The 144,179-nt window shown below is 35.3% G+C and overlaps 7 protein-coding genes, 2 long non-coding RNA genes, 1 other non-coding gene and 1 pseudogene across 10 annotated transcripts; 4 read left to right on the forward strand and 7 right to left on the reverse strand.

Annotated features, from left to right (window-relative positions):
* Nucleotides 1–7,514: 7,514 nt before the first annotated feature.
* Nucleotides 7,515–7,621, reverse strand: LOC145633519 (small nucleolar RNA R71). Its single transcript, XR_014112839.1, has one exon. It is a non-coding gene; the product is annotated as a small nucleolar RNA R71 (small nucleolar RNA).
* Nucleotides 7,622–35,029: 27,408 nt separating this feature from the next.
* Nucleotides 35,030–57,747, forward strand: LOC145632987 (NADPH-dependent aldehyde reductase-like protein, chloroplastic pseudogene; annotated as a pseudogene).
* Nucleotides 57,748–63,937: 6,190 nt separating this feature from the next.
* On the forward strand, nucleotides 63,938–73,516 carry LOC145632989 (uncharacterized). The gene is made up of 9 exons (XM_081685304.1): nucleotides 63,938–64,064; nucleotides 64,151–66,768; nucleotides 69,576–69,728; nucleotides 71,808–72,069; nucleotides 72,155–72,254; nucleotides 72,355–72,422; nucleotides 72,557–72,635; nucleotides 73,155–73,272; nucleotides 73,385–73,516. Exons 1-9 carry the CDS (start codon nucleotides 63,938–63,940, stop codon nucleotides 73,514–73,516), a joined length of 3,657 nt encoding a protein of 1,218 aa, XP_081541430.1.
* Nucleotides 73,517–76,734: 3,218 nt separating this feature from the next.
* On the forward strand, nucleotides 76,735–85,654 carry LOC145630834 (PHD finger protein ING2-like). The gene is made up of 7 exons (XM_081682982.1): nucleotides 76,735–76,893; nucleotides 76,991–77,062; nucleotides 77,179–77,372; nucleotides 83,165–83,228; nucleotides 83,649–83,911; nucleotides 84,014–84,052; nucleotides 85,125–85,654. The coding sequence occupies exons 1-7, from the start codon at nucleotides 76,848–76,850 to the stop codon at nucleotides 85,230–85,232; spliced, it is 786 nt and encodes a 261-aa protein (XP_081539108.1). The 5' UTR covers nucleotides 76,735–76,847; the 3' UTR covers nucleotides 85,233–85,654.
* Nucleotides 85,655–89,767: 4,113 nt separating this feature from the next.
* Nucleotides 89,768–90,664, reverse strand: LOC145632990 (uncharacterized). Its single transcript, XM_081685305.1, has one exon. It carries the CDS (start codon nucleotides 90,662–90,664, stop codon nucleotides 89,768–89,770), a length of 897 nt encoding a protein of 298 aa, XP_081541431.1.
* Nucleotides 90,665–103,014: 12,350 nt separating this feature from the next.
* Nucleotides 103,015–106,853, forward strand: LOC145630835 (protein SINE1-like). Its single transcript, XM_081682983.1, has 3 exons — nucleotides 103,015–103,497; nucleotides 104,006–105,608; nucleotides 106,125–106,853. The coding sequence occupies exons 2-3, from the start codon at nucleotides 104,013–104,015 to the stop codon at nucleotides 106,623–106,625; spliced, it is 2,097 nt and encodes a 698-aa protein (XP_081539109.1). The 5' UTR covers nucleotides 103,015–103,497; nucleotides 104,006–104,012; the 3' UTR covers nucleotides 106,626–106,853.
* Nucleotides 106,854–107,242: 389 nt separating this feature from the next.
* Nucleotides 107,243–109,256, reverse strand: LOC145630836 (protein NDH-DEPENDENT CYCLIC ELECTRON FLOW 5-like). Its single transcript, XM_081682984.1, has 3 exons — nucleotides 108,616–109,256; nucleotides 107,732–108,172; nucleotides 107,243–107,621 (listed from the first exon to the last, which is right to left on the reverse strand). Exons 1-3 carry the CDS (start codon nucleotides 109,174–109,176, stop codon nucleotides 107,427–107,429), a joined length of 1,197 nt encoding a protein of 398 aa, XP_081539110.1. The 5' UTR covers nucleotides 109,177–109,256; the 3' UTR covers nucleotides 107,243–107,426.
* A 638-nt stretch (nucleotides 109,257–109,894) lies between these two features.
* Nucleotides 109,895–112,543, reverse strand: LOC145632156 (photosynthetic NDH subunit of subcomplex B 2, chloroplastic-like). Its single transcript, XM_081684456.1, has 3 exons — nucleotides 111,996–112,543; nucleotides 110,311–110,730; nucleotides 109,895–110,195 (listed from the first exon to the last, which is right to left on the reverse strand). Exons 1-3 carry the CDS (start codon nucleotides 112,479–112,481, stop codon nucleotides 109,998–110,000), a joined length of 1,104 nt encoding a protein of 367 aa, XP_081540582.1. The 5' UTR covers nucleotides 112,482–112,543; the 3' UTR covers nucleotides 109,895–109,997.
* A 1,167-nt stretch (nucleotides 112,544–113,710) lies between these two features.
* Nucleotides 113,711–121,196, reverse strand: LOC145632157 (T-complex protein 1 subunit theta-like). Its single transcript, XM_081684457.1, has 13 exons — nucleotides 121,003–121,196; nucleotides 120,142–120,404; nucleotides 119,894–120,040; nucleotides 119,631–119,792; nucleotides 118,351–118,428; nucleotides 117,887–118,020; nucleotides 117,167–117,239; nucleotides 117,005–117,082; nucleotides 116,752–116,874; nucleotides 116,570–116,664; nucleotides 115,253–115,462; nucleotides 114,960–115,017; nucleotides 113,711–114,096 (listed from the first exon to the last, which is right to left on the reverse strand). The coding sequence occupies exons 1-13, from the start codon at nucleotides 121,148–121,150 to the stop codon at nucleotides 114,019–114,021; spliced, it is 1,647 nt and encodes a 548-aa protein (XP_081540583.1). The 5' UTR covers nucleotides 121,151–121,196; the 3' UTR covers nucleotides 113,711–114,018.
* Nucleotides 121,197–124,283: 3,087 nt separating this feature from the next.
* On the reverse strand, nucleotides 124,284–124,741 carry LOC145630837 (uncharacterized). Its single transcript, XR_014112268.1, has 3 exons — nucleotides 124,663–124,741; nucleotides 124,463–124,564; nucleotides 124,284–124,373 (listed from the first exon to the last, which is right to left on the reverse strand). It is a non-coding gene; the product is annotated as an uncharacterized LOC145630837 (long non-coding RNA).
* An 80-nt stretch (nucleotides 124,742–124,821) lies between these two features.
* Nucleotides 124,822–126,670, reverse strand: LOC145630838 (uncharacterized). The gene is made up of 3 exons (XR_014112269.1): nucleotides 126,487–126,670; nucleotides 125,048–125,378; nucleotides 124,822–124,955 (listed from the first exon to the last, which is right to left on the reverse strand). It is a non-coding gene; the product is annotated as an uncharacterized LOC145630838 (long non-coding RNA).
* Nucleotides 126,671–144,179: the final 17,509 nt, after the last annotated feature.

The raw sequence follows: 144,179 nt of genomic DNA on the forward strand, positions 1-144,179 counted from the left end.
ATAAATAAATAAATAAAAATAAAAATCTATAATCCTATGTTATATGAGTTGACACGGATTAAAGGACTTGTCTAAGACTAGCCTGACACGAAAAGATATAGAAAAAAATAAATAAAAGTTGACGCTAAAAAGACACCTAAACTGGACAGGCAGTAGTATATTGGTTATAACTTTTGATCTGTGACTATGATTGGGACGAAACCAATTTCAAATGAAAGATAAAACTCGGGGCTACAGATCCATAGTTGGCACGACACATAACTCTTTCTAGAACTCCAAATATGACCAAAACAAATTTACTCTTGTGCAGTATACGGGAATAAAAATCCGGGTTGACTCAAAAATTAAAAAAAATAAAATCTATGACTTGACTCTAATAATAAAAAAAGGGTTTGATAAGAGAAAAAAAAATTAAAAAAGAGGTCAATAAAAAAAATGCACGTATAAGCATATCGTCACGCATGATGCAATGAAGTTCGCAACCTAAAGTCAAGTTCTATGTTCGACTATGATCAAGCTTAAAAGGGTGTCAAAGAGTACCATGGTTAAGAGTTTGGAAGCGTTAGCAAGGCAGCCTCCCTTGAGGGTGTATGCCAACGGGCGGCTCCGCGAGTTCGTGATGAAATCGAACTCGACTCCATGGTTTGGGTGGATTTAAAAACTCGGATGAACCCTTATTGCCATGAGCGTTTTTGGGTTGATAGAGCTTAAATCCCCCGGGCTAGCCACATACGTAGAACACGTACTATTGTGGCAAAAAAAGGTAACCTAAAAAGCATATGCATATGTGACAATGCCAATTAAATCGCAGGAATACAATTCAAGAATCTTTCAATTCTCATCCACTCATCTTAATTAAATACCGATCATTCAAATCGATAAATAACCAAGAATCCTCCCTAGTGGAGTCGCCAAATTGTAGGCGTCGTTCGAAGTGCGCCTACGTTAAAAAACATGTTGATGAATATGCTTGGCACTCATAGGAAGTGGGAATTGACATATACGATTAGGTACAAATAAAGTAGGGAGCCGCCAACAAGTTTTTAAGGAACTTGTAAACCGTTCACGGATCATAAAAGGCAACCACGATAAGGGACAACGATAGGCAACAACGATTGAGCCGTGAAGGTTACACCCCATTCATAATCCATGAGATTACTAACTCCATATGGTTCGGAACCACGAAAGGAGGATCGGGGATGATGGTACGAAGTGAGTCATGGAGTCACATTCGCCCGTATTGGCCTCTACTCGATTCTTATAGTGAAAAGTGATTCCTACGATCTCAAAGGCATACAAAGATTCAATTTGCTCCAATCTATTATTAAGATAAATTGGTTGAATATTAATGCAACATATAATTCTAAAATATAGTGATCACTTGAATTAAATAACAAGATTAAAAAGGGTCCTAAATCGGTTGTCCAAATTATCTTATTAGGCGTGATTTTCAATTACATATTCCCTTTAAACATGCAATATGGTGATCATAGTAACAATAATAGAATTAACATTAATATTGGAAGCAATTTAACAATAATAGCGTTAGTCAAATCTAATAATAATAATAATAATCATGATACTAGCAATATAAAATAAAGTAAATAATTAAATTAATTAATTACTCACATTACGCGCGTTCCTTTAAATTGCTACATCATGAATAAATTGTTAGTAACTTCAATTAAAATATAAATCAAATGGAAATTAAATTAAATTAAATAAAAATTAGAGTTGATTTAGTCCAAACCCTCAGTTAAGTATAAATTTCACGCCTTGGTTTAAGTATAGAACTTCGAATATTGTATGGACTCCTTGGAGCGCTTAGGGGAAGTATTATGAGAAAATAGAATGGCTAGTGTTTAGGCTAAAGAGGGAGAAGAGAATTATTTTGTGATCAACCTTGTTGATGATTGAAAAAGGGGTGATATGACCTCTATTTATAGAGAAAAAATAGGGGTCGAATCAAGAAAAGATAAGAATTCGAATCAGATAAAACTCTTGCGATAGACAGCAGTTTTTCCGGTTTTTGTTTTTTATCATATCATTTGATCCAGAAATTGGAATAAGATAAATAAGATATCGTTGGAAATATCTTGAAGTCTAATTTCTAACCCAATTGGAATTAGATTAAAATACTTTGTATAACAAAAGATATAGCTGAAATAGTGAGACGGTGTCGGTTTTGGATAGAGTTTGACATTTTATTCATATCTTTTTTGTTATAGCTCGGAATTGATATTATAATATATCATTGGAAAGATAATTTCAATTGCTATCCAAAAATATAAAATTTGGATAAAAACTATGATGCACCAAAATAATATCTTTCTATCTTTGAACGTCTTTCGATTCGGATATAAATAGGATTTTCAAAAAAAGGAGTTTTATTCAATTTCAAACTCTTTAATCTTATCTTTTCAAAAAGGATAATTAAGATCTTTTAGAAACTTATAGAAGCTTCCAATTAATCCTAATTGGTTTAGGATTGGGATTAAATAATTTGGACCCTCCACATGATCATTGGGTCGTAGGTAAGGTGGGCTTAGGTTCGGTTTGGGCTCGGTTTAATATTATGGCCATAACTTATTCGTTAAAACTCGGATTTGGGCTTATAATACATCGTTGGAAAGCTCTTTTCAATCCCCATCTAAATATTCAATCATTGGACCCAGATTATGGACCAAAATAAACTGTATCAAATGTTTTTATAAAAAGGACACGAAATGAATGATTTTAAAGGACACGAAATAAATTATTTTGGGTTTAAAGGCCCGAAAAGAGGAAAATAAGTTATGGTTTGGGGAAATGGGCTAGGAATTGGGTTGGTTTATGAAATGGAAATATGGATTTAAGCACTCCAAAAATTAAATACTCAACCCGACCAATAATGGCGGTGAAAGATTGTTCATCATCGGGTTTGGTTTTGGGGAGACATTTTTAGGTGTCTATAGTGCCTTTAAACCTAAAATAATTCATTTCGTGTCCTTTTTATAAAAACATTTAGTCCAGTTTATTTTGGTCCATAATCTGGGTCCAATGATTGAATAGTTGGATGGGAATTGAAAAGAGTTTTCCAACGATATATTATAAGCCCAAATCCGACGAATAAGTTATGGCCAAAATATTAAACTGAGCCCAAACCGAACCTAAGCCCACCTTACCTACGACCCAATGATCATGTGGAGGGTCCAAATTATTTAATCCCATTCCCAAACCAATTAGGATTAATTGGAAGATTCTATAAGTTTCTAAAATATCTTAATTATTCCTTTTAGTAAAGATAAGATTAAAGAGTTTGAAATTGAATAAAACTTTTCTTTTTGAAAGTCCTAATTCTATTCGAATTGAAAGACGTTCAAAGATAGATAGATATTATTTTCGTGCCTCATAGTTTTTATCCAAATCTTAAATGGTTGGATATCCCTTGAAATTATCTTTCCAATGATATATTATAATATCAATTCCGAGCTATAACGGAAAAGATATGAATGAAATATCAAACCCTATCCAAAACTGACACCGTCTCACTATTTCGGCCATATCTTTTATTCTACAAAATGTTTTAATCTGATTCCAATCATTAACAATATACTAAAAGACACACTAGTAATGACACGTGTCATTTTGTGGTGTGTCCTTAGTATATATATATTTTTTTAAAAAAAAAAATTCAAAAATTGATAAAAAATATACGCAAAATAATTACTTCAAAAATTTAGGAAAAAAATCGTTAATAATATATTTATAAACTTAAAAATCTAACCATATCTTTGTATAAATAAATTCCTATTTTTAATGTATAATGATTATTTATATATAGTTAGAAAAAAAATCATGAATATATATTTTCCAACTTAACATGGTTGGCGAATGAAAAATTATCATATTTGGAAAAAAAAAATGCCATGAAGGTTCAAAATAGAAGAAAGCAATATAATATGTATTCAAGAAATATAAAAAAAATTAATATTTTAAGTAGCTTGATTTGAGATAAAATAAAAAAAAAAATAAATTGATACTCCGTGACAAAGGTTGAAAAACCGTGCATAGCACGGGATCTAACCTAGTTGTAGTAGAAAGTAGACCTCAAGAGCTTTCCAACTATATATTATTTATCTTATTCCAATTTCTGGATAAAAAGATATGATAAAAACAAAAACAGCAAAAACGGTTGTCTATCGCAAGAGTTTTATTTCGATTCGAATTCTTATCTTTTCTTGATTCTTCGACCCTTTTTTTCCTTATAAATAGAGTTCATATCTCCCTTTTTTCAATCATCAACAGGCTTGATCATAAAGTCATTCTCTTCTTCCTCTTTAGCCTAAATACTAGCCACCCTATTATCTCAAAATACTTCTCCTAAGTACTCCAAGGAGACCATACTTGACCCAAGGTTCCATCCTTAAACCAAGGCATGAAAGCTATAACTAATTGAGGGTTTGGACCAAATCAACTCTACTTTTTATTTAATTTAATTTCAGTTTGATTTATATTTTAATTAAAGTTATTAACATTTTATTCATGATGTAGAAATTCAAGGAAACGTGAAAAGTGAGTAATTAATCAGTTAATTACTCTTATTTTTATTCTTGTTGCTGGTATCATGATTAGGTTTATTATATTTGATTTGACTAACAATTTATTGTTAAATTGCTTCCAAAATTAATGTTTATTCTATTATATTTATTGATCACCATATTGCATGTTTAAAGGGAATATGCAATTGAAAATCATGCCTAATAAGATAATTTGGACGACCGGTTTAGGTTAATCTTGTTGTTAATTGAAGTGATCAATAATATTTTAGAATTATATGTTGCATTAATATTCAACCAATTTAGCATAAAATATTTTGGAGCAAATTGAATCTTTGTTTGCATGCCTTTGAGATCGCAGGAATCACTTTTCACAATAAGAATCGAGTAGAGGCCAATACGGGCGAATGTGACTCAATGACTTACTTCGTACCATCATCCCTGATCCTCCTTTAGTGGTTCCGAACCATATGGAGTTAGTAATATCATGGATTATGAATGGGTGTAACCTTCACGGGTTAATCGTTGTTGCTTATCGTTGTCCCTTAATCGTGGTTGACTTTTATGATCCGTGAACGGTTTACAAGTTCCTTAAAAACTTGTTGGCGGCTCCCTAATTTCCTTGTCCCCAATCTTATTATGTCAATTCCCACTTCCTATGAGTGTCAAACATATTCACAACATGCTTTAACGCAGGCGCACTTCGAACGATGCCTACAATATGCTAGTCATAATTGTGGGTTTTTATGCAGCAATTGAAACTTATACAACAACTTGTTTAGTTTCAATGAGAAACGACAACAGAGGATGTGTACTTGTAACGTACTACCTTCGACACATGGTTATTATTTCCATTACACTTAATGAGACCACACGTTGTCATTTGTAACATGAGGTGAATCATGCTCATATTGTTGCTTTGATTCGATTACTTCTCAAATTTCTTCAAGATTTTTGAAATCACTTTTCTTGAACTCTTTCAAGGCTCTCAAGCTGTTCGAGATTCTTATACTTCCACTGCCTTTTGAGGAGGCATATTGATGTGTCCAATTTATGGATTGTTTTACCCCCGTCCCTTGGTCATAATTAGTAGTGTTTTTGGCTCTTTAGAGCCACTTTTATTACTAATTGGTGTTTTCTAGTGTTTTTTTGTAGTTTTCCTTGAGTTTTGTAGGAAATTGCACATTTGGAGCGTTTTCCGGGTTTTTCATAGAGCAACTACGGACATTAGGAGGACACGACCATCTTTGAAGCCCAAGACCGGTTAGAGCTGGTGATTAAGGGCTTGGTGTGTGATACCGGGGCATTTGGACCGAGTATTCAAGACCCGAAGAGGAAATCCGGATTGGGCCGAAGAATCAAGCCCAATCGAAGTCCAAGCCTCGAGGAAGAGACCGGGCCCGATCGAGCAAGCTTGCGCTCGATCGGGCGGGCGCGCAGAAGAAGACATCAGGAAAGGTGCACCCGATCGGGTGAGCGTTAGCTCGATCGGGCCCGGATGCCCAGGAGAAGTTTGAAGAAAAAGGCGGGCCGCCCGATCGGGCGCGTGTTTTGTGAGGCACCTGATTGCCGAAATCTTAGTTTTTAATTAGGATTATTGTTAGAGTTGTTTAAGTACGATTTTAGTACGGAAATTTTGTTTATCTTCTCTTTTAGACTTTCTCTCTCTACTTAGAATATTTTCTCTCTCTAAAATTCTCTTAACTTTGTTCTTAATTCAACTCCTTAATTCAGATCACTTTTGGTAAATTATTTTCCTATTGATTGATTTAATGCTATGCAATACGGTTTGGCCAAATTTAATTTTATGAGTTAAGCAATATTGATTCGAGATTCGAGAGATGAGAATTGATGTTTAGGCTTAGTTTCAATAGGCGGACTAATTTATAAATGGTTAAGTCGAGATTCGGGAGATGAGATTTAATACCGATAAATTAACTCTGTGATTGTAATACGTAGCAAAAGCCCTTTATAATCTGATTAATTGATGCATTGATGATTGATTGTTATGTTTTACCGTGGAATTTTGTTTATTGGTAAACTATGCCCTAGGATTTTCTTTCCTTGATTTACCTCTTATTTTATTTCCTTCATACTCTTACTTTTAGTAGTTTAATTACCCTTTTAATAATAAATTGGTTACTTGATAATTTAGATTGCTTTTAATTAATTAGGAATAAATTGACGCGTTTCCCTGTGGTTCGACCCTTCTTCCCTATCTACATAGTTAGTTGATTTAGGTTTTATTTTTTATTAGGTGAATACGACTTTAGCTTGTCAAATTTTGGCTCCGTTGCCGGGGAAACGGTTTTATTTTTATTTTCTAATTATTTCTTGTAGTCTAGATTATCCCCTCTTGTCTCAAAGAACGTTAGTTCTTTGAGGCAATTCTCATATTTGTCTTTTAGTTCTTTGTTTATGCCCAGGTGTTCCAGATCAGGTTACATTCCATTCGATGCTGAGATCGAGTGCTCGTTTCATAGGAAAAAGAATCTTTATAGACAAATCCTAGTGGGTTCTGAGGAAAATAATAATCGAAGAGGCCCTCCAACTAATTCTAGTGACTCAGAAATTCCTTCAGATTCTGAATCAGAGATGGCGGTACAAAAGAAGCTCAGTGACTACTCGCAAGCAAAGCTCACAGATTTTCCACACCTTACTCCCACTCCGGCCCTTGATGGAGTGCAATTTGAAATCAAGCCCCAATTTATCACCATGATAGAGAGGAAGCAATTTAGTGGAGCTAAGGGTGAAGATCTTAATCTTCACATTGCAGATTTCTGCCAATATTGCAACACCATTAGACAAGCCGGGGTCATGCAGGACCAAATCAGGGAGATTCTTTTTCCCTTTTCATTATGTGGAAAAGGTAAATTATGGTTTAATGGTTTGAATAGAACTGCACTTGGTATTACTGACTGAGAAACTCTTGCCTTGAATTTTTATAATAAATATTACCCGGCAGAGAGAACAGCCGTACTAAGGAGTGCTATCCAGATCTTCACCCAAGAGGCCGATGAAAGTTTACATGAGGCTTGAGAGAGGTTCAAGGATCTACAGAGTGAATGCCCCCACTATAATCTGGCACAATGACAATTGATCCAAGATTTCTACAATGGACTTGGAAATTCATCTAGATTAGTTCTAGATTCTGCAGCTAGTGGGAGATTCATGAATCTAAATGTGGACGATGCAGGACAGGTTATCGAAGATATGACAATACACAATTCCCAATACGGGAATCCGAGAGGGTTTGCAAATAAAGGAAAACATAATGTTGATTCCGTATTCTTTTTGCAAGCTCAGTTAATATCGATTTGTCAGAAACTAGATAATCTTACTGCTACTCCTAACTCTGTAGCTAATGTTTCAGCTGTTGCTAACAATGAAGCTTTTTGTGAAAATTGTGGAATTATAGGGCATTGGGAGCAAGATTGTAGGAATTCCATGGAACAAGTTAATGCCTTCCAAACCTATAGGCAAAATAACCCATACTCCAACTCTTATAATCCTGGTCTCCGGAACCATCCATATCTTTCTTACCGGAGTACCAATGTACAAAACCCTCCACCTCTACAATAACCACAACAGCAACCTCCACCACAGCAGAAATATTACCATCCTAATTCTGGCCAGAAAAACCAAGCACAACCCTCATCATCTTCTGACCCTGCTATGACAGAAATTAGAGCAATGCTTACCAACATGCAAAAGCATATGGAGAGTAGGGATGCGCAAATTGATTCAATTTTAGCTCATAATAAAATCATGGACAATCAAATTGCACAACTTTCATCTACCCTACAAACCCGTTAGTTGGGAGCTCTACCATCACAACCAATCCATCCCACAGATCATGCCAATGCAATCACTCTAAGGAGTGGTTCACATTATGATGGACCTCCTATGCCAAAGGAAGATGGACCAGTTCCTGATCCAGATTCCTCTATACCAAATGCTAATCCTGCTAACCCTGCAGGGCTACAAAAAGATACTAACTCTTATAATGTTTCTTTGCAGGGTAAATCTCATGATAAGGGAGGAGATGTGCATAGCCCAGTTATCAAACTACTGTTCCCTAATAGACAATTGAAGAGTAAGTTTGATAAACAATTCGGTAAGTTATTGGAGGTTGTGAAAAACTTGCAGGTAATAGTTCCTTTCACTGATTTAATCACTCAGGTTCCTGCATATGCTAAATTTATGAAAGACATTCTGACTAGGAAAAGGGCCTTTAATGAGGTAAAAACTGTAGCTTTTACAGAGGAATGTAGTGCCTTATTGCAAAATAAATCCCCTCCTAAATTAAAGGATCTTGGTAGTTTTTCTATCCCTTTTCATATAAAGAATGTTTTTATTGATAAAGCTTTGTGTGATTTGGGTGCCAGTGTCAGTGTCATGCCATCATCTGTTTGTGCTAAACTTAATATGGGTGATTTAAAAGTTACTAATATAACTTTGCAAATGGCAGATCGTTCTGTTAAATACCCTTTAGGTATTTTAGAGGATGTCCCTGTCAGAGTTGGTAAATTTTTTATCCCTGTTGATTTTGTTGTTTTAGACATGGCAGAGGATACACAAATTCCCATTATATTAGGTAGGCCTTTCCTCCATACTGCAGGAGCCATTATTGATGTCAAAAATGGTAAACTAACCCTTTATGTTGGTGATGATAATGTTACTTTTAATTTAGGGAAAGTTTTGAAATGACCTATGCTAGAGGAAAATTGTTGTCTTATTGATGTAATTGATATAATGGATGATATTTGTGATGATAGCTTGCTATAGGTTCTTGCAAGGGATCCCTTGGAGGAAATTATTTGTGGGAATTTATCTGCAGATAATGCAAGCATCTGGGGTAATGAAGTACATGCTATTGAAAAAGCTCTTTCCCTAAAAGAGTTAGACCCCAAGAAGACAATGAAGGTAGTAAATTTAGTTTAGGAATCGAAACCTGCAGAGGTTAAGAAACCTGAACTAAAACCTCTCCCTTCTCATTTAAAATATATTTTTCTTGATGAGCAGGAACTATACTCCGTGATCATTAGTACTGCACTTGATGAACTACAAACTTCCCAACTTCTAGGGGTTCTTCAAACCCATAAGAGAGCAATTGGGTACAGTATTGATGTTCTCAAGGGTATTAGCCCTGACTTTTGTATGCACATGATACATTTAGAGGATAACTATAAGCCCTGCATTCAACTCCAGAGAAGGTTGAATCCTAATATGCAAGAGGTAGTCAAGAAAGAGGTTATGAAATTACTTGATGCAGGTATTATCTACCCTATTTCTGACTCCAAGTAGGTAAGTCCTGTGCAGGTGGTGCCTAAAAAAAGGTGGGATGACTGTGATTACAAATGAGAAAAATGAATTAATCCCCACTAGAACTGTTACAGGGTGGCGTATGTGCGTTGATTATCGTAGATTAAATACCGCCACTAAAAAGGACCACTTCCCCCTTCCCTTTATAGATCAAATGCTTGAGAGGTTAGCTAACCATAAGTTCTTTTGCTATATGGATGGGTATTCGGGATTTTTCCAAATTCTAATTCACCCTGAAGATCAGGAAAAGACTACCTTTACATGCCCTTATGGTACTTTTGCATATCGTAGGATGCCCTTTGGTTTATGTAATACCCCCGCTACCTTTCAATGTTGCATGATGAGCATTTTTTCTGATTTCATAGAGTCTATCATGGAAGTCTTTATGGATGATTTTAGCGTGTATGGTTCTTCATTTGATGCATGTTTAATAAATTTCGCTAAAATTTTAAAACGATGTGAAGAATGCAATTTGGTGCTAAACTGGGAGAAATGTCACTTTATGGTGACAGAGGGAGTAGTTTTAGGTCACATTGTATCTGATAAGGGCATACAAGTAGATAAAGCTAAGATTTCCGTGATTGAGCAATTACCTCCCCCATTTAATTTAAGGGAGTTAGAAGTTTCCTAGGTCATGCGGGGTTCTATCGTCGCTTTATCAAAGATTTTTCTAAAATTGCTAAGCCACTAACTTAGCTTTTACTCAAGGATGCCCCTTTTATTTTTAATGACGAGTGTCTTGAGGCTTTTAACAGGATTAAGCAGGCTTTGATATCGGCACCCATCATATGTGCTCCCGATTGGAATATACCTTTCGAGATTATGTGTGATGCAAGTGACTTTGCACTAGGAGCCGTGCTCGGACAGAGAATGAACAAAGTTTTGCATGCTATTTATTATGCAAATAAAACTTTGGATGAAGCCCAAGTCAACTATGCCACTACGAAGAAGGAGTTTCTTGCTGCGATTTATGCTTTAGAAAAATTTACATCGTATCTTGTTGGTTCTAAAGTCATTGTTTTTACTGACCATGCAGCTCTGAAGTACTTGATAGCCAAGGCAAAATCAAAGCCTAGTCTACTCCGTTGGGTTCTTTTGCTACAAGATTTCAATATTGAGATAAAAGATAAAAAGGGAGCAGAGAACGTAGTGGTAGACCACTTGTCACGTATCACGTATGATGAGGGTAAGGATTCTCTTCCTATAGATGATTCTTTCCCTTATGACAACTTGTATTTGCAGTTGTAGAGCAACACCCTTGGTATGCTGACCTTACTAATTATTTAGTGAATGGTACTCTACCTCTTGACTTGTCCTACCAACAGAAAAAGAAATTCCTTTCAGATGTTAAACATTATTTTTGGGATGATCCTTTTTTGTTTCGTGAGTGTGCAGATGGATTATTTCACAGGTGTGTTCCCGAATGGGAAGTTCACGGTGTTCTTACTAGTTGCCACACCTCACCATATGGAGGACATCATGGCCCCACCAAAAAGGTGGCCAAGATTAATGAGTCAGGTTTCTATTGGCCTACTATGTTTGAGGATGCTAACACTTTTGTGCAGGCTTGTGACTCTTGCCAGAGGACTGGCAACATTTCGCGGCGGCATGAGATGCCTCAAACTGGAATCTTAGAAGTTGAAATTTTTGATGTTTGGGGTGTTGATTACATGGGACTGTTCCCTTCTTCAAACAGGAACCGCTATATACTTGTCGCCGTTGATTATGTATCCAAGTGGTTCGAGGCCATTGCCACTCCTACTAATGATGCCAAGGTGGTCCACAGACTTTTCAAGAAGACTATCTTTCTAAGATTTGGAGTGCCTAGAGCTATAATCAGTGACGGAGGATCTCACTTTCATGAGCGGAAGTTAGACACCCTCCTTAAAAAGTATGGTGTTAACCATAGGACAGGTTTAGCCTACCATCCCCAAACTAGTGGTCAAGTTGAAGTTTCCAACCGTGAGATCAAGGCCATTCTAGAGAAGGTGGTGGAAAAATCAAGGAAAGATTGGAGCGATAAGTTGGATGACACCCTTTGGGCATACAGAACTGCGTTTAAGACCCCAATAGGTACTACTCCATATAGACTCGTGTACGGTAAAGCATGTCATCTTCCAGTGGAATTAGAATACAAGGCATATTAGGCTATTAAGGAGCTCAATTTGGTTACTTCAACTTAACCAACTCGATGAGTTTAGGTTGACGGCCTATAATAGTGCTCGTGTCTACAAGTTGAAGACAAAGAGATGGCACGACAAGATGATCCTTCCGAGAAAGTTCAAAGAAGGTGATAAAGTGTTGTTGTTTAACTCTAGACTTAAAATATTCCCAAGAAATTTGAAGTCAAGGTGGTCGAGTCCTTTTACCGTCAAAAGGGCCAACAAATTTGGTTCTGTGGAGTTATTCAATGAGCATGGTAACGAGTTCAAGGTTGATGGCCAAAGACTCAAGTTATATCATGAGGGGGCTACGATAGGTGCAGTTGAACTACTTCACCTAAGCAGTTCCGGTTCATCTTGAGCTTCAATGTGGTAAGAGGGTCGTGTGGGACCTAGATAAATCAGGGATTCGCGGGAGGCAACCCGTATTTCTTGCTTTCTAGACTAGTTTTTCCTTTATTTTCTTTTATAGAGAGGTGAGGAGAGCGCAATTTTACCTTTCATAAGTGTTTTTGTACAGGTATTTGATCATGAAGTAAAGAGACTTAAAGAGAAAAAGTTAGAAGAAAAAGAGCATTTCGATTTGGGTATGGGCCCAATCGGGCGAAGCTCGCCCGATCGAGTGCGCACTTAAGGGTCAAAATTGAGCAAAATGTGCCCGATCGGGCAAGGAGTCCCGATTGGGCACGCAAATTGAGTTTTATCGGAGCTTTATTTCGCCTAATCGGGAGCGCAAGAAAGGAAGAAAAATCAAGGGAAATTCGCCCGATCGGGCGGATTTTTGGAGAAATCGAGTAAAGTAAAAAGATATATCGGGCGAATCTTGCCCGATCGGGCGAAGCAAAAGGGCGAAATCCTTCGAGTTCGCGCCCGATCGGGCGGAGGTCGCCCGATCGAGCGCGAACTTCACAAATCTGGAAACACATTGTAATACCCTAACTTTTTAGAAAATATTTTGGAAAGTTGTTAAATTATTTAATTTGGAGCCAAAAGGAATTTTAAATTTTGGCGCCAAATATAAGTATTTAATCATTTGAATAATTAATTATTTTTGGATTTCTAAATTAATAATATAGGCTTAATTATCTTTTAAAGGTCGGTTTATATTTTATACTAGCAATTTCAAGAGTTTTTTTTAAAGCTAATATCTAATATGATTTACAACTAACTTAGTTTTAATATTATCTAAAATATTTATATTTTTGTTAATTACTTATTTAAGTATTATTTTCATTTATTTATAAAAAAAAAAAAGAAACGTGAATTGCTGATGGTTTTAAGAATGGATGATTTTATCATTTTAGTTGTTAATAAGTATATTTTAACTTAACTTCTAATCCTCTTCTTCTATCTCATTTTGTTCTTATCTTCCTTCTCCCAACCATACGTATATCCATTTTAACTTTCTTATCTTTTTAACCCAACTGTTAATCTAGACTTAATTTGATTCAAGTACCTTAACAACCCCAAAAACTTATCACATTTTATAGTAATCATATCACACCTTAAGCTCTATCCTTTCTACACCCTCAACACTATAAATAGACCCTTAATTCTTCCCACTTATTCACACCAAAAATCAGAAATTCTCTTCTTTACTCTCTATCTCATCACGCCTTCTTCTTACTCTATCTAGCTTAAATAAACTATGCAACCCATAACCAAGTTGTTGCCACCGAACAACTACCTCTTCCGCCACCAACGACCACCCAACTATACTAATAGCACTATTTTGATAAAGGTTAATATTTAGGTAGTTCATGCACAATAGAATGGTGTTTTTGGTTTTGTGTTATTTTGTTAACCTTATATTAATTAAGGTTATTTTATTTGTGTAGGATGAGTCTCTCGATCGTGGTCAAGTTTAGTAGTCGTACCTTTTTGTTCTCGTGATCAAGGTATGTATAGGTGGCTAGGTCCTTGATACAACTTTTGAATGCGTGTTTTGTATAATGTTTGTTTTAATGATTGTTTGAATAAATGTTGCGTATGAATATTTAAGTTAACAATTTTCATGACAAGTTAAAGTATATAATTTTATGATTTGAAGGTTTGATCTCTAAAAGTGTTGATCGATTTAATAAAAGTTGTTTGATTTATAAATCACTTGATTCAATTAAATGACACCTCATTATGAGCCTGAGTATTTGATATTTTAATTGACCCTCTACCCGGGACTGATTAAGTAAGACCATGAACTTTGTATGATCTGGTCTTTCCTCAAGTATAGTATAACTTGCTTGGGGGGTGTGCACAGTTAGGTGAGGAAAATTGGTTTAGAAATATATCAAAAATTGAGAAGTTTATAAATTGGAAATCTATTGGTTTGGAAAGCTTTTATTGATGGATATTACTACCCTTGGAAGGTTTAATTATTTTTGGAAATTTAAATTTTGGAAAATGACTCGTGAAAGGTTTAAATTTAAATTGTTATTTCGAAAGCATGTTTGCCTAATAAAAGTATTTACATGCCTTGCACTTATACGTACTTAGCGTTTTTGCTAATCTGTTTTCCTTTTTGTTTTGGTTCGCCCTGTTTACCATTTTGGTAAGCAGTCTTGATTTCAGGTATGAAGTTTTTCGTGCGCATACTAGAGTCGGGATTGGGATCACATAGATAGGAATTAGTTTTATTTATTTATGGACAAGTTTTTATTGGTTTATTTTGAAACAGTTATTATGGTTATTCATATTATTAATAAAAGTTAGTTATCTTTCCGCTGCAATTTGAGTAATTAATTAAGCCTTACGTTTTCACGTGGCGGTAATACGCCCAAGTCTATCTCTACGGTATTTCTATACGTAAAAATATAATATTTACGTAGAGGGAGATTTGGGGGTGTTACACACATATCTCGCCAGATCGGTCGAGGCTCGCCCAATCAGGCGCGCCTATTTTTGGTCGGGCCTTTATTTTCTTTTCTCCTCCTTTATTTTCTTTTTCCTTCTTACTTCTTCATCTTCATTCACACTTTCTCTCTCTAAAACCTCCATTTTTAAACCTTCAAACTCACTTTCCTTTCAAGATCTCCTCAAATTCATCCATCAAAACTCCAAAAGTTTTACATATTCTTCATCTTTACACCTTCCTCTACATTCTCCACTAAATGTCTACCACTTTCTCTCAAGAATTCTCAAAACCCTTAGAGAGAGGAAGCTTAAAATCCTACCATTCACACATAAAATGGCTTCAAAAAGATAAAGACAACAAAGGGGTGAAGGTTCAAGGCAACAACAACAACCGATGGTTGACCCGGAGCTTCAAATTCTGGGATGGGATGAAGTTGTCATCACCTCAACCGAACAACGAGCTAGGATGCTTAACGTCATCCAGAGGCAGGTAATTTCTATTCGCTTTGTGCATCATCCTACTTTGTCTAGGTTAGGAATTGATAAACCGGTAAAAAAATTGTTCAAAGGTATAGGAATGAGTGGGTTTTTTTAAATGCATTATGACACCTATGATTATTTGGCTTTAGAATTTGTTTCTAGTTTCAATGTTATTAAAACTAATGCTTTGATCACTCATGTCCAATTCCGATTGCTAAACAATGATGTGCGTTTAACTTTAAATGAATTTGGAAAATTGTTTGAGCTTAAATCGGATAACCTATTGAACCCTCCCAAGACCACATTTCCGTGATTTATAAAACACTCACCGGGGAGGGTTTACTCAACCTCCAACATGCCAAAGGGACGTGGATTCAACATCCCGTCCCAAATTTTTGGCAAAGGTTTGTCGGCCTCACAACCTTTAGGAGGCATGAACCGGCAAACGTTAGGAGGGATGAGCTTGAATTATTGGCTTCCTATATGATCCCCAATGCTGAAAACCTAAACATACCGCATAGGATAGCCCAACATTTCCAAAGGGCGGCCAATGCGGCCGAGGAGGGTAGGTCTAGGGCGCCTATCTATTTCGGGGGGTTGGTTACCCATATAGCGGTAAAACACCTAGGATGGACCCCGACCGGCCATAGGAAAGTGGAGGGTTCTACCCTCATGGACCTAGCCTACTTAGGAGGCCTTAACTCGGTGCAACCTATGGGAGGTGAGACATGGTGGATAGTCCACCGGGAGTCGAGTAGGAAAGATTAAGCTTTTAAGCTACCTAACCCCGCCTTGACCAAATTTGAGAAGGGGAAGCCTTCCTACACCTTTGAGTTAGACGATCAAGGCAAGGTTCAAGAGCCTCACTATTCACCACCACCCCACCTTTCACCCCAATACCAACCACCACCCTAACCCTACACATATTGCATACCCACCTCCTCCGTTGATTCCAACATAGACCCCCATGCCCCATATGACTTCTCGGCTTTTAGGAGCCAACTTGACCGGATTGAGAGAGGGCAAGGGAGAGTGGAGGGTATGGTGAAAAACCTAGACTCTAGGTTAGGCACCCTAGATAGGAGGGTTGGCCATGTAGAGAGGAACCTCGGGAGGGGTTTATACCCTATGTATGACGATTATGCATGCCGAGGAGCTATCCCCCCCCCCCCCGAGGCACTAGTTCCCGATTGGTTCCAATACCCCCAAGGAGGGTATTCGACCCCCAGATCCTATGGTACTTATGTGGACTACTCTTCCGTCCATGGTTATGGGGTTTATGCTCCTTTTGGGGGGATGAGGGGGAATATAGACCCTAACTACTTTGCAGGTGGTTCGGGCTATGGTGGTGCTGGTACGAGCCATTAAGGCGCCGACTCGAGCTATGGAGGAGGCTATCAAAGGATGGATGAGGATGATGATGAGGATGAGGAGTAGCTTCTCCTAGCTACACCCCCAAGTCAATGAGGGCATTGCTTGATTTGGCTTGGGGGGAAGATATCTTGTACATATGGTAACTCTTTCTCTCTTTTCTCTATTTATCGCTTTCTAGTATATATTTTATTGATTTTTAGTGTAGTTTTTATTGCTTTACCATATGAAAAAAATACAAAAAACATTCAAAAATATAAAAATTCAAAATATACGTTCCAATGAATTTTAAATCATGCTTCCTTATGTCCCATACTTGGAAAATATTGTTTTGATTCTTGGTATTTGATAATGAGCTTTGTGAATTTGTTGATCATGATTTGAAGTTTAATTGTTTGGATGCCTAAACATGCGTCAATTTTGCCAACTATTTGTGAATATAGTGCTTGACTAGTTGATTTTGTTAGGAATTGTGTGATAGTTCCTAGTATGTCAAGGAATTTGAGTATTGGTTTGCAACTATTAGTAATGTTTGTATGGCTCAATATTATGCACATTGAGGAGGACGAAGACATTTGTTCTCTTAGGTAGCTTTCAGACGATATTAGATACATTTGTTCCCTTCTTGCTACCCATTTTGTTGCTTGTGCCCTTTTTATTGATTATTTAGCCACATTACAAGACTATATGAGCCCCATTGGTTACTAGTCCCAAGCTTGGCTTGGGGGAGCTATTAGTTGGTGAGGTGAGAGAGTTGTGGTGTGCACTTTATTTGCACAATGTGGGAATAAAAGAAGAGTGATTGTTCTTTTGATATTATGATTGGAAAAATATTGTTGATTTGTGTTTAAAAGTTGAAATTTTCCAATGTGAAATAAAAGAAAAAAAAAAGAGCAAAGAAAAAAATTATTTCAAATGTTCAAATGTTCTATGTGAAGGTTGCTTTAAAAAAAAAAGAAAAAAAATTCAGAAAAAAAAAGTTCAAGTTTGGAAAAAAGAAAGAAAAGAAAAAAAGAATGAGTTCAAAGTTTGTTTTAATTCACTCTGTTTCCTATTATCATACTTTGTGAGTGAATGTGTAAGTGTTGGGATTGTTGTTATGTATGGAATTGCTTGGTGAATTTTTGTGGAGTTAAGTTGTGATTGGAGATGTTTTGGTCATTACTTGCTTTTGACCTTGGATTTTGTTAGGATATGGCTCCCTTAAGCATGGCTTTTCTCTCACATTTTCCTAAATTTATCCTGCCCTTTACCCTAGCCTTACATTACAAGCTTTAAAGACATTCCGACCTTTGTGCATAGAGTTGTATGAATGTGAAAGTGTTATTTATCAATGCAAGTTATGATTTGACATATTTCGAGTCGACTAGTAGGTTGAGTGTACATCTTTTTAAACACACGAGAGTGTGAGTTGGGAGGGCATTGTTCACATTAAAGGGGTTGGTTGGAGAGCGATCGAGCACATCTTTTACTCGCCAAATAAATGAGAGTTGAGTGTGTGAGGACTAGTCTTGAATTCTATATGCTCATGTGGTTTGCTCTACTTGACAATTATTGGGGAGGAAGAATGATTAGATGAATGAGATTGATTAACGTTGAAGCATGTTCATTAGATTTGCCTTGAATTGTTTGTGCTTGATTTTGTTTACTTGGGATGAAGCGTATTTTATATGTTCATTGATGAGCTCTTTGCTTAGGGACAAGCAAAGGTTTGGCTTGGGGGAGTTTGATGTGTCCAATTTATATAGTGTTTTACCCCCGTCCCTTGGTCATAATTAGTAGTGTTTTTGGCTCTTTAAAGCCACTTTTATTACTAATTGGTGTTTTCTAGTGTTTTTTGTAGTTTTGCTTGAGTTTTGTAGGTAATTGCACATTTGGAGCGTTTTCCGGGTTTTTCATGGAGCAACTACGGGCATTAGGAGGACACGACCATCTTTGAAGCCCAAGACCGGTTAGAGCCGGTGATTAAGGGCTCGGTGTGTGATACCGGGGCATTTCGATCGAGTATTCAAGACCCGAAGAGGAAATCCGGATTGGGCCGAAGAATCAAGCCCAATCGAAGTCCAAGCCTCGAGGAAGAGACCGGGCCCGATCGAGCAAGCTTGTGCTCGATCGGGCGGGCGCGCAGAAGAAGACGTCAGGAAAGGCGCGCCCGATCGGGTGAGCGTTAGCTCGATCGGGCCCGGTTGCCTAGGAGAAGTTTGAAGAAAAAGGCGGGGTTCGCCCGATCGGGCGTGTGTTTTTGGAGGCACCTGATTGCCGAAATCTTAGTTTTTAATTAAGATTGTTTTTAGAGTTGTTTAAGTACGATTTTAGTACGAAAATTTTGTTTATCTTCTCTTTTAGACTTTCTCTCTCTACTTAAAATATTTTCTCTCTCTAAAATTCTCTCAACTTTGTTCTTAATTCAACTCCTTAATTCAAATCACTTTTGGTAATGATTTCTTCTCTATTAATTTCAGTTATTTTCCTTAATTCTTTAATCATGTCTTGTTTTATTGCTTTGATTAGTTTAGATTTAATTATGCGTGAGTAATTTTATTTCTAGGGTTTAAGGGGATCCAATAAATAATATGAAGGGGTAATATGTGATTGTTGATTGTCAATGCTTAATTATTTTCCTATTGATTGATTTAATGCTATGCAATAAGGTTTGGCCATATTTAATTTTATGAGTTAAGCAATATTGATTCGAGATTCGAGAGATAAGAATTGATGTTTAGGCTTAGTTTCAATAGGCGGACTAATTTATAAATGGTTAAGTCGAGATTCAAGAGATGAGATTTAATACCGATAAATTAACTCTGTGATTGTAATACGTAGCGAAAGCTCTTTATAATCTGATTAATTGATGCATTGATGATTGATTGTTATGTTTTACCGTGGAATATTGTTTATTGGTAAACTATGCCCTAGGCTTTTCTTTCCTTGATTTACCTCTTATTTTATTTTCTTCCTACTCTTACTTTTAGTAGTTTAATTACCCTTTTAATAATAAATTGGTTACTTGATAATTTAGATTGCTTTTAATTAATTAGGAATAAATTGACGTGTTTCCCTATGGTTCGACCTTTCTTCCCTATCTACATAGTTAGTTGATTTAGGTTTTTTTTTTATTAGGTGAATACGACTTTAGCCTGTCACATATTTAGCATAGGGTGAACCAATCATGGTTTGAACCACGTTTGTTTGTTGCTTTTCTCGAACTCTTTCGAGATTTATACTACTCCCACTTGACCTTTTGGAATAATTTCCATAAGGGCACCTGCTTGAGCAACAAACATTTTGTGCTAAGTATGATTTGTGTAGTAGTACCCCGTGCTCTGTATGGGAATTGATCGTGCATTAAACGATTTAATACAAATTTTATTCCTTGCTTTGTAGAAAGATTTTATAAGAACTCTTCTTATCCATATCATATATGGAGTCTTTGCTACATTTGATTTGACATATATAGTTTGTTTAGTTTTGTAGCTTATCTTAAAAGTATATTTCTTGAACAATGGTTGGAAGATAGGTAATTTTCATCCATTATTAGAATATATCTCATATATATTGATAGCTCCCTTCATAAACACTTCACAAGGTCTTCGTTCGGAGTCTGTCGTAAAACGATTTCAGCACTCTTGGATGTTCATCAAGGTCTTGGCTTACTTCTCATTATTACGATCATATCGCAATATTTTGAATGTGTTGCCAAGTAAATGTCTTGATTCAAACTTTCATCATTACAATCATATTGTAGTGTATTTATTATCTTGTCAAGTTGATTCTGAACTTCACACTGGACGTTTTGAACTTTTCAAAACTTTCACAGTTATGCTTTAACTAAGCACAAGTGATCATATCACAAATGAAGTTTCATTGTTGATAAGTGACTTTTATGTCACTTTTAGGGTGTTTATTGAGTCGTTTTCCGGCTTATTTTCCAATAATTTAACCCTATTTATCCTTTATTTCTATTATTCGCTTATTCTCGCCTTTTATCTTTATTTTGAGTATTTTAGTAGTTTTTATTAGTTTTTAGTTTATCTTTGTAGTTTTAGTTAATAATTTCCTGTTTCTCTCATTTTATTTATTTTCTTTTAGTTTCTAGTTTGTTTTATTTTATTTTATTTTATTTTATTATTTCTTTAGTTTTAGCATTTTATTTTACTTTATTTATCTTGTTTTATTTTACTTTATTTTATTTTAATTTTTGTCCCTATTTCTCTCGGTTTTCTTGGTTTGTGTAGGATTGTGCTCGGAGGTCCAAGGTTCGAGGTTCAATATTTGTGTCTCAAGTTTTGAGTCATAAAGGGAGTCTCGAATTCAATATTAAACACGATTCCCCTGCTCCCATAAACCGCAACCATCACCACCTTCAGCCACCCTTAACAGCAGCCACTACCACCACCACGCAAACCACCAGCCTCCTACAGCAGCCATGTTGCCAGCCGCAACTCATACCATCACCAACCTTCTGCTCCCTCACAACAACACAGCCACACCGCCCTGAACCACCAACAACAACCAACCCTCTGCTCCCTCACAACAACCCAACCAACACCACCAATCCGCCAGCAATTACCACCTTCCACTCACCTTCAATCTACCACCAAAAACCACCCCGCAACAATTCCACTCACCTTCAATCTACCACCATTTCACACCCCCTGTTCCACCGTCACACCACTCACGTGCAAACCACCGCAACCAATTCGCCACCTCACCCTACTCGCACCACCTCCAATCAGCCACGCAAAACCGCAGCAATCTCCACTCACAAAACCACCTGAACCACCAATCACCCCCCCCCGTAACAACCACCAGCCCTTCACCCACATTCGACCACCAAACTCCAACCCAATTACTCACCAATTAAGCCACGCAATTCGCCCAACACCCAAACTCACATAGCATCTACTCGCGGCCGCGCATCCCTGTCAGAAGGCACACACAATTGGAGTCCAAAACAGAATGATACAGTAGCTTTGCGCGACTTGCTGTGCGGGCGCGCAATTGTGGGTCAATCACGAGCTTTACGCATGACTTTTAATGAAAATCAAACGGATGCGATGTGATGATGCTTGATGATGATTTTTGATGAACGGTGATGATTGTTTGCTGTTGATGATGGAGAATGTGAGTAGTCATATTCGAAAGGGAAGGAGTTTGGGGGTCTGATTGTTTTCGTGGGTTTGGGGGGGAATTTAGTGGGTTTTGGGGTTTCTTTTCCCATTTTCGTTTTCTTTTATTTTATTTTATTGTAAGTTTTGTTTTTATTGGTTTTTAGTTTAGTTATTTTATTTGTTTTATTTCTTTTTAGTTTATTTCTTTTATTTTATTTTTTTATTTAACTTATATTATAAATACCCCTTTGGGGTTATTTTCTCTTAACTTTCAATCAACAATTTTATTTTAGATAGTTTTAGATTAGTTTAGCCTAATTTTATTTTCTCTCTCTTAGGGTTAGTTTAGGAGTAGTGTAGAGAGAGAAAGCTTGGATTTCCATGGAGTTTTTGAGAGGTTGAAGAAGCAACTATGTGGAACTTCTTCTCATCTATTCAATGAGCATTTTCTAACTTTCTCTCATCTTTATTTCTTGCTTAATTCTTAGTTTTATGCTTTTTGTTTATTGATTTGAGTAGATTAATTAGTTTATTTGTTTAATCTTGTTTTTATTCTTATTTTACCTTGTTTTCCATGTCTTTTTTCTTTATGTTAGCTTAGATTTTGTTCTAGGGAAAGGTTATGTTAATAAATTGAATGATTGATTGTGATTAGTTTGGAATTGTTTCTTGATTATTGTGTATGGATGATGCTTTTATGGATTAGAATATTTCTAGCTAATTGATTCTATGTTCTCAATTGTGCTTTCAATCAATTGTGCGAGAGTGAGTTGGTTGAGAGCCCTAATTTCTTCCATACCTTTGCTAGGCTAGTTGCACAAGAGTGAATTAGTTTAGTAGGATAATTAACATGCTTAATTGTGCGAGAGTGAGTTAAATGTGTTGATTGTTCCTAATCAAGGTCATTTTCATCTAATTGTATGATGTTATTCATGTAATTGGATTCCACTTTCCCTAGTTTTAGTTATTTGTTCTTAGTTGTGTTTAGTTGAACCTCTCTCTATCTCACAAGCTTTCCTAGTAGTCTAATTAGCACAAATTGATACACTTAGTCCTTTTGGGTTCGACCCTTTACTTGCCACTAACTAGTTTAGTGTAAGTTTAGGAATTATAAATGATTAATTTGGTTAGGGTGGTAGCTTAACGACCTATCTTATCCCGATCAATTGTCCGTCTCAAGCCTTTGAACCTTTGGTTTTCTTACATCGATATGTATTCGACCTCGAGTTTGCATCATCATTTCTCTAAATGGTGACTTTGTCAAAAAGTCAAATTAGAATGATAATTACATATATCAATAGATTCACTATCTAATGATATTGAAAGTCCACCTCTTTGGATCTTCCACATGAAATGTTCATTTTCATTCGAATAAATTAACATATTAGAGACAATTTATATATAGAAATGGTTTAATAATTTCTATCATATAGAACTTTAAACCTATTTAGCAATTCAAAACATACTATGACTTAATGAAGCATAGAATAACATTTAGTCCATGTTTTTGAATCTTCAATGCTTAGTTATTACTAACATTGAATAGGTATGTTGTGATAATGACAAGAATGAATAACATTTATTTATTTCTAGTAAATAACTAGGTAGGTGAAATATAAGTTCTACTTGTAAGTTGCAACTTTTGCTTCCAGACTTGTAGATTCTACTTGTGAAGTAGCAACATTTGCTTGTAAACTTGTAGATTTATTTCTCCCTTAGCCATAACTTCTTTCTTTAGTTCAACCACGCACATTGTTTAATGAGTGAACTAAACAAGACATCGTATGTCCAAGAAGTAGCAATATGCTAAATCAATTTCTATAATATACTTCTTAAAGTGGAACATTTTCATTCTTTTTACCTTCCAACTATATGAGGTAGTTTTTAATCAATTGGAATCGGTCCATTTAATTTGAAACATTTGTTGTTCATAACAACTTTTAGCACGTAAGTAGTTCTAGGTTTGAAAAGTATCAATTTGTTTGCATTTCTTGGCCTATAACTTCTTAATGCAATCCTCATATATTCCTAAACCTTTCCCATTTGAGCCACTTAGAACACTTCTCTTAGGTTCAAAATGATGCTTTGCTTAACTACTTTAAGCACTTTTCATGATTTTGCTAAGTCTTATTCAATCATTATTCATATTAGAGTTTAATCAACCATTTAACTCTATATGAAATGGATGAAGAATAATGTCATTTGATCAACTTTTAATCATAGGGATTTCCAATCACTTTCTTATATTCAATTACATTGAAGATAAGAGATTTTATTGGACTTCTATACTTGTCTTTTAGAGGGTTTGTACCTCCCTTCTCATTATCCCTTGAAACACTTTTCAAAATGAATATGTGTTGGCATTTTACTCAAACATTTTGAATAATACCAACCTTAGACATGTGACATGGGTTTCTAAAACTTGCCTTTTACAATCATCTTAGCAAAATTGGAATATAGGTTTATGGATTATCTTTTAACCTTTTGAGAACGTGTCTCAACTTTATTTTCAATCAAGGAGATATAATAATAAAATTAGAATGACATGTTACTTATAAGTAAACGCAAAATTCAATTATGTTTAAATTAAAGCACCTTAAGCAAATTAAATAGGTAAATTTAAAACATTTTATTCAATATTAATTGATCCCAATTGAATTAAATGATTCCAAGATCCTTTATTTGTGCAATAGTTGACCGGAATGAGGCCCTACCATCAAGCATTACATTTTCAAGTTGAGTAAACTCTTTACTAATTGCAATTCCTGCAACTCTTGGTTGAATAATTAACCATCACATGTTTAATTATTACCCTTAGATTCAAGGTTCTAAACGCTTTAGGTAACCTTGTTGAGTACAACCAATTAAATGTGTAGAACGTGATCTACCCCACAACTAATTATGATAACAAGTTTCACTCTGCGGAGGCCGACCTATCACTCATGATCTAAGGATTGTTGGGTATTCAATTGGAAAAACAACCTCCATATTATTAGGACCTAGATTTATTATGTTGTGATTATTTAGTGAACTCTAGCGCATCATTAATCAACATAAAATAAATCTAATATAAATAATCTACTAATGCATAAATAAAACATGGCATAGTATGACCCCTTAATCCTAAGAAAACTAATAAAGCAGAAAATACTCTCACTTGAATCTTCATGGATATCATCCATCTTATTCCTTTGGGCCTCCACTCCATTAGTTTCTTGGATCAACTGCAACCTGTAATATTATTCTACTCTATCTACTACTTAAATAAAATAAAATAAATTACAAAAATTACTTAATGATACGCAGATCGTATTTAGATTACAAAAATATGAAACGATGCGCAGATCGTATTTAGAATCTATGGGCCATACTAGTCTATATATAGCAATAAATAATATCATATATTATAAAGTGCCAAATAATAAATCACTCATCATGCTTTCCTAAACTACAACGTTAAATGTTCACAATTAAGGAAACATGGCTCCAAAATATCTCATATTTTTAATTTATTACTGCAATTAGATAATATCACATATTATTTCTAACCAACCATAAAATATCATATATTTTATTTTAGGTAAGAGATAGAATCAAATCATATTTTAATTATGGAAGATAAATTATATTTATTTCCCATGATTATCCTAACTAATTTAGGAGATTCTATCCTAATTGCCTAGCCAATCACATAATTTTAAATCAATTATTATCCAAAATTAATTATGGGATAATCTCATTAACTCAATTATTATCCAAATATAATCTTTTGCTCCATAATTATCCAAACTTAACAAAATTAACCACTTTAACTTTGTTAATTATCTTTTCAAAATCAAAACAAATCTCTTTAATTTTAATTTTGAAATCTGATTTTTATTAAAATATAATAATAAAATAATTTTTTTTTTGAAATCTGCGCACCAGCCACCGTGGTGTGGCCAGCCGAAGCCGGCCACGGTGGCCGTACATCGTGAGGTCTACGCCGCTTGCAGCGGTGCACAACAGCAGCAGCAGTGCCGCACAGTTCTTGCACAGTGTTGTTGTTGCTGCCCCTTGGATGACCCAACCTGCTGCCCCACCCCGCCCTCCCTCCGAACCACCTGCAGCAGCAGCCGCCATGGATATGCTACCCAGCCGCGGTTGTCGCTGCTTAAAAAACTTTTTTTTTATTTAAATTTAAATAAATACAAAACAATTTTTGTTAAAATTAAATTAATTTTAATGTGGTTTAAATAATTTCAAAATTAAATCATATTCAATCTTGAAATTTGGATTCTTCATGAAATTAATCCCCAATTTAATTTAACTCTTAAATTAAATAATTTGATCATGAAAATTCATAATTTAACATGAAATCAAACAGATTAAATTCATTAATCACATAACTATCGAATTAAATCAAAACAAAAACACAAATTTCTCAAATTAGGGTTTAGGGTTTTGAAATTTTCGGAATTAGGGTTGGGTGGGTCGAAAATTTCGAGTGATTTAGGGGCAAAATTCAGATCTTTAATGGCTAATTTGGAGCAAATTAAACAACTTTTAATGATTCTATATTGTTAAATCACATTTAAAATAATAATTGACCCATAATTAAATTATTCTTCCTCCTAATTGAATTAAAATTGTGGACTATCAAAGAATTAATATTCAATATATGTACATGCATAGGCTAACTGATACCACTGTAGGAGTTTATAGGTACGTATTGCGGAAACATGAATCACATTCATATAACACCTAATCCCAAGATCATGCATAACACATAAAGAATTAGAATTAATACCTTTGTAGCATGATTCCACGTATGATCGAGCAAGAACAATAAGGAGAATAAGAACCCCACGTGTGATACCTCTACTAAGTCCACGAGCACGGATCAAACCTCCACTAAAGCTAGTTAGTTATGATCGAACACTTCAATCAATCTTTGATGGAGATGTGAGTCACGAGCACACCACAAACCACCCAAACAACCACCACACGCGTCACCCAAGGGGGCTGACCGTACAAACAGGGAGGAGAGAAAGAGGGTTGAGTGGAGAGAGAGAGAATTAGGGTTTTAGGAGTTTGTTGCTTGGTTCACAATTAACTGTTAATTGTTATGTCAAACAACCCTAGGCATGGATTATATTTATAGATCACATCTCTAAATAAATCAATGTCTATCCCAAAATACATCAAGATCTTCTAACTATTCTAGCCCAACAATCAATGTGACATGTCATAAACTCATGAGGCCCAATAATGGGCCTCTAACTTGTTTCACCCAATACTCTTGTGTGTGACCTTATAGGATCCATTATATAAGGCTTTGGACTACTCAACTAGCCCAAAGATCAATTGTCATATCTAGCACCAACCATTAACAACCCTATAACATGAACTAATTATCTCCATAATTGTGATCCTTGATATATCTAGTAATTGCACTTATCGAAGACATAACTCCTTCAGTTATCACAATGTATCACTATTGGTAAAGATGGGCATGGGTTGTGCCGGCACGCGGGTGACACGAGCCTAGCACGGCACGGCAACCCACTTGTGGGACGTGGGCCGTGCCATGAACACAAATGTTGAAAATTGGCACGAAACGGTCGCCAGCACGTTATTTTTATAATATATGCATCAGCACGTTATTTTTATAATATATCTACATGGCGAGCTTCAGGAGACAGTCTATATGCATCAACCCCTTGGGTACCGTGATAAAACTCACCTTGATTATGTGTGTTTATTGCGGGGCTCTTTATATGGTCTTAAGCAGGCACCCCGGGCGTGGTATAAGAGGTTCTATTGGTTTCACTAATAGTAAAAGTGACAATTCCCTTTTTATTTATCGCCAAGGGAAAAATGTGGCTTATTTGCTTTTATATGTTGATGACATTATTCTTACTGCTTCTTCTGATAAACTGCGGCGTTCTATTATGTCCCTTCTTAGCTCGGAATTTGCTATGAAGGACTTGGGTCATCTTAATTATTTTCTTGGCATAGCAGTGACAAGACATAAGGGTGGATTATTTTTGTCACAACGTAAATATGCGGAGGATATTCTATCATGATTTTCTTAGGAAAAACAATTTGATCAGTTGTAAACTTGTAATAAGAGAGATAAATCTTATTTCTGCTACTCATGTCCTTTAGGAAAACATGTACGATTTCCTTTTATGTCTTCTAATACTGTCTCTTTTTCTCCTTTTCACATTATTCATGCGGATTTATGGACATCTCCTATTCGTAGCAAATTAGGTCACAAATATTATTTGGTTTTACTTTATGATTTCTCTCATCATTTGTGGGTGTTTCCTCTAAAATACAAATCCCAAGTTTATGACATTTTCCTCAATTTTCGGACCTTTTTAAAACTCAATTTGAAAAAAATATTAAAACTTTTCAAAATGATAATGGACGTGAGTTTGACAGCTCTCCATTTCGCAAGTTTTGTACGGATAATGGCATGGTCTTTCGTCTTTCTTGTCCCCATGCCTCTTCTCAAAATGGGAAAGCCGAGAGAATTATACGCACCATAAACAATATGTCCGGCACTATTCTCTTTCATGCCTCTCTTCCTCCTTCTTTTTGGGTTTATAGCATACACATGGTAGCCTATGTCCTTAACATCCTACCATCCAAAGCCATACACAACAAAACGCAAACTGAGATACTTTATCGTAGAGTTCCCACATATGATCATCTTCGCGTTTTTGGTTGTCTATGCTATCCCAATCTTAGTGCCACTACTCCTCATAAGCTTGCACCTCGCTCCAAACCTTGTGTTTTTTTGGGTTTTCCAAACAACCATCATGGGTACTTATGTTATGATCTTTACTCTAATAAAATCACTATCTCTAATCTTTTTACTTTTGTTGAAGACATTTTTCCATTCTCCAATCTCCCATAATTCAAACTAGAGGATCAAGATTTTATGGACTATGAATCTTCTAACTCACTTAACCCTCTTCTTGTGCAAGCCCAAGTACCTGCTAGCCCATCACCCTTGGCCATTCCCACAACAAGCCCCAGCCCACAACACTCTCCTTCCAACCCCCCTCTCCACTATCCTTCCCATGCTTCTCCACAACACACACCACGGGCTGGCCGTGGCTCCCAACTTTCTGCCATGGGCCCCCTGCGGCCTCTCCTGCCACCCAGCTCCAGCAGCTCTGTGTCTCCCTTGATCCAATTTGGATCACTTCCCCACCCCACCCCGATTACTCCTCATTCTCGGCCTACTCCACCAACCTCTCATGTCATGACCACTTGTGCAAAAAATGGGATATTTAAATTGAATCCAAAGTTTGATGATTACATTCTCTTAGTTCAATCTATCTCCTCCTTACCTAAAATTCCCAAACTTTCCATGCTTAACCCGAATTGGAATGCCGCCATGAATGAGGAATTTTGGACTCTTACTAAACAACATACTTGGTATCTTGTCCCAAGACCGGATGGTGTGAATATTATCCGTTGTTTGTGGTTATATAAGCACAAATACAGGGATAATGGTGACTTGGAGAGACACAATGCAAGACTTGTTGTGAATGGAAAGTCTCAGCAGGTTGGAGTGGATTGTGATGAAACATTTAGTCCCATGGTTAAACCGGCGACTATTTGTACTGTTTTGAGCATTGCTACGAGGAGAGATTGGCCCATCCATCAGCTTGATGTCAAGAATGCTTTTTTTCATGATGATCTTTAGGAAACCGTGTTTATGCACCAACCCCCGGGTTTTGTAAATCCCTGTGTTCCTTCTTATGTGTGCAAGCTCCGAAAATCTTTGTATGGTCTGAAACAGGCTCCTAGGGCTTAATATCAACGCTTTGCAACTTACCTTCTACAGATTGGTTTTGTGTGCGGTAAAAGTGATAATTCCATGTTCATCTTCCGACATGGTTCGAATGTTGCTTACCTCTTATTATATGTGGATGACATTGTGCTCACTGCCTCATTTGGTAAACTCAAGTATGACATCATTTCTCTTCTTCAGTCCGAATTTTCCATGACAGATTTAGGTCTGTTGAGCTTCTTCTTGGGTATCTCTGTGACACGTATGAGCAACACTATGTTCTTGAGTAAGAGTAAGTATGCTGGGGAAATTATCCGCAAAGCTCAGATGGACAATTGCAAACCCGTTCTCACTCCAGCCGATACCAAGTCTAAACTCAATGCACTTGATGGTCCCCTAGTCAGTGACCCGTCACTTTACAAGAGCCTTGCGGGTGCTTTATAGTACCTCACTTTCACCAGACCTGATATATCATATGTTGTTCAACAAATTTGTTTGTTCATGCATGATTTGCGAGAGCCACATTTCAATGCTCTTAAGCATATCATACGGTATCTGAAAGGCACTCAGGACCTTGGTCTTCACTTGTATTATTCTGCACCCACGCGCCTTCTATCCTACTTCGAAGCCGACTGGGGCGGCTGCCCCGACACTCGGCGATCTACATCCGGATATTGTGTTTATTTGGGTGATAATCTGGTCTCTTGGTCTGCGAAACGTCAAGCTACATTGTCCCATTTCAGTGCCGAGGCAAAATATCGGTGTTGCTAACGTTGTTTCTAAAATATGTTGGCTCCAGAACCTTCTTCTCGAGTTGTATTGCCCTCTCCGGAAGGCATCCTTGGTTTATTGTGATAATGTCTCTGTTGTTTACTTGTCTAGCAATCTAGTGAATCATGCACGTACCAAGCACATAGAGATGGACATTCACTTTGTTCGTGACAAGGTAGCTCTCGGCCATGTTAAAGGGCTTCATGTTCCTTCGTCGTTTAAGTATGCCGACATTTTCATCAAGGGTCTTCCTCGCCAACTATTTATTGATTTCAAAACCAGTCTCAACGACGCCCTCCTCCCGCTTTGACTGTGGGGGTGTGATAGAATATGAAACAATGCCTTTTCATATTTTGTAATTATGTTTGTATAATTATGTAGAGTAACTCTCAAACCTTTAGGATTGTACATTCCTATATATATTCAAATAATGAGAATGACTCCTCTAAGGAGAATTTCACAATCTCACACTATTATTAGGAGGAGGGAGGAAACTAGCTTGTACATATGTGAATGCTCAGGAAAGGGCGAGAGGATGATAAGAACGTTGTCATGGATATATTGTTTGGTGCAAGTGATGTTCATGAAAGTTTTCGTTTCGTGACTATTGTAGGAGGGGGACTGCCTAGTTAATCTTCATGATTGCTATACTATGTCAATCTTTGATGCCATGTCAAAAAATTGAGTAAAAGCAAAGCCAAGTTAGGAGGAGAAATTATTACTGATAAAAATATGAAAAATTATCCTTAATTATTTCTGATTAAAATTGGAAAAATTAGAAATAATAATCCCAACTTTCATTATTCTTAAACTATCAATATCATAATATAGTTCTTGCTAATGGGGTGTTGTGATTATTAATAAACTATCAATATCATAATAATCCCAACTTAATGCCCAATTAATGGAGTGTTTAGTATTACATCTGCTTACCATCATTTAATTAAAGATAATTGCATCTCTTCTTCATTCTATAATTCGTGGAAAAGTGTTTGGAAAATTCAAGCTCCTGCAAAATACAAGATGTTGTTGTGGAATTGTTTACATACTATTCTCCTTGTGGCTCAAAAGATAAGTCTTTTCTAACCCTTGGTTAGCCCGAGTTGTGCTAGGTGCGTTATGTATGAGGAATCCTATATTCATCTTTTTCGTGATTGTTTTTCTTCTCATAATATGTGGAATAACATATTTGATAAAATTAAAATTCCTTGTGGTTTTATTTTATTCATTTCATAAATTTAGATTGGATTGATTGGTTGAATTATAATCTTGGTTTTGATTCTCATTGGAAAATGGTTTTTGTAGTAGCTTTTTGGCATTTATGGAGAAGTAGGAACATCACTACATTTGAAAAAAAGATGTTCCATGCTCATGCCATTTTTGCTAGATTCTATAACGATTATCACTGCACTAACTTGCTTTGTAGGACAAAGGAAAAGGTTTGGCTTCTACTTCGAGCTCTACTATTGTAGCTTCCTCTGCCTATCTGTTTGACGGAAGTTCTAGTTCCTCTCATGCTGCTGCCCCTAGCTCTAATCCTGCATGCTGCAGGAAAGCATGGCTCTTCTGATGATGCCTGCTCTCTGTCCCTGAGAAGCTCTTGCCTTGCTAACCCCTTGCAGCAGCAATGGGCTCCTCTTCCTCCTGGATTCAAGAGAATCCATACTGATTGATCATAGAGGATGATCAGTGTTGCTGCGGGTGGAGGTGTAATTAGGAATGGGATGGTTCCTGGTTCATGGGATTTTCAAGCAAGTACAACGTTGTGACTGCTCTAGTTGCTGAAATGTATGCAATTAGAGATGCTCTTGGTATGGCAGATGCTTTTGAGATGAAGAAGGTTGAGCTTTACACAGATGCCATAAAAGTGATGTTTGACACTTTAGACCCAATCATTCATCATCTTCTTGCGGCTACCATCAATGACATTCCTAATAGTATTCGAAAACTTGAGGAGGTGGTGATTAAGCATGTTCGCAGAGATCTCAATGTCATTGCCCTCAAAGTTGCGGGGGTTGGGAATGATATGGCTATAGGCTATAGGCCATAAGACTTACTACACCGTTCCAGATTGGGTGAAGGACCTTTATGAAAGGGAGATGGGCAATCTTGCTACTGCTATTTGATGTCTTCTACTTCCTTCAGCTTAGATGTTCAATTAGTGCTAATCATGAGTGGCTTAGATATCTATTAATGTATAATTACCCCTTATTTTTATTTTTGAACTGTTGGATTTTTGTTATGGGAAGTGATCATGTGATTACCTTCATCAAATTTTCTTGTAATATTTTCAATGTAAGGATAATCTTTTGATTAATATATCTTCATTCTTTGTTGTGTTAAAAAAAAAGTTTATATTTTTTTTTATATTTACTTATTGACAGGTCAACAATTAATTTAAATATAGTTGACAAACTAGGTTGGAACCCGTGCGATGCACGGTTTATATAAAATCTATTTTTAATTTGTACATTTTTAAAATTAATCACTATTATAAATGAATATAAATAAGAATTATGTATATTTTAAATTTTAAATTTTTTATTTTCATCAAAATTATGATATAATATCGGTTTAACGTTGTCTAATTCATAGTTCAATGTAGGAGGTCATTTATTAGTGTGCTATTTAAAATTGTTTCAATTTTAATTCCTACGATAAATTGTTAGGTTTTAGTTGTAATGTAGAAGCTTCCAATATTATTTAAATTTCAAAAATGTTAAATATGATAGCTCTATAAAACAAAAATGACATCATCATTGCACTTAGGCGGGAAAATGTGTATTGAGAGAGCGACACGTGGGCAATGGTGATGTCAGCATCTTCTGTTTTACTAATAGTTTATAGATATGATAGGGAGTAAAAAAATGACAACTAAAAATTAGAGAAATACGATGTAAATTAGTACTCCCAAAATTTCAAAATACATACTTAAATGGAAAAGGTTAGGATTAATCTCAAAATATTTCTTTATAATAAAGATGGATCATAATCTCCTACTAATTAACTCCTTGATTTTATCCATAATTATTGCTGCATAAAATCTCCATATTATTCTCTCTTAATTTCCTCCCTAGCCTTGTAATATATTGTTATAACCTTTAAAACCCATATTTAATAAAATATTTCTTTCCATTTTGGCAATTGTGTTTAATCCATATACAATGAAGGAGAAATTGTCAAAAATAATACAAACTTTGAGCAATCTGCCAAAACCAAGTCAAACTTTTAATTATTTTTTAATAATACAAATTTTGAGGGTTATTCGTTTAAACAAGTTAAAACCGATTAGTTACCTCATGAATAGGTTATATAGAACACGTGACATTGTATTATTTTTTAAAAAACTATTAAACAACTTTATAAGATAAATAAAAAAAAAAAAAAAAAAAAAAAAACTGGCTAAATAAGTTATAGGTAAAATAACTTGTTTAAAGCGGATATCACTCAAAGTTTGTATTATTTAGAATTAATTAAAAGGTTGACTTATTTTTAGCGGACCGCTTAAAGTTTGTATCATTTTTGACAATTTTTCCTACAATCAAATACAATATATATTTTTTTTGTACATATATTTAATAATACTTGTACTTACATATACGAGTACTACTTATGACTTTCTTATGAGGTGCGACTGACTTCATTTTTTTTTTTTCATTAATTTGTGGAAAATTTGTCTGAAAGAGACATATATGTTCGCTATTTTGTCTAGAAGGACCTTATATGTTTAAAGTTGTTTAGAAGGACCTTATAAGTTTATTTTATTGTTATGGGGGACTTTGAAGTCGGAATTTGGCAATAATTGACTTTTTTGTCCGATGTTGACTTCTCATGTGACCTTAAAAAAGACCCCATTTTCTTTTACCACGATTTCCCTAAAATTCTCGATTTTGATTTGTGTCATTTGGGGATTTGAAGAGACATGAGGAATTGGAGGAAAATCGTAGAAAAAAAAAATGGGTTCATTTTTTAAGATCACGTGAAAGGTCAACGTCACGAAAAAAAAAAAATAATAAGTATTGCCGAATTTTGACCTCAAGGTCTCTCCAAACAACAAAATAAACTTATAAGGTCCTTTTAGACAACTTTAAAGTTAGTTTAAATATATAAAGTCCTTTCATACAAAATAGTAACATATAGATTTCTTTTAGAAATTTTTTTCATAATTTGTTTTTTTTTTTTTTTTTTTTTAATCTCTGCCTACTTTATTGTATTCCGATTCAAATTATCACAATTTACCATATACAAAGTTAAATTCATATGTTGACAAACATAAATAAAAACGTGTTGTTAACTTAAAAAATAATGAACAAAATACAAATGTGAAACAATACTCCCAAAATTTCAAAAGTACGTACCTATTCGGAAACGTTAGCATTGACCTCAAAATCTTAATGATAAAGATTGATCATCATCTCCTACTAGTTAACTCCTTGATTTTATCCATGATTATAGCTGTGTAAAATCTCCATATTATTTCCTCTTAATTTTCTCCCTAATAGTCACTTGTTACCTTTCTTAATTAGTTGCTAAAATCATATATACGAAGTATGTCAACAAAATATCATCACTAAAACTCATCAAATTCCCAATTAACACATTAACAACAACAACATTAATCCCACAACAATGGCATCCTCACCCACTACAACCACCCCCACCGCCGCCGCCAACACACTCCAAGACCGAGTCGCCATTGTAACTGGCGCATCTCGTGGAATAGGCAAAGCAATCGCACTCCACTTAGCCTCATTAGGTGCAAAACTCGTAATCAACTACACCTCTTCATCCTCTAAAACCCACGCCGATCAACTCGTCTCTCAAATCAACTCCCTCCCTATTTCCTCCATCACCACCCTACGCGCAATCGCTATCCAAGCCGATGTCTCCGACGAATTTCAAGTAAAAGCTCTCTTCAACACCGCTGAACAAACCTTCAACACTCAACCCCACATCGTCGTCACCTCTGCTGGCATATTCGACTCCAAATACTCCTCACTCTTTGACATCGAAGCTTCCCACTTCGACCGTATTTTCGGTATCAACACCCGGGGTACCTTCCTCTGTATCAAGGAGGCAGCCAACAGAGTCAAGCGTGGTGGTGGGGGGAGAAGGAGTTGAAAGGGAGTGGGATTACAGTCAATGCAGTGGCACCAGGGCCGGTTGCGACGGAGATGTTCTTTGAGGGGAAAACGGAGGAGATGGTTAAGAAAATTGCTGAAGAGTGTCGATTGAAAAGGTTGGGGAAGGTGGAAGATGTTGCATCTCTCGTTGGGTTTTTGGCTAGTGATGCTGGTGAATGGGTTAATGGTCAGGTTATAAGAGTTAATGGTGGTTATGTTTGAGTCTTACGTGTTCGTGTCTAATTTTTTTTTTTTTTTTTTTTTTTCTGATAAGTTTGAGTCTTGTGTTTGTGTCTAATGTTCGTGTCTAATTATTATTATTATTTTTTTAAGTTATTATTTTATATAGTACTCTTCGTAGTAGGAGTTCATAGTCCTAGACTCTTGTCACGAACTCCTACTACGAAGTACGAGTAGGAGTTCGTAGTCCTACTAGAATTACTATTATTATTAGACTCTTAATAAAATCTGGTGCTTTTGTAAAAATTAAAAATAAAGTATGGTAGTAAACAAACCTATAAGAAAATTTATGTTGACTCACTTGTCTATTTGTCGTAGTTGACTTTTTTTTTATGGGTTTACTTTTTTTTGTTTTTTTTGTTTTTTTTTTTTTTTTTGGTGTAATAAAACTTGTATGTGATTGCCTTGGCTTTTACTTTCTTTTAATTTATTAATTAACTGTATGGTCCGACGATGCCCTTGGTTGCTATGTATTTCATCAATTTGATAATTATATTTTACTATTTGTATAGTTAATGTGTAATTAGGGTGTTGCCTTGGATGTTACTATTTGTATAGATAATACCCCCTTATTACAACTTGCAAGCAAAAGAAGCAGGGGTAATATTAAAAAAAACAAAAATATGTTGAAAATTAGTATGATTCATATGAGTGTTTACTCGAGCACCTAGACAACCCTAGTACATGCTACTCATCATGTCCTTTTTTCGAAAAATATTGTGTAGAACGGACTCATATATGTGAGTCTGTTCTATTAATCGGCCCGTGCTCGGCCCGTTTACTTAAAGTTCAGCCAGCGCACGGCTCAAACTTTAAATATCCATGATTTTAAAAAAAAAATAATCAAAATCAAACCCAACGTTCCGCCTTTCTCATCCTTCTTCTTACCCACATTTTCTGCATTTTCACTCCATTTTCATTAGTTACACTCCATTACTATCAAATTAACTCAATTTTCCCAAATAATTCGCATCACTACTTCATTTTCCAGCTTTAATTTTATTTGCATGTATTTAATTTTTAGTTCTTTTATATAAACCCTAACTTTCGTCATTCTCAACTCCATAAATGACTGACGTTCCGTCGACTAAGGATTCTTCGCCCTTAAAAGTTTATCTTAAACGAAATAAACAGGAACAAAAATAAGAGAAGACAGTTGCAATGGCTGAAAGGTTTGTTATATTTCAGTTATTTTTAGGTTATACTTTTTTTTAAATCCTTTTTTCTAAGTTATTATTTCGTTCTGTAGCGATCATTCTCCATCAAAGAAGCGTGGTCCTAAACCTGGTTATAAACGAAGTCGAGCATTTAGGTGTGAAATTATATTCTATTTATTCGCAAAAAGTCATGTTTGGATATAGTATTTGTTGTTTTATTATAGAAAATTTTTTGTTAGGAAACATAGCATTTCTAGTTTTTAAGTAGAATATTCTTGTGTAGAATTAGCTTATTGTTGTTGTTATTATATTGTTGCAATTTGATAATAGATTATTTTTGTCAGGATTCACAATTACTTTGTCAGGAATTATATTCTTTCTATCATAAATTAGCTTATTATTATGTGATAAATCATATTTGCAAATAATGTTGTCTTGAATTAGATTATTTTATTTTGATCATAGTATATGTTTGTCAGGATTTAAATTTTTTTGGTTAGAAATTAAATTCTTTTTGTCAGTATTTAAATTACATCAATAAGGAATAATATTGCTTCAATCATAAATAAGATTACTTTAATCAGTAATAAGATATATGTGTGATTACATTACATTAGTTAGAAATAACATTTCTTTTATCAGGTTTTAGATTATTTTGGTCATAAATGAATTTATTTTTATCAGGAAAAAGATATTTATGCTCGAAAATAAGATTAATATTATCAGGAATAGCATAATTATTGTCAGGAATAAGAATGTTTTATTCAGCTTACAAGTTTAATTTGATTTTTAACTTTTCACTTTTTTCAGTTCTCTTAATGAAGATGATATTTCATGCTTAGAAATTGGTAATAAATCTGGTCCTAATCATTTTTGTAATAAATCTGGAAGATTAAAGTGATAAGCAAAAGAAGGATGTAATAGACATTGGTTTTGGTGGATTGCTTCATATTAATTTAAAGGAAAATATTAGTCATCGGTTATAGTTATATAGTAACTCATTACAATCCCAAGGCTAGAAATTTGAATGTTGGTAAAAAGGAACATGCCATTCATATTGATAGTTCCAACATTGCTAATGTGTTGGGTATTCCTTATACCGATCTAGCTGTGAAAGTGATTTCTAAAAACAAGAAAGGATTTAATCCTGATGAGAGTTTGAAGTTAGAGTGGAGAAAGTTTTTGTGTTTGGATATAGAAGATGAATCAGAAAAAATAGATGAATCTGAAAAATGACATGAATATGAAACAAAGAAGAAAAAGAAGAGGAAAACTGGAGATGAATCTGAAAAAGTTGTTCAAAGTAAGAAGAAGGAACCTGAAAAAGCTGTTTAAAGTAAGAAGAAGAAGATATATGTCAATTTTGTTACTTATCAAACGTTGTTTGAGAAATATAGAGAGGGGGTTATGAATTCAAGAGACATTTTGTTATGTTTGCTGTATCTAATTTTTTTTTACTCCAATGGGTGATAAGTCCCCCAATTTTAACATCATCAAGTCTTTGGAAGATATACGTGTCATAAAGACTTACAACTGGGCTGGTTATTTGATGGATTGGTTATGTGATTCAATAGCAGACTTTCAGACATTTGTTTTGAAGAGGAAGGTAGGAGAGGAAGGGAAAACTAAATCAAAACAAGTAAATGGTTGCATGGTTGGGTTTGTAATTTCTTTTTTGCAAAAGTTTGAGTTTGGGACCACTTTAGATAGGAAGACATTTATAATGAATTGGACTTGTGAAAGTCTGAATGAGAGGATTAGGTCGGTTGCAGAAAATATCGATTCGGTACTGTAAAATTGTATCCTCAAACCTTACCAAAACAGTATGCTGGCAAAAGTGAACAAGCTCTTTTAAAAGCTTTTCAGCTGGAGAGCATTGAGTTTAAGCTTGAAGATACTGATGATGAAGATTTTGATGAAAAGAAGGAAGGTCATGGTGTACAATCTGCTAGCATTGATTTAAAAGCTGAAGATGAGAAAGCTAGATATGTTATGTACAGGATTCCTAAAGAGTATCCCACTGATGATGAGATTGATAATATGGATATTGATGTAAGTTTAAAATCTCATCTTTTTATTAATTTTGTAAAGTTTATTATTCAAGTTTTGATACTGTATAAACTACTTTTATGTACTTACATTTTTGTCAGGAACTAAGTGATTAAAATAATATGAGTGAGGATTAAAATTGTGCAGTCGGAAATTAGTTTAGTTTTATCAGGAGTAAGAAATCTAAAATCGGGAAATAAATTATCTCAATCACCATTAATATTGCCAGTCAGAAATTATATTATTTTTATCAGGAATAAGAAAATGTTAGTCAGGAATGTGATAATTTTGGTCAGGAATGAAATTATTTTAGTCAGGAAATAAGCTATCTCAATAAGGAATAACATTGTTTCAGTCAGAAATTAGATTTCTTTTATCAGGAATAAGAAAATATTAGTCAGGAAATAGATTATTTTAGACAGGAAAGAAATTCGATACCTCGGGAATTAAATTATTACAATAAGCAATATAAAAATTTTATCGTAGTCGTCGACTACGAACGACTATGATCGACTACAATAAGAGATTAAATCTCATCCGTTTATTTGTTAATTGACTAATCCTAGACGTCTAATTCGATAAATCAACAAAACAGTCATCAAGTCCAGTCATCAAGTCATTAACACACTCATCAAGTCTAGTCATCAAGTCATTAAACAGTCATCTAGTCTAGTCATTACACAGTCATCTAGTCTAGTCATTAAACAATCATCAATTCTAGTCATTAAACAATCATCAAGTCTAGTCATCAAGTCATTAACTCTAGTTTGTTTAAATTAATTTGTTCAAAAGCTTTTTTTTCCTTTCTGTTTCTTTTATAAAATTTAATAAAAATATCATATTCATCTTCAACCTCTATCATCAAAATTGTAGGCGTCGTTCGAAGTGCGTCTACGTTAAAGCACGTGTGAATATGCTTGGCACTCATAAGAAGTGGTAATTGACATAATATGATTAGGGACAAGGAAAATAGGGAGCCGCCAACAAGTTTTTAAGGAACTTGTAAACTGTTCAAGGATCATAAAAGGCAATCACGAATAAGGGACAACAATAGGCAACAACGATTGACCCGTGAAGGTTACACCCCATTTATAATCCATGAGATTACTAACTCCATATGTTCGGAACCACGAAAGGAGGATTGGGGATGATGGTACGAAGTGATTCATGGAGTCACATTCGCCCGTATTGGCCTCTATTCGATTCTTATAGTAAAAAGTGATTCCTGCGATTTCAAAGGCATGCAAACAAAGATTCAATTTGCTTTAAACTATTATTAAGCTAAATTGGTTGAACATTATTGCAACATATAATTCTAAAATGTTATTGATCACTATAAACAATAAGATTATAAGGAAACCTAAACCGGTTGTCCAAATTATCTTATTAGTCGTGATTTTCAATTACATATTCCCTTTAAACATGCAATATGGTGATCATAACAATAATAGAATAAACATTAATATTGGAAGCAATTTAACAATAATATCATTAGTCAAATCAAATATAAATTAATCTAATCATGATACTAGCAATATTAAAATAAAATAAGAGTAATTAAATTATTTAATTACTTACATTCCGTGCGTTCCTTAAAATTGCTACATCATGAATAAATTGTTAGTAACTTTAATAAAAAATATAAATCAACTGAAAATTAAGTTAAATAAATGTAGATTTGATTTAGTTCAAACCCTCTGTTATTTGTACCTTTCACACCTTGGTTTAAGGATGGAACCTCAGGTAAAGTATGGACTCCTTGGAGTGCTTAAGGGAAGTATTATGGAAGAATAAGAAGGCTAGAAATTAGGCTAAAGAGGGAGAAGAGAATGATTTTTGGTGTACGGAGAGAGAGAATGATTTTTGGTGCCCCAAACTGCAGAAAGAAGGGTCATATTTATAGGGAAAATGAGCAGAGGGAACACACGGAACCCTAAAAAGATAAAAACCCTAAAAAATAACGCCGCGACACGCAACAGTACGCCGCGACACGGCAACAAATCCCGTGACATGGGGAAATTAGTGTGATGCGAAACAGATAACAAATTACATAAGATAAAACAAGTTTAGGGATTACGCGAAGAAAACACGGATACCGTGACACAGCAAAGAATACTGCGACGCGGAAAATTCCACCGTGGCACGGTACAGTACACAGTGTCACGGTGAAAAAAGCATGTGGAAATGATGTGGGAAAAGCACCGTGTCACGGTATGTGTACGGAAAACGATACAGATTGCCGTGACATGGTACCAGACCCCGTGCCACGTCATTATCCCCCGTGACGCGGCAATGTTGTTGTTTGCTCGGCAATTCCATATTTTTATGCGTTTTTATAACTACGATAACTTTTTATCCGTAACTTGTAATAAGGCATATAATATATAATTGGAAATATTATCAAGTATACTTTCCAACCCAATTAGAATCAGGGAAAAATAATTTGTATATTTTAAGATATGGTCGTTTTAGTTGAAGGGTGTCGGTTTTGAGCCGAGTTTAGTATTTTTGCTCATATCTTTTTCGTTTTAAATTGGAATTGGGATTATGATATATGGTTGGAAAGCTTATTTCAAGGCCTATCCAACAAAACAATAATTGGATCAAAACAATCAGTTTCTCTCAGTTTTATGATGTGGACACGAAAAGAGGAAAACAAGTTATGGTTTAGGGAAATGAGCTAAGAAATGGATTGGTTTATGAAATGTATTGAATGGAAACATGGATTTAAGCACTCCAAATATTACATACTCAACCCAAACAATAATTGCGATAAAATCTTTTTCATCATCGGGTTTGGTTTTGGGGAGACATTTTTAGGTGTCTACAGAAGCCCCCACTTTGACTGAGTTTATAGAAACGTCAGTTTCAAAAACGATAGTCAAAGTTGTCGATAGGGATGGAGAATGGTTTAAGAAGTTCTGCGATCCTAAATCACTCTTTATACACCGATACCTACTGAAAATGTTAGTTCTACAGATAAAAGAGTAAAGGGATAGAATGCTTATCTGACACCAGTGTATCGGTGACAAATGAGTTTGGTAGCTTCCTATGCTTGAAGGAATCCACCGGATGACGTTTTGTTGAGATACTTTACATGCCTGAGGAAATTCGACAGATGAGTTTGGTAGCTTTCTATGCTTGAAGAAATCTACCGGATGATACTTTCCATGCTTAAGGAAGGTTGACTTATGAATTGATGGTTTTCTATGCTTGAAGAAACCCACCGATAATACTTTCTATGCTTGAGGAAAGTCGACAGATGATTTGGGTAGCTTTCTATGCTTGAGAAACCCACCTGTTGAGATACTTTCCATGCTTGAGGAAAGTCGACATATGATGTAATCGCTGACTTCTTCGCTTTGAGAGATGAAAATGACCGACAATTTTCCATGCTTGAGGAAAAACTTGTCTATAAGATTGCAAGTCTCTGTGTATCGAGAACCTTGAGCCATGAAATGATGGTGGTTCGATTGTCCCCGAACGTGGGTTATAGTTGGTTCGATTGTCCCCAGACGTGGGCTTAAATGGTCCGCTTGTCCCCGGACGTGGGATGTAGTTGGTTCAATTGTCCTTGAATGTGAGCTGTAATTGGTTCTCTTGTCCCCAAATGTGGGTTGTAGATGGTTCGTTTATCCTCGAACGTGGACTGTAGATGAGACCTGCAAAATAAAATTTTCCAAGGGACTCGTATAGACTATGATTAACTTGACCGACTGACTTGACCAAGCTTGACTTGACATGATATGACATGTGTATGACTTGTGATTATGTGTATATGTGTATTGGGTGAGTGTGTGCACAAAAACAAAAATGAAAAAGCAAATAATTTTCAGTCATTTTCGTCATGAGACGAGTGGAGGGTACCGAATTTCTCCTGAAAAAGAAAGACATGAAAACTAAACTTTTATTTTCGAACTTCCCTCGATGAGAAAATTTTGAATTTTTTTTGAATTTCCACAAAAGAGAAAATATGAAAACGGGAAGAAGTTTTGAATTTCCTCGTTGAGCAAGACAAAATGAATCGTATGGATTGAATTGCTTGTCTTGAAAATAATGTATGCATGATGCATGTTCTTAGGCCAGGAGGCTAAGGACAATTACATCATGTGACACGATAGATGAATAAACTTATTAGGTCATCGATCTTAGCATCATATATGGTGTAAAGAAACAATCTTGAACGTCACTTAGGTCTGGAAGCTAAGCACGTATATAGATGAAGTAATTATTGCATAATGATCGTTACTTAGGTTAAGGAGCTAAGAACTATATGATTTGTATGATCACAGATCATACGGTTTCTTGAGATAGTGAAAACAAATTGTGGAAACCCTTCCTATCAATTCCCTTTATGTTCATTATTGTTTCAAAAGCTCTTAAATGGAAATAGGGGATATCAGTTGGCTTAAACTTAGAGATGTCATTGGCATTGAACTTCTGCGGAAGAAAATCCTTGTCCACTGAGACCCCTTGTGAGCTAATTCCTTGATACTTATAATCGTTGGAAACTTGCTTAAGGCTTTATTCCATGCGCTCAAGCTATCGCTGCTTGCTAGGATCGTTAACTTGAAGAATGAGAGTCTTTACCATCTCAGTTAGATTATTCATGTTTTGCCTTAACTCGTCAACTTCTTGTTGGGAAGCCATTAGTTCAAACTTTTTCCTGTGTCTGATGGGTTTTTCGAAGAGTAGTACTTGAACGAAGGTGTTGTCCTTAATCAAGCGCCCTTCTCTTCTTAACCAAGTACTGCGGAAAAGTTATGGATATTTTTTGTTATATATTTGAGTCAAACTCTATTCAACATGCATTGATGGGAAAAGAGTGTAGTGAGGTGAATGATGTATGAAGGAAGCATGTAAGATGAAGGAATGTGAATGTAGAAAGTGTTTAAGAAAGGAGATGTGGAAGAATTTAGGAATAGAGTGGACCCCCAATTCAAATAACGGAAAGAGCAACTCATGCATGAACCTAAGACATGATTATGGTGACATATACACAAAGTTTGTGCTAAGACTAGTAAGTGTAAGTGTCATTTTTGACTTGTGTCATGACCATGTGACTAGACTATGTGACTATACTCAAACGAAGGCTAAGTTAAGACTTCACGTATGTGCACCTAACTGGACAAGCTATAATATTTTAGTCATAACTTTTGATCGGTGACTCTGATTGGGACGAAACCAACGCCTAATGAAAGATAAAACTCGGGGATACAGATCCATAGGTTTTATGACTCATAACTCTTACTAGGATATGACCAAAACAAGATGACGCTTGTGTAGTACACAGGAATATAAATCCGGGTTGACTCAAAGGAACTAAAACTCGATTTTAGACATATTTATTAGCTCAAATTAATTAATCAATTAATTAAGCAAAGTCTTTTAGTAATTGGTTAATTTTTTTTAAGCACATTCATAATCACAAGTAAAATCAAACCGTAATTTTAATCACATATAAATATGTGATATGTCTATTTTATATAGTGTTTTACCCCCGTCCCGTGGTCATTATTAGTAGTGTTTTTGGCTCTTTCGGGCCACTTTTATTACTAATTTGTGTGTTCTAGTGTTTTCGTAGTTTTAGTTATATTTTACAGGAAATTGCACTGTTGGAGCATTTTCCCGGGCATTATTGGATCGACTACGGAAGCTAGAAGGACACGACCACTTTTGGAGCCCAAGATCGGTGAGAGCCGGTGACTAAGGGCTCGGTTATTTGGATCAAGAGGCAATTGGACCATGTATTCGAGACCCGAGAGGAAATATGGATTGGGCCGAGAAATCTAGCCCAATCGAAGTCCAAGCCTTGAAGATGAAGGTCGGGCCCGATCGGGCAAGCATACACCCGATCGGGCGGATGCGCGCATGACTGCTATCAAGGAAAGGCACGCCCGATCGGGTGAGCGTAGGCTCGATCGGGCGCGGCACATTAGACTGGGCGTTGTAAAAAAGGCGGGCCCGATCGGGCGCGTGTTTTTCCTAGTGTCTGATTAAGTTTAGTTAATTCTTGTTTTAGGAGAAGTATATATACGTTTTGTACGGATTATTTACTTACCTTCTTTCTCTTAGACTTTCTCTCTCTACTTAGTAATTTTCTCTCTCTTAAATTCTCTCTAACTCTTGTTCTTAATTCCTTCATTAATTCCAGATTTAGTTTGGTACAATTTCTTCCCTTTTTAATTTCAGCTATTTTAATTGTTTTCTTGATTATGTTCTTATTTATTTATTTGATTGGTTTAGTTATGATGATTAGTGAGTAGTTTAATTCTAGGGTTTTTGGGGATCCATAATTAATATGAAGGGATAGTTTGTTATTATTGATTGTTGATATTGCATGATAATTTCCTATTGAATTGTTTTAATTCTTTGCAATTAGGTTATGAATCGAGCAGATGTAATTTGATTGTGAATGTTTAGCAATATTGAATTGATGAATCGAGCAGATGTTGATTTAATATTAAAGGCTATTTTTAATAGGAACTTAGGTCTAATAAATTGCGAGAGCCTGTTAGATCTATGTTGGTTAATAAATTGCGAGAGCCTGTTAATCATGTTGTCTATGCATTGTTAATTATTAATTACTTCGTTCTATCCCGGAGTATTAATTATTGGTGAACCTGTGACCCTAGGCCTTCTTATTATTGTTTCTTTTCTCCTTAAACTCATTCTTCGTAGTATAGAATTCACACTAAAAACATTGGTTACTTGGATAATTTAGAATACAATAATTAATTAGAACTAAAAAGACTTGTTTCCCTGTGGAGTTCGACCCTACTTCCCTATCTACCTTAGTTAGTGATTTAGGTAATTATTTTTGATTAGGGGATACGACTTTACCCTGTCAATATGCACAAGTAAATAATGTACAAGTAGTCAAATAGTCACAACATGATACAATGAGTTTGCAACCTAACCATGGCTCTAGTTCTCTAAAGTTCAAGGATAAGGGTTATTCAAAGAGGGTCCATAAATATGAGTCCGGATGCATTGTGCGGAAGCCTTACCTTTGGAAGGGTTGGCGCGTATGGATGAGACCCCGCAAGTTAAACTTGCTGCCATGGTTTGGTGAATCCACAAGTTCGGATGTGCCCTTCGCTACAATGAGCGTTAGATTGGGTAGATGGAGCGTAAATTCCCAGAGGGTTATGGTCATATGTAGAACACATATGGGTTCAAAAAAGCAGTAAAAAATAAATCAGGCAGTAAAATCGAGCAAACAGTACTAGAACTGGTCAAAGCAAGAAGGTAGATTTCTGGCTCGATATTGGAAGAACTTAGCGCGAGACAACAAGGACCGTCGTGAGTTTTCTCAGCGCTGCGATTGACACTGTTTTCTCAGCGCCAGTTCCTGCATGCCTCAGTAGATTTCTGCTCTTAGAATTTTTCAGTTTTTTGTAGCGTTACTTCAATTCTAGTTGTGAAAGATATTTCCTAAATTTCTTACGTGTAGAAATCCTATGTGTTTTGACGCATTACGGATGGTCTATCCAATGCAGACCTTTTTTATGCTTATGCCAATAATGTCAATTAAAATTACGCACATGAATACTTAGAAATTATCGAGTCTCATCCACTCATTCTAAATCATTGCCAAAATAAATTTTAGGAATTGAAATAGAAATCCTCCCCATTGGAGTCGCCAAAAAAATGTAGGGAATATTTCAAGCATCCCACACTTTAGCCCCACTGTGATTATACACTTAAGTATGGTGGCGTTCAAAGGGAAGGAAGCTAGAGTAAAAGAGTCGCCAACAAGTTTTAGAAACTTGTAAATCATTCACAGGGTGAAGATTACACCCCTTCACGATCCATGAGATCGCTAACTCCATAGTGGTTTGGAACTATGACTGGATATTTGGGGATGAAGGTAAAAATCCTACCTAAAAGAGATTGAACCTACCCTAAATAGGCCTCCACTTTATTCTTATCAAATTCATGTGCGCTTTCTGACTAACATACAATCAAAACATTAACCCTAATCCTGTATAATCTATGTTGGTTGAATATTAATGCACAACAAGTCTATTATTTGCGATCACTTGAATTATAACCATATTAGCCTAAATAAGATTTTTAATTATCTTATTAAGCATGATTATAAATACGAAGTCTCTTTAATCCAGCAAGAGAGGGCGTGATCAAGCAACAACAATAATAATATCTAGCAACATAACAATCATCGTCATAATAATTCCAATAAAGCATAATGTAAGCAAGATCCTAGGGATGATACTAACAAGATTAATAACAAATCCTAACATGTCACTAAACAAATAAAGATCAAGGCTTTAACCTTAACATGATACTAAGAATTAAAATAATTAAAGCATGATTTCTATATCAGAAGAATAATTAAGTAATCAAATTACTTACTTTGATGCCTCGTATATCTTTATATCAAAACAATACACACGTTAGTAACTTCAAGGAAAATATTAAATCAAATAATTAATTTAAGTAATTGAAATAGGGATTTGGGACCAAACCCTCAGAAATTATCAAACTTTCACGTCTAGGGCAAAGGTAACTTCGAGCTTGGCTAGGTGTGTCTAGAACTTGTGAATGCGGTATTGTTATTTGAAAAAGGAAAGCTAGAACGAGGGAGAAAGAACAAGCTGTTGCTCAAGAGAGAGAAGAGAATTAAAGGATTGTTGATGATTCAAAACAGAGAATATCGACCCTATTTATAGAGAAAATAGTCCAAAAACGATAGAAAAGAGTTAGAATTGGAATAAAATTGGTTATGTTGCAGAGCAACAAGGTCCAACGCGGCGCGACAAGACAGTTTCTTGCGAATTTTGTTTTTATCCTAACTTTTGATCCAGAATTCAAAATAAGTCATATAATATGTAGTTGGAAAGCTCTTAAAGTCTAATTTCTAACCCAATTAAAATAAGATTAAAATATTTTGCAATTTAAAAGATATGTCCAAAATAGTGGAAGGGTGTCAGTTTTGGATAGAGTTTCGTATTTCTTTCATATCTTTTTCGTTATAGATCGGAATTGATATTATAATATATCATTGGAAAGATAATTTCAATATATATCCAACCATATAAGATTTGGATAAAATTATGAGGCACGAAACTAATATCTGACTGTCTTTGAACGTCTTTCATTTCGAATAGAATTAGGACTTAAAAAAGGAAAGTTTTATCCAATTTCAAACTCTTTAATCTTTTCTTTTCAAAAAGAATAATTAAGATCTTTAAGAAACTTATAGAAGCTTCTAATTAATCCTAATTAGTTTAGGAATAGGATTAAACCTTTAGACCCTCCACATGATCATTGGGTCGTAGGTGAAATCCGGTGTGAGCCCAGTATAGTATTTTGGCCATAACTTGCTCATTATTCATCATAATTGGGCTTATAATATATCATTGGAAAGCTCTTTTCGAGCCCAATCCAACTACACTATTATTAAACCCGTATCATAGACCAAACTAAATTGGACTGGACATTTTCATAAATAGAGTGCATAAATGAATAGTTTTAAACAGAAAGAAATATTTTTAGACTACATAAATAAAATATAGTTTATATAAAATTCAATTAACCAAGATTTACTCTTAAATTATAGTTTTACATACCTAATTTGCTTGATGTTTGATCATGGTTTTAATTTATTATTATTTTTTTTTTACTTTCTAGAATGTAAGATATTTTAATATTAAATTCTAATCTTCATATATAATGTAAGATAACATATTAACATCACATATATTAGAATAAAGATTAACTTTATTGGTGCATCGCACGAGATAACCTAATAGTATTATAAATATATAGGTAGATTTTTTAGCCTGCTAACCTCTCTCCTTTCGCCTAAACCCTAGCCTTTATTGTTAACTAGTTTTGTAGGACATTTAGACATACGATATCATATGGCTTATATTTATAATAGTATACTTTTTCTAGTTTTTTTTTAAATAGAAATCTATGTTATTATTAACTTGAAATTATTTTTATTGAACATAAATTAATTTTACTAAACTTAAAGTATTTTTACAAAAAATTAAATTAATTATTTTTACTAATTAATACCTATTTTTACTGATTCTCTAATTTTTTAAAAAAAATTAAATAAAAATGCATTTTTATACGGCTAGCCACACTATCTGACCGAACAAAGTAACCCCTATAAAACTGACCGAATAACCCCAGTAATGCTAACTGATCGAGTAACCTCTAACACTAACTAATGGCATGTTCTGATTTACTGAACTGAACTGATAGGAGCTGAAGTGAACTGAAAATAAGCTAAAAAGAACAAACCCTAAAAAACCCTTATCTGTATCACTAATTGAGTAACCACTATAACACTGACCAAGTAACCCCTACAGCACTAACGAAGTAACTCTTGTGATTTTAAATATATTATAATGGATCTTATTTTAAAGAAATTTCTAAAAATGAATTTGATGATGGAAACAGAATTGAGTTATAAGATATTTATTAAAAGTTATGATTAATTTTGTATGTATAAAATATTAGAATTCTATTGATAATAAAACTCTATACAGTAATCTTATCTTACAAAATCTATCCAATAATAGTTTACTTAGCATTATATGTGTCACAATAATTCCTATATGGCTATGTGGCTCGATACTTGGCGAAAAACGGAATGCCAAGTACGTGTTGCTTTCTCATGGCTTGGTTGCGAGACCGACTTTATATATTAGTGATATAATATTTCGAAGGGTTTTCTATCAGATCCTAGTAGCGAAAAGCAATAATTTAAGGGGATTTTTTTTTTATTTTTTTAACTTTTTTGTTTTTGTTTTTAACTTAAAAATACGGTTCCTCCGTTTGAGATGAATTTGTCTCCCTCAAAAGAAAGGTTTTTCACTTGCAAAAGAAAAGGTTTTTCGATCTCTTTCAAAAAGACAAGGTTTTTCGACCTACTTCTAAAGACAAAGTGTTCAATGTGCTTAAAATATTATAAGGATATGTGGGGTTAATAAGATTGTTGTTGATTGCTTGGATTCATGTTACAAAATAATTACAAGAACTTTCTTCCTCCCAAAAAAAATACGAAGCTACAACGGATCCACTTATACCGTTTTACGTGAGTCTGGTTTATATTGCACACAACCATCCCCCACCTACTGTCACTGCCACTACCTGCCCGCTCCGGCGACCACCCTCCCCCTCCCATCCCCCAGCGCAGCAGTAGGCAAGACCTCATAAGACCCCCCAAATCTTCTAGAAACACCCAAAGCCTTAGAAACCACAGCATAAACCACAAACACCAAGACGACAACAACACCCACATGAATCAAAAACACAAAATCAAGAATCGCAATCGCACGAAGCTTAGATTCCTCAAGCGCACATTTAGTCAACCCTTCAACCCCACTAACAAAATCAAGAAGATGATGACACCCTTCCGGAATAAACGCCTCCACATAGAGCGACAACCCAGTTTGCAGAGCCCACAAAGTTTGGAGGAGATTAAGTTAAAGACTGATGAATGTTTCAGCAAGAGGATATTCTGGGAATCATAGTTAATTAGTTTTATGGTACCCAATGCTTTAAAAAAATTTATAAAAAAAATAAAAAAAGAAATTTTAGCGGGGAAGAATTTTGTGAGGAGATTAGAGAAGAACAGGGGAAGGCGGCAAGAGCGAGGGAGAGTATGGAGGTTAAGTTCTCCTGTTTCAATATTATGATGACAATTGTTTAATACCTGATACTTATAAACTAATATCTGACTATTATAATCTAAATTCTAATATCTGACAATTGTTTAATATTATGATGACAATTGTTTAATACCTTACACTTGTAATCTAATTTCTAATAATTATAAGGATTTTTTTGAAAATAACACCACATATTTTGAAAAAAATGAATTATAACACCACCTTTTCTCGAATTTGTATTATAACATCACATAAAAATAAAAAAAATAGATTTCACCACCTACTAACGGATTCCATCCAAGAATCCGTTAGTGGGGCTCACTTTTGACACATGTCACTCATCTATTGGATTAAAAAAATTAATTTTTTTTTTTTTAAAAAAAAAAGAAAAATCCTAAAATGCTAAACCAGCCACCACCGACGGTGGGTTCCCACCACCGTCACCCAAACCTAACCCTCGAAACTCTGAGACCGTCGCTAAACCACCGTCGTCACCATACCCTGCCCCAAAACCTCCGATACCGTCACCACACCATCGAAACCCCAACCTAAACTAGCCGAAACCCCATCCTACACCGCCGCCGAACCACCATCAGCCGAAACCTAACCTAACCCAGCCGAAACCTCCCAGCCACTTCAATTCCTCCTCGAAAAACCACCCCTGTACTTCCGCTTCACCTTCAAACCGATCGAAAACCACTTTAGAAGCCCCAGCTGGGTCGATTTTGCGGTGAAGCGACGACATGGGTGGTTTTCGGTGGTTCGTGGTAAGGGTTTGCACGGATTGATTGGTAGGATTTGCGCGGGGGGAGGGGGGCTGTGGTGGGTGGGGATGATGGGCAGTGATTTCGCCGGTGAAGGAAGGGTTGCCGACGTCAGTAGGAGTCTCCGGCTGTGGAGTCGCGGCCGCCGGTGGTGGGCTAGTGGCTGGGTTAGGGTTATAGGGTGTTTTTCTTTTTAAAAAAAAAATTACCTTTATTTTTTAAACCAATGTCTTATTGCCACATATCTATCTTGGGTCCCACTAACGGATGCAAAATTCAGTTAGAAGGTGGTGAAATCCAATGTTTGGATTTTTTTGTGGTGTTATAATCAAAGTTTGAGATTATGTGGTGTAATGATCCCTTTTTTGTAAAATTTGTGGTGTTATTTTCAAAAAAATCCTAATTATAATCTAATTTCTGACAATTACAATATAATATTTGATAATTCTAATCTAATATCTAACTATTATACTCTTATTTCTGACATTAAAACCAAATATCTAACACTTATAATCTAATATCTCACCATTATTGTCTAATTTCAGACACTTTAAATCTAATATATGATATTTAATTTATAACTTAATATGTGACCATTATTATCTAATTTATGATAATTAAGAATTTTTTTTCCTGTTTGTATGACCGGATTCACGTGAGTCCGTTTTACACAATACTTTACCTATAAAGTTGTATGAAACAACGAGTCGATAATGTGTCGAATTGTTATATCAATGTATTTCTATTCTTAGTCCGGTTAAAATACTTTTTACGGAAGCTTTATTGAAAATGCGAGAAAACATTAAAAAAAGAAACAACTACTTTTTGGTTTTAACTCTACAACATAGACGAAATAAGAAAATGCCTTACTGGTGAATTCTTGTTTGATTTTGTTAGATCTATTTTCTTTGTAATTATTAATTGTAATGTCATATTGCTTTAATTAATGAAAATTAATGTCTTTAGGGACTTATTTAAATAAAAACTAGATTAGTCCCGTGCGATGCACGATATTAGAAATTTATTTGAAACATGGAGTATATATTGTATGTATTCATATTACTTAATTACCTCATATAAAAAACATAGAGTATGCATTGGATACAAATAGTTGGTGAAAAAGAAAATTAAATAAATCAAAGAGTAGATAAATTGAGAGGAGATGAAATTAAATTTTTAAATATAATGACATTATATTTTATCTAGGAAAAAATTTTCTTGTAAAACTGTCATGTGAAGTTTATGATGTTAGCGGTTGCTACTTTAGTTATATTTTATAGATATATTACTCGTATTAGATTTAGACATGATAACCACACCAATAAATGAATTCTCTTTGGGCCACCATTTTAGCCATATTGAGTTAAACTAGAAAATAACTTAATGGAGGTCATGATTGATGAAATGTTGTCTCTATTAACTTTTCATTTTCATTTTGGAAGCTAGATTACCCAATTTCATTTACATACAGGCAATACATCATGTTCTCTATAATTCCATAACTTTTCCTAATAGTAGTCGTATTAACCCAAAATTCCAAATACCTACTCGTATCAAACACATGCACAACAGGGAAAACATTAACGCTGCCATCAACACTAACCTACTCGAATAAACTTCTCAAACTCTCTTTTCCTAACCTATATTAAAAAAAATTTACAACAATTAAACGTAACACATGAATTTTTAGGCTTTTTAATAAAATTAATTATAAAAGTGAAGTAGTAGAGTATTATGAAAACATATATTGAGATTATGCATCCAAAATTTTACTTAGTTTTTTTTTTTTTTTTATAACCACGTAAACATAGTATTTTGTATAATACAACATGAACTATATATATATATATATATATATATATATATATATATATATATATATATATATATACTTGTAGTATCTGTTTTATAGGTTGTACCTCTGAATCTTTAGCCTCTAAGGAGACGGAAAACTAAGTCTGGTGATGATCTAGCCCGAGCTGAGTGTGACTATCCTTATTTCACACTTATCAACACATTATTTTAATTACTAATTTTTCTTTATATTATCAATCTATTCCGTATGAAAAATTAATGTCATATAATTATAAATTGATACTATCCCTTGAGGGATACCCAGTTAATTTCCCAGATAAACAAAATTTGTTTATCTGAGGGTACGGTATAATTATCTTTTCAAGTACCAGTGAAGGGGTATATGCGTCTTTTCATGTACTAGTTGATGGGCACATGTGTAATTTCCTCACCAAACAGTAAAAGAAAAAAGCAAACAGTAACTGGACAGCTAACCAAAAGTACTGAATAAATGACCCTTCTTTTTCAATCTATTTACAAAAATGCCATCAGATTAACAAAAATTCGTTTATCTAGCAGATTAACTTGGATTTTCCCTTATCCCTTAAAAAAAAAAAAAAAAAAATGATACTACAACCAAATAAGATCTAATAAAACAAAAGTAGAATTAAGAACTTTAAATAAACCGGGTTTACAATGATACGTTGAATATAAAGTCATGATCATATGCTACCCGGTATAAATAAAATTTATAGACGTTTTACTAGTATAGTTCCCGTGCGATGCACGGTTTAAAAATCAAAATTTTAATTTCATAAAAACGAAACAAAAATAATTCAATTAGTAAAAATCGACATATTTACATTAACAAATTAATTATTAAAATTCTATTCACCAATCACCACAATAATGATCAATATATTTTTTACGTTATGTGATATGAAAATTATTTTATTGCTGTTATTTTATTCCTTTTCATTTTTTATATTGTTATTTTATTGATTAAAATTGAATAAAATATGCACTACACAAGCTAAGGAAAGTCGTTTCCTGTTACCCGTAGTCTATAGAGGAATTCAAAACTAAAATTTTATCGTCATATTAATCGGTTTAATAGTTATGCAATATAATATCTATTTACCCATTATAATCACCAATTCTATAGACATAATTTTATCATTATGCAGTATACAAGCTAAGTACCCTTATATCTTATCTACCTGTACATATTTTGTCTAAGCATTGTGCTAAAAAAATACATAACAGTCGCACAACCTAAAACTGAGTGAATATACAACACAAATATATATGTATAGATCGATATTGATAAATAATATATGAATTAGCTAGTAATAACAAAAAAAATTATATGCGGCCTGTAGTACCATGCGGCAGGGGTTACTTGAGTTTCTCGGTCAGGGATTACTTAAGTTTTCGGGGTTACTTGAGTTTCTTGGCAAGGGGTTACTCGAGTTTCTCGGTCAGGGGTTACTCGAGTCACAATTTTTTGAGTGCGGCCTGACCGAGAAACTCGAGTAAGCCCTGATTGAGAAACTTGTGTAACTCCTGACTAAGTAACCTTTAACTGAGAAAAACCCCTCGAGTAACCCTTTTTCGAACCCCTCAAGTAACCCTTTTCCGAACCCCTCAAGTAACCCCTAATCGAGTAACTCAAGTAACCTCTGACCAAGTAACTCGAGTAACTCCTGACTGAAAAACTCAAGTAAGTCCTGACCGAGTAACTCAAGTAACCCTTGACTTAAAAACTCAAGTAACCCTTGATCGAGTAACCTTGACGGAAAAACTTAAGTAACCCCTAAAAAAAAAAAAAAAAAAAAAAAAAAAAAAAAAAAAAAAAACTCGAGAAACTCCTACCACATGGTGTGGCTTGTTGCACCAAAAATTGCTATAGTAATAATGGACTTATTTACATTAACAAATTAATTAGTAAAGTATTCACTAACAATAATGGCTAATACAAATATTAAGGAATGTGATATGAATAGTACTTTGTCATTTGTATTTCTTATATTTTACTTCTTTTTTATTTTTTATATTGTTATTTAATTAATTGAAAAACGAATAACTTGTGAAAAAAAAAAAAAAAAAAAACGAATAAATTATTATGTTCTATTAAAGAAAAGTTATTTTCTATCTCCTGTGGAGGGAATTAACACTAAAATTTTCTTGTCATATTAACCGGTTTAGGGTGTGTTTTATTCACCTAATTTGAACTTTTCTCTTTTAATTATTAGACCTTAACATCTTATTAAAACTTATTCTAGTTGTAATTTGTACTTGGGTAACCTTTATTAAAACTTATTAAAACTAAATTGAATATATCTGAACTTAATTGAACTTATTACGCTTGAAATAAGTGAAAATAAAGTGAACAAAACAGACCCTGATAGTTGTACAACCTAATATCTATTTTACCCGTCATATTTACTAAATCTTTTTTTTTTTTTTTTTTTTTTGAAGAATACTAAATCTTTATTGACACAATAAGAACCTTATATCTTACCTACATATATACTTTCCTAAGCATTGTGCCAAAAACTTTTACATAGTAGTCGTACGATAACCAATTGATTGAATATACAACATAAATATATAGATGTAGATCAATATTGAAAACTAACATTTGAATAAAAGATACGGAGTATTTATTACTTGTAAGATTTATATGAATGAAAGACATAACTCATCATCAACTAATCAATCATGTTGGTAATGTATTTTTTTATGACCTGTATTCTTATAAATATGAATGAATAAAAAAATTATAGCATATAGGTATGAATAAATTATATAAAATTAAAATATGATGAAAATTCAATGATTATAAAAATGATAATAATCTTCATATATTAGATACGGAGTAATATTTAATTATTAATTATAGAATTGTATGGAATATTTAATAGTTATCATGTATGCATAAATATTTGGAATTCATTTGCAATATTTAGAATCAATCAAATTCAATCAAATTTATTTTTAAATCTATAAAATTTATATATTAAAAATTAACCAAAAATATTATGTAATATATTATGAAAATTTTACATATAATATTACAGATATAAGATAAGCGAGTCATAAAATGACACTTGTTAGCTCTCATTGATCCACTTGTCATAAATTTTGGCATAAATTTTTCTTATTTAATACTTCGTATATAGTACTACAAATATAAGATATAAATCGAACACTCAAAATTACCCGACCTTACCGAAGGCGACTCAAACACTCAAAATTGACACCTCTAAGATCCACATTGATTCGCTTGTCATAATTTTTTGGCACAATTTTTGCTAACAATTAACTCATCTTCTTTGCAAAATGATTAATAAGTAATTAGCATTTATTTATCATATAATCTCAAAATATCCAAAGTCATATATTTAATCGATCATTATTTATCTCATAGTGTTTGGAGGAAAAAAAAAAAAAAAACACTCAGCTCAATTCCTTAAACAGTCGTTTAACGCAACTACTTAGTAAAGAATTAAGAAGAATATCATACATTAATAATACTCTGAAACATGAATAGATGATATGCATTAAGTCATATACAAAATTCAGATATAAATAGAGTAATATTTTTATTTTCAATTATTTACCATAATTGAATTTTGTTACTTTATCTTTTGTGCTTCATATATATATATATATATATATATATATATATATTGTTTTACTATATTAAGAGAAGCGAATCAGAGACAGACATTTGGCAGCTCTACATTGATCCGCTTCTCTTTTAGTATAGTATAGTATATAGATAGATAGATAGATAGATTAATAAAGTTCAAATTTATAGATGTTTTATTAATAAAGTTCCTCTTGAATAGAAATTAAATCTTAATCTATATAAATAACTGCACTATATTATAATTGAAATATTTTATATACACCTAGGTGTACCGTGTCCCAACTAATCCAAAGTTAGTTTTTGCTTTTCATTTGATAATTAAATGAAAAACAATCTCATCAAAATGAAATTTATGGGTATATCGTACACTCGGGTGTATATATAATAATCTCTGACCATAGTACTATGAAAATATACATTGAGATTATCAATCCAAAAATATACTTAGTATTTTGTATGTTAAAATGGATTAGTTGCCCTAATTTTGTACTAGCTACCCCTAAGCTACCTAAAATTTACCCCCAATATTGTGTAAGATTAGTTGCCCTAATGTTGTTCATTTTACATCAATTATATTACGAACCAAAGGCGGCTTATGCGGGGCTTTGAAGGAGAGGTACGGGGCTTATGCGGCTTCGAAGGCGGCAGTGGAAGCAATGACGACGATATTGGCGAAGGAGTTGAAAGGGAGTGGGATTACGGTGAATGCGGTGGCACCGGGGCCGGTTGCGACGGAGATGTTCTTTGAGGGGAAATCAGAGGAAATGGTTAAGAAAGTAATTGATAGTTGTCCATTGAAAAGGTTGGGGAAGGTGGAAGATGTTGCATCTCTTGTTGGCTTTTTGGCCAGTGATGCTGGTGAATGGGTTAATGGTCAGATTATTCGAGTTAACGGTGGCTATGCTTGAGTTTTAAGATGAAATAATCAAATAACTATATGGCATTGTAATGTAAGTTTATAACTTGTATTATAGTACAAAGTATATATGAAATAATCAAATAAGTCTCTAAGTCGTGAAATAATGTCATTTATTACAGAGCATTGATATGCTTGTGGAACTTTTTCAATCCAAACTATCATCCCTCATGAAAGAACTACAAAGATGAGCTAGCTCAGGGACAACTATATCGCCACTTCTTCTAACATGCAAAAAAGAACAAGAATTATATATTTCCAATTTTTAATACCCAACTACTACATTTATAACTATTTGTATTAAAGGTATAAAGTCAATTAATTTATCTAAAATAATATCGCGTTTAAAGTATAAAACACACACACAAAAGAAAAAAAAATAATAATAAATAAAGTGTTACTCCTTCCCTATTTTTTTAAGTGAAAATGTGTTTCCAGTCACATATACCAATGTAAAATTTTGCTTAATAATATCTTTAACTAGTTATTGGCCGGGGCGATGCCCCGATATATCGTAAATTTATAAGTTTTATGAAGATTAATAAAAAGGGTTAATGTTGAAAAATGATTATTAAGTGAAATATATAATACTTTGTACGGAAATTTTGACTTTTACCCAAAAAAAAAAAAAATCAAAAAATTGTTTTTTACCACCCAAACTTCTAAAACTTTTATTTTACCACAAAAAAAATCTAAAAACTGTTTTTTACCACCCAACGTCAAGAAAACCGTTAAATCTAACGAATTTAAAAAAAATTCTTCGAATTTCATGCGCAAAACATGTTCTTCATAGGTTTAAGGGGCATTTTGGTTCTTTGGGTCCAATTTGAGGCCATAATTGACAAAAAAAATGATCAAAAATACCTCGTTTTGCGTGTCACGCAAATCGAGGTATTTTTAGATACGCAAAGCGAGACATTTTCGACTATTTTTTATCAATTCTGACCTCAAATTGGCTCCAAAGATCCAAATTGCCTCCCTAAAACCCCTAAAGAGCAAGTGTTTGACACGAAAATCGAAGATTTTAAAAAAAATTCTATTAGGTTTTTTACGACAGGTGGTAAAAAACGATTTTTAATTTTTTATTTGGTGGTAAAATAAAAGTTTTAGAAGTTTTGGTGGTAAAAAACATTTTTTTGATATATATATATATATATATATATATATATATATATATATATATATATATATATATATATATATATATATATATATATATATATATATATATGTTTTGAAGTAAAAAATTTGCAAATTGCAGCCATTTAAATAAAAAATTGCAAATTGCAGCCCAAAAGTTCATATAAATTGTAAATTGCAGCCCGATTCAACTTTTTCATCAGTTCACAAGTTGAAAATTTTTCGATTAAGGTTTTAAGGGCCATTTTAGTTCTTACGGGTCCGAATTGAGCTCGGAATTAGCAAAAAATAACGCAAGTATCTCGTTTTGCGTAACAAAAATGTATAGATTTGTGGGAAACTGTAAATATGAGACACTTACCTTATTTTTTTAATAATTCTGAGCTCAATTCGGGTCCCTAAGGGCTTAAATGACCCCTAGAACCTTAATCGAAGATTTTTCAACATGTAAACCGATGAAAAAATTGAATCAGGCTGCAATTTACAATTTATACGAACTTTTGGGCTGCAATTTGCAAAAAAAAAAAAATTAAATGGCTGCAATTTGCAAAATACAAAGTTTAAATGGCTGCAATTTGCAAATTTTCCTTATACTAATGAAGAGTTTTAAAATTATTTACACGTTTCTACAATTCAATGCTATGAAAGAAGAGTGTTACACATAATATAGGATGACATCACATGGCGCACATGTGGCACCAAATAATAAAAAGGGGTGACACATGGCGTTAGAATGTTAATCCCATGAGTTTTAATAATAATATAGATTATCAATAACTACCAACAAGTACTTATAAACCTATATTTTTTTCTTATAGATTAATCACTATCATTAGTCAAAATGACTTACGTAAATAGAACAATTTCCCTTAATATTGTTAAAATAGAAATTAATTCCCATTATGCTTCGTTTTAAAAACAAATTCCAAAAGTAGTGTCCACGTAGGATTGGTTTTCGGTTCAATTTAAAACCGCTAACGGTATTAGCGGTTTTGCAATTTTTGTAAAATAGAGTCAAAGAGACCTGTTTTTATTGAAAGGCGGTCTCTTTGAAGTTATAAGTGTAATTGTCAGCGCTCTCTTTTCTTGTTGTGGGCTAAGAATTAACAAGGACACAAAGAGACCTGTCGTATTGAAAGGCGGTCTCTTTGAAATAATTTTCCTGTAGACTATGCCTTATGAATTAACCAAGGACGCAAAGAGACATGTTATTGTTAGAGGCGCTCTCTTTTTTAAAACCGCTATTAACATTAGCGGTTTTAAGTTGAACCAAAAGCAAAAAAAACAATCCTACGTGGACATTATGTAGGGAATTTATTTTTAAATCAATGTATTATGGGAATTGATTTTTATTTCAACAATATTATAGGAAATCGTTCTACGTAAATAAGGCAAAAAGTCAAAATATTACACAGAAAAAGGAAAATTTTTCAAATGCAACCATATAAAATACCCACTTTGCCAATTGTAGCTTTTTCCCTACCTTATAAAAAGTGGGAAGTTGTTCTTATGAACAGTGGTCGGACCTTTATACCCTCAAAGTTGTTTATTTACCTTATTACCCCCACAATAATTAACACCTTCTGCCTTCAGCTTTCTCTCTCCTCTCCATGTGTCTTTCTCTCCTCTCCATGTGTCTTCATCTCTCCAAATTGCCGAAGAGAAGTGAATTCAGATTTGCAAAATTCATAACTTCAATGGAGAAAGTTCTAAATTTACAAGAAAACTCTAAATTTACAATTCTCCATTGAAGTGCTGAATTTTTAAATTCTGAATTTACATTTCCAATTGAGAAAAAATGATACAAGACATGACATCAAAGGAGCATGTCGTGGTCCATCGGCTGGTGACGACCACGGTGAGGAAGGTGGTACGACAGCACAACTGCCTGTCGAGGGGGCGGCGGCGGAAGATGACGGCCGGACTTTATGGGAGGTGGGTCACCGGTGCCTCTTTCTCTCTCCTCTCTATACAGTGCAAAAATACAAGGTTTGTACAAAATATTAGCTCTGAATTGTGGCCAACAATTGGTTTAGTATTGATTTATACTCACAATTTTCCCACCAATCAGAGATAGAGTGTGTTCTTCTTTTGATAGTTCAGTATTGATTTAGAGTACTTAGTTGATAAATAATTGAGTCTGGTTTTTTAGTCGCATAGTTTAGTACAGGGTATTGATTTTTGCTCCTAAATTTGCCACCAATCAGGTTTGGGCTATTGTTCATTTTCAACTGTTGAAATTTGTGACTATAAATTTGAAGGTTGTGAATAAAATTTGGATAGGCAAAAAGGGTTATGATTGTTGTTTATTTGATGGCTATATTTGTAATAGTATAAATACATTGATTAAATTATTGATTTTTCTAGCTGGGAAATTCATAAAGTAAAATTGATATGTAGTTCATATTCGTGTAAATCAATGGCATGTTTGTGAATTAGTGTGAGTCTTTTGTTCAATTTTTATGTGTAAAAGTACACCATTTGGTATATGATTTCAAACTTTCAATACATCTACTCTTAATTGTTCTATTTTCCCTTGATGAATTAAAATGAATTTCCCAACATGGCCTTAAATATTGAACTTAATTACCAAAAGTACTTCATTTATTCTTTGTATAGAATTGATATGTTACCGGATCCCTTTTTTAAGCTAATGAGGTTTGATGAATTATTGTAGTTTTTTTTTTTTTTTTTTGTTTTTTCTTATAAAGAATCACTTTTAAGCTGACAAATGAATTAACTTGACTCTTATTGCATCAATATGCTGGTACATAGAGTGGCAAATAAGGGTATTAGTGTTCAATTGTTCGCCATTAGTTTGCTGAACGGTAATCATGGAAGGTCAGTTTTAGTGATATTTAAATTTCATTGTAGCAGTAATTCTTAATAACAAATGCTATATAAAAGCCACTTAAAATTAAAAAGTGTTGTATGTGAGATTAATTTGATCAAGTGTGATTGTTGTATGCCCAGTGTGATTGATGTATGCCCAAAGGGAATGGTGCCTTATGTAAGGAGGTTGTATGTCCAGGTTAGAGACGTCAATGGTGCTGGAATCAACTCTAGCCTTGTCGTTTACCAGGTTTGGCTCTTTTCATTGATTCTTGCTTATGCATTTTTGGCGGTGTGGCTCTTATGCCTTTTCTTATGCTTGAATTTCCACTCAATATAAACGTGTTTCGTCACTGCAGAATTTGTGTTTTGTTTAGTATCTTAGACTTCTGGACAAGAGCGTTACAGTATGTACTATTCTTTTCTATCAAAGAAGATAATTTATATCTACAATTTCTCAGTTACTATTAATTTTAACTTCTATCTCTAATTGGTGACTCAATTAAATGGATGAATTTGAAAGGTCTACTCAATTAATAAGTAATTAAATGAGAAATAGAAGAAGTCCATGACAACATTAGTTACTGCCTACTGAAGAACCAAAAGGTTGTTGATGCAGGATTATGGTACAAAATAACTACGGTGAAAGGTGGAAGAAAGCAAGTAGGGATTCAAGGGAATAATCAAAGGTTAAAAGAAAGCAAGAAAGCAGGAGTACAAATCAGAGCTATTTACAAGCAGCAGGTTCTCGAATTGATTCTCGTTTTACTTGTCCAACAACTGAAATTTTCACTTTTATATGTGATGGGTAAGCACAATGTTTCTTTTACCCCATGAATTCCCATTTTTTAAAAACCGAGAAACTTCACATTATTTAAATAAGGGTGTTTCATATTGTAGCAGATTTCCCAGAATATCATACAACATCAAAGACAAGAATGAGTGCTCGACAACGGGCGATTTTAGGGATTCCAAAACCTAAACGCCAAAAGCAATCAAAGACAGGTGAATGTCTCTAAATAATAAGCTATGCATTTCTCTGAGTTTTTAAAGAATTGTCTCGACTGAATGTTTATTTAAAACTGCTTATAGCTGGTGCTGCAATAAATATCGGCCAATCGCTGCCTACTAAGCCCATGGAGTTGCCTGCCCCTCATTTTTGCGATAAGTGTCGTGCAAAAAAACTAGCCTTTGAGTCATTGCATTTTTGTTGCTGTGATGGTGAAGTTGAAATTGCTTCTAATGCTTTACCCCCTGAATTAGATAAACTTTATACTTCTAATGACGATGATTCGGATCATTTTCAGACATATTCTCGCCTTTACAATAACCTCTTTGCTTTTAGCTCAATTGGTGGATCAATGGATGGGGATATTCATAAAGGAATATATGCTTTGAAGGTTCATGGCCAAATTTATCATAATATCCTGACCTCTTGCCTGATAATGAACCACCACAATATTTACAGCTTTACTTCTACGATGCTATGTTTGAGGCAGAAAATAGACATCGTCTTTTTCCAAACTTACGTCCGAGTATAATTTCCTTGATCATGGCTATTATGCTTTTGAATCCATATGCCAGGTTTTTCAAGTCTCTTCGGGAGACTGAAGTCACTGAAGAGACTGAAATCAGGCTCAATAAACACCCCGTTCTTGATCAACGTGTTTACAATGCTCCGACATCCGAAGAAGTAGCTGTGATATAGAGTGAAGGTACTTCATCTAGCCAAAGCAACAACCCACATATCATTGTTCATGGGAAATCAAACAAGAGCCATAGGATATATCATTATTATGGCTGTTACGATCCTCTACAATACCCGCTTCTATTTCCTCGAGGTGACTGTGGGTGGCATCACGGTTTACTAAAAATGTCTCATGGAGGACGGTCCCAGGTGGAAGACCTTTCAAATATTGTCATTTCAGACAATGTTCAAGAGGCAGCTGATTTGGTAACTGAAGAAGGTTCTGGTAAGACAACTAATTGTGACTACTTACACCAAAAACATGTTATTTCATTTATGTCATTCCCGTATTAATCATGTAAATGTAACTACTTTTATAAAAACAAATGGAATTGCAGCTGCTGCTCGGGGGAAGAAGGGCAAGCTTATTTCTTGCAGGGAGTATTATGCATACAAGTTTCAAATGCGTGCTGGAAATTTCATCCTACGGGCTGGGCGGCTGTTCTTGCAATATATTGTAGACATGTATGTGAAGATAGAGAATACTCGGCTGGATTTCTTTAGACAAAATCAGGCACAAATTAGAGCTGAGCTATATCAGGGTTTAGTAGATACACTTGAAGGCGGTGAAGCAAATGCATCGAATGTAGGTCAGTGTGTTATCCTCCCTCCTTCCTTTTTAGGGGGGCCTCGTGATATGCAACGACGTTATCTCAATGCTATTGCTCTTGTACAGCGTTTTGGGAAACCGGACTTATTCATAATAATGACCTGCAACCCAAATTGGCCAGAAATCAAAGAAGAGCTGGCACACGGGGAAAAAGCACAAAACCGACCCGATCTTGTAGCTCGTGTTTTCAGAGCAAAGCTTATAGCACTGAAAAAAAAATAAAAGAAGAACAAGTGTTTGGAGAGGTGGCTGCGTTCATTTATGTAGTTGAGTTCCAAAAACGTGGCTTGCCACATGTTCATATGCTCATTATTTTAAAGCCGGAATTTAAGATAAAGCATCCAGACTCATTTGACAAGTACGTGTCCACTGAAATTCCTTCCCATGAAAACCCACACTTACGAAAAGTGGTCTTAAACCATATGATACATGGCCCATGTGGGAAGGATAACCCTGAATGCCCATGCATGAAGCATAGAGGAATGGAAGGGAAGTGCAAATACGACTACCCTAAGTCTTTTTCTGATATAACAACAAGCCATGAAAGTGGGTATCTTGAATACAGACGCCGGGACACAGGGGAGTCTATTGTGATTCGAAGGAAAAGGTTGGACAACCGTTGGGTCGTTCTATATAACCCTTATCTATCTGCATTATTCGACTGTCACTTGAATGTGGAGGTATGTTCAACAATTCAAGCAGTTAAGTACCTTTACAAATACGTTTATAAAGGACATGATCGGGTATCATATAACGTACAAGCTTCATCAGGCCCTGTAAATGAGATTGAGCAGTTCCAAGCAGGCCGTTGGGTATCCCCTTGTGAAGCTGCATGGAGAATCTTTGGGTTTGACCTGTTTGAAATGAGCCCACTAGTAGTAACATTGCAAATTCACCTGCCTAATCAGCACAGTGTGAGATTCTCTCCCAATGAACAACTAGCCTCTGTTGTTTCAGATAGGCGTCGAGCCCGTACTTCATTAACCGAGTTCTTCAGAATGAACGACACTGTCCCAAACATACCAAAATACACATATGCAGAATTTTGTGAGCATTATGTGTGGAATCATGCTACAAAAACATGGTCTAAGCGGGCTAATGTGCGAACTGCAATAGGGCGTCTGACTTTTGTGGCTCCATCCGAAGGGGAAAGATATTTTCTCAGGCTGCTACTAATCAATGTAAGGGGACCAAAATCATTTGAAGATTTACAAACAGTCAACGCCCACCTTTGTGCAACATTTCAGGAAGCAGCCTTGAAACTTGGCCTCCTGGCAGAAGATGACGCCGTTGATAAATGTATGGCAGAGGCTGTTACTGCACATATGCCAACAGTTTTGCGTAAATTATTTGCTACAATATTGATTTTCGGAATGCCAAGAGATCCCCTAGCCCTTTGGCAGAAGTACTACATTCATTTGTCCGAAGATATCAAACACCAAAATCCAGGAATGGAAGACAAAGTGAAGGCCCTTACTGTGCAAGGGGTTGAGCGTTTCTTAGAAGAAATGGGGAAAACTTTGGAAGAATTTGGCCTAAGGGTGTTGATAAGCAATGCAGACTCCGGACTACGACAAACAAAGGATATTGCTGATGCACTCAATGCCACAATACCGGTTGAATACATTGAAGCCATTGACAAGCTCAACCTTGCCCAACGCGATGCCTTTGATTGCATCATTAAACATGTGCAGCTTAACAAACCTGGTTCATTTTTCGTTGACGGTCCGGGAGGCACTAGCAAGACATACCTTTACTGTGCATTGTATGCTGCTGTTAGAAAAATGGGCAAAATAGTTCTTCCAACAGCTACGTCCGGAATTGCTGCCTCAAACATAGTGACTGGGAGGACAGCCCATTCACGTTTTAAAATCCCCCTTGATCATACAGCTTCCATGTCTTGCAATGTATCTAAACAAAGCAGCTTAGCTGGTCTTCTACGAGAAAGCTCCTTGATTATTTGGGATGAAGCATCAATGGCAATCAAGGAAAACGTAGAGTCATTAGACTTGCTGCTTAGGGATTTATGTGATAGCCGTACAGCTTTTGGAGGCAAGGTTGTCTTCTTTGGTGGGGACTTTCGGCAAGTATTTCCTGTGGTACCCAAAAAATCACAAAGAGAAGCCGTACAAGCGAGCTTAGTCTTTTCTTATCTATGGCATGGTTTCAAACGAATACGCCTTAGTCAAAACATGCGAGCACGTACAGATCCTGCATTCTCTGATTTCTTGCTTGCTTTAGGGGACGACCGTATGCAAACAGAAGAGATAGCTGACATTCATCTACCAAGACAACTGGTTGTGCCATTTGAGGATGAAAACTACTCTCTGGACCAGCTTCTCAGCCAAATATTCCCGGAACTGACCGCAGGTGGTTTCAGTTCTAGCATCTTCGCTGAACGTGCAATCTTGACTCCCCTCAACGATGATGTTGATGAGATAAATACTCTGCTAATTGCAAAACACCCAGGTCAGGCTGTAACCTACAAGAGTTTTGATGTGTTAATTGATGAAAATTGCAAAATTTACACAACTGAATTCCTAAAGGAAAATTGCCCCGTTATTCTGCTGAGGAACCTTGCTCCAGCCTCTGGCTTATGCAATGGGACACGACTCATATGCAAAAGATTCTACCCCAACATGATTGAGTGTGTAATTGCAACTGGCCATCATACTGGTGAATATGTATTTCTGCCACGCATTGACTTGCGGCCCTCTGCCTCAACTAATTACCCGTTCCAATTCCGGCGAAAACAATTCCCAATCAAGCTTTGTTTTGCTATGACAATCAACAAAGCCTAGGGACAAACACTCACTCAAGTAGGGATATACCTTAGACGACCTTGCTTCTCTCATGGACAATTATAAGTTGCCCTTTCTCGGGCCCGGAATTCTAAACATGTAAGGGTACTGACCAAGCCTACAACTGAAGATCAACATGTATACAGTGCAAAAAATGTTATTTCGTTTGATATCTTCCTACGATCAGGTGTTACACAGCAATCTCCTTCAAGTCAGTATAATTACAACCTCCTGATTTATTTTTTATAATGTATGTCGTTCACCTAATGTGTAGGTGCTAAAGTCAAACCCATTCTTTTATGACAGGAACAACTAAAACAGGAACTTCGGTCTGGTTATCTTCACGATGTCCCCTATCAAAATTTCAGCCAATTTAAAATTCCAAATGAAGGAGAATATTTCAATAAACTTAGTTCATCTCAAAATTTAACAAAATGTTATTGTTTCTTGAAACAATCTATTACTTCTTCTTCTGAAAATGACAAGAAACTACTTCCTAATTACTGTGTCTTTTGTTAAGATTTCTAGTTTGAATGATATCTACATTATATGAATGTTGTCTTGCTTCAAAATTACCCCTTTATTTCTTTCAAAATCATTTAAACATAACAAGAGTATAAGATTTTGGTGCAGGGCAGATGGTACCCACCATATATGGCTGCTCTGATGCAACTATAGTTCTTGGAGCATGCCTAAATGTGAATTCTGAGTTAGATGTGAAACTGACAGCACAGTTGTTATGACAATGATCATGTCAACAGGCTCTAACAGTAGAACACTATGACCGAGTTCATGTCATCTCTGCAGCAAAACGACTTTGTATTGCCAACTGTCGTGAGTTATGTTTTACTTGGGAGTCAATCAAAGACCTCTTATTATTTGTGATAATCATAAACTACAGGTATGCCACTCTTATTTGCAACTTCGCCATCAGTCTCCTAATGTATATGCTCCATATTTATCTATGTTTAAAAGTACGGTACCCAAACTCACGGCCCACAACCCAAAAAAAGAAAATAAAAGAATACTGGCAGTTGGGTCGGGTGGCCTTAGTGCCATCTCACTAAACAGGTCTTTCTATCTCTAAATCTATTTTTCCTGCACTCTACTAAAATAGTTTTGGTTGATTGCATCCATTCATCATGAACTTGTTAATATATGTGAAATGTCAACACAGAGTGTATATCATGTTCATAGCTTAGGCATTCCAAACGATACCATGGAGTTCCATCTTCATTGTAAGCTTATTGTCTTTAGTTCTCTGCTAATTGTTATTGATTCAATTCTTACTGCTTATGAGTATAAATCAAAAGCAGTTCATTTAATAATTCTTACTAATAATTTTTACTGCTAATTGCCAATCACTAATTTACAATAGGGAAACTGCAAATCTTACCACTCTTAACTCCAATTTTTGTCCTAAGCGACTTTTCTTTTATAATAATAATTTACTGTGATTTATAAACCCACCAACTCTGCTGTAAGAATTTCACATTTCCTACTCTTGTTATTACAATCTTGCTGTTTTGCTTTGATTAACTCTATTATTTTCTGCAATTTTGATTTCCTGAGTTGATGATACATTCTTTTTAACTTAGTAATGGCAGATTATGAGAGAAAATATAGTGGGTGTTTAATAATTTGGTTCATTCATTTTGACATTTCTACTCTTAGTATTACAATTCTTCAGTGGTGCAAATGTCTGCTGCTCTCTCTCTCTCTCTCTCTCTCTCTCTCTCTCTCTCTATATATATATATATATATATATATATATATATATATATATATATATATATATATATATATATATATATATCTCAAAATTCCAGCATATGAGCGTTTACAAAAAATTATGTACTATCTTTAAGTACTTCACAGTAATCTTTTACTGGATGTTTCTGATAAATAGTTTTATTCATTTTTATTTCATTTTTTATTTTAAAATTTTTTCCCACGGGGCTTCCTACTCTTAGTGGGATTAGTATCTAAATTTCTTTTGAATTTTGTTCAGCTTGCTAATGTTTAAGTAACTTTTCTATTAATATACCTGTCCTATAATTTGCAAGTTACAACCCCAAATAATACCATAAGGCATTCAATAGAATACATTAACATGTTACTCATAATTGTTGGCAGCCTTGGGAATTTGTGGTTCACCATGTTTTGCATTACCAAAATTCTAAACAAGGCAAGCTACTTAAACGTTTTTTTAGCAATGTCAGACAACCAGAATATAAGAATGCCAACCAAATAAACCATTAGGCTGTTAAATTGAGAGGTTATAGTACATTTATTGTGCAACATCTTCTGTTAACAAACAGTCACAGGAAGCTTCAAATACTACTTAGAAATAATTAGCAATAATTACTCCTAATTACAAATAACTACAGTATAATTCTTTTCAAATTCTTTGCATTTAGTTCCTATTATAAATACAATTAAACTCTAATTAAAACCAAGCACAGGAAATGCAAAAGTTTGAAACTGAAACATTGGTCTTAAACAACAATATATATCTATATATATGTGGTTTATTCTCTGTCATTTCCACCAACGCCATCCAAAGTATCCTTCACTTTTAAAAAAGGTCAGTATTGTTCAGTAAACAAGTATTATATCACATTGGTCATATCCATATCGTTTCTTAACTTACCCTTTCTGTTTTGCATTGTACATATATATTGCTGCAGAGTTTAACCATGAAGCCAGAACAAACTTCACTCGGGAAACTAACTCCAAGCACTAAAGCTTACAAAGTCAGAGCCAAAGTGATAGAAAAATCTCAGCCACAACAATCACCAAACAAGAAGCGCTACCAGCGTCTTGTGTTTGAGGATACTGAGGTTTGTTCACTTTCTTACTAGGCACTAAAACCAGTAATATAACATTTACAACTGCTTGTAATTCTGCTATCGGCAATAAAACCAAAAAACATAATGAAAATACAGATCTCATTCACAGATTTAATCAACATAAGGAAAAACTCACAACTTCAACAGCTAAAAATCACTTACATATTCAACATGACATTTATTAAATTAGTTTATGGAAATGTCTTGACTGCTGTAGACACCTAAAAATGTCTCCCCAAAACCAAACCCGATGATAAATAACCTTTCACCGCCACTATTGGTCGGGTTTAGTATTTAATCCCGAGAGTGCTTAAAAATCGTATTTTATTAAATTCATACTTTTGAACGGTCCATGGAATAGTCTTGATGTTTGGTAAAAAGCATAGTTTTAACTTCAGCCCAGACTTATTAATTAATTTTAAGCCCAAGCCTTTTTTATTTTATTATTTATTTATTTATTTTTGGCCCAAACTCTTTATTTATTTTTATTTAATTATTTTCTTATTTTAGCCTGAATAATAAAAGTCAGAAAAAAGCCCAAAATTATCAATCGGCACTTAAAAAGCCGAAAGAAACTAGGGTTTAAAATGAATTTAGACGGAAAAATGGACTGGAAGTTCCCGCGCCACGGCAGACTGCCACCGTGTCACGGGAACCCTTCCCGTCTGACAGTGGGACTTCCCGTGACACGGGAGGTCTGCCGTGACACGGGACGTTCCGTGTCCTTTCCGTGTAAACCCTTAACGCGTTTTTCATCCCGTTTTCTGAAAATTTCCCGCGTCACTCCAAAATTGTACCGCGTCACAGGAAAGTGTACCGTCTGACGGTACAGTCTGACCGTGTCACGGTACGGTCTGACCGTGTCACGGGATATTTTTTAGGGTTTTTATCATTTTAGGGTTCCGTGTGCTCCCTCAGCACATTTTCCCTATAAATACCCCCTCATTTCTGATGTACGGGGCAACCAGAATTTTATTATTTTTATTTTCCCTCTTCTATGCTATTAACTTAAACACTAGCCTACCCTTTTCACTTCAAAATTCCTTCTTCAAGCACTCAAAGGAGTCCATATTTTACTCGAGGTTCTGTCCTTAAGCCAAGGCGTGAAAGGTAGAACTGTTTGAGGGTTTGGCCCTAAAATCAACTTTATTTCATTTAATTTAATTTAGTTATTGTTTTATTATTTCCTTGAAGTTACTAACTCGTTTATTATTTTGTAGTTGCAAACAAACAAATTCAAAGTAAGGATCATGCTCTTTTTATTATTATTATTATTTTTCTAACAATTTTATGTTGTTGGAATTGTGATTAAATTGGTTTTAATATTAATGTTTATTTTATTATATTTATGATCGCTATATTGCGTGTTAAAGGGAATACGTAATTGAAAATCACGCCTAATAAGATAATTTGGACAACCGGTTTAGGATCCTTTTTAATCTTATTATTAATTGAAGTGATCACCAAATTTTTAGAATTATGTGTGCATTAATTTTGAACCAATTTAGTTAAATAATAGTTTGGAGAAAATTGAATTATTGTTTGTATGCCTTTGAGATCACAGGAATGCTTTTCACTATAAGAATCGAGTAGAGGCCAATACGGGCGAATGTGACTCCATGACTCACTTCGTACCATCATCCTCGATCCTCCTTTCGTGGTTCCGAACCATATGGAGTTAGTAATCTCATGGATTATGAATGGGGTGTAACCTTCACGGGTCAATCGTTGTTGCCTATCGTTGTCCCTTATCGTGGTTGCCTTTTTATGATCCGTGAACGGTTTACAAGTTCCTTAAAAACTTGTTGGCGGCTCCCTGCTTTATTTGTCCCTAATCGTATTATGTCAATTCCCACTTCCTATGAGTGCCAAGCATATTCACAACATGCTTTTTACGTAGGCGCACTTCAAACGACGCCTACAACTGCCGAGCAAACAAATCTAAGAGTTAAACACTATAATTTACATTCCCATGCAATAAAAAGACTTAAAGAAGCAGGGTCACTTTAGTTATGATCAGGTCGATTGGATTTTTATGGCACATATATTCACTTGAACTATGCTATGCAGGGTAACCATCTTGGAGGTACTCTTTTTGGTGATGAAATAGACACTTTCAAGGACGTCCTGCAACTAGGGAAAGAATACGAGATCGTAAATGCTCCACTGAAACCAATAGATCCAAAGTACCAAAAAAGAGAAGATGAGTGCCAGATGACATTCGGCGGACAAACGATCATCGAACCACTGGACCCAACTGCAGGTCCAGTTTTGCCAAATTATGTCTCCATCAACTCAATTCCAAAAATAAGCTTAAAAAATGAACGCTTTGGTAAGTATAGTGCTAACCAACATCAACTATATTGGTAACAGCACTTTATGTAGCAGTCACTAACCGTATGTAACATGTCACACAGATTTTCTTGCTGTTGTCCTTTACATAGAAGAGGTCAGGAAAGTACCAACATCAGGAGGAAACATGATGGATGTACGTGAAATCATAGTCACTGACCAAAGGTACGTAAACAATGACGATAATAACCTATTATAACAATGTAATCCACCATTTATACAAAACTACAAAAGTATCCATGACTCTATATGCCATGATAAACAGCACTGAACAGCCGCTCACCATCTTAATGTGGGGAGGCCTTGCTATTATTTACACTGAGAAGCTTGCAGGTTGGGTGCTAAGCCCAATAGTTGCAGCCTTCACTCACTTACGACCAACCACATATAAAGGTAGCCTATCATTTCTACTCAAATTGTTAAAATACCTTAACACACTGCCTAATTCAAAACCTTAAAACATGTAGGGTTCTCCCTTGCAAGCTCAATGTCAACTACTATCATCTCAGATCCTACGGGGGAGGAAGCACATGCACTTCGAACATGGTAAGAAATGAAAAACACAATATACTTACAATATCTAATGCTAATCAATTGTACTAAATTCGTTCAAAACATCCTAGGATGAAAGAAAAACAAGAAATACTTCTTGACCAGGCAACAAAAATACTGCACATCAGAACACCATCAAGAACAACAGCAGCGAAAACTATCTATGAAATTGGGCAAAAAAATGTAAGGACAACAACCCCCACCCCGCTACATAACAAATACCTACCTATTAGCAGAGAACTGATGCATTTTCATACATCGTAGGCTGCAAACACAATGCAAGAAGAACGCCATTGGATACAAGCCACTATCCCTGATGCTCAGTTGGAAAATCTGCTAGCTTACTTAGGATGTAACAACTGTGGAAAGCGCTGCCAAAAAGCAAAGGACGCAACTTTCAAATGCCTACACTGCTAAAAAAAAATAGTACTGCTGTAGTCAGGTAAGAATCAACTCAAATCAACAAATGCAACAACTACAATAACCAAAATACTAATGTCCCTTTACACACAGGGTAAATTTCACAATCGATGTGAGTGACGCCACTGGGACACTAAGACTCACTGCTTTTGCTGAAGACTGTGAAAAGCTCATTGGTCTCCCTACTTCAGAGATATATGAGAAGAAAATGGCGATAAGAACGGAAAAAAAAGGGGAAAGGCCATATAATTCGAATAAAAACTCAACAAAAACAGTCCTAAAAAAACACGCTTTCTGATTTTATTTTGTGCATTATTGGGCAGGGTGATTGGCCAGAATTTGAAGATATAGCTAGCAACCTAAAGGTGAGGACCATCAAATTCCTAATAGCACCAACAACTTCTCTAACTAGAATCGGGGTGCTCAAATGGGCTATCAAAGACGTTGAGATTTGACGACACATGAAAGAAGTAGTCGTTTGTCCTTAAACGACACCTTATACTTAGCTACATATTTACAATAATTTAGTACTACCATATAAGAATACTTACTGCATATCATTATATCTATCTAAGTACTCCGTATTATTAGGATTAATCTTAAATTATGTGCCATGTAAGAACTCTTTTATTGAAATCAAATAATAAATGGCAAGTTTAAAGATCATTGCACCACTCCAATTGATAGTCACAACACCAACTCATTGCAATTACAAATTTCAATTACCGTACATTTCAAGCTAATAGCACCACTCCAATATGATAGCCACGTAAATCACAATTCCCTTTACAAAACAACAGCCCACAAACAACTCAAATAAAAAATAATTAACCCAAAAAACAACTACCATAACCTCATAAACAAAACACAATCTAAACAAGAAAAGGCAAACCGCTCCGCGCGCATCGCGTGCGTTGGCTCCCTTAGTAAAATAAAAATTGCAAATTACGACCTAAAAGTTTTAATATTTTGTTAATTGACGCCCATTTTCATTTTTGGCCAAATTTTTTTAAAGAATGACATTATGCGTTTTTGCTATGGTTCACGTGTTTTATTGGGTAATTAAAAATCGCAAACAATTTTGTTGTCGATAATCACACAATTTGGAAAAGAGTGGGGATATTTGGATAATTTTCTCACCTACTCCCTCCGTGTTTTTTTAAGTGATACATTTTCCATTTCCGGCCGTGTTTTTTTAAGTGATACATTTCCTTTTTTGGCAAAACAATACATTAAAATATTATATCTCTCTCCTCTCATGACCCCCACCCAAACCCACTACTACTTTTTTATTATATCTTTCCTCTTACATTCATTACTTTTCAATAAACTATTAACCCCACTATCTTTCTTTAACAATTTTTTAATACTCCACTACCTCACTTACCTCTTATTTTATTTAAGTCAATTAAATTGCCTAAAACTATGTGCCGGTCAATATGTATCACTTAAAAAAACACGGAGGGAGTATTTGTTTCCAAAAATATTGAATTCGTTAATGTTGGAGTTATTCAACCTACAAAAACTTTTGCATGCCCTCGGTTTACAATAATTTTATTGTACATCGAATATTTTGCGAAAAAGTGACCCTTTTTCTTACAAAAGTGACCCTTTTTTTTTTACAAAAGTAACCCTTTTTTTCACAAAAGTGATCCCTTTTTTTCACAAAAGTGACCTTTTTTCACAAAAATAACCCCTTTTTCACAAAAGTGACCTTTTTTTACAAAATATCCCTTTTTTTTTATTTACAAAAGTGTCCTTTTTTTTCCACAAAAGTGACCCTTTTTATCACAAAAGTAATTAAGCTACATATGCAAATTGCAAAACAGAGTATCAAAATCTCACCAGTTTTTTTGTTTTTTTCAAAAGTAACCATATTATGTTACTTTGATTTGAAAATTTCTGCCACTGCTTTTGATCTATTACTATTACAATTGTTGTTACTCACAAAACAGAGGATTTGGCATCGTTACCACCGACAGAGGATTTGGCATCGTTACCATTGTTACCTTCTGAAGCAAAGAAGAGCTTGATGCCGCGATCAAAGGAATGAACGGCCAAACACTCAACGACCGTCAGAGGACTGTTGACGAGCGAGGCTCAAGCTCACGGTAGTGGTGGCGGCGATGGTGGCTTCCCGTAGTGGGTGAAAAATAAGTGAGGAGAGAGAGGCTCAAGATTGCGGGCTTGCGGCACCGGTGGTGGCTTTCATAGTGGGTGAAAAATAAGTGAGGAGAGAGAGAAATTGAAAAAAGAAAGTAATGAAGAGGGCCCACGTGCTATTGATTTACAATAGCATTATCGTACATCCGATTTTTTGAACATTTGTGTTCAACCTAATATTTACACCAAAAATCATTCTTCTGTAACCAAAGATTGAGAAAATTGGTCAATTGGAGAAATAATTCCATCAAAAATGTTAGGAAAGAAATTGTAGGTGGTAAAAAGGTACTGAGTTACTTGTTCACCACTTATGATTGTGAATAAAAAATGAGTAGTGCATAAGGATGGGAAAAAGAAAATAGTACATAACATTATTTATAGGAAAAATTGACGAAAATAATCCCACTTTCACCAATTTACTTACAATAATCCCAACTTTGGATTATTTTTTAATAATCCGAACTTTGAAGGCTATTCGCTCAAAATGAATGATCCCAAGTGACTGGTAACCTGTTAAAGAGGTAATATATTCTTTTTTTTAGTAACACTTGTCATCACGTGATTCATTGAAAATAAAAAATAATAAAATAAAAACAAAAACAAAAACAAAAAAAGTAAAAATAAAAAATAAAAAATAAAAAACAAAAATCAGCCCCAACCCACGACAACCCCCACCACCATCGGCAGCCTTCTCCTGCTGCCTAACCCAGGTACCTCATCCGTCCCAAAACGCTGCTCTCAGTGTCCCCTCCCCTGCGCTGGTGCCGGCTCTGTCGCCTCCCTTACCCCCTAAATTCCCAAAACCTAAAACCCCAAACCACCATTATCAACAACCCCAAACACTTAAAAATGCCCAGCCCCACCGCAAAACACCACAATCGCCCTTCCCCACCCTCGAAACTCTGGGAGCTAGGGTTCCGAGGGTGGGAGAAGTGGTAATTGGGCGTTTAATGCGGTGGAGGAGGGTATTTTTTTTAGAGATTTTGGTTGTTAGGGGTTGGTGTTTTCGGGGGATGGGGGCAGGGGAGGGCGGTGCTGGCGCGGGGGAAGAAATATGGCGGATCGAGGGTGGCTACCGATCTAGTCTGTGCCAGTGGGAGTAGTGCTGCCAGTCGTGAGTTGTTGTTGGTGATGGGTAGGGTGGAGATTGGGAAAACTGCTTTATTTTTTAAAAAATTTAATTTATTTTTTCAACCAATGACGTGGTGACACGTGTCACCTAACCTGTTATAGCAAGTTAGGTAACCGGTTGGGATCATTTTGAGCGAATTCCCCCCAAAATTCGAATTATTTTAAAATAATCTAAAGTTGGGATTATTTTAAGCGAATCGGCGAAAATTGAGATTATTTTTGTCAATTATTCCTTATTTATACGCTATATTTACCAAATTCGGTACTTTGAATGACTGCATTGGACAAATTTTTCCAAAAAAAATTAAAAACATAGCCTAAAACCTATGTATCCGTTGTAATTTAGCGCAATCAGTAACAGAAATCTGAAAACCCCCTAAAAAAATTAAAGTCTTGCTTCCCTCCTTTTCAGAGATGAAATAGAGAGAGAAGTGACACTACCATAATTCGACAAACACAAACCTCAATAACGCACTTCAAGGGAGAAAAACAATGGCGATTGCAAGAACTGGTGTTTACGTCGATGATTATTTGGAATGTTAGGGTTCTTATTCCCTAATTATCTTCATATTTGATTAATTTCTCAATCCCCAATTTTCATTTGATTAATTTCCCGATTTTCTGTGATTCGACAGATGCCAGTACCTTGCCTGCTGAACTTCAAAGGCTTCTCAATACAATCCGCGAGCTTGATGAACGTTCCCAGGGTACTTTCTCTCTCCTAATTTTGAATTTAATTTAAATTGAGGTGGATTTTGGAAAATTAGGGTTATTTTTTTATTTGGGTTTTTTGAAATTTTTTGATTTGTGGTGGTGGTGGAAGGAATGATAAATCAGACGAGGCAACAAACGAAGTATTGTTTAGGGATTTCGGGCCAGAGCTCGAAAAAAGGGTGTAATGGTGAAGATGATGATGTTGGGCTTGACAAATTGCGGAGAGATATAGAAGCGACTCAGGATAATGCGTTAAGCCTTTGTACTGAGAAGGTTTTACTCGCTCGACAAGCTCATGATCTTGTAAGCTTCTCCTTTGTCCCTTACATGCTCGTTTCGTTGCTAATAATTATAGAATTGATGGTGGATTGTTATACGGTAGTAGGAAGCTTATTCTAGATGTAATTGGTATGATGTAACATGTAACTGCTAGTATAAACATAAGCCGGAAAAATGATATGAGTAAATTGTAGCCAAAGTACTTACAATAGTGAATTAGACTAGGACACCAATCACTTTAGGAATCTTGTTATATATTAATATGTTTGCAAACCATAACCTGGGAAATATGCAAATTCAGGCAGGGATTCTAACTATTCAAGTTTTCCATTAGTATTATGTTTGGATCTCTAGATACTTGGTTTGAGTTGCTGAATTTGAGCTAGTGGGTTTGGTATGTTTGAGCTCTTGCTTCATCTACTAATAGTTTGGATATTTGAAACTTCCTTTAAAGGGTTTTGCTTAACTTAAGTTCTTCTGGTGTTGTAGTTGATTCCTTGAGTTAAATGTCTTTTAATCTGGCACATTATGAGTTCTAAAATTAGACGCCAAAGCCATCTGGTTGGTCTTAGTTTATACTCTCTTTGTCCCATAATATAATGTCCATTGCATGGTCTTCAAAACGTACTTTTGACTACCAATCTCTTTAATTTCTGATTAACTAAAAATTTAAAAAGTTAATATTATAAACTTCACATTGACATGAACCTACCATTATTTCTCATGACTATATATTTTTTGGACGTACTAAGAATTTTTGATAAAGATTAAAGTTTGACCATGAAAATGGATATAGGCAGTATATTATAAGACAATAGGAGTATAACCTTTCCTTTTATTCTCTCACACTTTGTCATTTTTTAGCATTTATATGCATGCTTTAGGAGAGAGATCTTGAAAAAACAAGTGCTAGCCAAAATTCTTATTTTTATTTTTTGATATGTTTGTTGCTTTGGGAGTTTAGGTATTACTCCCTCTACACCCGAATAATTGTCTCATATAATGTATTGGTCAGTTTCCAAACATTCTCTCATTACCTTAAATGAAAATTTTTCCTCACCAAACTCATTTAACCCATGTGATGTGTGAATCTATACACTTGTTATCTTCACCTAAAGTAAGATGGTCTTAATATTTTATGATCTAATCTGAATATTTCATCTGGTGTGGTCTAATTCTTCTTGTCATTATTTAACAAGTTTATTTGGTCTAATCTGAATATTTTTTATCTAGTCTAGTTTTGTACTTTTGTATCTGAAATAAGTTGAAGAGAACAAGTCCTACCACTAACTACCTCACCTCTCTCTCTTTCTCTCTCCTTTTCTTCTGTTTTGGTGCTGCTGACTTGCACGGACGTGCTAGATGTTGCACGGACGTGCAATCGGCACGTCCGTGCTGCTGGGGAGAGCTGAATCAGGAGCTTCCTGATTCTACTTGGACACCCCTGCACGGACGTGCAAGTGTTAACACGGCCGTGCAGGGTCTTCTTAGTCTTGCTTTTCCCTCCTTTCTTCGATCTTGGTTCTTTCTTCTTCATTTTTGCTTCACTTCTCTTCCTCTTTGTTCAAAATTCCTTGCATACTTCTCGGGATGCTTCGTAGTCCGTTCTTTGGCCTGAAATGTCATAAAAACAATAACAACCCGTGAAGCACGTAATACACAAAAAAAATGCATAAAAATAGATTAAAAAATAATATAAGGCATCGATTCCTCACATATTAAATGTTAAAAACCACTCCATAATCATACAAAATAGCAAGCTATCAAATCCCCCCCAAGCTAAGCTTTTGCTCATCCCGAGCAAATTAGACATAACAAACCAATTTAAGAGAGAAAAGAACTCATTAGGCTCAAAACAAATAAAACTAAGGCAACAAGGGAGGAAGAGAGTGCAAACAAAACCGCACTCGTGGCAAACACGAATCACTTTTACCACAAGTGAGAAACCATTTAAACCCACAAGTCGCCTTATGGGACGAGTTTTGATCTCGTGAGTGTTTCCCTAAAGTTTAACCCACAACTCACACAAAAACCAAAACAAACCATCAATGGTTACACACATTCCAATGTTTTTATCACCCACGTCAACTCATCGGGATATGAATCACAAGCAAGACAAGTGAGCAACTTTCGAGAATTACCAATCATACAAATGTACACATGAGTTGGTATAAAGAGAAAAACTAAGCAAGGTTGCACTAGGCTACTTCTTTAGACCATTTACTAGTTCATTAGAGCACATCTAGATATTCCAAAGTTGTAACAAGCTCTTTTTCGGTTATAAAATCTCAAAATGCTAGTCTACCTCCCAAAATGCACAACCAAGGCTCTTTAACTACTCTCTAACTCGAGACAACACAAGATATAACAGTGTAAAAATGGTAGGCATCCACAAGTTGACCTTTTAAGAGAATAGAAAATAACAATTTGACAAATTTTGCGGGAGTTTTTGTTCTCCCTTTTTCTATGCTCTTCTTTTTTTATTTTTTTTTCTTTTCTTCTTTTTCAATATTCATTGCTCTCGCCTCTTTTAACTGTGAGTGGCTCTTTCTTTATTCAAAACATGTGGCTTATTATGCAACTTATTACACATGAAACAAGTAGATCCAATTTCCTCATAGAGTTTCATTTTGGGGAGGAAAGGATGCACATCAAGGGCACAAGGTACCGCAATTCAAATCAAACATATCCTACTTTAGGCAGATTTAGACAATATCCTATGCTAGATGTGCAATTGATCATTCACTGGTTTTCATTTCATAGACACTAATGCAATCAAGATTAATAATTCTTTATATGACCCCAAATCTTGCATACACCCTTGAATTAAGAGTTAAGCGAGTAAAACACATAAATATCGTCATTTGAGTAATTGAGAAAAACTACAAAGCACTAATTTTTTGTTTTTTTTTTTAGAGAATAATTGAGAAAATTCTACAAAGCACTAATATTTACAACAATAAACTAAGTTGATAATGAAAATAAAACATAACTATGCACTAAATAAGGAGAGAAGAGAAGTATTCATATGATAAGAGACTTGGATTCTAAAGAAAGCAGATTTGGATTCAAGGGATTTGGATGTTAGGGAGAGGGAAACGAACGACAAGCAAATTCAACATGCCAACACGAGAACACAACATGAGCCAATGAATCACATGATAAGACCTCACATGATGAAACAATTTTTTATGGAGAATTTTGATATTATGCAATGGAAGAATTAGAATCTATGGAACACAACCGATGTTGGTGTTAGGAAGTATGAACACCCCCACCCCTTCAACGATGAAATTAGTCATAGTTCAGGAACTTGAATCGCTATGATGGTCAAGAAATCTGATGGTTGGAAATATAGATTTGAAGAGAGATTCTTTGACAACTTTTGTGTATGATGACAGTGGAATGACACTTGTTTCAAAAATTAGCTCCATGTTCACTGTTCATGTCCTCATGGGCTTTATTAAAGGCCTCCAATAGTGGAGTACACTTGTGAGATTATATAAACTGATATGGATCATATGAATCTTTACTAAAATCCAAGTTTTTGAAATAAAGTCCATGATATATTACTTGAAGTTTAAGACCTAAACTAAAAGGTAAGAAATGGAGAAAACAATTCGTTGGTTTTGTAATCACTATAGCTCAAGTTTACTAATTTTATCTCACACAAAAATTACTAATATTCGAGAGGAGTACAAAGGGAAGGGCAATGTGTAAAGTAGGGCTGTTAAATATCAAACCGTGTAAACTGAAATTCAGTGCTAGTTACTTTGCACCTATACTCGACTAATTATCCTTAGCCCCTAAAGTATATCATATTTTTTTGTTTTCATTATCCACCCGAAATAATAAGGAAAGTAATATGACTTTGCTGCTAAAGACAAAAACACATAAAAATATTCCAGCCCAAGTTGCTTATTACAACATACTAAAATCATCAATTTCATAGTATAAGGGAGTAGTTAGTTTGTCATCACCAAAATCAACATCATCATCATCATCATCATCATCATCATCATTTTTTTACAGAGCTTCTGGTGTAGTTAGTTACTGTAAACTAAAATACTTCCTCTGTTCTCTTTTAAATGCATCACTTGTTTCATTTAATCTTTTTTTTTTTTTTTTTTTTTTTTTTTTGTTAAATGCATCACTTTTATATTTGTTAACTTTATACCAACTTTATTTTTATTTCTCTGTTCAATAAAACCCCACTCGAAATATTTTATCATTTCTTTCTCCTTCAAGGTCCTTATTCAAATGATGAGAAAAACTACTTTTTCTGTCACATGATATCTCTTTCATGGCCCTCATTTACTTCTATTAATTAAATTAAATGCCTCTATTCAAAAAAAATAAAATAAAAATTAAATATCTACTTGCCCCACTTGCACTATATTATATTAGAGCAAATAAAGTGTCCTAAAACTCTGCATAAATGCAAGTGATGCATTTTAAAAAACAAAGGGAATAACATATTTTAATCTAGATAATTGTTGTGCTTGTATTAAATCCTAGTCATCTATTGATTATTTATAAAATTAAAATAAAAATTTGTAGCCATCTTTGAAAGCTTTCTCAAATGTTGCAAGCTTTATTTTTGTCTTTGTATGTTCTTTTTTATATTCCTGATGAGCATAAAGAACCTCTTGCTTTCTCTCTGGCATGTCCTGTTATTATTTTTTTTCACAATTAACACAAAAATACTATCTCAAAGACTTCCTTGTATACTGCCTTGTATTCGAGCTCAGATCCTTGTTATGCCCGATTCTTTAACTAATGATAGCCATATGAACCCGGTTGAGAGCGATGGTTGAAGGTGTAACTATAGAAAAAAATCTTTTTCGCTTTCTTTTTTTTATTATAAAACATGAATTTTGGTGATTCGATTCGACTAATAACCCAGCCATAACGTAACCCTTTTTTTTTTGTAAGCTGATTACATCGTACTTTAGGAGTTACACAATTACCCCCTCCGTTCTTCAGTATTTGCAAACATTTGACTTCTACAGTTCTACTCTACACTTGGTTGTGTAAAAGGTTGTTGGATTTATCTTAAATGTTATTATATTGATTTTTTTTAATAATTCTTATAAATGCATATAAGGATCTATATGTCTGGACTAGGCAGCATGTACTAAGCACAAGCATTTTGCTAAGCTTAGTAATTAATTTGTGACTTTGTAAGTTATCATACTCTCTGTTCCATAAACATTACAACATTCGAACTTTTATACTATTCACACTTTCTTTTGACCATCTATTATGATTTACAGTTAAAAAATAAATAGTCATGTGAGATCTTGTTAGATTTGTCTCGGTTTATGTTTTCAAGATATCAACTTTATGATTTTTACCTACTAAATACTTAAGACATCAATGGTTAAAATTGTGCGTTAGGAAGCATGAAATTCTACATGTTGCAATATTTATGGAACGGAGAACAATAGCTTAAGACTTAGGTTCACTTGGTATAGCGTTTCTATTCTGGTGTTTTCAGGTGCCCTGTGTGATGTGGTTCATTTGATACTTTAGATACTATTTTGCTCCTCACAAATATCATTGTAATGAGTCATCTGGTGCTTGTTAATTTTAAAGGTGCTTGATGTCTTCTTACTGACTTGTTTTGTAGAAAACAGAAACTTAGGTGTATTTAAAGTCTGGGCTAATACTTTTGTGACATGCAATGTTTAACTCTTATACAAACAGCTTATGAATGGAAGAGTGGACACCAAATATTAATTATAGGATCCATGTATATTCATTTGCATGTTTTCCTTGCAATTAAACTGCTGAAGCAGTGTATTTCCTTGCAGATTGATAGTCATATAAAGCGTCTAGATGAAGATCTGAATTACTTTGCTGATGATCTAAAGCAAGGTATCTTGTTCAATTGTATTATTCAAATTCTGACCAGCAGTAGCTCTCCTCATCCAAAAAAACCTTCAACCACATATTTGTTTTCCATGATCAAGATGCTTATAACAGATTGACTTATTTTCTAGTATTCTCATATTGCAAATCTGAAGAACAACCTTTTATACTATTTTCACTTGGGAGGGGAGGGTGTTGCTCCTGATTGTTGGTGATGATTGTGCTTGAATTTCTTGTCTCATCTCGTCATCATGGTCCTATCTCAATGAATCATAGTCAACTCACCAATACCTTCTCTTTGTTTTTTTTTTTTTTTTTTTGGGGGGGGGGGGGGGGGGGGGGGGGGGGGGGTTGTGTGGAGGTGGTAGGCGTTAATATTAAGTTAGGCTTGTGCTCATTGCTGATATTTCCTCTGAACTTATGCAGAGGGAAAGTTACCACCGGATGAGCCTGCCATTCTTCCACCCCTTCCCATAATGACAGTACCAAAATCTGAAAAGCAGCGAAGTGCATATGGAACACCTCAATCAAGGCGCTTTAGTTACAGAGACAGGGATTGGGACCGTGAGCGTGATAAAGATTCAGAGCTAATGCCACCTCCTGGTAGCCACAAAAAGGAATTCCCTGTCCCTGTTGATACTGATCAGCCTATTGATCCAAATGAACCAATCTACTGCGTTTGTCATCAGGTGACTACTTAATAATGAATTCTTTGGTTTTGTCTAAAGTCTATTTTAATGCATATTATCTTGCTTAAATTTTTTTTTAATGATATATGTCCAATATTGCAGGTATCCTTTGGGGATATGATAGCATGTGACAATGAGAGTGTAAGTTTTTGCCTTTTGTGTACTGCTCTTTATATCTATTGATTTATGGTCTTTTAAAGGCTCCTGAGTTCTTGCCTTTTGTCTATTTCAATGGTGCACCTATTGATACATGCCAACTTGGGTTTTTCCTTGATGCTGCAAACTTCAGTTTGTGAGTGGACATTTTTTTTTTTTTTTTTTTTGGGTATGTGTGGGTGTGTTTATTGAAGTTTGAAAACTAAGTGTTGTAGATATATTCAGGATTATTGGAACAAAATGAAGATTCAACCTTGTATACCCTATAACTACACCATCATGCTTCCCTTCACAATGATTTTAAAATTTTGACTCCTTGTGTCCATTTTATTGGTTTAAATTTGTTTTGCTAATGTGAGCTTGTTTGTGAAAAGTTTTGCCCTTTTGATAGAAAAATTCACCGCTTTTTCAGTAGGATAAAAAGAGGGGTTTCAGGTGGAGGTATGCAAAAGAGAAGAAACATAAAAGGGGTTCCGTCAAGATGCTCTGTTTTATGTTGCTTATTGTATTTGTTACTAACAAAGTAATTAGTTACCATTTGTCTTTTAGTCATTAACATGTGGTTTGACAATAGGAAACATTAAATTTTGGTTGGTTTAATCCTGCAATTCAACTGCCATTATGCTCTTTCTTTTCACTTGAATTTAAAAAAGGCAGTGAATTTTCTGACTTTATGTTTATACAGGGATCTAAGGACAAATATATGATATTTTTATTGGGTAAAACTTTTATTCTAATCTGGAAATTGTCCATTAGTTGTTTGTCTAGCTTTGTCTGTGAAGGCTTGACATTCTCTACAAATTGATATCAACATGATTACAAGCAACTAGTTTAACCCATGTGCATCATTGCCAAAGAACAGCAATAGCTAAGTGCTCTCCTCGTTGTTTTTAACCTTCTTTTGGTGGAATTTTATCACTCATTTTTCACCTGAATTTGGACCTAACAGCCATTTCCTTTATCAGCTTCAGCTGCTGTTTTTCGTTGTTTTTTCCTGCGGTGTATACTACTGTTATTTTAGTTGATTATCCTGAAAGTAAAATTCTGATGTTGTCAGTGTCAAGGAGGAGAATGGTTCCATTATGCGTGTGTTGGACTGACCCCAGAAACGAGATTCAAAGGGAAATGGTACTGTCCAACTTGCAGCCCTCAGTTTCGGAATTGAATCACTTTTCTGTTTTTATCAACTCAAAAATCATTTAGTTCAAGATTCAGAAGTCATTTCTATACTTTGCCTCAGCAAAGCGATTCAATTTAACTGCCATCAGATTAACAATTTTTTTGAGTCACATTTTGGGTGGGAGTAGCTTCTTGAAGCCTTTGCTACTATTACGAGCTGTATAATATTTTTTTTAGGAATTACAACTTTCCGAGATTGATTTGGCTGTTATGTGCATTGTAAATATGGCCTTAACAGTTTGTAATTTCTCTGGGTGTCATAATTTTCCTTGTCAAGGGAATGCTAATTTCCTCTGTTAAGCCAGAATGTGGATTAATCTGCAGACAGCAGCAGACTATGATACTTTACAACTTATATTTTTTTGTCTTGTGCTATATCGCTTATGTGATTTATTTTTAAAAATCTTATATACGTAGATAATTTTATAATGATTAAGGTGGCTAACGCGAGCGCTATAGCTAGCCATTTTTAGGGAGTTTTTTTGGTTTAAATTTAGTTGTTGACAACATTAATGATTTTAAAATAAAAAAATAAATGAAAAAAAGGAGGAAATTTTCGTTATAAATTTCTGCACACTGTTCTTTCTTTTTCTTATGAATTTAAGTTAAGGGTATGTTATCTTCGGCTTAAAATCAATTCGGTTTAGTTTAGTTTAGTTCAATTCTTAATTTCCTTTTCTAATAAACAATTCAGTTTAGCTCATTTTAGTTAAATTTAGTCCGTAAATCAGAACAAGCCCTTCTTAATACCTACACTCTCCTCTAGGCAAACTTGCCTACACCGGTTAAGTCTCGGCGCATAGTACTTATTGATTTCAGCGTATATAGCATGACAATTTTGCAATTAAAAAAAATATTCAAATAACTTATATTTTAGTAGTACATTATATATGTATAATGATACATTATAATGTGCCACTAAATAGTCAACTTTTTACAGAAGTAGAAACTTATAGGATGTTAAAAATTATCACTACACTCATAATAGTCCACAAAAGTACTATTCAGACAACTTATACTTTAGTGGTATATTATACATGTATAATGATACATTATAATGTACCACTAGAGAGTCAACTTTTTCTAGAAGCAAAAATTGAATCAGCAAAAATTACTTCCTTAGAGCATCCCCATCAATGAGCATTTTTTTGCTCATGAGCAAAAATGGTGAGCAAAAATGGTAGAAGATGTTCCCCATCAATGAGCATATTGAAAAATTCTCATGAGCAAAATGAAAATTGCTCATAGGATGAGAATTTTTTAAGATGAATAGTAATTATGTGGGGTCCACAATGCAAGTAAAAAAAAAGAATTAAAAATAATATAGTAGAGAGAAATATAATAGGATATTAGTAAAAGTAAGAGAGAAGATGTACTAGAGAGAGAATGGGGAAGAATTTTTTTTTTATCATTGGTGGGATAAAAATATGATTACAAAAATGCTCATGGGTTAAAAGAGAGAAAGTGGGTAGAGAGATAATGAGGAAACCAATTTTTGCTCATTGTTGGGAATGCTCTTACCCTCCTATTTACATTGCTCGTCCATAGGCGTTATGCGCCTAGACTCACTCGCCTACACTCCCACTAATTACCATAATAGTCCTTCTAAATAACCCCACTCTTTCAATTTACTACATAGTAAAGCATTAAAAGCTCCGAAATAATTGCCCTGCCCCACATATATATGAAACAAAAATTCATCATCTTCTCCATTTTTATTCAGCCTCAATTTTCTCCCTCATCAATTCTTTTGAAATTACACAATTCTGGAAAAAAAAAAAAAAAATCTATAAATTTGCTATAGTGATCAGCAACAATGTTTGATATACGAAATGAAGTTGTAATATCAAAAGAAAAATCTTTTAAAAAAAACAGCGAAAATCAAAATCATAAGTTTATTTCTTCATTTTTTTTAGATTAAACCCTATTTTTTTTGTTTTTTTTTTTATTTTTTTTTTTTTTATGATTTGTGTTTATCATAACTAATTAAGTACAAAATTACAAAATATTGTTCAAAAAAAAAAAAGTAGTAATTTGTTTAATTTGTTTTGTAGACCACATAAGGCAGTTCCAAAAAGCAACAAAATAGATTCTATACTTTCATAAATACTTCATATTATTTACTTAATTTGAAGTTGTCTATCTATTAGAGCATTGCCACTAATGGGCATTTTTTTGGTTGCCCAATCTTTCTCTAACCACTTTCTCACTCCTCCTCCCCATGGGCATTTTCTTGGTCATTTTTATTCTACACCAATGGTCTAAAATTATAATCCCCACCATTCTCTCTCCTATTTTTAACCCTATACCCCACCAATATTTATCTCTCCTACACATCATTAAATTTGTAATTTAGTATTTCTTAATTTTATTGTTAACAAAATTTTGTATTGATTAAATTATTTATGAGTAGTACAATATTAATTATTTTTAATATTAATTTTTGCAAAATGTATTTTTTAATAAAATAATAATATTTATTCTTAACTAAATTTTTTTATTGATTAAATTATTTATGAGTACAATATTAATTATTTGTGTCATTATTTTATGCGAAATTTCATTTTTCATTAGTACAACATTAACGATTACAACATTGGAACATAATGATCGTACACCAATCATACAAACCAAATAAATTAACGATTACAAAACTATTTATTCATTACGACCGTATTTTTGCCAAATATGCTCAACTAAATCATCTTTCAAAGAAAAATGGGTTTGGCTATCACGCAGGGTAATTCTTCTTTGAATACACGCGTCAAAATCAACGTTTGGTGGTCGGCCAACGTCAAATTAGAAAGGCTCGTTGTTATTCACTGTGGCACTTGTACTCGGACCGGACCTTGCTCTATGAAGCTGAGGGCGATCTTCTTCGTAATACCTTCTCAAAACTTCGGCACGAGTGTAATTGTGTCGTTCATCCTCGACAATCATGTTGTGCATAATGATACAAGCTTTCATTATGTCGCTCAAAATGTCTTCGTCGAAAGCAAGTGAGGGTTGTCGTAATATGGCAAACCTAGCCTGTAGAACTCCAAACGCACGTTCAACGTCTTTCCGAGCTGCAGCTTGTTTATCTGCAAATAACTTGTCCTTCTGGAGTTGAGGATATGTGATACCTTGTATAAATGTTGCCCAGTTCGGATATATACCATCTGTTAAGTAGTATCCCATGTTGTACTCATGGTCGTTTACCATAAAACTAATTGGTGGTGCCCGACCTTTCAAAACATCGTCAAACACCGGAGAGCGGTATAGGACGTTAAGATCATTACAAGAGCCGGGTATTCCAAAAAATGCATGCCAAATCCATAAATCTTGATCCGCAACAGCTTCGAGGATAAGGGTTGCATTCTTGCTACGACCTGCGTATTGTGCTTTCCAAGCCATAGGACAGTTCTTCCACTCCCAGTGCATGCAGTCGATGCTACCGATCATGCCCGGGAATCCACGCATTTCATTTTGGTGAAGGATTCTCCTTAAATCTTCATCTGTTGGACTTCTTAAGTACTCGGCCTCAAAATGCTTGATCACCCCTTGAGTAAAATGTTGCATTGATTTTCTAGATGTTGTTTGACCCATGCGTATGTATTCATCTACGGCATCCGGAGCAACACCGTACGCTAACATTCTTATTACAGCGGTGCATTTCTGCAGAGGTGATAAGCCAAGCCTACCAGCTGCATTCCTACGCTGCTGGAAGAACGGATCGCCCTCAACCACTTTATTCATAATCCGACAGAATAAAGGTTTGTGCATTCGAAATCGACGACGAAACTGATTTTCGGAATACACAGGATTTATTGCAAAGTAATCATTGTACAATTGCAAATGCCCTTTCTCCCTTTCTCTATCTCCCCTATGCTGCGGGACTGTTTCATCTTCATTTACAATTTCGGTCTCGGATGGAGGTGGTTGAGGAAGCATTATGTTAGGTAAGTGATTTGTGAAAAATTCGTCAACTAGATTATCAAATTCCGCATATTGATCTGAATCAGAAGAATTTGAGCTTGAGGTTGAGCTTATGGAAAACATTTTTTGTGTTTGGTTTTTGAATGTTTTGGTGTTGTGGATCAATTTATGGATTTCACACCTTTAAATAGGAAATGTTATCAGTGCATGTCCTTCAACTGAGTGTGAACTGACTACTCAATGTATAGTAAAAACAAAATACATGACTACTCAATTCTTAATAATCAATACCAATGCTTGTCATACGGTTGAAGTTATGTATGAAATGACTACTCAATGGTTGTATAAAACAAAAACTACAATTGGACTTGACTACTTTTTGGGATTTGACAGTTCAATGGTTGATAAAACCAACCACTTGACTCATAATTGTATAAGACAAAATCTACACACAGTAGCTAGTACTTCACTCATAATTGAACAAAATATATGAAAATGTAATATAATTTGATAAATTTTTGGAACATAATTAATAATAAAAATTAATTCATTGCAACATAAAATAAACAAAATACTTGAAATCATAATGCATAATAAACTACTCTACTTTCCACCATACACTTCTTGAATTAGTTCCTCCTTCCACGCTTCTTCAGTTGGTGTAAGTGGCGTCGTTTTGGACATAATTGCTTGCAACATATCAAATTTCATCTTCTTCTCTTGTAATTCGACCTGTTTGTTTTTCCTCTTTTCCTTTTCCCTTTCAAGCTCCAACCTTTGCTGCCGTAAATTTGCCTCAAAGCTTCTAACTTCAGTACAAGCCTGTATCTGTTCACCAATACTTAAAATTGCACTATCATGAGCAATAGCTTTTCCCTTACGCTTAGCCTTTGCTTTTTTTACCCCGTCGGGTCTGGGTATACCTCCTGATGAAAACCCACCAACGGGAACATCTCCTTCAGCTTCACTGTCAGTTCTCGATCTCTTTCCACTTCCACTGCTATCCTCGGTGTCCCCTTCCGGACGCAGTTGACAATCCTGTCGTTCCTTTAGTGACAATGCCCATCTGAGTTTCGGCCTCCACTTTGGGTCATTCTTTATCATTTCCCAAGCATGGGGAAAAACAAAATTGTGTGGTGGTTTGGCTGATATATGGAACAACTTCGAGGCCTTTTGAATTCGATCAACTTCGTTGAATCCACTTCCAGTTAACGGACCCGCTTCATCATAACAACTTGTCCATAACAGTACATCTGTCGCCATCCTTCTCCAACGGTTCTCCAAACTCTTCGCATTTCTAGGTGGTAGTATTTCTGGCTTCTTAGCTTGAACCATGTCGTACGCCGCAGATATTTGTCGCCAAAGTTCAGCTGCTTTCATGCCCGTACCCACTATCGCATTTTCACTGTATTTTAAATATAGCCCAATAAGAGCTTCATCTTCTGCGACTGACCAAATACGACTAGCTTTAGCGAGTTGTTGGTTGGAACCCACCCGCATTCTTTGAGTCGACGGAGGGTATTGAGGTGTCTCAGGCACATTTTCTTCTTGGCTATCATCGTACTGAGAGTTACTTCCTTGGTAGACATGAGGTGATTGCTCGTAATCAGTGTTTTCAGTTGGAATTTGTGGAGGTATTTCAAGTTGTGGAGGTATTTGTTGTTGTGGAGGATTTTGCAGAGAGGTGTTGCTCAATCTTTGTAGGAAAAGTTGAAATTGAGGTTAATTCATGAAATTCTCATCAAAATCATTACAATTTTGAGAAAGAATTGAGTAAAAGGGGTTATTGGGATCCATATCTATTTTTTTTTATTAATTTCAAAAACTAACACAATAATAACAATAATAATAATAACTATTATAAAAATAATAATAATAATATTAATATTAATAACAAAAATAATAACGAACAACAATAATAATATTAATAAGCTAAAATAATAACAATAATAATTATACTTCCAATAATAATAATAATAATAATAATAATAATAATAATAATAATTATTTTAATAATAATAATAATAATAATAATAATAATAATAATAATATTAATACTAATATTAAAAGGATGACTAATTATGAGGGAGAAATTGAGAGAAAATGTAAATACAACAAATTTATGTGAATTTTGGAAATATGAAAATATAGGCAAAATGGGTCTCTATTTGTAGAGAATTTTTTTTTCTAGCCGTTGGTAAATTTTTTTTTTTTTTTATAATTTTATAAGCAAAAATACCCGTTACAAAATTGTTACCGTTGCAATAATCAGGAATTTCCTGATTGGTCCAACTCGCCTGACAGGACGCGTGTCAGCAACTGATTGGCCGTGCTGACGCGTCTGTCAGGGCTGCTCTTATAATTTTTTTTGCTTTTCCTACCCTCAAAACGCAGCGTTTTGAGGTGAAGCAAAGCAGACGCTTCCTCAAAACGCTACGTTTTGAGGTTAGCTTAGCAAAAAAAAAATTAAATGCAGCTAGCACGTGGGGCCCAGTTACTCTTGGTAAGTTTTTTAATTTTGCCCAAACTTTGATCAAAAATTGATTTGCCCATGGGCATTTTTAATTTAGACCATTGATGGGGAGTAATTTTTTTTTATTTAGACCCCAAAAACTACCCATGGGCATTTTTCTCCCCATTGGTGGCAATGCTCTTAGTCTAATTTTAAGTTATTACATTTTAAATATATCTAAATATAATGTACTAAAATATGAAATTAAAATTTAAAAAAAAATAAATAAAAAAAACAATAACATAATTAAAACAAAACACCAGGATTGATACGTGTCACATCCGGGTGCTGTTTTTTCCCTCCAAAACTCCCCTTCCTTTTTTAACCTTTTTTTTTTGTTAATTTTGATTATATATTAATATCATTCTAAATCTTTTATATTATCTTTGGGACAAATATATATTCCCTTTTATTTGATGTTCATAATTATTCTATATATAATTATACAAATAATTATTTCAACTCCTTTTCAATTATCTTTTAAATGGAGTATTATTAGATTTTGCCAAAAAAAAAAAAAAAAAAAAAAAAAAGTAGTAATAAATTGACTCATATAATAGATGTTATAAAAATTACTTTAAAACATCACTTATTTTTTTTTTTTTTCAAAATACCTCAGCTAGCTAATATTTTATTTCAATTTCAATTCAATATAACTATATATTTAAGTTAATTACAATTTTGTTTATGAAATTTTACTATTATATGTACATATTATCACAAATTAAGGATTTATAGAGTATAGTATAGGCTTATAGCTATAAAATAAAAGTTGTGTTTTATAAATGATTTTTTAGATATAAAAGGGGATATAGTATTTGTAGTTTTGTGTATGTTTGCACTTTTACTAATAGTTTTAGTGGAGATTTTAGTTTATTGTTTGATTGATTTTAGATGTTTATTAAAAATGCATTTATTATTAAGTATTTACTAATATGACCACTAGACCTGATCAAACCCAGTCTCGCCTGAAAAATTCTCGGGTTTGTGCAGCCTACAAAATCCATTTTTAGATAATTTTTTACTTTACATATTAATAATGATTATGACATTATAATTTATATATATTTTTGATTTGTATGTTTTATCATATTTATTTGTTGGATATAATTAATTTTCTTACAAAAGTTAAGCTTACCGGGCATGGCATGGGCTTAAAGCTAGTTAGAATATCTAAAACTGAGATGACGATATTTATTTCAAAAACGACTGAAAGTTCTAAAAAGCAAAAAAGAATTGAAGATTTTACAGTTTCTTAAGTACTTCGTATAATTTACATTATGTATTTGTGAATTAAACTGTTATTTGGTGAATTTCGGGTAGTAAATTAAATCTATTGTAAATGTTCATTTTAGATAAACTTCAGGTTCATTTGTAGAATGATTAATGTTCAAGTTATATAACTAATTTTGAAGACACATTATCATTTTGCATTATAAAATTAAAGAATCAATTACCAATTAATATTACTTATTTCATTAAATAAAACTGTAATTTCGTGAATTGTGGCAAGTAATTAAATTTAAAGTATTGTAAATGTACATTTCAAATAGAATTCATACTCATTCGTAGCAAAAAATATCATTTAAATAATAATTGCGAAAATTATAGACAAAGTGTCAATTCAATTTATGGAATTAAACATCAATTATCAATTAACTTTATTATTTTGCTGATTAAAATATTTTTTTAGAGAATGTTGGCTAGTAATTTAATTTATCTTAAATGTTCATTTTAGTTTGACTTCATGTTCATTTGTAGAAGGATAAATATTCAAATTAGAATTACTAAATTTTAAGACAAAATAATTTTTTTTATATAACTCTAGTATTTATGATCTTAAAATATTATTGCATTCACATTTCATATAAATATATGTTCACTTAAATTTGTTGCATGTTCATTATCTTTTTACATAAATAACATGTTCATTCTGATATTGAAATGTATTCATTCATTCAAAATTTAATACTTGTTCATTCTCATCTATATTTAAAATGTTTATTTGCAATCTTATATTATGTTCATTCTCATATGTAAAGATGTTCATTCATTTCAATACTTGTAATTTATCACATTAAAAGTTGTTTGCTTGATTTGAATTTTAGTGTTTGTTTATTACCAATATAATATTGTTCAATTTAAATCTAATTTGTTGTCATCATCATATTGAAAGATGTTCATTTGACCAATAATACTTGTTCATTTTCATATTGACATATGTTCATTTAGATATCAATATTTGTTCATTATCATTCTGAACTATGTTCATTTTCAACAATATGTTCAAATTTGTATTTGTAAATGCTCATTTTAGTTGTCCAGTTTTGATTTATAGTGTTTGATTTTACAAAAAAAAAAAAAAAAAAAAAAAAAAAAAAAAAAAAATTGTTTACAAAAATTTAATCTCCCACTACACAGGTTAATCAAATAAGAAATGTGAAGATGACGATGAACATATTGAGAAAAGATGTGTATCAAGAAAGCACACAAACACCATAAGACTATCTATAAATTAAAGGGTATAAACGTATAACAAGGAGAATGATTCTACATATCAAATGCATGTAAAGAATGTTCATTTAACAAACACACATATATACGCTTAGGATTTAATGGTTCACTTTTTTTTTTTTTTTTTTTGAGGAATTACAATCATAGACAAAAGTTAGAGAGAGAAAGTGGAAAAAAGTACAAAGCATGTGTAAAATTCAAGGATAAGTTAGGAAGTACAATGAATAAAATTAAAAAAAGTGAGGGTATAATGGTCTTTACGTACTATCCAAAAACAGAAACAAGAACAACATTTTAAAACTCCAAAATAAGAAAACAAGAACTATATTATGGGACATAGGGAGTATTTAGTTGGTCCACCATTATCGACCCACTATTGACCCGCAACTCGTATTGACCCAACCCACTATTAGCCCTATAAAATGTTTGATATGCAGTGACCCTGACCCCACCTGCCCAATAGCCAAGTCTATTTAGAACTACATGATATTTGGTTTTGAATTTATATAATCTCAACGTGACTCGTTCTTTAAATTTCATAACGGTCTCTCATCAATAACGGGCCATGAGAAGAAGGTTGCTAGACCGAAGTCCAGAAAATTTTGTGGGTAGTTTTATAAAATTTTTACTGTATAAAAAAGCGCTTGTAAGCATCTCAGATTTGTGCCTATACTATGGCGTAGGCGCTTGAAAATTGCGCTTAGACCATGAGAAGTGTAGATGGGCATTAATGAGATAAGAGACAAAAACACGTAACTTTAGAGTTGCCACTATTGATCTCATTGACAAGAAACTAAGAAACCCACTATCCAACTAGTTGATGTCTAGCTGGAATGATCGAGTTTCTCCAACTAGCCGACATCTATTGTATCCTTATGACTGACAAGAGTTATCAAAAAGGAAAAATTGCTGAGAATAATCCCACCTTTTGAGCGTCTTCGATTAATAATCCCACCTTTGGGATTTTTTTTAATAATCCCTCCTTTACCCCCCCCCCCCGATCTTTTTTAACAATCCCTACAGGTTACCTTACTTGTTTTAGCTGGTTTTAGTCTTACGTGGCTTACAACGGTTATATTCCTTTTAATTTATTTTTTTTTAAAATGCCACGTCCCTTAAATGTTGGGTCTTCTTCTTCTTTCTCTGCTTTTAACAGAAATTGAACTCCATTGTTGCTTTGAATCTACACTTTGAAATTCCTCTATTCTCTCTGGAATTATCGCAATGGGTAGTAGGAGGCAGATTGGGTCAAGTGGTTCAACTTCGTGTAGGTCATTTGGTTGGTCTTCCCCAAAACTGAAGTGCAGATGCGGGGTGGAAGCAATAATTCGGACAGTGAGGAATGGTGATAACGCGAGTATGAAGTTCTACGGTTGCCCCAAATGGCCTGTAAGTTTCATGGGTAGTGTCAATTATTTGTTTATACTTAACCATTTGATGTAACAAAATTCAATTGGGAAAATCAAATTAGGGTTTTCAAATTCAATTGATTTAGGGGTTTAATTATGTTTTTTATTTTTACAAGAAGGTGATTGTGGATACTTTCAGTGCATGGGTTAATGGTAACCCTAAGGACCTAGAAGATCTAAGATTCCAAGTTTTTGAAAGAGATACACAAGTTGCTGAAAAAGAGATTGAAATTGATTTCATGAAGGAGCAGTTGAAGAAAGTGGAAAAGAATTTGGGAATGAAGGAGGATGAGTTGAATGATACAAAGATGGAGCTTTGCCACACAAGAATGGAACTGATGAAGGCTTCAAGGAATGAAAAAAACTTCTCCATTGCTCTGTTTGTGTCATGGATCTTTTTTGCTTTTCTTTTAGTGTATTTAAAGGCATGACAGTAATGTTGTGTATATGATAGTTGGTTAGAATGCATAAGTTAGTTTAGGTTGGGAAATGAATGTACTCTTTGCTGGGGTTACATGTATGGTCAAAGAACCTTATGCTTAAGCAAGATATGTATGCTGAATTAGTTTGATTAATAAAGGGAAGTTTTTGGACCAAAAACACATCTGCAAATATCAAACTGAAATGAACACATTGAAGGAAGTTGTTTCACTGAACATATATATTTCAGATAACAATTTGTCCAAAATACACAAAATGAGGCCTAAAATGGTTAATGGCATGACATTACATATGTAAGTTGACTTTGATAAGTCACAATGTCTTAAAATAATGTTCCCAAAAGCATAAGCCTACAATAACAAAGTTTTGCATACACACCAAATTAATTTTTTACACCAAAAGTGAGGATCAGTTCATCCCAGTACTTTGTTCACTACTGAGTTGGTTGATGTAAGGTAGAGGCTTGACTTCCTTGACTGCACTGAAACCAATCCATTGTTGATCTTCCTCTTCTAGGATTTCCTTGATTCTGATAAAAAAAATAATAAAAAAAAAAACAACAACAACAACAACATAAACAGTCATGAGATTCACATGAATCACAGTTGTTGCAAACAAAATGAAAGTAATCTATGATTGACACCATAAATCCACTTACACTATTCAATGCAGATCCATCTGGTGCAATGTACACACCTACACCAATTGGAACTGGGTGCCTTCCTCTACCCCTGCCCCTAGTCCTACCCCTGCCTCTCCCTACAGCATCTGAACCCCTACCCCTTCCTGCAGCATCTAAACCCCTCCCCCTTCCAGCTATTTCTGAACCCTTACCCCTTCCTGCAGTAGAATTTGAACCCCTTCCCCTTCCTACAGAATCATTTGTCCTTCTTCCTCTCCCACCTACTCTATCAGCATTGGCAACAGCAACTCCAGTCCCCCTTCCACCCCTAGATCCTCTCTCCCCATTAATATTGTTCTTCCTCCTCTACCAAGTATGGTAGGCTGTGCAGTTAGAGAGTGGTGTGTTGCTGCTTGTGCTGCTGCTGCTGTTGGTTAAGCTGCAGATGCATATGTAGTCTGAGATGCAGCTGTAGCTTGAGATGCTGCTGTGTGTGCAACATCCTTCCTAGGCCTACCTCTAGACCTTTTTGCAGGTGGTTCAGATGGCTGCACACTGTCTTTGTTAGGGCATTTCCATTTATTATGCCCCTTAGTGTTGCAGACTGAACAGGTCATTTCAATCCCTGTCCTTGTCAAGGTCCCAGACTTTTTGGGGTTCATATGGATCTTTTATTCGATTCTTCCTTGGCCTCCCTGGACCAATTTAATAGGTGGAGGATCAAGTGGCATGGACACATCAGGCCAATGCCTTTCACCTTGAATTGGTGGAATGGACCCTATCAAAAGACACATAAGAAAGGCAGCACATACCAATTTAACTCATGTTTGAAAACATACAAATAGATAAGCATACAAGAAAGGCAGTTAGTTACCTGCATATACTGACATGTATGTGTCCTTGTAGTAGCATTTATCCACATACAGCTCTGGTTCCTGTCCAATAAAGTAAATTGATGCCACAGCATGGCAGCATGGGATGGCTAACATGTCCCATTTCCTACAAGTACAAGTTCTACTTTCCAAATTCACCACAACCTAATCTAAATTGTAATTAACATTAAAATGGGTTTCAGATGAAGGGGATACATCACAATCAGTAGCCTTTGCCTTCTCAGCATCTAGCTTGGCTTGGATTCTTGGACACAGCAGTGAGGTGCATTTCATCATAGCTTGCCTTTTCACCACCAATCTCTGCATCAATGAGGTTCTTATTTCTTCTAGCATGTACAGTAAGTGCTTGGTTCTTGCTTGAGTGATGTACCCATTGAATGTCTCTACTATGTTTGAAGTTATAGCATTTGTCTTTGCTCCTGGGCTCAAAAAAGCTCTGCAAAATAATTCTAGCCTGTGTTTCTTGAAACCATCAGCAACATCCACATTTAACTCTCCAAGCTTCTTTATTCCTTCATTGTAATAAGCCATATTGTATGACTTAGCTATCCTCCAAAACAACAACTTCATCTCATCCCCTCTGTACTTCTTGTGCCAATGAGCAAATATGTGTCTAACATAGTGTCTGTGTTCTGCCTTAGGCAACACAGTTGAGACACTATGCACTATACTCTGTCAAATTACATATGAAACAATAGACAATTAGGAAAATAAAGTAATAAAAGAAAGGAACTGATTTAATGAGAGAAAAGGAATAACACTCATACCTAATGCTCATCAGAAATGATTGAAATGCCTTCACCTTCTCCTAGTTCCAAACAACCAGCAAGTTTCTAGAAGAACCACTCCCAGCTAGAGTTGTTTTCACCTTCAACTACAGCCCAGCAGACTGGAAACATCTGGTCATTACTGTCCCTACCAACAACAGCTAACAGTTGACCCCCTAAAAAGGTTTTGAGAAAACAGGCATCAACTGCCAAGACCTTCCTACAACCTTGCATCCAAGCACTTTTAAGACCTTGAAAACATATGAATAGTCTCTGGAAAGTTACAGGGAAAACTTGCTTTTGAGTGTTAGTCACAAGCTCCAATTCTGTTCCTAGACTGCGTTCCTCTATTGCCTTCAAATACCCTCCCACCTTGTTGTAGTGGTCATGCATGCTCCCATGTAACAGTCTATGGGCATTTTATTTGACTTTGTAAGCAAAGTCTATGGTGACAAGCATCTTATATGCCTTCCTTACACACTCACAAATCTCTTTGGCTGGACAATGTGGCCTTGTCTTAAACACATCTAGAAATTGACTTGCAACCCAAGTTGATTTTAGCTGTCTGTTCCTCTTCATATTTCTCTGACAAGTGTGACTTCCTCTCACTGTCTTCACAACTATTGTAGCTCTCCTAGTGTCCCATGAAGCATAAACATAGAATGGACAACCCTCTGTGCATTTGACACCCAACCTTTGTGATCTCCTTTTATCACTCACAACAATACTGACATTCCTCCCCTGCAGCACTCCATACTTGGCTACAACATTCTTAAAGCCCTCCCTATTTGCAAATTTTTACCCAACTTTCCACTCAAAAGTTGCAAAGTCTGTGAATTTAGACACCAACAGTCCCAATCTTTTTCTTCTTCCAGGAATCAGATCTTCTTCACCACTATCAGGTGGTGTATTTACTTCCTCATCACTCTCCTCATAATCACTCTGAGGCCCAGAAGCTTCACCTACAGTTTGGCCTACCTCTGTGCTGTTCTCCCCCTCTTGTTGTAAGCTCACACCCTTGGTTACTTCAATTTGAATCTTCCTTGCAACCTGAACAAGTTGTTTAGTTGTATCCCTTACCCTCTTTCTAGCTATGTTGTACTCTTCATCCCCATTGTCAGACTGGTACTGCAACTCTTCACTTAAAATCTCTTCTGTTCCCTTCTCAAGCTCTTCCTCAACCTCCTCTAAGCCATAAGTCTCGGCATCCAAATTTGCACCACCTTCCAACCCTGCATCTAAGCCACCCTCCTCTGCATCTAAGTCAACATCCTCTTCACTTTCATCTGTGTACACATCTCCAAAGAAAGGCTTGCTACTCACTCCTTTCCCTTTGTCAATTAGTGGGTTGTAACTGGGGTCTCCTTAATCACTCTTACTACTGTAGTCTGGTATCAAATCATTTAGGGGGATAGTGTTGTCAAGCCTTGAATCTTCCCGCTCAAAGGTGCTAATAGGGTCTGGGATTGTGTTTGAGGCTGCTATAATTTCAGAGAGAGTGGGGGGATGCCCTAATTCAGATGTGCTACTAAGGTTTATAACATATTTTACTTTTAATTCACTTTGGTTAGATAAGGAGGAAGGTGGAGGGGAATAAATTTAGTGGGAGCATCTTTAATTTTTTGGGCTTTAGTGACCTGTCAGGGGTTTTTTTGGGAAGGTTCAGCAATAGTCAATGGCTTAGTATGCTTTCTTGGACTACATCTAACTGGTGGTCCCCTCTTCACTTCAATTTTTTTGGATCTCACTGTTTCGGGTTGGGACTTCTTTGAGGAAGCTTGTAATTCTGAGGGAAAGGGTAGTGGGTCATTCTCATCATGCATAACATACACTTCCACTCCCCTGTACTTCTCTGCCACCTGTATCATGTCCCTCATGCTATCATCATCTGTCACCCTCCTCAAACCATCCAACAAACTCAACCCAGGAACTAAGTATAAAAAACCATGAATTCGATTTTCATATCTAGCACACTTCATAACCAACTCCATAAGATAAAAAGAGCACAATTCATCAGGATCCACATTAAATGTTTTACCCTGCCCATTCATATAGCACGGTGTCCCATTGTCAAGGTGCCTAAACACCCCTCAATGCCACATTTTCAAGCTTATTTTACCCATACCTAATGTAAAATGAACTATAGCACAGTCAAGAATCAATAAAACAAAAAAAAAAAAACTAATTCTAACACATCAAAAACCTAGCTTTTAGGGTTCACACTCAATTCACATAACCCAACAAGAAAATGGCAACATAATGCAAACAAACTACAATTCGCACACAAAATTAACATATAAATTGAAATCCAACACGCAAAATCAACAATTACGAGTGAAATTGCTTAGGATTCGAGTTCAAGTAGCAAAATTTAGACTCTGTTCAAGTGAAATTTAGGGTTGGAACACTTACCTAAAATGGAGTTCTTCGCAATCCACAATCTCGCTAAAAATGGAAGCTTTCTCCTTTACTGCAGCGTACACAAGTGGTTGAACCTTCAATAATGGCTGACCAAATTTTGTAGGAGAGTAATGAGGGAGGAGTTCTTTTGTTCAGACATTAAAGACGGTGGTTGAGAGAGACAGATGATCTGGCATCATTTAGGGGGGAAATTTCATTACCCAAATCCACCTAAGCAAAGTTCACCTTGTTAGCCGATTTCAAGTAAAGTGGGACTGTTAAAAAAGATCAGGGGGTAAAGGTGGGATTATTAATCGAAGACGCTCAAAAGGTGGGATTATTCTCAGCAATTTTTCCTATCAATAAAAGGTACACTTATTCAATAATGATAAATGCCTTAGGGTTCATAACATGGTTTATATCACACACAAACAGTATGATGAGTAACACATGCACGACGAATAAGACTTACAATATTAGACGAATATCTGTGAACTCAATCCATTTATTTCAATACATTTGATGAAAACCCCAAGGAAAAATGGAAAATAAAAATCCAACCTTTGCACTTTTTCCTCCTAAAAATCCAACCTTCGTTTTATTCCTCAAAAATCCAACCTTTATACCCCACCTTCTCCAACAGATCCATTACCTATTGATGACCGGTTTTTATAAGTTATATGCCACGTGTCAGCTATTAATAGGTCAAATTATTTTTTTAATTATTAAAAAACAAAATAATTAAAAGAAAAAAAAAATAAAAAAAAAAAAAAATTCAGAAACCCAGCCCCACCCTCCTTCCCTGACCACCCCATCCCCACCGCCCACCAGCCACCAGCCACCTACCACCGGAACCCATCAGCCCCATTCTCCTCTCCACCGGAAAACCCACACCACTCCTTCCGCCGGTCAGCCGCCTTACACTCCATTTCCAATTTCCGTTTCAGCAGCCCTGCCGCAATCACAACCACGCACCACCTTCCAACTCCAACCTCACGCTGCATCGTTCCCACCAATCTTCAATCCACATCCACCTTGCTCGGCACCACATGACACCAGCAACACAACCGCACAATTAACCACACACTTTAGCCCACCAATTTACCCAACTTGATTCTATCAAACAATCCCAAATTCCCAATCATTGTTTTGCCTTTGCTTTTCTCTCTAAATATGCTTTCTGTGTAATTTTCTAATCTCGTATTTCTTTACCCAACTTGCTTTTTTCAATCAATTTTTTATTAGAACTTGATTAATTGTTTGGTAATTTGATTAATTGTTTGATGTTGTTTGCTGATTGTGTTTTTTGAAATTGATTGAGCGTTGCCACCATTTGAACGTCAACAAGCCCCAACCTCAAGCAACAATTTACCAACCCAAAGGCAACCTCCACAACCATTATTGCCTCACATCGCCACCAATCGCAAATCGCACCCAACAACTCCCATTCAATCAACCATTGCAGCCCCAAAATCAGAGCAAATCGCAAGTTTAATCGAGTCTGGGCTTGTGGTTTCGAGCATAAGTAGGAGTGGGAGAAGGGTTTTTAGTTCTGGGTTTGGGTAGGGTAGGGTAACTGGTGGCAGAGGTGGTGGTGGCGGCGGAGGTCCGTGTTGAATCTGTTGTTTCAATTTTTAGGAGAGAGGAGAGAGAAAGAGGAGTGAAAGAATTATAAAAAAAAAAACATTTTTTTAACCTGTTTAGCAGGTTAAAGGTCAAATGGACCTGTTGGAGAAGGTGGGTATAAAGGTTGGATTTTTGAGGAATAAAATGAAGGTTGGATTTTTAGGAGGAATAAGTGCAAATGTTGGATTTTTCTTTTCTTTTTTTCCAAACCCCAATTGAATGGATGAGAAGATGTTTGTGACATATGAAGCTGGTGATGGATCAGGTCCACTTTATTCGTTTAACATTGACCCACTAGTATAAATGCTCTTAATTCGTGTACGAAGTTGAAATTTGATATTTCGTAATTGAATAATTTTCTTTCAAAATCAATTCAAATCGTAACTACCTTTCAAAACAAATGACCCTATTTGACTTTGCATTATTCGCATACACTACTCTGGCCTTTATTTGTGCATGACATATGTATGATTATATTTAATCTTATATACTTCCTCTATAATGTACAAATAGAGATATACGAATATCAGTCAAATTATGATACTTAAAACATAGAGAGTGTATATTCCTTTGACCACAAAAACAAAAACAAATTCAAAAAACAAAGAAGACAAAGAAGAGCTGAGGAGAGTGAGGGACAGCGGAGGGAATTACATCAAAAAAAAAAATTCAAATTAAAGGTTATTCCCGTTTCCCAAGAATAGATTCAAATGGTTTGTCTTTATTGTGCACATTACTCAAACGTCACAAACACAATGCGCGCATTTCATGCCAAGAATTCAAACCTATAAACATTTTAAAACTGGATCATACAGTACACATTCTTAAATGCTGTAATAATTGTTTAAACCCTAAAAAAAACCAAAAAATTAGAAACCCCAGAAAAAAATTTAAACCCCTGTTTCATGCATTACAGCTGCTCTTTCCTCATTTTCTTTCACTATTCATTTCTTGATTTCTTTCCAAATTTTGAATATTTTTACTTTCTCTGTCTTCTTTAAAGAGAAAGAGTAGATCTTTCATATCTTTTCCCATTAAATTTTTTTTCCTGTTTCAAATTAAAGAATTTCATCATTTGAATTTTGAGTTCAATATCTTCAACAGTAATTCGACTTTAATCTCTTTCTTTAGTCTTCTGCATTGGCCCAGGTAATTTCTTTCTTCCATTTTCTATTCTTATAACTTCATAAAAGTGTAACTTTTCTTGTGTTTTTTAATTTGATTTGGGACAATTTTTGGGGTTTTAAGGTTAAATTGAAATGGGTTTTTGTCAAATTGTGTAAATAGTTGATGGGCTATTAATATTTTAGCAAATTGTATAATCACAAGGCCGAAAAATATGATTTCTTGGTTAAAAGTCCACTCTATTTTTTCTATATTTTTGTTGCATTTTTTGTTAATATGTGGTGAAATTGATGTGGGTTTTATTCAATATTGCAATTAGTAAAATGGGTGTTTGATTATTTTGGGTTTAATATGATAAAGTTCAGTCCTTTGTGTATTTGTTTTTATCAATTTAGTGACAATTTTTGGTTCCTTATATAAGTAAATTGATGTGGGATTTTCCGTTCAATTGAAAATGTGAAATGGGAATCTGAATGTTTTTAGTGGATTACATTTATTTTGTAATGTGATTTTTATTGATTTGTTTCACCAGGTTATCAATGGGTAGGAATTTGAGTCCTGCATTGCGGCAAGAGTTAGCCAAACTAAAGGATGCAGACTGTAGGAGGTCTGCAATGAAAGCACTGAAATTGTATGTAAAAGACATGGACTCGAAAGCGATTCCGCTATTTCTTGCTCAAGTTTCGGAGACAAAGGATGCCGGTTCGTCGCCGGGGGAGTACACCATTTCCATCTATGAAGTCCTTGCTAGGGTACATGGGCCTAACATTGTGCCACAACTTGATAATATCATGTCTTCTATTATTAAGACTTTGACTACTAGTGGAGGGTCATTTCCTCTTCAGCAGGCATGTTCTAAGGTGGTTCCTGCAATAGTTAGGTATGGGATTGAGTCTGCTACGCCGGAAGATAAGAAACAACAGTTGATCCATTCGCTTTGTAAGCCGCTTACAGATGCTCTTTTGGGCTCTCAAGAGAGCCTGTCTTGTGGTGCTGCCCTTTGTTTGAAAGCCCTTGTGGATTGTGATAATTGGAGGTTTGCTTCTGATGAAATGGTGAATGAGGTTTGCTTAAAGCTAGCTAGTGCTTTGGAGGATAAATCGACACAAACGAACTCTCATATGGGGTTGGTTATGTCGTTGGCCAAGCGTAATTGTCTTACAGTTGAGGCTTATGCACGGCTGTTGATAAGGGCGGGGTTGAATATCTTGAATTGTGGCCTGACTGAGAAGAATTCGCAGAAACGTTTGACAGCTATTCAGATGGTGCATTCCTTGATGAAATGCTTGGATATCAGGAGTATATTTTCGGAGCTAGACTCGATTATTGTGGAGATGGAGAACTGTCAATCTGATCAGATGCCATACGTTAAGGGAGCTGCATTTGAAGCATTGCAGACTGCTAAAAAACTATTAGTAGATCAAGGATCTAAGATCAGTTGTGACGAGGTTTCAATGACTGGTTCCAACTTCAGTAGGAGTAGTAATAGCCGGAGACAGTTATCAAGTCCTGGCAGTCAGTCACCGTTATCTGTGTCACCCGAATCACAGACCTTTGATTCGTTTGGTGAGTCTTTCATGGACTCGCCAATGTCAATGAGTCAAGCTTCGTGCAATGGGAATCATATAAGGAGAAATTTAAATAGGAAGCAATGGAGTCAAGAAAATGGATATGTGAATGTGTCTCTAAAGGATGGACTTTTCTCAGAACTTGCTCACGAAAGCGTCAGATCTCATGTGTCCTCTGAACAGGATGAAGGTTCTGATAGTAGGAGAAGTTATACTAATGGATTCCCAGGATTTATTCCTGGAACTCCAATAAATGGATCACTGAGAAGCCGGCCTCAAAGTCCATCAAATGGAGCATTCAGAAGGCGAGCTCAAAGTCCAGCAAATGGAGCTCTGAGAAGACGACCACAAAGTCCATCAAATGGAGCATTCAGAAGGCAAGCTCAAAGTCCAGCAAACGGAGCTCTGAGAAGCCGACCACAAAGTCCATCAAATGGAGCACTCAGAAGGCGAGCTCAGAGTCCAGCGAATGAAGCTCTGAGAAGCCGACCTCAAACTCCAGTAAACAAAGCTTTGAGAAGCAGGTCTCAAAGCCCATCAATGAGAAGCCAAACTCCCAGTCCTCAGGTAAAATAAACATTATCTCAATTATTCTTAAAACAATAATATTGTGTAGACTTTAGCATCTTAGTTCCCTGATTACAGTTGCTAGGAAATAAAACTTGACATACAAGGTTGTATGGGCCTAGAAACATGCTATAGCATATGATTCTTCTACCAACATGTATAATTTTTGAAATAATTGCTATTGTTTAGATCTGTGTTTAGTTGCTTGAGTGTTATTAATAGCGCATTCTTTATGCTTTTGTTTATATTTTATCACATACTTTTTACTCCCTCTGCTTTTTAATCATGGAGCTAGAAATTATGTTGGCATTAATAAGTTTTGATTTGGTGCATAATTCTGAATATGTATGCCATATCTTAAAATTAATTAAAGAAACTATTACTGGGCACGACATCATATTGTCATATTATAATTGCCTATTTTCAGGATGAAAATTTACTGCCTTACCGCCTTAATCTACTTTATTGATCTGTGGTTGCTTGCTAAGCTAATCTCTTTCTTTGTGGTGTTTTCAGAGGACGCGCTCTCAGATAAATCTTGATTATGTTAAGATTTTTACTACTCCGAGGAAGCTTGTTCGTTCACTTCAGGATAATGATGAGAACTCAGACTACTTTGGTGATCAATCTAGAAGACAGAGAAGTCCTTGCTCAGCAAATTGTGAATGGAGCCCTGTAGTCAAGTATAACCAAAGCAGTTGCTTAAATAAAAATAGGCCACAAGATGGCACTGGCAACATGACAGATGAATGTGAAGATCATCAAAGTCATTCCAATTCTAATTCAGAATCAGTCTCGTCAACTCAGGACGTTTTGGCCATGGCTAATGGCGATGTCTCTCTCAAATTGTTCCATAAAGATCAAAGTACATCTGAGAAGATTGTGAAAATTCCTGGGCGGAACTTTCTGAAGATGTCCACTTTGGTGTTGTTAATCGTCCTGGTATTTTCTTTAGGTTTTGCATCAGTGTTATTGCTAGGTGAGCAGGGTGAATTCGTTGGAATGGTTCCAACTTAGCTTCCAATGTAGCATGATTAGATCATTTAGTTGTCATTGGAAAACAGGATTTTTTTTCCATAAAACTATAAGAGACCTACTTTGTATCAATCTGTTAAGCTGTATTGTATCTGTACAAATGAGTACTTGTTTCATCTTCTGAAACTTCAAGTAGCTCTCTTTGGAGAATATCATAGGTCTCTTCTGGCAGGAAAATTATCATATAAGATTTCTCTTATTATGCTTAATTTATAAATTTCTTTTATGACCAACAGCTTCTGTTAATCAACAGAGCTTGGTGCTTTTTGTCCAGTCATACTGTAAAGAGAATGACCACAGAAGTTGGTCTGTCATCAGATAAAAAAACAGTCCCATTTCGGATATCAGCGAGCCTGAGAAAAGAGAGAAGGCAGCATAGAAGGATACTCTGAAAGTCATGGTGGTAACTGATAAGCAATGTTTTTGTGATCAATCTATTGGGTGCAGGTGAACTTGTGAGCATGTCAAGTCTACCATTGTTGATAAGTTATTTTCCAAGATTCTCGAAAAATAACGTATTCACAATTTATTTGTTTTCAACAATGATAACATTTCTGGAAATTTATACAAAAACCTGACCGCTTAAATGGGGAGGAATATAACCTGAGAGCTAGTCAAACAGTCAATAAAGACCTAACTAAAAATCATTGTTCAGCAGTTCTGTGAAAAGAGAAGAAATAGAAAATTTTGACATCAACACAACAAAGCCAGACTCAATTCATTTAGTTGATGCATTTTGTATGATGGGTTCTTTTTACAAGATGGAAGTGTTAACTATGGAATTTAAAGATTTGGATTATGTAAGCGCTGCTCGCCTATCCACGATTGTTCAGGACCTAAAGTTATAGGTTTGAGCAAAGCTGATTGTCCAACACATAAGTATGCATACTTGCCGTAGAGTTCATGGCTTGACCCTGGACTGTACATGTATAATTCTCCAAAGCCCCTCCTTCCAACAATGACTGAATTTCTTTTACCCTGTTTAAAAAAAACAAATTTCAACAAATTAGTCCAGTAAATAATCATTGTGAAGTTTTATCCATAATTTTTCAAATTAGTTATCAAAATAACAAGTTAAAAAGCCCAACCCTGTCTATTATTGTGAAGTTTCGAGGTGCACATGTGTATATCCTGCTCATTTTTCCAGATAAATGCTTATAATTATCTTCCTCTTCACCTTCTGTTTGCTCGTTTATTTCTGTATCGTCGGTTTTTGCACCAAACCACTCTTTGAGGGATGATAGAGGCCATGACTGACTAGTCTTTTTGTTCTTTGCCATGTTTGGAGGCATTATGAAGAAGTCTGAGATGGTAGGTAGCTTGTTGACATAATTTGATCCCTCTAATCCAATTGCATAAGTGGCATCTGGTGAGCTCAGAGTCAGATGGCTTAGAATAGAACCTCTTAACTCGAGTTGTGAAGACCTCGAGTTTGAAACACTGACCACTGAACTCAAGGTATCATCTTTCAGAGTTATGCTGTATTTTACTTCAACCATGTTTCCAATATCTCTGCTTATCATTTCTACCTGCATTATAAGATATACAGTATGCCATCAGAAAAACTGTGGCGAGGAAACTGAACTTTAATCACCTTACAACAGCTAAAATGTCCATAATATTTGCACCATATGTTTGTTCAGCAACTTTTGACTCGATTTACTCACTGAAAGAGGAGACTACATGTTTGCAATTGCTGCTGCAATCAGATACATATACACCATCCACAACGTCCCAAAGATAATGCTCCGTAATTGGTCACTCTTTCTATAGTAAGTTAGATATTGTAGTATTTCATATTACCTTAATGCTACCGATGAAGGGATTTTCTTTGCTGTTTCTTATACTTGATTCTATCAGTTGCATAAATGTTTGATCATTGAAATTTGAAACCTTCTTTCTACTTGTATATGTCAATTATGTAACAAAAATTTAGTACTTAAATGTTTCTCTAAAAATAGCAGAAGCAAACCTGAATAGAATCTTGGGAGTTCCCTTTAACATCAGTCAGAACCCAACTAACAGGAGACCATGAAAACCCATTCTCACCAACACAATTCAAGGCCAAAGAAACACCACCTTGAATGACAGGACCACCACCGCCATCTCCATACATAGTTCCTCGTTCTGAAACAGAGGTATGCAATACCTCAATGGAGCTTCCATGCCACATCTTAGGCTTATAGGATGTGATCAGACCGCTAGGCATCAAAATACTGGCTGCACTCCCATTCTCCAAGAGCATCCTGACAACATAGCTGCTTTGTCCAAGCTCGGCAAAAGATACTCCGTGGCTTCCAAATTCACTCTCCAAGTACTTAACATTGAAGGGAGGTTGTGGGTAGGCAACTGAAGGAGAAGTCACCGATATTGGTAATACAAAGTCTCTTTTATTGAAGGTAATATATCGGGATGAATTAGACAAAAGGTGAGGAGGAAATGAGGTAGGGGAGTTTATGGATTTTGTAGTGGTTAGTAGAGAGGTATTTGATGGGAAAAGAAAACTGCAAGACATTTTTTTCTTGAGTTCCATCAGAATATGGTGTTCATGGTATAGAATGTAGGAAGGACATGAAGTCCAAGAGGAAGCAAAAGAAGATAGAGAGGGTCCACTTATCCTTGCTACCAGCAATTTGTCTCAAGCAGAGCTTTTACTTGGAAGTGTATATTGAGATATTTTCTGTTGATTATTGTCAACTTATGGTGATTAGCTTAACAAAATTTTCTTATTTTTAAATTTAGAAAACTTATTCAAAGGGGAAATACTATGTCCCCTATTAATTTTCACCTGAAATTCGCTGATCTAAACTTATTAGAGCTTATCAAAGAAATTATTTATATAAACTTATTCCTCCTAAAATACAGAAGTATTTTTTTTCAGGATGAAGAAGGAACGAAAAGCCTTGGGAGGGGGTAAGCAGCCTTATGATTCAGACTTATGGTATCATTAAATAACCCCAGACTTACTGTCTGCTGATCCAATTCCATCCAAATACATACTCAGAACGTTTATTCTATGACAAATATATGATATACTCATTATGAATATGTAGGATATCATTTGCACAACATACCCCTTTGATTGAGCTCATTTTTTTCCATCAAGTGTAATTAAGTAAATCAACCATTCCATCTAGACATGTAGTAGATCTTTATATTTCACTGCTACTCTTACGAAGTTATGATTACTTTTTTCCTTGGCGGATCCAAATTGCTTAACCTATACTACAACATATGTAACAGCTAACTGGTAAACACAAAGCCACATGAATAAATGATTTATGAAGCCTATTTATCTTCAAGGTGATAAATCATGTTACAATGACACATCTTTACAGTGAATGTAATTACAAATTATGTAAGATTATCATGCTCGATAACCTGAGCCCCTCTCCACCCCTCCCCTGGGTCCACAGTCACTGGTACCAACATCGAAGCAGGTCCTGTGCAGATGAAGTATTCCCTGCCATATTTTTCAGATAAAGAACCAGGGCTTGCTAAGTATATGTCATCATAACCCATTCTAATCACTCGAAACACAAGCTCCCTTCCCTGAAACAACGAAAACATAAGAGTTTCAGTCAGAAAATGATAGCAGAATGTACCAACTTTATTATGCAGTAATTAAACATAAGTGTTTCAGTCAGACGAAGGTTTTTTCTGTTACCTGATCAATCGTCTCATATTTTGATGGCGGTGTTCTGTAGAATCGCTTTGATCTCTCTGAAGGAGGAGCTGTATAAACCCTGCTAAACTTATCCTTCAAAATGGTAATAGGCACATCTTGCGTGGTCCATTGACCGGGCTTGCTAGGAGACTGGGAACTATCAGCTTTCATGGCTTCAGCAGGAGAAAGAATCTCAAAAGGTGAAGATAAAGGAGGGTGAGCACAATAAGAGCAACCTTGAAGTCCTTGTATTCCCGAGCCTCCACGTTTTTTGAATTTGATATGGCTGAGTATTGCACTTGTAAGATCAATCGCCTTGCGGCCATTGTTCTTCACAAGAACTGCTGATGCCATGCTTTCAGGATACAGGGAAACTACATATGTTATGTCTAGAGTTCCACTGGTGCAACTCAATTCAACCTGAAAGACGATTAAGTAAAAGGGGGAACAAGAATGAATGCATCTGTTAAAGTCTAGCAGAACAACTGATGGTTTTAAGCTTCTATCTAATCATCCTATGCTATAAAAAATAAAATTACAGGGGCAAACCGGTGAACTATGCTGAGATCAGACATACAAGCTTCTTATAGGTAGCTAAGCTTGCAAAGTATTTGTAACATTTGAATGTATGTACATAAGTTCTTTAAACAGTAATAAAGTGTTTAAGTTGTGCTATAATATCTTGAAATCCATGCGTCTAATCTTTGGATTTTATTTTGAGTTGGGTGCCAGAATTTCCAGATAATTTCTGAGCATAATAAGCAGACAAGCCACCAACAATGTATTGAACATAACAAGCAAACAAACAAGTTAAAACCCAACTTAGCATTTTAGTAACAATGCAAACCCCTCTTAGGGAAGCAGAGAGCAAGTTAGAGATTGTCAAATTAATTAGTCTTAGGCCTGTTCTCATACTATTATTTTCAGTTTAGTTTAGTTCAGTTCAGCTCCTAATTTCCTTCTCTTATAAAATATTCATTTCATTTCAGTTCAGTTCAGTTCAGCTCTAATAAGTTCAGTTCAGTTCAGCTCTAATAAGTTCAGTTCAGTTCAGTCAATGAGAACAAGCCCTAACTTTACCTAAACAGTCTAGAAACTAGTTTCTCCGCGACTCCATCTAGTCATCTCTTTGTCCCAAGTCCCAAATCCTCATAATTACTGTATGATTCTACCCAACTAAAAATCTTTATACTTTAGTACCTAAGTCAATTCTTTCATGTCGTAGATAAATCAAGTAACAGTATAGATTATTTAAATAATCTCTCATTTATTATTATTTTTTTTTTTTTTTGACAAAAATAATCTCTCATTACTACATTAGGAAATGTGAATGTTTTCTTGACATCCTAAAATAGTACTTTATACTTCAGATTATGTGGATGGTCTTCAGATTATGTGGATGGTCTCTTCTAGCTCCTTTTAAAAATTTCATTGAGGAATTCCGATATGGGTAGCCTTATGGCCGACCTTACCTTCTATGATTAAAGAGTACCTATAGCCATTGTAAATTAGAGTTTGCTAAGTAGTGGTAATTCAAACTACATATAGTATCACAACCTCTACGCCATTATATTGCACAATTCAATACTTTGAAGCAAATTAATTGGCCAATTGATCAGTAGTTTATCATACAATGTCGTTTACAACAAGATAAGAAAATTGAGACAACTTTGTTTCGAATATACCTGGACAGCATCAAAAGAATCTGAATCAACATTTTTTACAGACCACTCAGCTCCTGCAAGTACTGACCCTTTAGCAGCAGCAGCAGGTTCAGACTTTCTGAAAGGGTCTGGTTTCTTAGCAGCAGCAGCAACTGGTTGTGTTACATCATTAAGCACTAATCCAATACCGCCTTTGGACTGTGGAAGTGTGTACAAAACCTCTTCAAACCCGTCGTCTTTCCAGTACACTTTAGGCCTATACGAGGTAACATGTGCATTTGATAGTTGCAGCTTTAATGAGCTCCCATTTCTTACACTTAGTTCAACTATGGGAGTAATAACATTTGTACTTGTATCAGTTGATTCTAAAAAGTTTATGCCTTTTCTACCAAATTGATCATTGAGAGACTCAACTAGAGCAGACGGTGAGACGGTTGTTGCCGGGGCTGAGGAGGCTTTGCAGATTGTGGTGGGTTTGAGAAGGGAGAATGGTAGTAGAGAGGCCATAGAATGTATCAGTGGCAATAGATGATGAGGTGAGATAGAGGTTTCTCATCCTCTGTTTTTTTTTGGTTTTTTCAAATGGGATTTTCTCATAAGTGGAAGTGGGACACCCATTTTTTGGCTTCATATTCGTAGTTTTGGCTCCATTCTTGATTTATTAATTTATTTTTATATTATTTTGGGGGTGGTTCTTTTTTTTTTTTTCAAATTTGGTTGTTGCAATGAGGCTAGAACTGTAGAAATGTAAATAAAGAACATAATAAACTTTTATTCGCCCTACGTGAAAATTAAATGATTCGTTAAAATATAGAGAGATAACTTGTTTTGTTGTTGACTTGAGATAACAGTTCTAATTGAAAGATTACGTCTAGTTACGAAATAATTGTTTGGATATGTAGAAGTTTAGTACAGATCCCTGAAAGATCACCCGCATTTGGCCAACACAATAGAACACTGCTAGCCTTCCAAAGCCTGAAAGCCATGGTCTTTCATAATGTTCCCTCAACAGGTTCCAGCAACTCTTAATAGAGAAAGGAAGTAGAACCAAGTCAAGATGATACGGATCAACCCCTTCTTCTTGCGCCAAAGATCTTACCCTTTCAAAGGAACTGAAGTTCTATCTCTTTTCCATTTCCATTCAAGAGTTCTTATGTGTTTCCCCCCACCCCAAAAAAAAAAAATAAGGATAAATTCCTTTTCTTAGGAACACATACCGCATTCGTCACTCCAAAAAGGATAATGGTAACCCCACCATTAACCACTTCATTTATGAATTTCATAGTAATAGTAATACATGTCCTACCGAGACAGAATTTTTAACTTGCTATCCTCTTGCCTAGCAGTCAAAGATTTACCTCTGTAGAAAGGATGATTCGTTCGGATCGACATGAGTCCAACTACATTGCATATTTACCATAATATAGCTACTAGATGGTTTTTGTAGACTGATTTGTTATACATCATCGGACTTAACTTACAACTTTTGGCCTCTGACCAAAGCCAACAGGCAGCACCGCTTTTTACAGCTGTATCCACCCAAAGCTGCCTGGGAATACCAGGACAAACCCACAGCCTCGGTGCTTCATCTGTATTCACAAGAATCACAACCACCTAACCTGAGCTGAACATATTTTAAAAAATTCTAATCACTTGTAAGTTGTAACTATTACAAAAATGTTGAATTTCTTTTAAAAAGAGGTAGAGAAGCTCACTTCCTTGCCAAAACAAGATGATTGGGAGAATGAAAGAATCAAAACTATAATATTAAAGTTGTAAATTCAGTTTTTTTCCCCAAACAAGATGAGCACATGACATGAACTCTTAGAACTGATCTACGACTAACTGTTTTTCTTTACTAATTTCTTCTGACTATAGCTACAACAACAATCTAGCACTCTCCATAGCAAAATTTTGTGTTTCAAATCATCAAAAAAACACTAAAATAAGAGGTAATTAATGCACCCAGGAAACGGATTTTACGTGAACCAACAAAATTACAAGCAAAAAAAAGGGGAAAAAAAAAACTTTTCATAGGAAGCACTTAGTCTTCTTCCATTCCAGCCCCAGCAGCAGCGGCAGCATCTCTCCTGGGTCCACCAGCTTGTTTTGCCATTATGATCTGCAGGGCAAAATCAACCAGTATAAATAATTTACTACTGTAAATCAAGAGTTAATCAGAACACGATATAGCAAAGATGCAAGAAATATGTAAATGCATCCTAAACAAGGTTTGACCCTCAAATTATAATCTAATTATTTAAAATTAATTATAACAATTCACAGGATGGCTAACAATTAAGAACTGGCAGTCACTGGCTTAAGTGGCAAGGCTTCTCCAGTGGTTGCCAGCACTGATGGCCCCAGTGGTCCTAATCTATTCAGGTTAGTTCACTAATCTCTTCAATATATCTCACTAATCCTTTACAAAGTACAAATACAAATTATGTAAATATGTAAGCGAGCCTTGAGGTCCTTGCCCTTGCCTTAGGGCCTTGATGGGCATCTTTTAAAGCTAAGAGAAACAACTATATTGTTGAAAACGGTGACAGCCAGACTTTTACCCCAGTTGAACAGCACAATACCATTGCCAAGGCGGGTGAATTCACCAAAAAAGAAAATTATTTAGTCCGACAAGAGAGGGGTTTGTCCGGTTCATACGTGCACAGAGTTATTTTATAGGTCATTCATAGTTACAGCAAACTATATAAGAGCAGGCATCATAAACAGACAAGTTACTAAAGTAAAGCAGTTAAGACTTGAGATAGCTTGAATTGACCCCCTTTTACAATGCTTAGCGAAGCAAACTCAGTAATAGTTCTAATATGAACTAATGATAGAGGAAGAAGAGTTGAACTCTAAAAAATTAACCCAATGTTCCTTTACCAATTGGATTATTGCCATGATCGTAGATACTAGACAATCAACCTTTGACCAACATTATCCATTTCAACTTTTCAAGCTACAAAGCAAGTTGAAATATACCTGATCAACTCGTAGAACAGTGCAGACAGCGTCAGCAGCATATTTGAGAGCAAAGAACCTGCACAGAAGGCAGTAATATAAGATATGATTATCTAGCTCAGATACAAGATTTTTTGTAAGACCAGCAGCTCTAACTGAAAATTTTGGCCAGGACTTTGCTAGAAGGGAAATTAATAATTGACACTTGATTCACAATATATTAATTAAAACTGAGATTCCTCGAAAAGATATTCCATGGAAATTTGATATAAATTTGGGAAATGACTACACTAGGCAAGCAGGAAATATCTTACTTGGTGACATGGAGGTCCCAGATACTCAATGCTGAAACATCCTTGCAGGCACCCTCCTCAAGGTCAATGCCAACTCTTGTATTTCCAGATGAATGCTCACTATATAATGATGATATGATCTGCATCGCATCAAGGCCAGCATTCTCTGCTAGTGTTCTGGGGACCATCTCAAAGCTCTCCGCAAACTTTGCAATGGCGTACTGATCTAACCTTTAGACATGAATGGTTCAGCATAATTTAATATAGTTCTCAGAGAAACAGAGCTGATATATTGCACATACCATAAGACTTTAAAGCAAAATATGAAGATAGAACTAGAAGAGAAATGATGGGAAAATGACCAAAAATAAGCCTAATGTACACACGCAGACAATTCATCCAACTACTTCGAAGTAATTAGAAATAGAGAGATTAATAATAAAGATAAAACACTAGTGTGCGAAAAGTAATGCTCAAAATATTTCCATATGACTTCTCAGATTGATAGGCAACCTTTTAAACATACACATATAAAGCAGATAAAAACACAAGCAATGGATACTTTACCGACAACTAAAATTATAGATCTTGAACCTACATTTAACTTGATCAAAGAAAATGAGACACCAAAAGAAATTGGAGAGCTAACTCCACAGAATGTCTTCTAGAATTAGAGTTAATTAAGGGAGCAGAACTGACAAATCAAATTCCATGCATTACCTTAAAAATCCTACATTCATTGACGGAGAAAAAACAAATAACACATAATAAACCTTCTAAGAATTCCGAAATAGCATTGTTCATATCAAACACTATCCCATTAACATGATTAAGTCCATCAAAGTCTAAGGATTAGTCAATACAAAGACATAAAAGACAAGTCAAAATTGCATGCATAATTAACATTACAAGGAATTTGACATGCATGGCACTAAAATCATTTACAGGGTTAGAAACACTCCAAGCAGATTAATATGGTCTCAAGCAACTATGTTCAAATCAGACTCAATCTTATGACCATGAGTACACAACATAGGAAGATGGCAAGGAAAATATAATACATAAAAGTTATTTTATGAAAAATAAGAATACACATGACAAGTCATCTGATACATCTTCTCTCAAAAAGACGAAGAGTGGGAGCTGGGAAAGGAGAAACATGGCCAGCACTCAATAGGCAGCACTGCAGTTTAATTAAAGCAGTGATGATATGACAGCAAAATGACCAGCTTGGTCAGACCCGAAAGGAAATGTAATCAAGATGAGATTCCTAAGACTAGTTATTAACAGCTTTGTACTAACATAATCATGTCCTAAAAGTCTAAGATCCATAATTACCCTGTTTCTTTGAAAGAGAATTCCTTCAGTCTTCTTGCTAACTCAATCTCAGTAGCTGCTGCACCAGGGACAGTTCGACTATCCTTACACATAGCCTGGAAACAAAAGGCATAAAAAAACATGAACATCTTATTCAAAATCCAATACTTGTGAATACAGAAAACAAAGTGCAAAAAACCTGCCTTGTATGTGTTTACTCCATCATCAACTGCTCTTTCCAGATCATCCAATATACTATCTGTGCTTCCTCGTAATACCACAGTTGTCAAAGAGTTCCCACCTTCTTCATTTCTTACAACAGTGACCTACAGGAGTAAGATAATATAACTAATAAATTTTCAACCATCGAACACATGAAGGAATCCATAACAGAAATAAAAGAGATAACCACCCTATAACACAATTGGATGTAACAATGCTGATCAACAAACATACCCTAGTACCACCGATTTCTTCGACAGAAACAGAATCGACATGTCCCAAATCATTTGGATTAGGCTGGCTGAGTTTTAACTGCCATACCGACATAATCGTAGATAAGTTAAGGAAACCAAAAGGATAACTTAAAAGACAACCACCACATTTAGAATTCCTTACAAGTGCAACTGCCCCAGTAGTGCGACAAAATCTTCGCAACTCAAACTTAGAGCTAATCTTGAGGACCATAAGCCTGCAACCAAGAGAAACAGAGTTAACATCCAAAAAAATAAAGAATCTGAGCCTCCCCTGTCTTACTACAACATAGGTCATAGCATATCGACAAATTACCTTAGCAGTTAATACATACTCAAGATCCTCCAACATGTAAGAATCATTTTACTATATGATGAATATCAACCTCATTACGCCATAACCAAGATCAAACACAGCACTTCACAATTCACATACATCATAACTCCATCACATTGGTTAATAAGAAGAATATAAATGCATAACAAAGTTATCCACCATACGAAAATATTAACTAAATGAAACAAATTGACATTTGACACAACAACAATATGATGGTCATCATCTTCTACATAGAAGCTTGTTATATCAAAAGAGGGATATCTTCCAAATCCCATAAAATATGGTCAACAAGTTCAAATTTGTGAGGAGACAGTATGGACGGTGTACTATGTCCATACTTGTAAGCTTTTGGTTTTATTTATAACTAAAGACAAAAGGGAATAGGTTGCCTTCACACGCCCACATCAATTTTCTTTCACAAGTTTACGCATTTCTGAACTTGCAACCAATAAGGCTTTGTCAAGCCCGTGACCAAAAATAAGACACACAATGAATATAAAGTTTTCCGAAGCAAACAACACATACTTGTAACGCTCACAGAAGTGCATTGCCATGTCTCCTACAGCTCCACCGCTGACGATAACTTTGGCACCAGATTCGGCAACTGCCTTAATGAGCTCTTCAACTCTTGCTTCTTCAGTTTTGGAATAATTCTCCAGCTGCAATGCATGGAAATAAATATAAGAATTACTACAGAATTACAATAGCAACTGTATTCTAATTTGACTATGCCCATCTCGGACGCCAACACTAGCCATGCCCAATTTAAAACACAGTATTTGTAATGGCCAACGTCACTCGGACTTGGCTATTTGTAACAAAATACATGTGCGCTATTTCATGAAAAATGAAGATTCATGGTCAATACCCATGTCGTAGTACTGAATACCTGACATGGGGATGTGATATAAAATGAAGGGTCCAAAAAGCAATTGTAATCATTATATTTTCATCTGATCATCAAAGTAAGCTAAAAGTAGCCAGGGTACCTGCTCAGCACTGTGAATGAGAACAGTTCCTTTTGTTTCGGTAGCTGAAGTATCTACACCTTGTACGAACACAGCAACCTGAAGATGCACAATTAAATAATCAAGGACTGTAGTACTGCATTTTCCCACATAGTAAACATCAGGAGCTCATGAGTACAAATGTACAGTAGAGTTAATTGATTACAGAAAAGTACATGAGCAAGGAACTCGTCACTTAATAGTTAGAAAGAGCTAGTAGTGTAGTGAAAGAAGTAGATTTTTTAGAAGTAATGTAATAGACAGTAGTGGTGAAAAAAGTAGCATTTCTAGAATTAATGTAAAAGACATCCTGATCATAAAAGCTAACATGAAAATCTAACTAGTGACAATTAGTTTATAAGTTGAAAGGGTTCATTAAGTAGGAAAGAATAGGGAAGGAATCTGACCAGCACAAAGTCAAAGTTAAAAAAGAGACATGCACCCAGGATACAATAAGTAGACTAAGAATACTTAAAAGTATTACAAATCAGAGGAGGGGCTCCTATGGGGTTTTCCCTCTAATTGTTAGCACACTACAAATTCCTATTCAGAGAAACGTCTTTAGTGAGCTTTAGACAGTCAAGTGACCCCTTCCCCACCCCCCACCCACCCTCCAAAAAAAAAAAAAAAACAACACTCCTTTATGTCTGAGTTCTTCCCGGACATATCTTTAACAGGATCACACATCCTTAGTCAGTAGTCATCTACTTGATCCTTTTAATGTAGGCATAAAACTAAGCCACACCTTTCACCTTACTAGGAACAAAAGTCCTCGTTCAGCTAATTTTGAGCCACTTCATTCCAGGCATTGACCACACTTACACCCATCTATCAAATAGCATAATGTTACCAACCTACTACCGAGCTCTTCTTTGCAAGTGAAAAGTAAATTAAAGAGAAGCACCAGTCAACAAAATGGAGCTCATAAGAAGCTTAGTCATTATGAGAGAGAATACTATAATCCATGATGGCAGAATGTCAATCTTAATTCCTTCACCTTTGGTGTGAAAATAAGGAGTTTGAAAAGAAGAAAACACGATGGCACTAATAGGGTAACATCTAACAGAGTAACATATGTAAAGACACATATGTGATTATTAGGTAAGCAGGATAAACCATAAACTAACAGAGTAACATATATAGCTATATACTCACTCTCGACAAGTTAGTTTGCAACAAAGACAAATGTAAGAAAATAATATCAAATATAGGCAATAATACCACCTCATGAAAAGACAATGGAAACATGAAGAATAACTTGCCTTGGATTTCTCCACTCGCTTTATGCTGCCAACAGCATCACTCTTCAAAACCATCCCTCGCACAACAGTGGAGTTGTGCAAACCACCTCCCACAAGTTTTGCAACACGAACATTATCAACATTGAAGTTTACAGGGTTGTATGGACACACTTGGATGCATGCCTATGGAACAATGAAAGTTGAAGCCAATTAAGAAATGAATGACAACCAATACTACAAGGATACGGATTTCATTATCAATAATAAGAACAAAGGCCATTTACATCGGCAATAAGGTTGCACAGCATATCTTCCTGACCAAATTGCTTGCTTGCAACTGCAGCTTTCATCCGAGAAATAACCTCATCCTTGTTTCTCACGTCCATTTTGTCAGAACCTTCCTCGACCAACTCACCCAAAATTTTAATTGTCTAAAGGAAAATTATAAACATATATTAATTCAATAAGCAAGAGTCATTAAACCTGTTACACATCCAAATAAAACATAGCAAGCATGATAGATATGACAAACCTCATTGATTCCTTTGGTATATCCCGTGATTATTTCACTTGGGTGCAGTCCCATTCTTATTAGTTCTTCTGCACCTCGAAGAAGCTCTCCTGCAAATGAGATTGTCAAGTTTGCTCCATCACCAATCTCTTCTTGCTGAGCTTTACCGGCTAAAACCAAGATTTTAGCAGCAGGGTGCTGTATCTCGAGCTCACTCACGATAGTACCAGCATCATTTGTAATAAATTGCTTATCCAAGTGATTAATGACCAACTTGTTCCTCCCTACACAACATAAAATACACATCTCCCAAATTCAATTTAAAGTAATATCAAACCATATGAGATCCCTCGACAAATGAGAGCAAAAATAACAATATAGAAACCTTAAAGCTACTTCAAGCGCTCCAAATCATGATTCCCTCCGCCAAGCAAGTAAAACCCGTTCGCAACAACGAATAATAGAGTGGATCCAAGAGTAAAGTGCGGTTAATTTGGGGGTTTGGACCTTCATTTAAGTCTTAATTATTAAATTAACTGTACATTTACACTGTATAATGCTCAAATCATTGACAATGTCCAATAGAATAGCTAGAGTTTGAGGATCCAATTATATCAAAAACCTAGAGCTAACTACAATACTTAACCAATACAATCCAAAAATTCAAATCATTCCCAAAAAAGCAAGTTCCTTTCCGCCATTAAAACCTAAACCCAGAAAAATTAACACTCGAACAAAGTAAATAATATCAAAAAACTGCAAAAAAAAATCTGGTTTTTTCCAAGACAAAAAATTTAAGCAAACAAGCAATAACCCACTTCATAAATCAGAGCCAAAACCCAGAATCTGTGATCTAAGATAGAAAAGGAGGGATATTTTTACCATTAGGGCCAAGAGAAGTGCGAGTAATGTCAGAAAGTTCTTTGCAGGCTTCGATATTTTTACAGACGGCTTCTTCGACACCAGAAAGATGGCGATGGCCTTCCTTAAGCATGGATTGTATACCGTACGGCTGTAAATTGAACCCCATTTTTAGAGAGAGAAAGCAAACGAGAGGAGAGAGAAAGAGGAGGGTTTGTTTGGGTTCGATCAGAGAAGTGGGTTTAAAGTGAGAGAGTGTGGTTTTGGAAGAACAAGTTTGAAGAACTGAGAGAGTCAAGTCGAAAGCCCTAGATTTTTTTTTTTTTTTTTTTTTTTTTTTTTTTTTTTTTTTTTTTTTTGAGTTAAAAAGCCCTAGAATTTTTCTTGCTTTTTCTCTAACAAAATTTTTATTTTTTAAAAAGCTCAATTAAATTTTTTTTTTTTTTTTTTTTTTTTAACTTGAGACTTATTGACTTCATAGTAGGGCTGAGCAAAACTATCCGAAAAATCGTTTCGGAACCGTTCCGAAAATTAGGGTACCCGATCCAATAACCATAAGGGTTCGGGTATGGCTGAGCAAAACTACCCGAAAAATCGATCCGTAACCGTTCCGAAAATTAGGGTACCCAATCCGATAACCTTAACGGTTCGGGTACCCGTTCCGATAATTTGTTATCGGGTATGGTTATGGGCATCATTTTAAAATTAACGGTTACCCGAACCAATTCGAGAAGCATTTTTTTTGGCTTTTTTTCCCTACTTAAATCTATTAATATAAATCTTAACTTTTACTTTACTTCATAATCACTATATAATATCAATGATTAGTAATACTATTAATAATTTGGTCAAGATCATATGGTATTGTTTTTAATTAGTTGTAAATTATATCATAATAACTACGTAATTAAGTTTAATTATCATTATTGGATATCTTATTGGGTACCCAATAAACGATCCAAAAATTCAGGTACCCGAAATCCGGATACCCGAACTTATCGGTTCCGGTTATGGGTATCACTTTTAGTGATTTTGGTTATCGAGTACCCGAACCGTTAGTACTAACGGTACGGGTACCCGTCTCATGCTTAACCCTAGGTTCAGGTACCCGTTTCGATAATTTGTTATCGAGTATGGTTATTGGGTATCATTTTAAAATTAACGGTTACCCGATTCGATCCGATAAGCTTTTTTTTTGCTTTTTTCCCTACTGAAATCTATTTTTTTAAAATCAATTCTTACTTTACTTCATAATTACTTTATAATATCAATGATTAGTAATATTATTAATAATTTGGTCAAAATCATATGATATTGTTGTTAAATAGTGGTAAATTATATCATAATAACTGCATAATTAAGTTTAATTATCATTATTGGATATCTTATTGGGTACCTGTAGACGTCGTTTGCAGTGGGCCTACGTTAAAAGCATGTTGTGAATATGCTTGGCAGTTGGCACTCATAGGAAGTGGGAATTGACATATACGATTAGGGACAACGATTAGGGAAAACAAAGTAGGGAGCCGCCAACAAGTTTTTAAGGAACTTGTAAACCGTTCACGGATCATAAAAGGCAACCACGAATAAGGGACAACGATAGACAACAACGATTGACCCTTGAAGGTTACACCCCATTCATAATCCATGAGATTACTAACTCCATATGGTTCGGAACCACGAAAGGAGGATCGGGGATGATGGTACGAAGTGAGTCATGGAGTCACATTCGCCCGTATTGGCCTCTACTCGGTTCTTATAGTGAAAAGTGATTCTTGCGATCTCAAAGGCATACAAACAAAATATTCAATTTGCTCCAAACTATTATTAGTCTAAATTGGTTGAATATTAATGCAACACATAATTCTAAAATATCGTGATCACTTGATTAAACACAAGATTAAAAAGGAACCTAAACCGGTCATCCAAATTATCTTATTAGGCGTGATTTTCAATTACATATTCCCTTTAAACATGCAATATAGTGATCATAACAATAATAGAATAAACATTAATATTGGAAGCAATTTAACAATAATAACGTTAGTCAAATCAAATGATAATAATAACCCTAATCATGATACTAGCAATATTAAAATAAAATAAGTAATTAAATTGCTTAATTACTCACATTCCGCGCGTTCCTTAAAATTGCTACATCATGAATAAATTGTTAGTAACTTCAATAAAAAAAATATAAATCAAATGAAAATTAAATTAAGAAGTAGAGTTGATTTGGTCCAAACTCTCAGTCAATTGTACCTTTCACACCTTGGTTTAAGTATAGAACTTTGGGTATTATATGGACTCCTTGGAGTGCTTAAGGGAAGTAATAATGTAGTTAGCAGGAATATATGTTTAAGGCTTAAAATATGGGAGAGAGAGAGAAGAGAATGATTTTTGGTGTAAAAGAGAGGAAGAGAGAATGATTTGATGATCAAGCTTGTTGATGATTGAAAAAGGGGAGATATGACCTCTTTTTATAAGGAAAAAGAAGGGTCGAAGAATTAAGAAAAGATAAGAATTCGAATTAAAATAATATTGTTGCGATCACTAGTAGAAAAAACGTCATTTGTAACTGATAAAAACGGGCTTTTCGTAACCAACTTTGTCCGTTACGTATAAAGGAGTTACAAATACTATTAGGCTTTTGTAACCAACACTGTTAGTTACAAAGAGTTAGGCAATTGTAACGGACTCTCTAAATGTTAGTTACAAATACCCCATTTTGTAGCCTAATTTGACAGCTTATTGTAACTAACTTTTTAAATGTTAGTTACAATTAAGCTATTATTTGTAACTATCATGCTAATTGTCCGTTACGATTATACGTTTATTCGTAACTACCATATTTATTGTCAGTTACTATTACTCCTTCAATTTGTGATGATATTTCAGGCTATTTGTAACTAACGCTTAATATGTTGGTTACGAATAAATTTTCTTTTTCGTCCAAATAATTTATATACAGAGAAGATGTCACAGATAGTTCCTGCAGGTTTGAGTACGTAGACACATATACTCATTTTCCTACAGGACAACAGACAACATCTCCCCTGTTTTACGAACATCCCAACTTCAAGTTGATATTGTTAATAAAAACCTGTATATAAACCTGTACTCACAACACTACTCTAACATCATTACCATACCAATAAATAAAGTCATCAACATAACAAGTTAAATGTCACACGTAGTAATATAAATCTATTCACTATTCAACAAACAATCTCACCATAACTACATATGCAATCAAATTAGTTATGCATTTGATGAAAATATAACTAAATTGGTTCATTCAACAAATATTTTCTTCTAAAGAAATTTGCCCACTGTTTTCGAGTTTCATTCAATTCCTTTTCATCACAAGCCATTCTCCTTGCAGAATATACCTGGGAAAATAAAATCAAATATTACAAATTCAAATACATTCAATAGGGTAGTGTCAATTATTTCAAAGAAACAATGAAACGTCACTTACCTCCTCTAAATTACCCTCGCACTCACTGTGACCAACAACAACCTCATACATGTATCTCGTGACATAATATCCACGCTCAGTACCTCCTTTTTGTTGAGCACACTATAAATAAAACATCATAGCCCACAATTACATACCCATTAAAATACTAATGCATGCATACATAAACTTGCATAACTCAAAGGATATCACTTATGTACCTCCATTTGCTTAAATAGCAAATTTTTCCTTCTACTTTTCAAAACATTACCCTTCAATCTAGTCAAATACACCTTGTATGCCTTGTAAATAAAAAAAATAGATAAATAAAAAGATAAGAGTATATTTCATAACCTTTGAATTTATTATATGAAAATAATGTTCTTTCTTCACTTACTTCATTAGTATATCAGCCAATCTCAATTTTCTTGGGGTCTTTTCAGGACAAGTGGCAGGATCAAACTCGAACATCAGGCCCAATTGTAAGTTTATTACCAAAAGCACCCAATGATTACTATACAAAAAATGACATTCCATAAGACTTTAATTAACTTGTAATTCAGTAACATATATAGTAAATAATTAAGCATGTGTCGTAGGACATACCTTTCAAGATATGGTGCATCAAGTTTGGACATAAACGCCTTTTTAACATACCCATGAACTTGGAGATAATCATGTTCGATTTCAGCTACCGAAATCCTTTGAGGACATGAACCCATGAATAATCAAATGTTCCTCTATTTTCTTAATGTCATCCCACCTCTTCACGTTCTTGCAATGACAGCAAGGGAAGAAAATAGGTCTTGCCCTAGTAAGTCTTTGTTCAACAACAACACTCCACTGAGTTGCATAGCAATATTACAAAACCCCTTAACTCCTTCCAAGTATGCAGGTGAAGTTCGGATTGCATCATACATCCATTCACGATTCATTTCTAAAATGTAATTACATGTTATATTCAACACCAAAAAAAGCAAAGTATCTACCCAGTTATGACGTGATTCATAACTAGAATTTGAACGACAAAGTATACACTATGATTTAACACTCACTAATTAAGGCAGATGGACATTATATCTGAAAAGTCATAAATCCAAGATCGATCACATCCACCTCACAGTGAGGTAACACATTTAACACTTAAAACCAAGCTAATCAAAGCATTCAAACATTACACAACCCAAAAATCAAGAGATTAACCCTATAAAACTAAAATAAATTAAATTACACAGCCTTACCTCAAAGATCTTAACCCAAAAAATAATTGAGACTCCCAAAATATAATTCAAATACACTAGAGAAATACAATATAAACAGAAACTATCAACAAAATATTGAGACAAAGAACATTTTATTTCTAGCAGCACAGTAGCAGTAGCAGCAATCATTTGATTTCTATAAACAAAATACAGAAACAGCAGAACATTTGATTTCTATCAACAAAATACAGAAATAGTAGCAGCACTGAACATTTGATTTATAGAATTTATCCCCAAACTCTCATCATCATATCAGAAATTATGGATGCCAAATAGTCTTTATAAGTTGGACAAACCTGGTAACCAAACTAACACTAAAAGATACGAAGCAATTATTTTTATCAGCATTTCTCTGCTTAATATGCTAGGCAAATGTGCAGATTTGCTAAAACTCATGTCACTAGCTCATTGCTAATGAGATGGGAAATTTATCATTCTATTGGTCTTTATACATGGGCAGAATGATAAATGTTACTTGTATATTAGATGTACAGCTCCTTTCGAATTCTAGACTTTACTAAGTTATCTATAAACCGATCGAAAATGGCAAATTTTGATACAATGGCAGCGAAAAATGCACTTAAACTCAGAAATATCATTGCCCTTGAAGGCCTGTCAAATTTCAAGCTTATTCTTGGCAAAAAAAAATAACCATAGCCCTAGGATTTCTAGAGTACAACAGCCAAAGAAGTGAAAGAGCCCAATTTGCATGTAAAAAAAAAAAAACAAAAAATTCTCGGTCTGACGGTGAAACAACGGTGAAGAGCGCCGGTGAGAAAGAACTTGAACTCCGGTAATTGCTTGACCTCCGGTGGAACTCCAGCGTTCTTCAAGGTGGCGAAACTCCGGCGGCTTCAACCCATCTCAGCCGCGCAGATCGGGTCTTTGTTTTGGGGGAATTTTCGTGGGTTTTCTGGGGAATTTTCGTGGGGAAATTTTCTGGGTTTTGGGGGGAAATTTTCGTGGGAGTTTTTTCTGATTTTGGTGGAATTTTTAGACTAAGGTTTGGGGTAATAGGAGGTCAAGGGTTTTACTGTTCTAGACTAGCTTAGTTTTTTCTATTACCTTGTTGGAAAAAATAAAATAAAATTAGTATTTATAACAGTCAATTAAATTGTAAGTTACAATAACAATTACTTGTAACTAGGGGTGTTCAAAAAAACCCGACCCGGTTGACTCGACCCGACTACCCGAAGACCCGCAAAATACCCGACGGGTATTTTGGCAAATTTTGTCAATTTCACGGGACGGGTACCCGACCCGCTAAAATTCCAAGTTCGTGGGCCGGGACATGGGCCGGCTTGTTGGGGTCGCGGGTACCCGCTAATACCCGTTTAAAAAAATACCCTTAGGTTTTTTTTTTCTCTTTCCTCTTTTCATTCTCTTGTAGCCGTCACTTTCCTCCTCACTCAACTTTCTCTCTCCTCCTTCACTCTTTTATGAGTGCTCTCTCCTTCTTCCTTCTTCTCTAGCTTATCTTTCCTTCTCACTCTTCTTCTCACATTTAATTCCTTAACTAAGGATTTCATTCTATCAAATTAATTAGTAATTTATGGGTTTTTCTCTTTTCAATTACCAATTTTGTTTTATTTGAGCTCTCCGGCGCCGCGGCGAACAAAGATGAATTTGGTGTTGGTGATGAAGTTGTTGATGAAGATGACGATGATAAACAACTCATCTTTGTATGATTTTCTTATTAATTAATTTAAGGTTAATTACTTTGTTTTTGATTACTTAATTGATTGTAATTTTTTTAGCCCTTGTTGTATTTTTGAATTTTATTTGTATTTGACAAATTCACATTCAAAATCATATATTCTTGTTTATTATCGTGTTTTAGATGTTTGACCGATTCACCTTTTGGATGATTTTTTTTTTTTTTTTGACAAGGAGTTTGTATAACGAAATAGTTGGTAATGTATAAATCTTGTTGTGTTTTTGTTGTTTCTATTGAATTAATTAATTAGATTATGTCTTGGTGTTTGTTTCAAATTGCCAGCTTGTAACAAATTTTAGTATTTTTTTTTTTTAAAAAAAAAAAACTAAAGATCCGGGTACCCTATGACCCGACCCGAAAAATCCGGGTACCCGAAATTTCCGGGTCGGGACATGGGTCGGTTTTGCAAGTATCCGACAATGCGGGTACCCGCATTTTCGGGTACCCGAAAACCCGGGTACCCGAATTTGAACACCCCTACTTGTAACTAACAAATCTTAGTCAGTTACGATTACCTGAGTCTTACAAGTTATTACTGATTATTTGTAACGAATTTTTTAAATGTTAGTTACAAATATACTAATTGTAACTAAAAATGTATTGTTGGTTACAAATAGGGGGTTACAAATGACGTTTTTTCTACTAGTAGATAGACAGCAGTTTTTGCGGTTTTTGTTTTTATCATATCTTTTGATCCAGAAATCGGAATAAGATAAATAAGATATCGTTGTAGAATAAAAGATATGTCCGAAATAGTGAGACGGTGTCAGTTTTGAATAGAGTTCGATATTTTATTCATATCTTTTCCGTTATAGCTAGGAATTGATATTATAATATATCATTGAAAAGATAATTTCAAGGGCTATCCAACCATATAAATTTGGATAAAAAATATGAGGCACGAAAATCATATCTGGCTATCTTTGAACGTGTTGACCCTTATGAGGTTTTGATGATGATGTTAAGAATTGAGCAAACTTCCTTTTAATAAGGATTTTCTAGTGTTGTGATGTTGGCAGGTTCAGTAAGCATAGAGGGCTGAAGTAGGAACTGGGACAAAGTAACTTTAGAAGATCCATGAGGACAAGTAAAAGATAGAAGAAGAGTTCCAGCAATGGAACTTCCCGAAGTTTCTCAACAGGAACTTCAAAACGGGTTGTAACGACCTGGTTCCGGTGTAATGCTGGGGAAAGCCTCAATAATCAAGGATCAAGATATCAACTGAAGAAGATGGACTTCATAACTTATAGTTGTGTAAAAAATAAGTTTGTTTTCGTAGGATGATGTAAACATATAAATGATAGATATGCATGGGACTTATTAGAAATCAGATAAAGCTTGGCAAACTAATTAATTCGTAAAAGATAATTATGAGTTTTATGAAAAAGTATTTAATTGATTTTATCTTTTAAAATCTGGTTTAACTCGGTTTTATCTTTTTCATAAAATTCTATCTTTTAACAAAAACGAATTTGATAAAATTTGGTTTTCAGAAAAACGAAATTAAATATGTTTGGTTTAGGTTTTTGAAGAAGATAAGATCAGATTTCTGTTTGATCTATCTTATGTGCGAAAACCTTAGTTTGAGAAGCTGAGAAACTCCTATAAATATAGAAGTATTTCAGCTTAGCAAAGTGAGAGTTTTAAGCATGAAAACCACTTAGTGCTTAAGAGTAAGTTTGCCAAAGGTTTAAGCTTTATCATTTTGATTTCGGGTTTCATGTGTAGCTTTCCATTTATGTGTTAGAGTGTGTCCTTGTGTTGTAATTGGTTTTGGGGTGAGATTGTGAATTCTCTTAAATTCACGTTTGAGTGTATGAGTTTGAATTCTCTAAAATTCGAGTGGTAGTCAGTCACCTCGAGTGTGTCTTGGGGTGCACAGTGGGAAAAAGGAACCTGAGTGTGTCTTAGGTCGAGAAAGGAACCTGAGTGTGTCTTGGGTCGAAAAAGGTGCCTGAGTTTGTCTTAGGTCTGATAGGATAGGTTCTTATCAATCAGCAAGTGTCTTAGGAGGAACTTGCGAAGCAAAGGTCTGTGTAATAGGTTGTACTAGGAGAGTTGCCTATTATAGTGGAATTTGTTTATAATTCCCAATAGGGCCGAGGTTTTACTTCCAGTTAGGCACTGGAAGGTTTCCTCGTAAAACTTGCTGTGTGCTTTAAGTTTCTTTATGTTTTTATTGTTTATTTCCGCATAAGTTCCGCGATTGGAACCTACTACCATTCACCCCCCCTCTTGTAGTAGTTCATCTAAACTAACATAACGTCTTTTAATTCGGATAGAAATAGGATTTTCAAAAAGAAAAGTTTTATTCAATTTCAAACTCTTTAATCTTATCTTTTCAAAAAGGATGATTAAGATATTTTAGAAACTTATAGAAGCTTCTAATTAATCCTAATTGGCTGATGATGTGTCTATTTTATATAGTATTTTACCCCCGTCTCTTGGTCATAATTAGTAGTGTTTTTGGCTCTTTAGAGCCACTTTTATTACTAATTGGTATTTTCTAGTGTTTTCGTAGATTTGGTTGACTTTTGCAGGGAATTACACTTCTGGAGTATTTTCCCGAGATATTTTGGAGCAATCACGAGCACTGGAGAAGCACGACCAGATTTTATAGCCCAGGGCCGGTTAGAGCCATCGAACCGGTGATTAAGGGCTCGGTATAGGTGATACCGGGGCATTTGATTGGACCGAGTATTCAAGACCCGAAGAGGAAACCCAGATTGGCCCGAAGAATTGGAGCCCAATCGTAGTCCAGTTAATGGCCCAAGAGAGCCGCCTGGCCAAAGAGGCTGGCGCCCAGAGGCGCGCCCGGCCGGGCGGGAGAAACGAAGGTCGGCGCCCAGTGATGCGCCCGGCCGGGCGCGAGAGTCTACCTGAAGAGCAAAAAGGCGCGCCCGATCGGGCGGTGCCTCGCCCGATCGGGCGCGTGTTATTGTTAGGAGATGATTAGCGTCGTTTTAGTTTGATTTAGTTTAGGATTTGTACGGAGTGTAAATACTCCTCCGTAATACGATTTTAGGGGCTCTCTCTATCTATCTATCTCTCTCTCTCTCTCTCTCTCTCTCTCTCTCTCTCTCTCTCTTTTACTCTCTTAATTGTTTTTCTTAGATTTCTTTCTCTTAAACCTTTGTTCTTAATCTACTCTTAATTCTAGATTTATTTTGGTAACGATTTCTCTTCTCTTAATCTTAGTTGATTATTTTATTCCTTTAATCATGTCTTGCTTTATTGCTTTGATTAGTTTAGTTTCTATTATGTGTGAGTAGTTTTCTTTCTAGGGTTTATGGGGATCCATAAATAATATGAAGGGGTAATTTATTGTTGTTAATTGTTAATGCTAGATTAATTTCCTATTGATTGATTTAATGCTCTGTGACTAGATTAGGCCTGATCTTTGATGCATGAGTTTGACAATATTGATTCGAGATTCGACATATGAGAATTGATGTTTAGGTCTAGTTTCAATAGGCAGGTTAATTTATAAATGGTTAGGTCGAGATTCGAAAGATGAGATTTAATACCGGTAAATTAATTGTGTGATTATAATACGTAGCGAAAGCCCTTTATAATCTAATTAATATATGAATTGATGAATGATCCTTATATTCTACCCTGGAATATTATTTATTGGTGAACCTATGCTTTAGATCCTTTTATATATTATTTTCTCCTTATTCTTGATCTCCGTAGTTTATTTTATTATTCAAATATAAATATTGGTTACCTAATAATCTAGATTATATTAGTTAATTAAGAATATAAAGACTTGTTTCCCTGTGGAGTTCGACCCTACTTCCCTATCTACTTTAATTAGAGGACTTAGGTATTTACTTTTGATTAGGGGATCTGACTTTACCTTGTCAGTTTAGGAATGGGATTAAATAATTTGGACCCTCCACATGATAATTGGGTCGTAGGTAAGGTGGGCTTAGGTTCGGTTTGGGCTCCATTTAAAATTTTGGCCATAACTTATTCGTTATAACTCGGATTTGGACTTATAATATATCGTTGGAAAGCTCTTTTAAAGCCTCATCCAACTATTCAATCATTGAACCCAGATAATGGACCAAAATAAACTGGACTAAATATTTTTATAAAAAGGACACGAAATGAATGATTTTAAAGGACACGAAATGAATTATTTTGGGTTTAAAGGCACGAAAAGAGGAAAATAAGTTATGGTTTGGGGAAATGGGATAGGAGTTGGGTTGGTTTTATGAAATGAAAATATGGATTTAAGCACTCTAAGATTAAATACTCAACCCGACCAATAATGGCGGTGAAAGGTTGTTCATCATTGGGTTTGGTTTTGGGGAGACATTTTTAGGTGTCTACAGTACCCGATAATCGATCCGAAAATCCGGGTACCCGAACTTATCGGTTCGGGTTAGTGATATTACTTTTAGGGATTTTGGTTATTGGGTACCCGAACCGTTAGTACTAATGGTACGAGTACCCGTCCCATGCTCACCTTTACTTCACACTATTCAATACTCCTTTTTTAACCGTTTTTGTAAATAATTATAAAGAAAAAATTATCTATGAAGAATATTGTTAGACTCATCCTAATAACTAGATTTTACTGCTATCATAATATTTATAGGAAATTTTGTTCTAAAAAAAAAATTGTGTATAAGATAGATTGTTTTGTGAATTACCCATTTTTTTTTTAATCTGTTTATATGCCCGTAAGTTAACAAATGTTTGTCCATCACTACTAAATAACGTTTTACCTAATAACATTTTTCGTCCAAATTAGACGTTAGTAGGGCTCACTTTTTCTCTTTCTCACCCAATTAACTCCCCTCACTCTCTTCTTTCACCTTCCACATTTCACCATATTCTTTTGACCTAAGCGAATCTCCACCATAATTTTCATCTCCTTCTCAAAAAATTGACATCCCTTACAGCCTTTTCTTTGATGTCTCTTTCTTTCCTGCTCATCTTGTTGTTATTTATGGTAATTTCAAGTGATGAGTGAAAATATTAGAATGCAATTGAATTCAATCCCAAAGCCAAAATAAGCAAAACCTCCCCAATTCAATTTCACCCAAAACTCTTGAAATCAAAATCCCCAAACTAAATTGAAGCATAAACCCTATATTGAATATCTAGTTAAGTTAATTGCTATAAATTAAAACCTTAAAATGAATTCAACAGACCATGAACTAAAATTTAGGTTAAAACACTAGTGTAGCGCTTGTGAGATGCACAAATTACAAATTATTATGTTAATCTGGTTGAATAATAATGTATACAGGTTGGATGGATTTTTAATGGTGGTCCGAGTTGATTGGTGGTGGTGCGAGTTGGTTGGGTGGGTTTTGGGTGGTGGTACAAGTTGGTTTGGCGAATTTTGGGTGGTGGTGCAAGTTGGTTGGGTGGGTTTTGAGTGGGTGGTTTTGGGTGGTGGTGCAAGTTGATTGGTGGTGGTGCGAGTTGGTTGGGTGGGTTTTGGGTGGTGGTAGTGTCGTTTCAAATCTTAGTGGTGGTGAGAGGGTGGGTTACAAGGTGGGTGTTGGTGGTGTTTATTACTCTCTCTCTCATCTAATTAATCACATGCCCTTTATACAAATCTTTGCTTATGAAATTCTATCTTAGGGAATATGCAACCAAGTTTGTTGCAGATTTTATGAAACGGAGGTAATATATTCAATAAGTATTATAGGTAAAAGGTAATAGACTCCTATGCATCAACAAATTAAAATTTTGGAATACAACTAAACTTATGTTAATAATAGTATTTAAAAATAAGACTTTGTATAAGAGAAGTAGACTCATCTAATCTATTCATGTATTCATTATAGCAGCCTAGCAAGTACCAAATTAAATATGAAATTATTTTTAACATACAACCACTTGCTTAAGTAGGCATAAATTCTATTAAATAATGCCCGTTTTATTGGTCGCATTCACCAATTTATCGAGCCAAAATAACGAACTTTTTATTTTACATACCCATCTAAAGGTATATTTTTCCCTAAGCATTATGCCATGAACTATGCCAAAAAAATCAGAATTCGGGTAGTATTTTTTTGCCATGACTCTGCCAAATAGTGATGATGGTTGTTTGAAGAGTCTCCAAGCTTGCTTTCCGAGAAGTGCTAAGTTGAAAACACCCATATCCCGTAAACCCATTCCCCCAAACATTTAGGGGAGCATAACACGTCCCATTTAGGGGAGCATAACACCCCTGAATGGAATAATCAATGCACAGTATTGCCATCTCAATGGTCTCTCTCTTTTTTTTTTTTCATTTATTGATTGATAATTGAATTGGTAACCTATTTTAAAGGGTAATTTGACACGTGTCACATTTTAATTGAGTTTTATATATAATTTTTTATAAAATTAAAGAATAAAAAATAATATTTCTTCTTCTTCTTACCCCTGCCGGAGTAAATGCCTCGCCGGAGCAGTCCCTCGCCACCGTCTCTCTTCCCTTCTCATGGCAACAAACACAAAGCCAAAACGGCGTCGTTTCCGTGAAATTACCATGTCGTCCTCACCGAGTCCAACTATCTCCCCTTAAATGGCGGACTTCGATTCACAAGAATCACAAAAACTCATTTCATCAAACCTTTTTCTCGTCGGACCATCAACCCGTTGCCGCCCAACAATAATCCTGACAGCCACAACCACTAATTAGTTGTTGATTGCAGGTTGCGAATTGGTGATTGCGGGTGGTGAATTGGTGATTGCGGGAGATGCGACACTTCAATAATCGTGTTGCTGGGAGAAATTGACTGTGCGAGCCATTAAAATGGGTTTTGCGATTGATGTATTAAGATGGATTGGGTGGTGAGTGATGAGGTGGAGTGGGGCTGGCGTTTTAAGCAGGTGATGATGGTGGTTGTATGGTGTTGCGGGTTGTGCGGTTCTGTAGACTGGGAGTAAGATGAGTGGGGTGTGGTGCAGGTTTAGGAGGTAAGTGGTGGAGGATAAAAAGCTAGGGGGCAGGGAGTGTGATTGGGGCAGCCAACTTTGAAGCCGGGAAGGTGGTTAGTTATGTGGTGTTGGATGGGTGGGTGATTTCCGTGGGTTGTCGTTGCCGATCCCAGATATCCGCCCATTTAGGTGGGGTTTCGAGTTGGGGGTCAAGTGGTGGTTTCAGATGTGATGTTTGGACATGGCAGCCCCTTTGGGTTTCGGATGGGGGTCAGCTCGGTGGTGATTTGGTGGTTAGGGCTACTTTAGTTCAGAGGTGGAGGTGAGGGGTGGTACCCATGGTGGTGATGGAGGGGTTGCCATGAAAGAAGGTGATTAGGTGGGAAGAGATAGATTAAAAAAAAAAAAATTACCTGTTGAAACGGTTGTAGGTAGAAAGGACCATTTTGAAAATATGGAGTACAAAGGTGGGATTATTTATGGAATACACAAACGGGGTGTTTGTTTGTAGGGATTATAGGTGGGATAGGGATTAATGATCCCTTGTATCCTATAATCCCTTGTTTGTTTAATGGGAATTGTTCTATCCCATATGAAAGGGATAGGGATAAAAAAAATAGAGTTATCCCTCTATTTTTGTAACAAGGGGGGCAGGTATAAGGTGTAGGGATTAATTTTAAAATGTAAAAGACATTATTACCCTTAATGAAAAGGAAGGAAGAGGGAGAAGAGAAATGTTAGTAAGGATAGTTATGTAATTTTACTACTTATCCTAATTTAATTTGGGGGTTGTTATTCGTCGCTCCCATTTTACCGGGTAACGCTCCCATTTTGACTTGAAGGTCCAATTTTACCCCTAACATTTAAATACGGTTTTTTCCACTATACGACTCACATTTCTCACTTTCTTACCCCTCTCTCTAACTCTCTAAAACACTCTAAATCTGAAAAAAAATTCTTCCAAATTTTTTTGTTCATTTTAAAAAAAAACAACAATCATCAAAAACACAAAAAAGGATGAGTGATTCGAGGCGAATAAGGCTTACATTCGGAGGGAGGAGTTTTGGCGGCGGTGGAGGCAGCGGCGGAGGCGGCGGTGACGGCGAGCAAGTGTTTTTTTTTTTTAAATCGCAACCTCCAGCTTCCGCCTAAAAAATCCGGAAGTTCCAAGGAGGATTCGGAAATTCTAGGCGGATCCTCCTTGGAACTTCCGGATTTTTTGGGCGGATCCTCCTTGGAACTTCCGATTTTTTTTTTTTTTTCCGTTAATAATATGGTTTTTTAATTTTTTATTGTTAATTTATTTTTATTTTTATTTTTTTTTTGGATTTTGTTATTTTTGTTGTTATTTTGAAGTGTTATGGTTAGTATTATTATTATTATTGTTGATATTATTATTATTATTGTTATTATTATGGTTAGTATATTTTGTAGTGTTATTATTTTTTAAAATATGATTAGTATTATTATTTTGTTGATATTAGGGTTTTTATTATTATTGTTATTATGGCTATTGTTGTTGTTGTTGTTGTTGTTGTTAATTTTGTAGTGTTATCTTTTTTTTTTTTGAAGCATATTTTGTAGTGTTATTAGTAGTACTATTATAATTTTTAAAAATATGATTAGTATTATTATTATTATTATTGTTGATATTAGGGTTTTTATTATTATTGTTATTATGGTTATTGTTGTTGTTAAATTTTTTGTTGTTGTTGTTGTTGTTGTTATAATAATAATAATATTATTATTGTTATTAGTAGTACTATTATTAATATTTTAAATTATGATTAGTATTATTGTTGTTGTTGTTAATTTTATTTGTTGTTGTTGTTGTTGTTGTTGTTGTTGTTGTTGTTGTTTTTGTTGTTGTTATTATTATTGTTATTATGGTTATTGTTGTTGTTGTTGTTAATTTTAATTTTTTTTGTTGTTGTTATTACGATTATGATTGTTGGTGTTGTTGTTTTTATTATTGTTGTTGTTGTTGTTGTTGTTGTTGTTGTTGTTATTATTATTATTATTATTATTATTATTATTATTATTATTATTATTATTATTATTATTATTATTATTATTATTATTATTATTATTATTATTATTATTATTATTATTATTATTATTATTATTTTTATTACTACTACTAAAATCGGATTTTGTACTTATTTTATATAGATCGAGGGTTCTGGTGCTCGACATGAAATATCACGACGTCTGAATGCGTCTGTTAGGAGACAGTCATCTCGTTCAGCACCGCTTCAGCCCGAGCAGCAGCAATACGGGTCTACTAGTGGTTGGTCGGGAGACCCACAGTCTGGTAGTAGTCAGCCCTTGTACTCTGCAAGTGGAGCACCCATATCTGACGAGGAAGACGAATGCTCGGCTAGTCATGCTGGTGATCGGGATGAAGAACCGGGCCCTCAGGATTACCATATGGTATATAGGGGTCAGTTTGGGAGATTTGTTGGTAGTGGATCGAGTCAGCCAACTACCAGCTCTGCAGAGGCATGGTTAGTGCAGGAACCGATGCCGGGTGGTCCTGAGGATGGGACTGTTATCCCTATTTTTGGCGGTCACGTGGCACGGTATATCTGGATCGAGCAGGAGCGTAGTGTTTTGCGCTGTTTGAGTAGGACAAAGTTATGTTCTGACTTGTTCACTTGGCGAGGTCGTCAATCTGTGGAGGACCTCGGGGCAATTGATGCTAGTTGGTTGTCTCACTTGCCCGGCCTGATGTTTAAAAGACTTGATTGGCCGTTGATTTCTGCTTTTGTTGAGAGATGGCAGCCAGATACGAACACCTTTCACATGCCATTTGGGGAGATTACGATCTTGTTGCATGACGTGTACAACATACTTGGGTTACGTGTCGCAGGCAATATGGTCACCACTACTCCTAGCACGGACGTGTTACGGGACGCGTGCTCGATCACCATGGATATGACTCCATATGATTTGTCTGAGATTTGCGGCACAAAGACCATTTGGCAGGGTAGTGGGGTGTTGACTGATAAGATTTTTGAGTCGATATTGGCGGTTGACCGGGAGTTTAGTGATCAGCTTAATGGATACTTGTGGTTAGTGCTTGGAGGTACACTGTTTGTAGACAAGAGTGGTAACCGTACGCATCCTTCCTTCCTCCACGAGCTATGTTACATGGATGTCCCTATTAACGAGTATGCTTGGGGAACAGCTGCACTGGCCTACTTGTATCGGCAGCTGGGCACGGCATCACGGAAAGGTGCTGATTCGATTGCTGGTTGTCTCATGCTTCTGCAAGCGTGGATTTACGAGTACTTTCCGTGCTTTCGGCCACAGCAGGGTACCTTGACCCGGGACCTTCAAATTCCTCGTGCGTCTGCTTGGGATGTTGGAGCGGGATGTCCTAGCAAGAACCTGGAGCGCCTGTTATCTTTTCGTACTAGAATTGATGCGCTTACTGACCGTGAGGTGAACTGGCTACCGTACGGAGCTGATCCTGCATTACGAGTGCCCCCCACTTTATTCATTGGCTGCATCCAGTACCGTAACATCATTGAGCCGTACATGCCTGATAGAGTGGTGCGACAGCTTGGTTTCGTGCAAGGCATTCCCCGCGAGATCATCAGGCTAGAGAAGGCCAAGAGGCCGACTAACTTGAAGATGTATCGGGTAGACTTCCCGACCGAGATGACAGATGTGATGTGGAAGAGGTTTGTCTTTGGGGTATCTCAGAGTGTAGTTTTAGGTGCCCTCACCAGGCTTAGTGCTGCAACTCCTTCGGTTGCGCCTGGTTACATGCAGTGGCTGTACAGGTTTTCTCACCCGGGGGTATCTCCAGGTGCAGGAGTTACAAGCAACCTACCTGAGCGGACTAACACTAATTATGTAAGTATTTATGCTTATTATAATATTAGCAATGACTTCTATGAATTTTTGTGTTTATAATATGTTATTGTTTGATTTGCAGTGGATGGGTCGGTCCATGGAGATTCACCAAAGAGCACTGGCTGAGTATCATGAAATGTCGAGTGAGACTCGGACAATGACTGAGCAGCTTGTATTTGATTGGAAGTAAAAAATGGGACTTTAGATTATTTTGATTAGAAGTCGTGTTAGTGGTTTTTATTATGTTATGAACTTTTTTTTTGTTTTAAATGTAATGTATAAACTGGACACTTATTTATTTTTATATTTTATGTTTTGTTGCATATCATGTTAGATTAAAAGCAAGTACATTTTAAATTAATTTCATAATTCTAATTTTCTTCTAATGCATCCCACATGTCCCTTCTAAATTGATATTGTTGATCCCATCCATTAACACTATCCTCGTGGTGTTCAGTCCACCAACCGGCGATCGGCGGGAGAGGTGAATCAGGTACAAGCTCAAGACGGATGAAATGTGATCCACCAACTGTAGCAATCACAAACTCTCGAGTCGGTGACCGAACCCCGTTGCGTGCCCTCAGCGGTAAGACTGTGATGCATGGGTAGTAGCAAGTTGGTACTAGGCCTACCCCGAGACAAATCACCCTTGCGTTGAACCACGTAGCAATAGGAAATAAATCTTGAATTGTAACCATCCAATGCCGCTCCCCGACAGCCCCACCATCTGACAGGGTAAAGTCGTATCCCCTAATAAAAAATAATTACCTAAATCACTAACTAAGGTAGATAGGGAAGTAGGGTCGAACTCCACAGGGAAACAGGTCTTTTTAATTCTAATTAATTAATATAATCTAAATTATCTAAGTAACCAATATTTTAAATGTGAATTCTATACTACGAAGAATGAGTTTAGGGAGAAATGAATCAATAATAAGGAAACCTAGGGTCACAGGTTCACCAATAATTAATATTCCGGGATAGAACGAAGTAATTAATAATTAACAATGCATAGATAACATGATTAACAGGCTCTCGCAATTTATTAATCAACATAGATCTAACAGGCTCTCGCAATTTATTAGACCTAAGTTCCTATTAAAAATAGCCTTTAATATTAAATCAACATCTGCTCGATTCATCAATTCAATATTGCTAAACATTCACAATCAAATTACATCTGCTCGATTCATAATCTAATTGCAAAGAATTAAAACAATTCAATAGGAAATTATCATGCAATATCAACAATCAATAATAACAAACTATCCCTTCATATTAATTATGGATCCCCATAAACCCTAGAATTAAACTACTCACTAATCATCATAACTAAACCAATCAAATAAATAAATAAGAACATAATCAAGAAAACAATTAAAATAGCTGAAATTAAAAAGGGAAGAAATTGTACCAAAATAAATCTGGAATTAATGAAGGAATTAAGAACAAGAGTTTAGAGAGAATTTAAGAGAGAGAAAAATACTAAGTAGAGAGAGAAAGTCTAAGAGAAAGAGGTAAGTAATTATTCCGTACAAAAACGTATATAAACCTCCCCTAAAACACGAATTAAACCAAACTTAATCAGACTCTAGGAAAAACACGCGCCCGATCGGGCGAAGGGCCGCCCGATCGGGCCCGCCTTTTTTTACAACGCCCATTCTAATGTGCCGCGCCCGATCGAGCCTACGCTCCCCCGATCGGGCGCGCCTCATCCTTGAGAGTGCCTTGCGCGCATCCGCCCGATCGGGCGAATGCTTGCCCGATCGGGCCCGATCTTCATCTTCAAGGCTTGGACTTCGATTGGGCTAGATTTCTCGGCCCAATCCATATTTCCTCTCGCGTCTCGAATACATGGTCCAGTTGCCTCGTGATCCAAATAACCGAGCCCTTAGTCACCGGCTCTCACCGATCTTGGGCTCCGAAAGTGGTCGTGTCCTTCTAGCTTCCGTAGTCGATCCAATAAGGCCCGGGAAAATGCTCCAAGAGTGCAATTTCCTGTAAAATACAACTAAAACTACGAAAACACTAGAACACACAAATTAGTAATAAAAGTGGCCCGAAAGAGCCAAAAACACTACTAATAATGACCACGGGACGGGGGTAAAACACTATATAAAATAGACATATCACCATCCCATCGAATACGCTCTACGTTCATCCAAAGTCGCCCAAGCCCGTAAATCCGTTCGTACAAATCAGGATGACCGGCGATCTCGTTCGCTATTGTTTCCCGAGCGTCAAACCACAACGCTTGATCGCCAAAGAAGAAGTCGGCGACACAACGAAAGCCACAGTTCCCATCACCAATGACATCCTTCCAAGACGAAATGTACGACAACATTGGGCCTGGAAGCAAGTTCAAATACCTGCATTGACTAATGTCACTCGGATCTACAACACAAAATTAAAATATAAATTATTAGTAAAGCTACAAGTATTAAGTTTACAACTTTTAAGTTCAAATTTTAATATTACCTGGTTTTGGGTCACCACCACGTTGAGTGTGTTGACGGTTCACATGCTCGAAATAACTACAATCACGCCTGATGTCATTGTTCCTCGGTCGACCACGAGTGTTGAGGTTGACATGTGGTTCTTCAAGGTGTGTATGATCCAGATGTAGCTCCTCTTCAATGATTCGCGTTACATTTCGACGTACGGTCGGGTCACTTTCCATGACTTCATCAATTAGGGACCGAAAATGTGCAGCCTCCTCGGTCGAATCATTAACCACTTCAGGAATGTTAACACCATCACCAATAACCAGTGTCTTCCAGAAAGAATGAATTTGGCTGCTATACAATCCTGTCTGTGCAACTATCGAATCATGTATTTGGCAAGCACATGGAAGACCATGGGTCACACGCATAGCACATCCACACCGTTCATGGACCTGGTAACTCAAATCCCGCATCCTTTTCGTCTCGTTATCCAGTTCTTTCAAGCAATGTTGAGACACTTTGCCATTTATACGTGACAGTGGTAATTGTCTGTACATCTGACCAATTTTAGACCTTGATGCCTCCAACTCATTACGAATTTGTATGATTCGATTACCGATATGACAATGGACTCGGGCCCATACGGTATCCAAAGAACCTGCTAATGATTCAAATTAGTAAATACATTTTAATTTTTTTTATTATAATTACAATTACGTAACAACGAGAACAACTAATAAAATAATACAACTAACCTGTGGATGATTCAAACCAAGTTTTCACTGCTGAATGTTGGCTCTCAACTCTGCAGTTGGTGGTGTTACCAAAGTGAAGAACCTGGTTCGTCCAAAATTTCACAAATTTCTCCTTATGACAAAGCTATGTTCTCTGAACATACTGAATCACTGCCGGATATTTTCCCCACCTCACTTGCATGGTAGCTAGAGCATGATCATACTCCGCCTGTGTTGTTGCATTCACGATTTTGAACCATTTGCCATTTCTAAAACTGACACCAACCTTCTTGTTTCCGAACATCTTCGTCACCTTAGCCTCCACATCTCTGTTGATGTGCCATAGACAGAGTAAATGTGACGTCCCTGGAAAGACTTCTCTCAAAGCCGCACATAGCCCAAGATCACGGTCTGAAATAAATACAGATGGCTCTTTATCAAACCCAATCAACTCCCTTAATCTCTACAACACCCACCGATAGCTAGCCGTGCACTCGTCGCGCATGAAAACATATCCAACTAGAAAATTCTGGTTTGTCGGTGTCACACCTACTACCTCAAAGAAAGGCATGTTATATCGATTGGTCTTGTAAGTATAATCCATACCTATGACATGTGGGTATGTGCGGAGTATGTTGACCATGATCGGGTGCACCATAAATGCATGTTGCAAAACGTTGTGATCATCGTTCGTGACCCAGTAAATGTATTTACTCTCTCTCGCCAGATGAAGAAATTGTTGAACAACTCCTCTTCCTTCGGACATCTCCATCCTGAAGTCATTCCGGCAATTGTAATGTGTCGGATGTTTGGATGATCATCAGGAAATTGCTCGGCAATAGTGGGCATGATGTTACGGGGAGCAACCTTGGACTTTGTCATGTCCCGCACAACCTGTTTTGCACCCGGACTCAATCCGCTCACTTTACGGTGACCCTCTTGGTACACAATCATTGGGTGGTTATTTGTCCCGGTGTGATAATTTTTCGCAATGATCTTCCAACTATCGGTGCTGACTTCATAGTATATCTTGATGTAGAATGGACAACCATTAGCTTTGGTTTTGGTGTCCTTCCGTATCGCGTTCTCCAAATCTCTCTGTTTGCTCCTTCGTGACCGATCACATCGCAAATACCAATAAGGCCGACCATCTCTGGTTTTGTTATAAGACGATTTCACCAATATAAATCCCAATTTTATGGAAACAACATCAGCCCATGTAACTGCATCGTCAAATGTTGGAAAAAACGTATCCGTGACAAAATTCCCACTATAATTCACACCGTCACCGCCTTCCTCAGATTCCATATCCTATACAAATTAAACAAAACATGGTTTATGTCAAAATAATAATAATAATAATAATAATAATAATAACAATAATAATAATAATAATAACAATAACAATACTAATAATAATAATAATAATAACAATACTAATAATAATAATAATAATAATAACAACAAATACTAAACAATAACAATATTAATAATAATATTAAAAATAATAATAAACCATTATAACAACAAATACAAAACAATAATACCATAACATTAATTACTAAATAATAATAATAATAATAATAATAATAATAATAATATTTATAAAATTATATTTCTACTAATTAATAATAAGAATATCAACAACAACAACAACAATAATAACAACAACAACAACAACTACTACTATAATAATAATAATAATAATAATAATAATAATAATAATAATAATATTTTCAATAATAATAATAATATAAATAATAATAATAATGTTACAAAAAATAATCATATTACTAATAATCATATTAATACAAAAATAATTACATTAATTATCAAATACTTAATCACAACAACAATCACAAGACCAAGAAAAAAAAAAAAACCTTAATTAACATTAAAAAAAAAAAAAATTAACGTACTTAACATTTTTTTTAAAAATAAAAATAAAAAAGGACATCCGCCTAAAATATCCGGGTGTCCTAGGTAGATCCGCCTTAAATTTCCGGATCTACCATGGAAGATCCGGATTTTTCAGGCGGATCCCTACTTCCGCTTGAAATTTCCGGATGTTCCATGGTACATCCGGAAATTTTAGGCGGATCTACCTAGGACATCCAAAAATTTTAGGCGGATGTCCTATTTCCAGAAAATAAAAAAAAATAAAAACAAAAAACTTACAGAAAGTTCCGACGCATTCTCCGGCGTACGAATGTTCCACTCGCCGTCCATGACCCAAGACCCGTCGGAAAATTTTACGATTAATTTTTTCTTAAACAAAAGAAATTAAGGTGGTCGTAGGGACCGATTTGGTTTTAAGGTCGTGGGGACCGATTTTGGGGGGCTCGGGATAGCAAGGTCGTAATGTGAGGGGACCGTTTCATGTAATGTGTCCAAATAGAGAACAAGGTCCTTTTTATAACACAAATTGCATAAAGGGCATAGTTGTCCATTCAAGTCAAAATGGGAGCGTTACTCGGTAAAATGGGAGCGACGAATAGCAGTTCAATTTAATTTCCAAATCTTACCAAATGGATAACATAATTTTTATCCTTATCCCACCTATTAATTCCCTATCCTTATCCCTGTTGCCAAACGCCCCGAAAGGTAACATACACTCTTTGTTCCATTTAAAATTGCAATATTTGTACTTTTACACTACTTTAGAATTATTAGTTTTTAAAAAGAAAAAAATGCTCCAAATTATACTACTTAGAAAAACATGATGGTGCAATATACATGAAATAGAATACGCTAGCATGTGACAAATTGACCTGTAGACATGTGATCCACTTAGGAGAGGGAGACTCCAGATGCCTCAAAGAT

This window comes from Chenopodium album, chromosome 5 (assembly GCF_948465745.1).
Source record: "Chenopodium album chromosome 5, dcCheAlbu1.1, whole genome shotgun sequence".
In the NCBI taxonomy this organism is placed as follows: Eukaryota; Viridiplantae; Streptophyta; class Magnoliopsida; order Caryophyllales; family Amaranthaceae; genus Chenopodium; species Chenopodium album.

Coding starts and splice junctions, on each gene's coding strand:
- LOC145632989 (XM_081685304.1), top strand. CDS start 63,938: ATGTATGTGAAGATAGAGAATACTCGGCTGGATTTCTTTAGACAAAAT. Junction 66,769..69,575: donor GCCATCATACTGGTGAATAT/GTATTTCTGCCA, acceptor ATATTGCTGCAG/AGTTTAACCATGAAGCCAGA. Junction 72,255..72,354: donor ATCATAGTCACTGACCAAAG/GTACGTAAACAA, acceptor CATGATAAACAG/CACTGAACAGCCGCTCACCA.
- LOC145630834 (XM_081682982.1), top strand. CDS start 76,848: ATGGCGATTGCAAGAACTGGTGTTTACGTCGATGATTATTTGGAAT. Junction 77,063..77,178: donor GCTTGATGAACGTTCCCAGG/GTACTTTCTCTC, acceptor TGGTGGTGGAAG/GAATGATAAATCAGACGAGG. Junction 77,373..83,164: donor CTCGACAAGCTCATGATCTT/GTAAGCTTCTCC, acceptor ATTTCCTTGCAG/ATTGATAGTCATATAAAGCG.
- LOC145632990 (XM_081685305.1), bottom strand. CDS start 90,664: ATGCGGGTGGGTTCCAACCAACAACTCGCTAAAGCTAGTCGTATTTGG.
- LOC145630835 (XM_081682983.1), top strand. CDS start 104,013: ATGGGTAGGAATTTGAGTCCTGCATTGCGGCAAGAGTTAGCCAAACTA. Junction 105,609..106,124: donor GCCAAACTCCCAGTCCTCAG/GTAAAATAAACA, acceptor TGGTGTTTTCAG/AGGACGCGCTCTCAGATAAA.
- LOC145630836 (XM_081682984.1), bottom strand. CDS start 109,176: ATGGAACTCAAGAAAAAAATGTCTTGCAGTTTTCTTTTCCCATCAAAT. Junction 108,173..108,615: donor ACTCCCAAGATTCTATTCAG/GTTTGCTTCTGC, acceptor CTTATAATGCAG/GTAGAAATGATAAGCAGAGA. Junction 107,622..107,731: donor ACTTCACAATAATAGACAGG/GTTGGGCTTTTT, acceptor TTTTTTAAACAG/GGTAAAAGAAATTCAGTCAT.
- LOC145632156 (XM_081684456.1), bottom strand. CDS start 112,481: ATGGCCTCTCTACTACCATTCTCCCTTCTCAAACCCACCACAATCTGC. Junction 110,731..111,995: donor ATTCTTTTGATGCTGTCCAG/GTATATTCGAAA, acceptor ATCGTCTTTCAG/GTTGAATTGAGTTGCACCAG. Junction 110,196..110,310: donor AATATGAGACGATTGATCAG/GTAACAGAAAAA, acceptor TCGTTGTTTCAG/GGAAGGGAGCTTGTGTTTCG.
- LOC145632157 (XM_081684457.1), bottom strand. CDS start 121,150: ATGGGGTTCAATTTACAGCCGTACGGTATACAATCCATGCTTAAGGAA. Junction 118,429..119,630: donor AGCGAGTGGAGAAATCCAAG/GCAAGTTATTCT, acceptor GTGCATCTTCAG/GTTGCTGTGTTCGTACAAGG. Junction 117,083..117,166: donor CTACTGGGGCAGTTGCACTT/GTAAGGAATTCT, acceptor TCGGTATGGCAG/TTAAAACTCAGCCAGCCTAA.